Raw genomic sequence first — 139,508 nt, 5'->3', positions numbered from 1 at the left:
CTGCTCCATGAACCCTTCCTTGGCCTCCTGGCCAGCGCTGGGGTCCAGCTGGGCCCGGTGGGCTCCTCGAGGGCTGTCTCCTCCCTGGGGAGGTGTTTTGGGGTCTCCCTGCTGCTCCCAACACTCGGGGGTCTCCATGCCAGGTTCGGTGGGAGCATGCAGAGGCCAGCCCATCACATGGAGCCCAGGCAGGGCAGAGGTGTCTGTGCCAGGCAGGAAGAGCCTCCCTGGCCCCACATCACCACCAGGGTGCCCTGGATTCCTCCCCGAGGCACGAGCCGGTGACCTCAGCCATAAACAAAGGAGTGCAATCAAACCAGGCCAAGATAGATGCCTGCTTTAGAGGCTTTTTAAAAGCTTTTGACTCATTCTGGCAGGCTGGACTAACCTTAAATTGCCGTGTGATGGAACTGGGGGGGAAATCTTCTGGCACCAGCGATGCTGCACACAGATCCATGGAGAGAGGATAAAAATAACCAGCGTGGAGAGGGCCCTGGGGCTGCCAGGAGGGGCTGCACCCCAGATTTAACCCCTGCACCCCAGTGCTGCAGCCAGGAGGGATCAGCAGCGTGGGCCTGGGGGCTGGCAGCTCTCCCCTATAGGATTTTCTGGTGGGAATAGGCTTGGCTGGGATCCCAGGCCTCTGCATGGCCCCTGGGAGTCACGGCAGACTGGCTTAGGAAATGGACCTGGGGTGAATGTCCTGCTCAGAAGGGGAGGGGGAATGTCCCCAAATGGATCTGGGATGTCCCAAAGAGCTGCAGGAGCCAGGGGAGGGGGAATGTCCCCAAATGGATCTGGGATGTCCCGAAGAGCTGCAGGAGGCAGCTGAAGGCATCCTCTGCCCGTGCCCACGGGGTCTGGCTGGGAGAGAGGGGCTGGGTGTGGGAAAGGCAGCTGGGAACCCCAGGCAGGAGCCAGCCCGGGCTGAGGGGGGCTGTGTGGGGCAGCATTTGGGGTTTTCCTGTCTGTCCCCTCCTCCCTGCCTCAGGGGCAGGGACCTGCTCGATGCTGCAGCCCCGGGGCACAAACCCGTGTGACCCTCCTGCCCTTGGCACCCAGGAGGACATCCCTGCATCCAGGGGATGGGCTGGCAGCTGGCACTGAGGGGGCACTGAGGGGGCACAGCTCTTCCCTGGCACCCCAGGAGCACCCCCACATTCCTGCACCCAGGGACATGGGCTGGCAGCTGGCAGCTGGCACTGAGGGGGCACAGCTCTTGCCCAGCACTCGCTGGGCACACAGGAGCAGGCTGGAGGCACCACCCTGGCACCGTGTGGGGACAGGGGGCAGGCAGAGCCCGGTGCCAGCCCACTCCTCCTGCCTCAGCACAGAGCATCTGTGCCATCAGCCACTGCAGCTCCCATCGGGGAGGGTTTGAAGCAGCTCCTAATGCATTTCTAATTCCTGCTCACCGCCAGAGCCTGTTGGAGCTGCTCCCCCAGCCCTGCTGCAGTGATCTCACAGCAGCAGCTCAGCGTGGAGCTCTGGGCTGTGCCTGGAAAGCCTTCCCACAGCCCCTGCCCCACGGAGAGGGAGCTCTCACCACAGCAGCTCCCACCACGGCTGCTCCCTGCCTGTCCCTGTCCCTGTCCCTGTCCCCATCCCCATCCCCATCCCTGTCCCTGCCCCTGTCCCCATCCCTGCCCCTGTCCCCATCCCTGCCCCTATCCCCATCTCTGTCCCCATCCCCATCCCTGCCCCTGTCCCCATCCCTATCCCTGTCCCCATCCCTGCCCCTGTCCCCATCCCCATCCCCATCCCCATCCCTATCCCTATCCCCATCCCTATCCCTGCCCCTGTCCCCATCCCCGTCCCCATCCCCGTCCCCATCCCCGTCCCCATCCCCGTCCCCATCCCCATCCCCATCCCCATCCCCATCCCTATCCCTATCCCTATCCCCATCCCTATCCCTGCCCCTGTCCCCATCCCTGCCCCTGTCCCCATCCCTGTCCCTCTCCCTCTCCCTGCATCTCCTGGCCCTGGTTGGGATGAGATTCTGGTCACTGCCAGGCTCTGGTGGCATCACTGGACAGGTGTCCTTGTGCTATCATCCACAGGCCTGGCAGATGAGGCAAGGCTTTGCAGGATGAACCCTGCAACCCATCCCCAACCCCAGAGTCCCTGAGAGACTTTTTGGAGGTGACAAAAAGTGCTGGAAGGAGAGGACAGGTGAAGTCCCACCTCTGCTGGAGGCTGTGGGTGACGGGGATGGATCCCAGCCCTTTTCCCTCCCGTTCCGGCGGTGGAAGGAGCATCCCCGGCATCCCCAGCCTCCGGCACCGGGGGAAGGGCTCGGTGGGAAGCGCCCTCTGCTCTGTCATTAGCGCTAATGGCTCTGTCGCTGGGGATGCTCCAAGAGCCGCGGCTCCAATTTCACGGCAAACCCGCCCTGCCCCTCCCCGCTGCCCCGGCACGGACACAGAGGCTCCTCCTGGGACCCCCGCGGGACAGCCAGGGCCGCTCGCACAGCAAAGGGACCGGCAGGGAGGGCGTGCATAAAGAGGGACAGGGATGGGGACAGGGATGGGGACAGGGACAAGGATGGGGACAGGGATGGGGATGGGGATGGGGATGGGGACAGGGATGGGGATGGGGACAGGGATGGGGACAGGGATGGGGATGGGGACAGGGATGGGGACAGGGACGGGGACAGGGATGAGGACAGGGACAGGAATGGGGACAGGGACGGGACAGGGGACAGGGATGGGGATAGGGACAGGGACAGGAATGGGGACAGGGATGGGGACGGGGATGGGGATGGGGACAGGGATGGGGATGGGGACAGGGACGGGGACAGGGATGGGGATGGGGACAGGGACAGGGGCAGTGGTCACAGGGACAGGGATGGGGACAGGGACAGGGATGGGATAGGGACAGGGACAGAGATGGGGACAGGGATAGGGACAGGGAACAGAGAGAGGGACAGGGACAGGGATGGAGATGGGGACAGGGATGGGGACAGGGACTGGGATGGGACAGGGACAGGGATGTGGACAGGGATGGGGATGGGGACAGGGATGGGGATGGAACAGGGATAAGGACAGGGATGGGGGCGGGGATGGGGACAGGGATGGGGACAGGGACGGGGATGGAACAGGGATAAGGACGGGGATGTGGACAGGGACAGGGATGGGGGTAGGGATAAGGACAGGGATAGGGACGGTAATGGGGATAGGGATGGTAATGGGGACAGGCACAGGGATGGGGACAGGGACAGGGATGGGGGTAGGGACAGGGACAGAGCTAGAGACGGGGAGAGGGACAGGACACAGCCCGACAGCCCACGGGGAGCAGGAGCTGGCAGGTGGGGGTGCAGAGCACACCCTGCCCACCTGGCACCTGCAGCTCCATTTGCATTTCAGGGATTCACGGAAAAAGAGAGGGGATTTTTTAATATCTTTTTTTCCCCCTTAGTAAGCACAGAGTTGATGTGAGTTGAAAATTGACTCGATAAATATTTCAGGCGCTGTTTTAACGGCGTGTGCGGGCTTCCACGCCTCTGAGGGGAGCAGCTTCAGCCAGGCAGGCACTGAATCGCCCTGGCCAGAGCGCAGCACGGCCTGAGCTATGACACTGCCCCCAGGGGAGCTGCTCCAGCGGGATAAAACCGCTTTCCCTGGGAGCTGGGCGGGCTGGGATCTGCACCACAGGCGCTGGGCAGGATGCTGAGCACGGGGCAATGCACGGCGGGATCTGCGCTCCCTGGGAAGCCTCATGCGGGTGAGGGCTCTGCGGGAGGGTTTGGGAGGATGAGGAGCCCCGGGTGCTGCTGTGGGTGCTGCGGATCCAGGGTCCAGCCCTGCCTGGTGCTCGCTGGCGCTGCAGGATGAGCTGGAGGCTGCAAAGCCCCGGGGAATCCTCCTCCTCCTCCTCCTCCTCCTCCTCCTCCTCCTCCTCCTCCTCCTCCTCCTCCTCCTCCTCCTCCTCCTCCTCCCGTCTGCCGGGGAGAGGGAGGCGATTCCCGCTTGCAGAGCCCTCCCCATGCTCCGGTGCTCCGAAATGGCCCCACGGGCACCCTGCCAGGCAGGGCTGCATCCTGCAGCGGTTCTGCAGCTGCCGGCAGCGCTGCCGTGCCCAGCCCGGCCGGGCACAGCCTGGGCACCCTGCGGGCCCCTGTGCCCTCTCCCTGCCCGTCCTCGCAGAGCCCAGCAGAGCTGGAAACGCTCGCAGCCAGCCAGACGAGTGGAAACCACTGCTCTGCACTTGGAAATTAAACGGGAGCTTTAAATATCGCTGGAGCCGATTGGCGGCGTGGGCAGGAGCCCAGCACGGCCCTTGCCAAGGGCTGCCCGGCACGGGAGGGCTCAGCCACAGCGTCCCCAGCGCTGCTGCCCTCGGCCACTGCCCTCCGTGTGCCCCTGAGCCTCCCTGGTGACAGCGGGGTGGCCCTGGTGACAACAGTGGGGACCTGGTGACAGCGAGATGGACCCGGTGCCAGCAGGGGTGGCCCTGGTGCCATTGGGGGTGGCCCTGGTGCCATTGGGGTGGCCCTGGTGACAGCAGGGTGGCCCTGGTGACATTGGGGTGACCCTGGTGACAACAGTGGGGACCTGGTGACAGCGAGATGAACCCAGTGCCAGCGGGGGTAGCCCTGGTGCCATTGGGGGTGGCCCTGGTGCCATTGGAGTGACCCTGGTGCCATTGGAGGTGGTCCTGGTGCCATTGGGGTAGCCCTGGTTCCATTGGGGGTGGCCCTGGTGACAGTGGGGTGGCCCTGGTGCCATTGGGGTGGCCCTAGTGCCATTGGAGGTGGTCCTGGTGCCATTGGGGTGGCCCTGGTTCCATTGGGGGTGGCCCTGGTGACAGTGGGGTGGCCCTGGTGCCATTGGGGTGGCCCTGGTGCCATTGGAGTGACCCTGGTGCCATTGGAGGTGGCCCTGGTGACAGTGGGGTGGTCCTGGTGCCATTGGTGGTGGCCCTGGTGCCATTGGGGTGGCCCTGGTTCCACTGGCGGTGGCCCTGGTGACAGTGGGGTGGCCCTGGTGCCATTGGGGGTGGCCCTGGTGCCATTGGGGTGGCCCTGGTGCCATTGGAGTGACCCTGGTGCCATTGGGGGTGGCCCTGGTTCCATTCGGGGTGGCCCTGGTGCCATTGGGGGTGACCCTGGTGCCATTGGGGTGGCCCTGGTGCCATTGGGGGTGGCCCTGGTGCCATTGGGGTGGCCCTGGTGCCATTGGGGGTGACCCTGGTGCCAGCAGGGGTGGCCCTGGTGCCATTGGGGTGGCCCTGGTGCCATTGGGGGTGGCCCTGGTGCCATTGGGGTGGCCCTGGTGCCATTGGGGGTGGCGCTGCTCCCTGGGCGTCCCTGCTCCGGGGGCGGGTGGGGGCAGGGAGCCGTGCTGCAGGATTAGAGCAGTTTTCTGTGGGATTAGAGCACTGTGCAGCCCTGGCAGGGCGCAGGAGCCCCGCTCTGCCTCGCTGAGCTCGCCGGGATTAAGGTTTTGTTTCAAGGGATTAGGGCGATTAGCGCGGGGAGTGCTGTGGCATGCGGGGCTGCTCCGTGCAGAAACTGAGCCAGAAGTGCAGCTGGGGGGCTTGGAGAGCTCCAGAGACACCCCAAAATTGTGTTCCCATCTCTCTGCAGGCTGCTGGTCCCTCGTGGGACTATGCCCAGGGTGTCAGGGCCACGCACAGAGCTGCAGAAAACAACTGCACCCAGTCCCTGGTGGGATCCATCCCCCTTGGAAGGATCCAGCCCCCCTCACAGGGATCCAGCCCCCACAGTGGGATCCATCCCTCTCAATGGGATCCATCCTTCCCAGTGGGATCCATCCCTCTCAGTAGGATCCATCCCTCTCAATGGGATCCATCCCTCTCAGTGGGATCCATCCTTCCCAGTGGGATCCATCCTTCCCAGTGGGATCCATCCTTCCCAGTGGGATCCATCCCTCTCAATGGGATCCATCCCTCTCAGTGGGATCCAGCCCTCTCAGTGGGATCCATCCCTCTCAGTGGGATTCATCCCTCTCAGTGGGAACCATCCCTCTCAGTGGGATCCATCCCTCTCAGTGGGATTCATCCCTCTCAGTGGGAACCATCCCTCTCAGTGGGATCCAGCCCCCTTGGAAGGATCCAGTACCCTCAGGGGGATGCAAACCCACCTCCTCCGGTGCCAACTGAGCCCAAGCCTGGCCTGACTCTACCTTCCTCATCCTCACAACTCAGCCTTTCCCCCACTCCTGCACATCCTTGGCCACAGACCATGGCAGGGAGCAGGGGCAACACGTGGAAAGATCATGGGGAACAGGGAAATGTGGAAGAAGTCCCCCCAGCCAGCAGGGATCTCTCATCTGTGACACACAGACCAGCATCTCCTGGCTCTGGGACCCTCTGTGCCACCCTGGCCCCTCCCAACACCATTCTGGGGGGACAGGAGGTGCCAGCACAGCAGCTCCTGGCTGGTCCCAGGGGCTGTCCTGTCAGTCCCCAAGTGTCCCCAGGGCCCCCAGCTCCCTCTCTGGGGTAGGAACTGCTGGAGCTCAGCTGGGAGCAGGAGCAAGGGAACAGCCCCGACCTCTGCAGTGCAGGAGTGAAGCTAAAACTGCAAATCCCACCCAAGGTTAGAGCCTGGAATTGCCAAGAACCAGCTGGAATTGCCAAGGACCAGGAGCTGGAGTTGCCAGGGACCAGGAACTGGAATTACCAAGAACCAGGAACTGGAACAGTCCAGGGACCAGGAGCTGGAGTTGCCAGGGACCAGGAACTGGAACAGTCCAGGGACCAGGAACTGGAATTGCCCAGGACCAGGAACTGGATTTGCCAGGGACCAGGAACTGGAATTACCAAGGACCAGGAGCTGGAACTGTCCAGGGACCAGGAGCTGGAATTGCCAGGAACCAGGAACTGGAATTGCCAGGAACCAGGAACTGGAATTGCCAAGGAACAGCAGCTGGAAATGCCCAGGACCAGGAGCTGGAATTGCCAAGGACCAGGAACTGGAATTGCCAGGGACCAGGAGCTGGAATTGCCAAGGACCAGGAACTGGAATTGCCAGGGACCAGGAACTGGAACAGTCCAGGGACCAGGAACTGGAATTGCCCAGGACCAGGAACTGGATTTGCCAGGGACCAGGAACTGGAATTGCCCAGGACCAGGAGCTGGAACTGTCCAGGACCAGCAGCTGGAGCCCTCAGCCCTGGTGTCTGGTTGCTCCAGAGCTGGGGCGCTGGCAGCAGCCCTGCAGGGTGGTGGCAGTGCCAGGGGCACGTGCCAGGCTCCCAGATGCCAGTACCCATGCCATTTATGTGCTTTCCCCGTGGTGCTGCAGCCCAGCCCCTGACCTGAGCCAGCCACGAGGAGCTGGATCAGAGGAACCAGAAATAGAGCCAGGGGGTGGTGCAGGGGTCCCTCACCCTGCAGCTCCTCATGGCTGAGGCTCCCTGGCCCAAGCTGCAGAGCTCGGGGGCCTGCAGGGAGTGGAGCAGCCCCCAGGCCTCTGCTCTGAGAACCCAAAGTCTCATCTGTCCTGATCAGCTGGGATGGACACAGAGCCCTTTGCTCAGATCCCTGTGCTCCCCCCTCAGACCCACAGCTGGCCCTGCCTGGTGGTGACACCGTGGAATCATGAAATGGTTTGGGCTGGAAGGGAACTTAAACCTCATCCCACCCCTGCCATGGCAGGGACACCTCCCACTGTCCCAGGCTGCTCCAGCCCCAGTGTCCAACCTGGCCTTGGGCACTGCCAGGGATCCAGGGGCAGCCCCAGCTGCTCTGGGCACCTGTGCCAGGGCCTGCCCACCCTCACAGGGAGGAATTGTATCCCGATATATCACAGAATCAGAGAATCACAGAATCACAGAATTACACAATCACAGACTCACAGAATGATGAGGTTGGAAGAGACCTCTAAGATCATTGAGTCCAACCTATGCCCTCACACCTCACCCAGACTATAGCACCCAGTGCCATGTCCAGTCTTTTTTTAAACACACCCAGAGATGGTGATTCCACCACCTCCCTGGGGAGAGCATTCCAGTACTTTATTATTCTTTCTGTGACAATTTTTTTCCTAATTTCCAACCTATCCTTTCCCTGCTGGAGCTGGAGACTGTGTCCTCTTGTTCTGTCAGTGCTGCCTGGTGGGAGAGACCGACCCCACCTGTCTGTAACCTCCCTTCAGGAAGCTGTAGAGAGCAATATCCCATCTAAAGCCCCTCTCTGTCCCTTTGAAGCCATTCCCTGTGTCCTGCCAGCCATTCCATGGGTGCACTTGGGGGCAGTGCCCGCCCAGCCCCCCTGTGCCATCCCCAGGCATCTGCAGAGGGGGAATTTGCATCCAGGGACATTTTCTTCACCAAGGAAATGTGCAAATGCTGCTTTGGGCATGGCCACACGCAGACCTTCAGAACTCTGGCACATCAGGTCTCTCCTGGCCCTGTGCTGTGCCTGGTCCTGCTGAGTGCCACCCCCTGGGACAGGAGCAGCTCTGGGGCTGGCAGGGAGGGGATTTGCAGCTCTGGGGTTGAGCTGGGGATGGCAGCAGAGGGAGGGTGAGGGGGTTGGATTAGGGGGTGAGCAGGGCTGGATCCCATCCTCTCCCCTCCTCCAGCCTGTGAGGAGAGCTGGGTTTGAAATCCTTCTCCCCTGCTCGCTCCCTCTGAGCTGGCACTGTGCTGGAAGGGATTGATGTGGAGGAGACACAAATGAGTGACTCACACACACTTGGGGAGGATAAAAATACCCAGGCTCATGTGTCCCACCCGTGTGGGGTGGCTGGGATGCTGCAGGTGCCATCCCTGCTCCCCAGCCATGCCAGGACAAACCCACAGGGGGCTCAGTGGCTGCTGCCCGGCTGCTCCTGCCCCAGCAGCTCCAGCTCTGCTGCCCAGGAGTGACAAAGATCAGGGGCCACGTGCCCTGGGGATCAGGTGGCCTCTGTGTCCTTCAGCAGGCAGAGGGTGACACAGCCCTGGCAATAAACCTGGTGCCAGCACCTGGGGAGCACCAGGGCCAGCAGCTCGGGCTGGCAGCAGCAGTGTGGGCACTCAGGGTGCACCCAAGGGTGCCCACAGGGCAGGATTTGGTCTCCTCTGGCCTCGGCAGGGGTGGCACAGCCTTTTTGGGCACTGCCAGCAAGGTGTGCCCAGCTTTCAGTGCCTCTCCTGAGTGTGCCACGTGCAAGGGTCAGGCAGAATTCCCCGTGCTTCCCTCACTTCCCTGTTCCTGGGGGGAGGAAGGAGGTTTGAAAGCAGGGATTTTACTTCCTGTCCATTGCCTTTTGCAGTGCCATTTCTGAAAATGGGACACTTTGCAGTGTTTTCCCTGCTCTTTGGATGCTCTCTGATGCAAGAATGCCCTATTGGAGAGGGCACACGGTGCCAGGAGCAGCCAGGGATGATCCAAGCCCATCCCTGCTCCGTCCCTGCAGGGCTGATGGGTGACAGGAGGGGTTGATGGGGATGCTGGTGACAGGGCTGGGAGGGGACATCACCCAAATGTCCCTGGAGGCTGGCATGGCAGTGCCACACAGCAGGGGCACACAGGACACAGAGGGCACAGAGGGCTGTGCTTTGTGCAGGGAACCTGCAATCCCTGCAGGGGCAGTGATCAGTGCTGGGATGTGGGAATCACACCAGGAATGGTGAGAAAAAGGGAAAAACTGGAAGAAAAGCCCATGGGTGAAGGTTTCCAGCACTCAGCCTGAGGGTGTGGTGGGGCCTGAGCCTCTGCTTCCTTCCCCTGCTGCCTGTGCCAGGAGCCACAGGTGTCCCTTGGGCACAGATCCAGCTCCCGATGGCTCCCCTGGCTCAGGGCAGGGGAATGGGGCAGGGGGGATGTGGGGAGGGGTCTGGGTGTGCCCAGCCTCATCTGCCACCTCCTGGGCATTCCTTGGTGATTTTCCACCTCGCTTTGCCCAGGAAGGAGCAGGAAGCTCTGCTGGTGTGTGGGTGAGCTCTCAGCACCCCTCGGGCCCTGCAGGTGCCCACCCAGGGGTGCTTTGAGAGCCACTCAGAGGGTTTGGGGTCAGGTAGGGGCGGAGGGCAGTGCCCAGCCCTGGGGTGGCACACTGATGGGAGCACCCCAAAGGGACGGGGCCCCGCTGAGCCCCCCTGAGCTGTGCCAGCGCTGCAGAAGGTCCCTGCCGTCACCTGGCAGCTCGGAGAGCACGTTCCTGGCATTTCGCTGGAAGCTGAGGCGCAGGAGCCGGGCTCTGGCAGCGATCCCAGCACTCTGCGCTTTCCTGGCAGCGGGGTGGGAGCTGCCACGGCTGGGCGGGGGCTGCCTGGGGAGGAGGAGGAGGAGGAGGAGGAGGAGGAGGAGGAGGATGCTCCTGCCGGGATGCAGCCCCGGGAGCCGGCTGGCGTGGGAGGGGGTGGGAAGGCAGTGAGGGCGGAAAGCAGGGTGGGAAAGCGAGGCAGAATTCCCGAGGGAGCGAGGGAGGGTGAGTTGGGAGCCGCGCTGCAGCCCCACCTCGGGCAGATGCAAATCCTGCGCCCTCCGCTCTGCCGGGGCACCCGGGCGCTCCTCTGCTCCCGAGGGCAGCTCTGTCACCTTCTGTGTCCTGTGACAGCAAGGGGAGCTCTGTCACCTTCTGCCCCTGTAACAGAGAGAGCAGCTCTGTCACCCTCTGCACCCTGGAGAGGGCAGCTCTGTCACCCTCAGTTCCCCAAATGGCGAGGCAGCTCTGTCACCCTCTGCACCCTGGCGAGGGCAGCTCTGTCACCCTCTGTGCCCTGTGACAGCAAGGGCAGCTCTGACACCCTCTGCACCCTGGAGAGGGCAGCTCTGTCACCCTCAGTTCCCCAAATGGCGAGGGCAGCTCTGTCACCCTCTGTGCCCTGTGACAGCAAGGGCAGCTCTGTCACCTTCTGCCCCTGTAACAGAGAGAGCAGCTCTGTCACCCTCTGCACCCTGGCGAGGGCAGGTCTGTCACCCTCTGCGCCCTGGAGAGGGCAGCTCTGTCACCCTCTGTGTCCTGTGACAGCAAGGGCAGCTCTGTCACCCTCTGTGCCCTGTGAGGGCAGCTCTGTCACCCTCTGTGCCCTGTGACAGCAAGGGCAGCTCTGTCACCCTCTGTGCCCTGTGAGGGCAGCTCTGTCACCCTCTGCCCCTGTGCCAGCATACAGGGGGTGCTGCTCACCCCCACCGCAGGGCCTTGCCCGGGGGCACCGAGGGGACCCCACTGCTGGGGGGATCCTGGCATTCTGTGTCCCCTGTGCTGGGGGGACTCTCCCCCCTGCTGCCCTGGTTATACTGGGACAACTGGGCAGTGGCTGGGACAGCGTTGGACTGGAGGAATTTCCCTGCAGTTAAAATGTCCAATAAAAAAGGAGCATTTTAAGGCAGGATTAGTTCCTAGAGGGGGATCTGACCCCCTGGCACTGTGCAAAGGGGGCAGCACAAAGGGGACAGGGCCCCCTGGGCTGGCAGGACACACACCAGGACACAGGGACACCCCCAGGGGGTTGCACCCTGCCCAGGGCATTGGGAGCACCTGGAGGGGCAGAGCCCCCATCCCCACCTGCACAGGCATGGAATCCCAGGTGGTTTGGGAGGAGCCTCACAGATCATTTCCATGCCAAGGCTGCCCTGGGCAGGTGATCCTGCCATGCTGACTCACGGCAATGCAGACATGAGTCAGTTGGGAGAAAAAAACACTCCTGTTCCCTGTTCCCTTTTCCCTTTGCAGGATCCCTTCCTCCCTGGGTGTCTCCCTGAGCTCTCTGCTCCACAGGCTCCCCTTGGCCAGGGGAACAGCTCCCAGAGCAGGGATGGAGTTGGGCTGTTGATTCCTTAGGGAAATGGGAATTCCCTGCACATGGCAGCATTTATTTTCCCCGGGGCTCCACCAGTACCAACGCCCCCTGACTGTTCCTGTTCCTTCCCTACACATTTATCTGTCTTTCACAGGAATTTCAGCCCACCTTGGGCTTCCTCAGCCCCCAGCAGCAGCTCTCCCCTTCCCTCAGGTTTGCAGGGATGCTAAACCTCACTTCCTACTGCTCCTGCATATTTCTTCTCCAAAGCCCAGGCTGGGTTTGGCAGGAGCAGCCAGCACTGCCTGTTCCCAGCTCCAGCTCTCAGCTGGGGGATGAAATAGGGATGCTTGGATCAGCCTGGGCTGAAGGCTGCTGGCTCCTCATCACTATTTACTGCCCTGCCAGGCTCCCGTGTCAGCTGCAGATATCAGCAGAGAAATTGGGGATTTATTTCCAGCCACTGCTGAAAGGTGGCCCAGCCAGGGCTCCACATCCACTGGCGAGATCCCCATCAGGAGCATCCCGGGGTGGATTCAGGAGTGGAGGGGACCTGCCACGGATTCAGGAGTGGAGGGGACCTGCCACGAGCTGCCTGGCCCCTGTGGGCTGAGCTGGCTGCTGGAAATGCCCCCTGGCATTGGATGCCCCCAGGGCTGTTTGTCCTGCTCCAGCAGCGGCACAACCAGTCCGGCAGCACCGGGAGGGTGGAGCAGGGAGCAGGGACAGGAAACTGCCCTGAATGAGCCCACTCGGTGAATCAGAGCCTCTCCTAACCCCGGCTATTCAGCCCGGGCTGCTGGAACAAACATGCCAAAGGAACAGCTCAGGACCTGCTGTGCGGCGCCCACTGATCACAGGCACCCTGATCCCGGGAAGGATCCTGGTGGGAATCACCTCACCTGCCCCCTGCCCCTGGGAAAACCTGCACACAGCCAGGACAGACCTCTCCAGGCTGCCCAGGCTTGAGCTGTGCCCCACAAGGAGCCAGGCTGGTCCCCACCGTGCCACACTTCAGGATGGTGGCTGCTGGAAGAAGGGAAAATGTAATCCTGCTTTTTTTCCCTCATGTCCATTATAGCCGACATGAGGCAGCAAGAAGAGTGGATGACTCAGTGCTGTGCAATGCAGCTCCTCTGCAGCAGCTTCCTGTGCCCTGAGCATTGCCACGGGCTCAGGGTCCTGCCTCGGTTTTCTCCCTTTGGATGAATTCCTTCTCAGTGGGAAATGCAGGATCCTCCTGGCTGGGATTGCCCTGGGAAATCCAGGGGGGAGCTCGTGGGGAGCCCCGGATTTGGCAAACACAGGATCAGGGCAGGAATCCTGAATGCATGGAGGAAGGGGAAAGAGGGGTCACATTTGGGGTGCAGAGCAGCCCAAGCAAGGCCATCCTGAGCAGGAGCCTCTGCAGCCTTGGGTGGGCTCTGGGTCATGGAATCAGGGAATGGTTTGGATGGAAAGGACCTTAAATCTCATCCCATTCCAGCCCTGCCATGGCAGGGACACCTCCCACTGTCCCAGGCTGCTCCAGCCTGGCCTTGGGCACTGCCAGGGATCCAGGGGCAGCCCCAGCTGCTCTGGGCACCCTGTGCCAGGGCCTGCCCACCCTCACAGGGAACAATTCCCAATTCCCAATATCCCATCCATCCCTGCCCTCTGGCACTGGGAGCCATTCCCTGTGTCCTGTCCCTCCATCCCTTGTCCCCAGTCCCTCTCCAGCTCTCCTGGAGCCCCTTCAGGCCCTGGAAAGGGCTCTGAGCTCTCCCTGGATCCTTCTCTTGTACAGGGAAGCACCCCCAGCTCTCCCAGCCTGGCTCCAGGGCAGAGGGGCTCCAGCCTTTGGGAGCATCTCCATGGCCTCTCTGGACTCAACCAGCAGCTCCAGGTCCTTCTGGAGACCCCAGAGCTGGAGGCAGCTCTGCAGGGGGGTGGGCCCTGCACAGGGGCTGCTGCTGCAGGGGGCTGTGGGTGCAGCTGTGGCTGCTCTGCTGCTCTCAGGACACACCCCCAGCTCAGGGGCTGCTGGCTGTGGGGATGGGAGGAGTTTTTCCCCTGGGCACTGGGAGCACGTTTGTTCCATAGCTCTGGCGTGGAGTGTGGCAGCGTTTTCACGCACTGATAATCCATAAAAACAGGGTGAAATCTCTCCTGTGTTGTTGTCAAGTTTCAAATCTCCAAAGGGTTGGAGCAGAGAAAGCTCTTCTGGCTCCTTTTCCACGGCTCCAGCTTCGGCCTGAGTGGGCAGATCTCTGTGGAGCCAGGCAGGCAGGGAGCTGGGAGATGTTTTCTACTTTCACGCTCTTTACACTGTGATGTGTCCTCCAGGATGTCAGCTTTGCCTTTTGGGGGATGAGAGGCAGCGTGTGGCCCATCACATCCTGTCCCTGAGCTCCTGGGGGTGAAGGGAGCAGCTGCCTGCCCAGAGATCAGGGAATTGCAGAATTCACAGAATCACAGAATTCTCAGAATTCACAGAATTTACAGAATGACCAGGTTGGAAGAGACCTCCAAGATCATTGAGTCCAACCCAGCTCCAACACCTCAACTACACCCTGGCACCCAGTGCCACATCCAGCCTTGTTTAAACACCTCCAGGGCTGGTGCCCCCCTCCCTGGCAGCACATTGCAGTGCCCAGTCACTCTTGCTGTGAAGGATTTTTCCTCATGTCCAGCCTAAACTCCCCCTGGCACAGCTGGAGGCTGTGTCCTCTTGTCCTGGTGACCACTCCAGAGGAAATGACCTTGTGGGAATGTTGTGAGCACAAAGAACAGAGCAGAATGACCAGGTTGGAAGAGACCTCCAAGGTCACCAAGTCCAACCCAGCCTCAACAGCTCAACTCAACCCTGGCACCCAGTGCCACATCCAGGCTTTGTTAAACACACCCAGGGATGGGGACTGCACCACCTCCCTGGGCAGCCATTCCAGAACTTTATCACCTTTCTGTGAAAAACTTTTCCCTGATATCCAACCTGAATTTCCCTTGGTGCAGCTTGGGGCTGTGTGCTCTGGTTGTGTCAGTGCTGCTGCAGAAAGAGCCCAGCCCCAGCTGAGCACAGGCACCTTTCAGGAGCTGTGCAGTGATGAGGGCACCCCTGAGCCTCCTTTTCTCCAGGCTGAGCACCCCCAGCTCCCTCAGGGGTTCCTCACAGGGTTTGTGTTCCCAGCCCCTCTCCAGCCTCGTTGTCCCCTCTGGATGTGCTCAGTGTCCCCAGGTCCTTCCCAAGCTGAGGGGCCAGAGCTGGGCACAGCACTCAGGGTGTGCCCTCACAGTGCCAGGCACAGGGGAAGGATGCCCTCCCTGCCCCTGCTGCCCACAGCCCATATGGGCCATCCTTGGCAGTCCAGGAGCTTCCAAAGGCAAAGCTTGCTCTTTATGGGCACTTTGAGAGCTGCTCAGGGGACAGGCTGAGCCGGCAGGACATCTGGGGACAGGACAGCTGTCTGTGCCCTCCTGCTTGCCCAGGACACTGCTGGCCACCCTGGGAAGGTGCCAGCAGCACCCAGAGCTGGGGGGCCTGGTGCAGGGTGGTGGAGGCTCAGGAGCCCCTCCCCACCATCCCCATCCCTGTCTCCAGAGCAGGACAGGCTGCTCCCATGTCCCTGTCCCAGCGCCACAGCAACACCTCAGCACCCCTGTCCCACCAGCAGTGTCCCCTGTCCCCAGCAGTGTCCCCCGCCCTGTGCCAGCAGCTCCATTGCCTTGCTGATGCCTTTCCCCTGCTCTGGCAGTTCTGCTGTCCCCTGGGGAGGTGGCAGAGGAAGGTGTCACCCCCTCAGGCTGTTCCTCCCCAGGATCTGTGCCTCCCTCTGTGTCTGCAGGCAGCATGGGGAGCTGCCAGCCGGGCTGAGCTGCCTGGGCACCCATCCCAGCCCCAGGAGCCCATTCCAGCAGCCAGGGCAGGAGCTGTGCCTGTTCCCGAGCCTGTGGAGGGTCCTGGCCCTGCTGGGGTGGCTCTGGCTCCCTGCTGGCAGGTGGCCCTGCTGGGGATTGCTGGCAGCCATAGGGGAGGGTATTTTTAGCTCTCCCCTCCCTCTGGCTGTGGGTGGTGTGAGGCATTTATTTGTTGTGGAATTATTTGGAGCTGGGGTGGCAGGCAGCACGAGCAGAGGCACAGAGCTCACCACCATCACTCAGGGCACCCTCCTGACCCCAAAAACCCCTGGGTGCTGGGGTGGTCCCATGGGCTTCACCCTCATCCTGAGCCCAGGGCTCTGCCCAGGTCACAGGGAAGCTGAAATGCATCAGACCCAATGAGCTGCTCATAACTGTAGGTAAAGCACAGGTGAACTTCCAGGGTCACAAAACATGGAATCAGGGAATGATCTGGGGAGGAAGGGACCTTGAAAAGCATCTCATTCCTATGCCCTGCCATGGCAGGGATGCCACCCACTGGCCCAGGCTGCTCAGGGGCTCACCCAGCCTGGCCAGCACAGGTGAACCCACGCTCAGGCCCTGTGTGGAAGCATTTCTGTGTCCTGCCCCTGGGAGCTGCCTCCTCCTCCTCCTCCCCTCTTGCCCATGCCCAAACTGGACCCACTTTTTCTCCTGCCAGCGCCTTGACTCAGCTGTTGGCATTCCCAGCCTGTCCTGCCTGCCCAGGAATGCCCATGGAGCAAACACTTGGTAGCTGTGAAACGATGCCCTGCAGGAAAACACTCCCCAGACTGTCAGGTGCCTCCCCAAAGCTCCTCAGGCTGGCAGAGCCTCCCTGGCACACAAACCCTCCCTGCAAGGATCACACATTCCCTGGCACGGGCAGAGCCCTGCTGCATGCAGCTCTGGCATGGGCTGGGCACGAGCAGGAATGTTGTGCCTGCACGTGTGGGTATGGTTCTGATGATCTGAGAGCTCCCAGCTTATCTGGACCTTACTATCTGGTTTTTTAAGTGCATTTCAATCTTTATTTAGATGTTTTAAGCTCTTGCAGTAGATTTTATAAGCTGGCAAAAGTATTTCTTTCTCCCACAGAACTAGAACCACACATTCCCAATTCAGTATAAATATATGGTTGAACTAATATTAATACACATCACCATTTTCTCAATTACCTAATAAAACAAGTTATCAAGTATCCAAATATTAAGTTATGCAGCTTGAAAGGCATACAAAATATTACAGAGGTCTGCCCAAGGCATAGCAGAAATTCAAGGAGGAAAAAAGGAAAGGAAAGGAAAGGAAAGGAAAGGAAAGGAAAGGAAAGGAAAGGAAAGGAAAGGAAAGGAAAGGAAAGGAAAGGAAAGGAAAGGAAAGGAAAGGAAAGGAAAGGAAAGGAAAGGAAAGGAAAGGAAAGGAAAGGAAAGGAAAGGAAAGGAAAGGAAAGGAAAGGAAAGGAAAGGAAAGGAAAGGAAAGGGAGAGAGAAGAAAAGAAAAAAGAAAAGAAAAGAAAAAAGAAAAGAAAAGAAAAAAGAAAAGAAAACAAAAAAAAGAAAAGAAAAGAAAAAAGAAAAGAAAAGAAAAAAGAAAAGAAAACAAAAAAAAAGAAAAGAAAAGAAAAAAGGAAAGAAAAGAAAAGAAAAGAAAAGAAAAGAAAAGAAAAGAAAAGAAAAGAAAAGAAAAGAAAAGAAAAGAAAAGAAAAGAAAAGAAAAGAAAAGAAAAGAAAAGAAAAGAAAAGAAAAGAGAATCACACTTTAAACAAAGCAATAGTTGGTAAACAACTCTCAATAGGTACAGTCAAAGAAAACTACAGGATTTTTCGGAAATTTTCTCATTAAGAATTTTTAGCTACAATAACAAAGCATTTCTATGTTTTAAAGAAACTTTTAATAAAGTAAAGGGTATATTCCATACCTCCTGCACAAGACAAAGCCAACACTTTACTGGAAATATTTTGCAGTCCCCTCCTGTGTGGGGACAGGCTGGGGGATGCAGGGGGTGATTCCAGCCTCACCCATTCCATGGATGTCACCCCTCAGATCCACAGGGGCTGCTCCCAGGTCCCTGCAGGGGCTGCTTCCCTGTGGGCACTCCAAGGTGTGGCATGGCAGAGCCAGAATGCCAGCACTGGCAGCAGGCTGGGTTTGCTGCCACAGCTCCTGGGGCTGCCATTGGGAACTGGGGGCAGAGGCAGGGGCAGCATTCTCAGATATTCCCAGCTGTGGAAACTGCTCAGTGGGGATGGAGCACAGGGACCAAACAGAGCTGGGGAAGCAGCTCTGAACCTTGGGGACTTTTCCCAGGGCTGAGCAGGAGGGAGCTCCCACTGGATTGCTGCCCCAGACCCTCTGGGGCTCATCCCATGATAGCATCATGGAATCATGGAATGGTTTGGGTTGGAAGGGACCTTAAAGCCCTTCCAGCTCCACCCATGCCATGGGCAGGGACACCTCCACTGTGCCAGGGTGCTCCAGGGCCCATCCCTTGCACACCTCTGTGCCCCAGGTGTGTCTCTGTAGGCCTCTGTCCCTGCAGTGACACAGCTCAGGGAACACCCAGCCATGGAACAGCCCCTGGGAAGGGACCTGCAGCCTGTGAGGCCCCCATGGCAGAGAGCAGCCATGGCTGACTCACTGCAGCCCAGACACTGTGGGAGGGCTGGTTTCGGCTCCAGCAGGCTCCCAGTATAACCAGTAACGCTGCTGGCTGTGCCTCACTGCCAGCTGCAGCAGGGGCTCCACCCAGGAGGAGCCTTCCCCTGGCCTGGGGAGAGCTGAGGGTTGAAGAACACCTGAGTGCTTTGGCCTGTGGTGTCCAAGTGACATTCCTGTGTGGATTTGTGTGTGTGTCCCCTCAGGAGCTCAGTCCCAACCCCTGCTGGCACACAGCAGGGTGGCACAAATGGGAGAACGGCCAGGGCAGGTGCCTGATGTGCCCAGGGCTGCATTGAAGTGCCAGGAGCAGCCAGGGAATGTCACAGAATCATGGGATCTTCGAGGTTGGAGAAGCTCTCTGAGATGTTCCAGTCCAACCATTCCCCTGCACTGCCCAGAACACCAGTGCCCCATGTCCCCAGGTGACACAGCTGTGTGTGTTTGAGCTCTGCAGGGATGGTCACTCCACCAGTTCCCTGGGCACCTGACCACCCTTTCCATGGGGAAATGTCCCCAAAATCCCCCCTGAGCCTGCCCTGGCCCAGCCTGAGGCCGTTCCCTCTGCTCCTGTCCCTGTTCCCTGGAGCACAGCCCGGCCCCCCCGGCTGTGCCCTCCTGGCAGGAGCTGTGCAGAGCCACAAGGGCCCCCTGAGCCTCCTTTGCTCCAGGCTGAGCCCCTGCCCAGCTCCCTCAGCCTCTCCTGGGGCTCCAGCCCCTTCCCAGCTCCGTTCCCTGCCCTGGACACGCTCCAGCCCCTCCAGGGCTCTCTGGCCATGAGGGCCCAGAACAGGACACAGCCCTCGAGGTGTGGCCTCAGCAGTGCCAGCACAGGGGACAGGCCCTGCCCTGCTCCTGCTGTCACACTGGTTTTGATCCAGTCCAGGTACCCACGGCCTCCTTGGGCACCCCTGGGCACCCCTGGGCACCCCTGGGCACCCCTGGGCCTGTGTCCAGCTGCTGTCACCAGCACCCCCAGGCCTTTCCCCCTGGACAATTCCCAGTCACTCTGCCCCACCCTGGAGCGTCCCTGGGGTTGTTGTGCCCCAAGGGCAGGGCAGGACTGGCAGCGATGCCCCTCAGGTGAGGGAGGAGCAGGCCCAGAAACCTCCCCGAGCTGTAACCGTGGAGACCAGCGAGGTAATTGCGAGAGAGGAGCGAGAGAGGAGCGCTCTGCCAGCGGCAGCCGCTGCTGCATTCAGCCGCGGTGCAGCGGCTCTTTGAGGTAGCTGCGATTTCCACATCAAAAGAGGAAGCTGAGCAAAGGCAGACCAAAGGTTGAGGCCGAACTGTGCTCGGGTCCTTGCCCAGATGGCAGCAGGCCTGGGCAGATGGGGTGGGACGAGTTCTCGAGCTCAAAATGCCTCCCCACAGAGCCTGTGCTTGCTCGGCCCTTTACAGGCCCTGGGGAGGATGGACACCTCTGGATGACAATTTGTGACATCCTCAGGTAGCTCTGAGATAAGACTCCAGACCTGTGCATGTCTTGGCTTTGTGAGGGAACAGGCAGAGGGATGGAAGCTCTGCTGGCCAGGGATCCCAGCCTGGGGGAGGCAGCACCTCTGAGGCCTTCTCTGCCATGCTGGGGTTGTTCTCAGCTTTTTGTTTTGTTTTTTGCTTTGTACCCCTTGGCCTTGGCCCAGGGATGGGGATGGCACTGGGAGGGGAACTCAACACTCCAGGCATCAAACATTTCCATGTGCCCACCCCAAGCAGGTTGGAGGGAACTCCTCCTGGGCCAGAGGGACAGGGAGCTTCTGCAGAGCTGGCTGAAGCAAATCAGAGGGTGCCAGCAGAGTTTTGCATGGCTGAAATGCAAGAGACCCAAACTGAAATCTCTTTGGCACAGCAGATTTCAGACCATGATCATCAGTTCCAGTTCCAGCTCCTTCTGCTTGTGGAATTTGGCCTGGGGAGATGAGAATGGGGTGCAGAAGGAGAAAGCAGAGAAGCTGCTCCACAAGAGATCTCTCCTTGGTCCATCCTCACCCTTTGAACAGCTGAGCTGGGGACACTGGGAGGGGAGGCTCAGCTGCAGCAAACCAGGGTGACAACAAGAATTTGCACAACCTATCAGAGGGACAAAATGGCTCTTGAGGTCCTGCTGAAGGGGACAGGCATTGCCTGGTCCCCATCTGCTGTTTGTTCCTCCAGATTTTGTCCTATGTCCCAGTTTGTCCACACACAGCCGTGGGATTTGGCTCTGCAGTGCTGCCTTTGCTGGGCTCTCATGTCCTTTTCCAAACCCCACAGAGTACTGAGCTAGAAGTGACCCCAAGATCCCTAAAGTCCTGCACAGACCCTCCAACAATCCCACCCTGTGCATCCCTGGCAGCACTTTCCAAAGGCTCCTGGAGCTCTGGCAGCCTCAGGGCTGTGCCCTTTCCCTGGAGAGCCTGGGCAGTGCCAGCACCCTCTGGGGGAAGCAGAACCTTTCCCTGATCTCCAGCCTGACCTGCCATGGCCCAGTTCCATGGTGCTCTCACCTGGACAGCTGCTCTGGAGCAAGGGATGGGCCCAGGCTGGAGCCCTGCTGGGATCCTGGAGCTCCCATCACCCCTGGCCATGGCATTTCCCACCAGAAGTTCTTGGCCAAGTGCAACAGAACCACAGCTGATTGTCACAGAATCCCAGACTCACAAAATGGAAAAAACCCTAAGGATCATCTCATGAGCAGGGACACCTTCCACTATCCCACCACCAAACATTTCCATGTGCCCACCCCAGCAGGATGGAGAGAATTCCTTCTGAGCCAGAGAGACAAGAAGCTTTCTGCAGAGCTGGCTGAAACCAATCAGAGGGTGCCAGCAGAGTTTTGCAGGCTGAAATCTCTTTGGCACAGCAGATTTCCAGGTTGCTCCAAGCCCTGTCCAACCTGGCCTTGGACACTCCCAGGGATGAAACAGCCACAGCTTCTCTGGGCACCTTCTCCAGGGTGTCCTTTACCCCTCCTCCAGGGACGTGGGGGTGAGGAACACATCCCACATGCAGCATCCAGTGAGAGATGTTTCTTCCAGTGAAGAAATTTCCCCAAAATCCCCCCTGAGGCTGCCCTGGCCCAGCCTGAGGCCGTTCCCTCTGCTCCTGTCCCTGTTCCCTGGAGCACAGCCCGACCCCCCTGGCTGTCCCCTCCTGGCAGGAGCTGTGCAGAGCCACAAGGTCCCCCTGTGGCTGTGCCAGGTGCAGGCAAGGCAGAACAGGAACATCCTGTGATAGATGAGTAATGCAATGATTGACTCTCACAATTAATGGACAAGTATCATGTATGTAGGTTAAGATAAGTTTATAGATTTACAGTTATATTGTACCCCCTCATGTGGTTATCAGGGAACAGCTGGAGTTGGGACATCTGGGAGGGCTGGCTTGTCACTGTGGTGACATCTGACCTCCAGTCAGGATTTGAGGAAGAGCTCTCCACCACTGGACAGTGAAGGGGTTGATGGACAGAACTTTGGGAGGCGTTAAAGGGTTAAAAAGGGTAAAACCCCCATTGTAAGGGGGCTGAGCACATGGTGGGGAAAATCTTGTGCTCCCAGCACCATAACCTTTTTTCTTTATTCAGTCTTCTGTTGTATTTTTGGTAAGGTTTAATAAACCTTTCTAAACTATGACAAGTGTGTAGCTGTTTCTCACAATCCCAGCCCAAACCCAGAGCTGTGCCCAGGAACCAGGGCCAGGCTGGGGATGGCAGCAGTGCCAGGACAGGGGACAAAGCAGAGCCCTGGCCCCGCTGGGCTGCAGCCCACATTAGCAGCCCCTGGTTGTGTATTAGCCGTGAATTAATGTCCTGCAGAGACTGGGAACCGGGATCATGCGGGGATTAAAGAGGCATTACCCCTTTGTTAAAGCTGATGTTTTTGGGATAATCTGGAAGCTTTAGCTAATACATTATTACAGAAACTCCTTCAATCACAGCGGCAGACAGTAAGCAGATTTGGATATTACTGCATAACTGCGCAGGGCTGCTGCTGCTGTTCCTCCCTGCTCCCCTGCCTGGGCAGCACCACGGCACAGCCAGGCCTGGGAGCTCCCCAGGGACCTGGGCTGGCCTTGTCCTGGAGGAGATCCTGCCTGAGATGCCCAGCTGAAGGGTGGCTCTGTCCTGGCCAAGGTGCTCAGGGCTCCCCTGGGGAAATCAGCAGCTCTGGAGACACTGCAGGGGCTTTGTCCATGGACGGGAGCTCCAGCCTGGATAAGTGGATCACCAATCAAGCAGCAGGAAGCATCCCTGAAGCAGGGGGAGTTGTTGCCAGGGGCATATTTATCCCTTGGTGCTGCTGTCCCATTGGAGGTTCTGCTGCCTGGAGCCCAAACCTGCTCCCTCCTGGTTGCTCAGGAGCCTCCAGGGCTCTGACAGAAGGAATCCTTCCCTCATCCCAAGGGGACAGCAGCCCCAGGATTTGGGGCTTGTGGAAGGAGCCATTTGGATGGCACTTGTCCCTGTTCCCAGTGTTCAACACCTGAAGGACATCATGGGTGGCTTTGGCACCCATTCCCAAGGCTTACTGGGGCTTTGGTGGAGACACATTCCCAATTTTCCGTGTGACCCCATGCAGACCCTGCCAGGAATGGGTCCCTAAATCCACCTGGGAGGGCAGGGGAAGCTCGTGTGTTCCACCCTGCAGGGATTCCTGACTGCTGGCAGAGCAAACTGGAGCTCGGCACTTCCCACCCCTCCACAAAGGCTCCTGGAAATGGGAAAGGTTCTCATGGAATCATGGACTGGTTTGGGTTGGAAATGAAAGCTCTTCTCATTCCAAGCCTCTGCCACGGGCAGAGACCAGGATGTTCCAAGCCCCATCCAAGTGCCCTACAAGGCTGGCAGGAGGCAGAGCTGGATTTAGTCTCAGTCCCTGCCCTAAGTCTGGCTCTGATCCTGCCTCCCAGGGGTGCTGTGACTCCCACAAGGCAATCCCAGAGACACAGAGCCATGCCTGGGGTCAGAGCAAGAGCAACTCTCACCGTGCCACATTTCCTGGGACATGGAGATGGCTCCAGACCTGTGGGAATGGCAGGGACTGGAATGTGAAGGGACCAGGGCTTGAGCCCCTGCTCAGCAGAGCTTTGGGAATACTGGGAAGAGAAACAGGGAAGGGCCATATTGCTCTGATGGCAGATGCATGACAGGGAGCCAAATGCTGTGGAGAAAACAGGGATTAAGGCACAGAGAGCCAACAGAGAGGGGGAGAGAATGCAGGGGGTGAAACACGGGATAGAGATCAGGAATCAGAGATGGCTGGGAGCACAGGGAGCACGGGGAAGGGGGGAATGTGGGAATACATGGCCAAATCCTGGGACAACCTCACACAGGAGCAGAAGCCGTGTTCCCAAACCCATCCTCCTCCTCAGGCAGGGAAGCAGAGATGGAGGATTCGCAGCCACGAGGCCAGAATGCACCAAAGGCAGCAAATCCCCTGGCCCAGATGACACATCTGGAGGCCTCCAAGAGCCCCAAGCCTGGTGATGGAGCTCTCAGCAATAACACACAAATTCACATCCTCCAACTACGGCTCTGGGGGCACTAAAGGCTGGGCCTACATTTGAAAGCAGGCCCCGGGGTGTGCTCGGCCTCACAAACCAATAAGCTTTGCTTCAGCCTGAGCAAATGCTTGGAACAATTATGCAGAGGCATAATTAGAAATCTTGGTGAGCAGGGGCTCCTGAGCTGCCGTATCCAGCACTTCAAATGAGCACAGCAGCTCCTGCTTTCCAGGCTGGGCTGTTCCTGAGGCTGCTTCCCCCCACGGACACACGAGCCCTGCCCAGGCAGCAGCAGGCACAGTTTGGGCTGGGGTGGAGGGGTTGGCAGCAAGGAGAGCTCTGTGCAGAGCTCAGGGCCAGCAGGACCCAGTTTTAGAGGGGCTTAGGCTCTACCAAGCTGCTGAAACCCACCCTGAGAGCTGCAGGTCCCACCCAGCAGAGTTCAGGGTCAGCAGGACCCAGTTTTAGAGTTTAGGCTCTACCAAGCTGCTGAAACCCACCTCAAGAGCAGCAGGTCCCTCCCAGCAGAACTCAGAGAGAGCAAGACCTGGTTTTAGAGGGGTTTAGGCTCTACCAAGGTGCTGAAACCCACCCTAAGAGTTGCAGGTCCCTCCCAGCAGAGCTCAAGGCCAGCAGGACCCAGTTTTAGATGGATTTAGGCTCTACCAAGCTCCTAAAACCCACCCTGAGAGCTGCAGGTCCCTCCCAGCAGAACTCAGAAGGCTCGGTGGCAGCAGGACCCAGTTTTAGAGAGGTTTAATCTCTATCAAGCTGCTGAAACCCACCCTGAGAGCTGCAGGTCCCACCCATCAGAACTCAGAAGGTTCAGGCTAGCAGGACCCGGTTTTAGAGGGGTTTAAACTCTGCCAAGATGCTGGAACCCACCCCATGAGCTGCAGTGCCAGGAAGATGCTGCCAGAGGTTGTTCTTTGCTCCTGGTGGATCTTTTCCTCCTTCAGGGCACCTTTTGCACCTCCCCATATCCAGATACCAATCTGGGGACTCCTCAAATTGAAGTGAGTCCCTGGAAGTGTTCAAAGCCAGGCTGGACAGGGCTTTGAGCAACCAGGTCTAGGAGAAGGTGTCAGCTGAGGGGATTGGAATAAGGTGGTGTTTAATTCATAGAAATCACAGAATCACCAGGCTGGAAGAGACCTCCAAGATCATTGAGTCCAACCCAGCCCCAACAGCTCAACTCAACCCTGGCACCCAGTGCCACATCCAGGCTTTGTTAAACACACCCAGGGATGGGGACTGCACCACCTCCCTGGGCAGCCATTCTGGTTTAGGATCCCTTCCAACCCAAATAATTCTGTTATTAGAGTTTTTAGAACCCGTGGTTCTAGAAAACATGCAGATGTGGCACCTGGGGACATGGACACATGGTGAACACGGTGGTGCTGGGTTAACTGTTGGACTCGGTGACCTTGGAGGTTTTTCCAACTTAAACAATTCTCTGATTCTGGGATCTAAATCCTGCAGAGCTCCCTCACATGGGTGACATCAGCCAGGAGCTAAAATCACCTCATTGCCTCAGAAAACCTGGCTGAAAGAGAAGGAAATGAAACCCAACCCTGCAGTGCCCAAGGCCCTGGCAGTCCCCTTAGGCACCAGGGTGTCCGTGCAGGGCTGGGACTGCTGCAGCTCTGGGGTTTATTTTTGCCCTGCTAACAATAGGATTGCAAACCAAAACTCAATTATGGGATCCTCTGTATGGCTTCCTCCCCTCCCACTTTCCTCAAGAGGTGGAGCGGCCCGGAAAGGTCCACAGGGTTTTAAATACCTGACTCAGGCTGGAAAAAACCACCAAATAACAGCTGAGAAAGACTTTTCTGTAATCATTTTGGCAACAAAGGTCCCTGAAAAGCACCTTTGGGATCATCCTGATGCTCGGGGTGCCCTGTTTGTGTGGCCCTGGAGCTGCCCGTTGTTTGAGGGGGCCGGGGGGCACAGGGGAGCGTTCCTGCCCCAGGCTGTTCTCAGAAAGGCGAGCAGGGCCTCCCTGCAGGGCTGCCTGTGCCTGCTGCTGCCCCGGGGCATTCGTGCTCCTTCCTCGGGAGCTCGGGCACCTCCGGGACTGGGAGCTCCCGCAGCACCAGCCCAGGGGCCTGACAAGGGAAATCAGGAGGGACCCCCGCCCTGGCTCCTCGCTGGTGGAAAAGTAGGACAGGTCTCCCAGGCTCTGCCGTGCTCCTGCCACCAGTCCCAGCGTGTCTCCAGCTGATTCCTGCTAACCCTGCCCTCTCCTGCTACTCCAATGTGATCCTCATATCCAAGGGAGCCCCGATTTCACTGCTCCCCTTTCAGCTGGGCCTGTCTGCTGCCTCCCAGGGCAGCTGGGGGGTCACACAGAGCCCAAGGGAAGTTCCCAGCTTGGGGACAGCCCCTTCACCCACCTAAAAAACCACTCAGGAGCCTCTCTTGGTGCTGGTGAGGCACCTGCACCCCCTGGTACCTCCAGGAGGGACCGGGAGGTGATGGACACTCAGCATCACCATGGAGGTGGTGCTGGTGTCCCTGACAGGGCTGGTGGCACAGCAGTGGAGCTGGCACAGCAGCAATGGGGTACAATTTCTGCATCCTCTCCATCCTTCCTTGGCTTTCTGCAGCTGCCCCATCCCACATCTCCAGGAGGTGACACCATGGGTGTTGTACATGGGCCAGGAGCTGCCACCTGGAGCAGCCCAGTGTGGGTTGTGGGGCAGGGAAGCAGGAGGAGGGCCCAGATCTCCTTCTGGCCCAGATTTCCACAGTCTGGCACTGGCTGTGCCCCCACCTCCTGTCACTGAGCACCCCAGTGACACCAGTGCTGCCCCTTCACCTTCCTCACGCTGCAGAGGGGCTGAGCAGCTCCCTGCCCTCTCCACAGTGCCCTTGGATGTGCCCTCAGCCCTCTCCAGGTGCGAGTGGTGCTGCTGCAATCAAGCCAAGAGGTTTCATTTTGTGAGCAAAATTGTGACCAGATCCACTCCAAACGTCTTGCTGTGAGCCAGGCCAACACTCTGCAGTGATTTTCCTTCCTCTGCTCCTCTGCCTCTCCCCTGGAGTGCCTGGCACAGCCCTCCCTAACCCTGGTGGCACCTCCGTGGGGCACAGCTCAGTGGGATTTGCTGCACGGGGACACCATGGGTTCAGTTTCCTGCAGCTCCCCCCAAAGGCTGCAGCTCCCTGTGACCCCCCCAGTGCCATCTCCATGCTCAATCCTGATTTCCTGAGGGCTTTTGGGGCAGGTCATGGTGGCTTTGCCAGGGACCTCAAGCTGAGGTGGCTCAGGGATCTCGTTATCCCATGACAATGGGACCTCATCATCCAACTCTCCCCTCCAAATTGTCTCATTCATTTTACTCCTTGCTGTGGAGAAGACCCAGACCCTAAAAGGGCTTCTGCTTCTTGACCTCCACATCCTGCAGCTCAAAGTCTCTTTTGTGGTTGAAGCCTTGATGACTCTGAGCCAGGATGAGGCAGGAGGGTCAGGGCCAGGCTCTGGCAGCAGGAGGGGTGACAGGGAGAACATTCCCCCCATGGTGAGACTGTCCCCATCATTCCAGACTGTCCCCATGATTCCAGACTGTCCCCATCATTCCCAGACTGTCCCCATCATTCAGACTGTCCCCATCATTCCTTGACTGTCCCCATCATTCCAGACTGTCCCCATGATTCCAGACTGTCCCCATCATTCCAGACTGTCCCCATCATTCCCAGTAAGTCCCCATCATTCCAGACTGTCCCCATCATTCCAGACTGTCCCCATCATTCCCAGTAAGTCCCCATGATTCCAGACTGTCCCCATCATTCCCAGATTGCCCCCATCATTCCAGACTGTCCCCATCATTCCAGACTGTCCCCATCATTCCATACTGACTCCATCATTCAGACTGTCCCCATCATTCCCAGTAAGTCCCCATCATTCCAAACTGTCCCCATCATTCCAGACTGTCCCCACCATTCCAGACTGTCCCCACCATTCCCAGACTGTCCCCATCATTCTGACTGTCCCCATCATTCCCAGACTGTCCCCATCATTCCCACATTGTCCCCATCATTCCCAGACTGTCCCCATCATTCCCAGACTGTCCCCATCATTCCATACTGACTCCATCATTCAGACTGTCCCCATCATTCCAGACTGTCCCCATCATTCTGACTGTCCCCATCATTCCCAGACTGTCCCCATCATTCCAGACTGTCCCAAGAACCTACTCCATACCCTCCCCAGCCCCTTCAGGGCTCTTAGACCCAAAACTCTCTGCTCCCAATCCTTTCCTCTGGTTCTTCCTCATTTCACTGCTCCCACATCCAGAGCAAGCCCCTGGGAGCAGAGCCCAGAGCTGGGAGCAGCCCCCGGGCCACCAACCCATTGTCCCAGCAGTGCTGGAGGGAGGCTCCTCCCTGTGCCCAGTGCCTGGAGGTGCCCAGCCCATCCCCAGCCTCTCTCACGGTCACCCCAGCACATCCTGGCCCTGGCAGAGGGCAGTGCCCAGTCCCATGGCAGCAGGGCCAGCTCCTGTCCCGTGCCAGGCCACCAGAGATGCTGCTGGTGGCCATGGACTCGTTTGCCTGCTCAGCTCTCAGCCCGTGGCTGCCAGGCTCCCAGGCATGTGGGCTGCAGTCCCTCCTGGGGGCCCCTTGCACCGTGCCAAGGGAGCTTTTCTTATCTTCACAGGAATGAAAACCTTTCTGAAATCAAAGTGCTTGGGTGGCTTTGAAGAGTTTCCTCTGGAGATGAAACAAGGCTGTTTGTGAGCGCCAGCAATCTGAGCTGCAGCTCCTGGGGCCATGGGGCTGCTGGGCAGCGCTGGGCAGTGCCCGGCCTGGGGGTGCCCTGGCCTGGCCACTGTGGCCATGGGAGCTGCCCCCCAGGCTGGAAGGTGCCCCTGGTGCAGAGCCCACCCACAGTGAGCTGGTCTGGCTGGTTCCCAGGCTGGGAGCTGTGTGCCATGAAAGGCAACCTACAGAGGGATGGAGAGAGGATTATGTGGAGGTGCTGGAGATGTTCAAACACACCCTGAACTGCCAGGGGCTGCTCAAATCCTCAGGACCCACAGGGCCCACAGGGCCCCTTTGCAAGGGGAAAAGGAATTCAAGGGCCAGAGCAGCAAATGAGCCTGAAGGAAAACTGCCCCTGTGGAAGAACCCACCCAGGCTGGGCTGATTTCAGGTGCTGGATGTGGAGGGGCCAAGCAGGCAGATGTGGGCATGGAATGTGGCACTCAGCAGCACAGGCTGTGCTGCCAGCCTGCCCTGGGGAGCAGAGAACGCCTGGCAGGCCGGTGTGCATGGAGATTACTTCTTGTTTGATATTTCCCCTTCAATGCTTTTGTCCTAAAATAAACACACAAAAGTTCAGGGCCCTGCAGGTTGTGTCTGTTAGGGCTGGTGGAGTCAGGGATTGTTTTGGAGTAATCCATGCTGTTTGTTTACCAGCATGGGCAAAGTCTGCTATCCCTGCTTGCTCCCAGTTCCTCAGGATCCTTCCCCAAAGCTGCCTCAGCCATTCCCTCCTCAGCCCTGCCACCCTTCCCTGCTTGCTCCCAGTTCCTCAGGATCCTTCCCCAAAGCTGCCTCACCCCCTCCCTGCTCAGCCCTGCCATCCTTCCCTGCTCCCATGGCCTTCCCACCCTGGGCAGGGCATGCTGGCCTCGTGGCACCAGCAATGCTTCTGTCTCTGGGGACAGACAGACTGGACAGACAGACTTTGTGCCCCCACAGGAGTGAAGGTCCATGCCGGGTGCCAGCCTGGGGTGGTGATGCTCAGGCCCAGGGGGAAGCAGGATGTGCTGTGAGCTCTGTGCCATCTCCCTGGCACCTGGGCACAGCTGGGAGTGATGTCCCATCCCCAGTGTTCCCCCACTGCATCCCAGGGTCAGCACAGCCCAAGAGAAGCCCAAGAGAAGATCCCCAGCAGGATCCCCCACTGCAGCCATCCCTCTGAGGCTCCTTCTCTCCCTCAGGATGGGCTGTGTCTGATCTTGGCTGGCCTTTCCCGCGGATCCCAGCTTGTCTGCCACTTGTTTAGCCCTGCATTCCCCTTCCATGCTCACCCCAGGGCCTCTGGATTTTGACCCCAGAAGTGCTGGCTCCAGGATATTGCAGAGCAAACAGAGCAGAGATAAAGGGGCAGCATCCCCCCTGGGAGCAAACACAGCCCCAGCCCTGCAGAGGTCACTCAGGTCCATCACTGCTGCCACCCTTCCCTCCCCAGCCCCTGTGCTCCTGCCACGTGCCAGCTCCAGAGGGACAATGATCCAGAGCCTGCCCTCAGTGCATTCCCATTCCCCATTCCCAGCCCTGCTCTCCCCATCCCAGTGCCAGGCCTGCCTGTTCCTGCCCTCCATGCCCACAGGGATCTGTTCCTGCCCACAGGAATCTGTTCCTGCCCTGCTGGTGCTCGTGGCACCTTGGCTCCCTGTGGCCCTTGTCTCCTCTGCTGTCCCCATGCCCTAACCCTGCCCTCAGTGTGTCCCTGCCATCTGCTGCCAAATCCACGCTCCCCCTGAGCTCTGCCCCCTCTGCTGTGCCCACCACAGGCCCTGCCCTGCTGTTGTCACCCAGCACCCTGCCATGGTCCCCATCTGTCCCCAAAGCCTACAGAACCCTGCTGGCCATGGGTCCCTCCCCTCCAGGGATGGGGATGAGCCTCTCCCTGTCTCCATGCCCAGAGCTGCTCCTCTCCTGCCCAGCCCAGACTCCAGGGGCAAGTCCCAGCCTGAGCAGAGGTTTCTGTGTGTCCCATCCCCGTGCCAGTCACGGGCAGGGCAGGTCTGGTCTGGTCTGCTCTCCCTGAGTCTCCTCCTGCTCCCTTGGGCTGCAGGATCCTGGGGAGGGAGGTCAGGGCTCCCTGACAGCTCCTGTGGGAGGATGTGGAAACTTCCCTTCCCCGGTGCCTGCTTGCTTGTCTCCAGGGCTGGACCATCTCCCAGCGGCAGCTGGAGGTGGGATTTCAGGCAGGAGACCGTTGGACCCTAACAAAAGCAGGAAATGGGTGTAATTCTCCTTCGGAGGAGGAATGAATAGCAGATCCCCGGAGGAGGGGAGGCCAGCTCAGCAAGCAGGACGTGAGAAACTCAGCTCATTCCTCCTAAGGCTGCACTTCCTGAGAGCTTCCCCCTTCCTGCAGCTCTGCAGCCTCTCCCCAGCTCTGCCAGAGCCTCAGCAGCTCCAGCAGCAGGACAGGAAGCACCAGAGTGCTGGCCAGGTGTCTGTTCCCAAAGCTGCTCCTGCCAGCTCCTGGGGAGCCCAGGATGGGGACAGCCGAGGGGGACAGGGGACATGAACAATGTGATTGAGTGGGTGACATCCCTGTTTTGGATTGGGATGAGTCTGAAGGCCACTTCCAACCCAAACCATGCTGTGATTCCATGACTCTGTGACCCCACACCTCGTGTACAGCCCCACTCACTCCTTCCTTATACCCAGGAGCAGGAATGTGACTGGTTTGGGAATACAGGGGCAGGGGATGGGAGTGAGGCCAGCACGGCCCAGAGCACTGGCATGGGCACGGTGCTGGGAACAGCAGGAGCTGCCCTTGGGGGTGGCTCCCAAGCTGGGGATGTTGGAGCATCCCACAGGTTTCCAACAGCCTGGGAGTGCCAGGGAAGCTCCTCTCCAGTCTGAATCCCAGGCTCAGCTCAGGCACTGAGCACCAAAGCTCCATCAGCACCCAGGGTTTCATTGTGGGGCTCTGCTGCTTGTTCTTGAGGAGCTCTGTGGTGCCGCAGAGGATGGGTGGGGACTGGAGAAACCTTCCTGAAGCCTGGAGCAGGGGATTGATTAATCAGTGCTTGAATAATTGCAGGGCACTGCAGACATTCTGCTCCCTGTGGAGGGAAGGGATGAGGTGGAGGATAGGGCCAGGCAGGTCACTCACCCCAGCCCATCCTCGCCTCAGCCTCAGAGCTGCTCCCAGGATTAAATGGTTTCTTTTTAAAAGCGAGATCTAATCTGGTGACAAAAGCTGCAGCAGTGCTGTGAGCCCATCAGCTCCCCAAGAAAAGCTCCTCCAGCCTTCAAATGCTCTCACCACTTGGATGCTGGATTTCAATCCAAGGCTGAATCTGCCTCTCTTCAGCTCCAGCCCTGCTCTTGTTCCTCCTTGCTGTGGGATTTAAGGGCTCCCCGCTCTGTTTTCCATGTGGGAGCACACAGGCCAGGTGCTCAGATCACCTGATAACCGAGTTTTAGCAGCATCACAGCCCTAGGCCTGGCTTTTCCAGCCTGTGGTCGGGTCTGTGGGCTCCTCCCAGCTCTCTGGTGTTCCCCTGCCATCCCCGAGTGTGGGTGCCAGACAAAGAGCTCCAGCAGGGCGCTCTTCACTGATTTGCAGCCCCCACACATCAGCACACAATGGTCCCTAATTACCCTTTCACAGACAAATCTGCATCGCTGGACCAGGCAGATATTCCTGGGAGGGCTTAAACTTAAAGCTGGTTTGGTTGCTGGTTAAAAGCCAGGGTTCCTCTCCCCAGCCTGTATGGGCATGTCCAGAGTCACTGCTTTCCAAGATCCAGCCTGAGGGCTTCAAATCCAAGCTTCAGACACAGATCTATTCCGGATATCTGCAGTCAAACACCCCCTGACCATTTAACCAGCTGAAAACATCCTCTTCCCTTACTGTCTCATCACTCTGGGTGTCATTTTCCAGCTTTCCCAGCAAAGATTTCATCTCTTCATCTCCATCATTGATAAAAATGTTTCATAGCAGCGGACAAAGCGCGGGGCCCCGGGGGAGGGAGGTGGGAATAATGCTCCTTTCTGCTCTCTCCCCATTAGCAGCCCCCTCGGAGATCTGCCAGGGAAGCAGTTTGAATCCATCTCATCTGTGCCCTGTTAATTCCTTCTAATGCAAGTTTTAATCAAAATGTCAGGTGGAAGGAAGTCAAATGCCTCAGAGAGATCCGAGTGTGCTCTATCAACACAAGTGCCTCTCTCGCCCAGCCTGGTGCTCCTGTCACACACAGACAGGTCTGGGTGACAGCCCTGCTGGCCCTGCCACCAACGCTGCCTGCAGCTCCTGTGCCTGGGGACATCACATCACCAGGTGGGACTTGTCCCAGGGATCCATGTGTGGATGGAAACCCATGGGACACCACCAACCCCCCCTGAGCAATGCCCTCAGCACCTTCTCCAAGCCTAGACCCACATTTCCTCCTCATTATGGAGGGAATGCTGCTCCCTGAGGAAGGGGAGGAGCTTTCTGTGATGCTCAGCCCCAATGTCCATCCCAGGAGGAGCTTCCAGTGTGGCAATAGTGGAGCTTGTGTGCCCTGAGGGAAAAGGGGTAGTGGCCCCTGAGGAAGTGTCCCTAAGGAAAGGTCCCTGAGGAAGGGGATGAGCTTTCAGGGCTGGATGAGGAGCCTGGAGATGCTCAGCCCCAATGTCCATCCCAGGAGGAGCTCCCAGTGTAGCAATGGTGGAGCTCATGGGGCCTTGAGGGACAAGGAACAGTGGTCCTGAGGCTGGGAAGAGCTTTCAGGGCTGGAGGAGGAGAGTGGAGATGCTCAGCCCCAATGTCCATCCCAGGAGGAGCTCCCAACCCTGTGCCCTGGGATGTGGGGTGGGCCGAGCACTGTGGGAGGACCAGGGCTCAGGGGCTTCCCCAGCTTGCAGGATCTTTCATCCTCCGTCACCACAAAGCCAGGCCAGATCTGCATTTGCAGCAGCCCACAGAAGCTGCCTCTGTTGTCTTATTTTTGTTATTTTTGAGAGGATATTTTAGCGCTGAGCACATTCCCTCCTGTTGCCATGGCAGCCGTGACAGGGGTTATATACCGTGAGAAAAATACCAAAATTAATGAGTGAGTGAAAGAGCAGCCAAGAGAAAAACAAGGTTAAAAAAAGAGTTAAAACAGTAATAAAAACAATCTCCCAATAATTTGGCAGCGAGCATCCCACAGGCAAGACAGGCGGCGAACATGGGAGCCCCGCGGCTCCTTGCTGGATCCCAGCTGGGGCTGGCCGCCCACAGCCCATGGCCAGAGCACTACAGCCCATGGCCAGAGCACTGCCACTGTCTGAGGGCCGTGCTGGATCCCAGCCCGTGGCCAGAGCATTGCTGCACTCCCAGGGATGCTCCAGATCCCAGCCCGTGGCCAGAGCATCGCCGCCATCCCAGGGATGCTCTGGATCTCAGCCTTGGCCACAGTGTCGCTATGGTCCCAGGGATGCTCTGGATCCCAGCCTGGGCTGCAGTGTCACTGTGGTCCCAGGGATGCTCTGGATCCCAGCCTGGGCTACAGTGTCACTGTGGTCCCAGGGATGGTCTGGATCCCAGCCTGGGCTGCAGTGTCGCTGTGGTCCCAGGGTGTTCTGGATCCCAGCCTATGGCTGGAGCATTGCTGTGATCCCAGGGCCGCACTGGATCCTGGCCCATGGCCAGAGCATCACTGCATTCCTAGGGCTGCGCTGGATCCCAACCTGTGGCCAGAGCATCACCATGGTCCCAGGGATGCTCCAGATCCCAGCCCCTGGCTGGAGCCTTGTTGCGGTCTCAGACATGCACTAGATCCCAGCCCGTGGCCACTGCATCGCCATAGTCCCAGGGCTGCACTGGATCCCAGCCTTGGCTGGAGCATCGCTGCACTACCACGGATGCCCTGGATCCCAGCCCATGGTCAGAGCTTTGCCACAGTCCCAGGGATGCTCCAGATCCCAGCCCCTGGCCAGAGCATCACTGTGATCCCAGGGCTGTGCTGGATCCCAGCCCCTGGCCGGAGCATTGCTGTGATCCCAGGGCTGTGCTGGATCCCAGCCCCTGGCCGGAGCATTGCTGTGATCCCAGTGCTGGATCCCAGCCCCTGGCCGGAGCATTGCTGTGATCCCAGGGCTGTGCTGGATCCCAGCCCCTGGCTGGAGCATTGCTGTGATCCCAGGGCTGTGCTGGATCCCAGCCCCTGGCTGCAGCATTGCTGTGATCCCAGTGCTGGATCCCAGCCCCTGGCTGCAGCATTGCTGTGATCCCAGGGCTGTGCTGGATCCCAGCCCCTGGCCGGAGCATTGCTGTGATCCCAGGGCTGTGCTGGATCCCAGCCCCTGGCCGGAGCATTGCTGTGATCCCAGTGCTGTGCTGGATCCCAGCCCCTGGCTGGAGCATTGCTGTGATCCCAGGGCTGTGCTGGATCCCAGCCCCTGGCCGGAGCATCACCACCATCCAGGGCCGCTCTGCTCCCACTCCATGTCACCGACGCTCCGGATGGGGCTGCGCCCACCCAGCTCCTTCCCCCGCAAACCTGCAGCCCTCGGTGACGCAGGAGGCGAGCGGAGGAGAAGTTCTTTAATGTGCTCATTTCCTCGCATTTGGGTTTTGAGGATCTTTTTGTTTTTAATTGTAGAAACAAGCGGATTGTCAGAACATCTGTGTTATTAGCATTTGCTGCCCAAATCCGAGCTGCTGCTTCTCCTGCGGAGCCCAGAGCTGATGAGAGAGAGAACAGTGGAGCCTTTGAACTCCTTGCAGCAGACGGCAGCCAGGTTGCTGCGTGTGTGTGTTGGGGGGGGTATTTATTCTCTTGTAAGGTTCATTTGCTCTCCGTGTTTCCCTTTCTTCTCGCTTTCCCAGAGATTTAGCTGGATGCTCTTCCCTCGCAGGCTTTGTTCTTCTGACAAGGCCCCACCGGCACCAGGAGCAGCTGCCTCTCTGTGATGCCAGGGCAGCCCAGCACGGGGTACCTGGAGCAGCCCAGCACGGGGGACCCGGAGCTCGGGGCAAGGCAGAGCCTCCAGCAGCAGCTCCGGGGGCGGTGGCACTGCCAGCCCTGCAGGGGCTCACGGAATAACTCTGCAGACAGAGCTGCAGCCTCAGGGCTTCTTGTTGCTCAGACTGGCTCTGCTTTCTGGGAATGGTGAAGACAAGGTGAGGATGGGTGACTCATCTGGAGCTGTACATACACAGAGTGGAATTCTTCCCTGGTAGGGTGGTGAGATGCAGGTTGCCCAGAGAAGCTGTGGATGCTCCATCCCTAGAAGTGTTTAGGGCAAGGTTGGATGGGGCTTGGAGCACCCTGGGATAGTGCAAGGTGCCTCTGCTAGACAAGGGTGGAATGAGATGGTCTTTGAGCTCCTTTCCAGCCCAAACCATTCTGGGATTCTACAATGACGCCCAGGAGAAGGAAGTACAGGGAAAGGCAAGCTTCCTGTGTTGTCAGAGGGCAAGGAGCACTCTGGGAGGGGCTTTCAAAGGCACTGGGGTGGAGGAGGAAGGCAGAGATGGATGAGGCAGCCCTGGGATGCCAGGCCAGCAGGGGCCTGGACACGGTGTCCCCCCAGGTCCCCAGGCCACGGGTGCTGCTGGCACTGCAGAGGCTCTGCCAGGCTGCTCCCCTGGGCTGCCCAGAGGTGGTTCCTGATGCCAGGACACTTCTCCCCTGCATTCCTAGAGCCTGGACCTGTCCTTCAGAAACATGTGTGAGCAGAGCCTGAGGTGCCAGTCACGGGTGTCCCACAAACCAGCGGCATCCAGTGATCCATGTACGTGCCCAGCTCCCCGGCACTCCCAGTGACGCTGCCCATCGACTCCTTCACTGCCCCGTGACTCTTGTGAAATGCAAACCTTTGGTCCCCAGCAATCTCTAAAGTTTGCTGTCCCTGCTCCACGGGCAGCCTCAGATCCACAGGGTCACCCTCTTGGTTTCTCCCTTGGCTCCAGCTCTCTGTCCCTCCAAGGAGGGCTGCCAGTTACTGATTCATCAACTCTCCCCTTGTCTCCGGAGAATTTCGTTCCCTCCCCCTGCCCAGCTCATGCTGGATCAGCAGGGCACAGCCTGACAAACTCCACAGCTCCTTTCCCTGCCCCAAAGGTGGGCTGTGACCTTCCCCGGCTTCTCAATTCACATCTCCTGCTAAATTGGCTTCATGTGAATTGACACTCGGAAGAAAAACCCTGCACATACACACGGAGGAGCCGACATCTCTGGAGGAGCAGAAAGTCAGGGAGGAGAGCTGGGCTTTCCATCCTGAGGCATGACTCGCCAGCCCCCTTTTCCTGCCCAGCGGGACGCAGCCCTGCCACGGCCTGAACCCGCTTGTTGCCGGGGAAAAGCGGGGAAGATTTGGGAGAAAAGCACGGCAATTTTGGGGGGAAAACGAGGCGATTTAGGGGGTGAGAGAGAGCCGGGCTGCTCCGAGCAGGCAGGCGCAGCCTCTAGATGGTGCAGTCATGCAGCCGAGCTGAGCATGTGTGCAGCGAAGGGCGCTGCGCAACAGGTTGGCGTAGCTCAGCGGGGAGACGCGCTCCCATCCTCGCTGCGGCGGAGCGGGAAGGACTTTCCAGCATCCTGGCGAGAAATCCGCGCCGCAGCCGGCCCGGAAAGCGGGTGAGGGGCAGCGCCACGGGCTGCGAGACCCTCGGAGGGTGCCGAGGGTTTTGGCAGGGTCGGGCTGCAGCTCCAGCCCCCGGCACGGAGCGCAGCCGCTCCTTGTAGGAGCGCGGAGGCGGCGGCGGCAGCAAGGGAAGGGGCAGCCCTGGATGGAACACGCTGTCCCCAGGCCCTCGGGGACCTGGCTCGGCCAGCCCAGGTGCCGGGGTGAGGAGCCAGCTGAGGGAGAGAGAACAGCTTGTGAAAGCATCGCCAGGGCGCTGGGAGCTCGCGGGTGCTTTGGGAGCCGCAGGTGCTCCGTGCCTGCTGCGCCCCGACAGCCCGCGGTAAATACAGCCGTGATTCACCGAGGTGTGACGGCTCCAGCCCCGGCCCCGCAGCCAGCAGGGCGGCTCTGCAGCCTGCCCGCAGCCCTGCTAGGCTGGGGGGGGCCGGCGAGGGAGGGCACGGCCCCCGCTGAGCGCGGTCGCACGGAGGGACCCTCCCGGCTGCGCTGGCCCGGGTCCCTGGCCCTGTGCACGGGGTTGTGGGGCTGTGAAGCGCCGGCTGGAAGAATAAATGAGCAAATTAATTATTAAGAGCACCGAGAGGGGAGTGAGGAGGGAGACCCGAACCGCACGTGTGCGGGCGCGGAGCGGAGGGGTCCCCGGGGTGAGGGGGCTCCGGGGAGCCGCGGGGACCCCCGTTCTCCACGGGCACGGCGCTGGGCGCGGTGCCGGCAGCCCGGAGCTCTGCCCGGCAGCCGCTGCCCGCTCGTCCCGGCAGCCCGGCGGGGCTCGGGATCTGATAAGGAGCCGGAGCTCCACCTCCCCGTGGTGGCGGCGGCGAGAGGCGGAGGCAGCGGCGGGCGGGGGGGGGGAAGGGGCCGTGCCTGCGCTGCGCTTCCCCTGCACATCCTCACACACACCGAGGGACGGAGGCGGGCACGGACCGAGCTGCCCACCGGGGCTGCCTCCAGCCTGAGCCGCCGCTCCGCCGGAGGAGCCGCAGCCCCGGCCCGGGGAGGGGGGCGGTTCCCACGGGACATTTCTATATTTTTTGCCCCCCCTCCCCATTTTTTTTCTTTTTTCTTTTTTTTTTCTTTTTTTTTTTTTTCCCCAGTATTTTTTTTTCCGTTTGGTTTTCATCCGTGGATAACGCTCGAGAGGAGCCGGGGGGGTGGGGTGAGCGCGGTCCCGGCGGGAAGGAGGCGATGGAGACGCCGCGGGACCAGCGCGCAGGGGCTCGGCACGGAGCGCAGCGCCGGCACCATCCAAGTAAGAGCTGCGGCGGGGCCGGGACCCCCTCCCGCAGCCAGGCAGAGCCGCGGGGGGGGTGCGGGATGCCCCGCGCCGGAGCTCGGCGCTGTGCGGGATCGCGGGGCCGGGCGGCGGCGGGAGCGGCGCTGGCGAGCATCCCGCTCCCGAGCATCCCGCATCCCTCCGCTCCGCTCCGCGCCGGGCTGCGCGGGGCTCCGCGCACGGCGGGGCGGCTCCCGCTTGTCCCCGCTCCCGCCCGGCGCTGCCACTTGTTGTGCGGAGCGGAGCGGAGCGGAGCGCGGCCAGCCCCGCACAGCGCGGGAGCAGCGCAGGGCGGGCGGGGGTTGCGGGAGGGCGGCTGTGGCGGGGGGTGCGCGCCTGTTTCGGGGTGTTTATTTTTCCGCGTGGGGGTGGCCCTGGGTGTGTGTCCCTCGTCCAGCCCTGGGTGTGTGCGCCCGCGGGGTGCGCGGCTGCGTGGGAGCCGCAGAAGTTGCGGGTGAGCCGGGAGCCGGCTGGGAGCGGGGCCGTGCGGGAGCCGGAGCGGCGGGGAGCGAGGGGCTCCGGGGGTGTGGAGAGGTGTCCGCGTGGGGTCCGTGCGACACCGGGGTGCGGGGACGCGAGTGGGGTGCGTGTGTCTATGTGCGGAGCTGTGTGTGTGTAATGGGTGTGCGTGCGGTGAGTGTGTCAGCGAGCTCCGAGTGTGTCAGCGGGCTCTGAGTGTGTCAGCGAGCTCCGAGTGTGTCAGCCAGCTCCGAGTGTGTCAGCGAGCTCCGAGTGTGTCAGCGAGCTCTGAGTGTGTCAGCCAGCTCCGAGTGTGTCAGCGAGCTCCGAGTGTGTCAGCCAGCTCCGAGTGTGTCAGCGAGCTCCGAGTGTGTCAGCCAGCTCTGAGTGTGTGTGTGCTCCGAGTGTGTCAGCGGGCTCCGAGTGTGTCAGCGGGCTGTGTTTGCCCACGCCGCAGATGATCCCTGTTTCCCGGTACGCGAGGCTGAGCGCGAAGCCGGTGCCGGCAGAGCGGCTCCCGTGGTTTGTCACGGGTGTCTGCGCGCGTGTGTCCGTGTGTCCGTGTGTCCGTGTGTGTGTGCGTGTCTCTGTGCGTGTGCTCGGGGCTGGCGGAGCCGCCTGCGGGAGCGGGGGCTCCGCTCCCTCCGTGCCCGCAGCCGGAGCCTCAGCCCGGGCAGCGCCGCGGGGAGCGGGGAGCCTCGGCCGCGGGGCCGGCAGCGGACCCGGCCTCCATCCTCCCTCCCGGCCCCCGCAGCGGCAGCAGCGGCTCCTGCGAGGCCGGGGGGGGGACCCTGTGCCCCATCCCCAAGGTCCCCCGACCCTCCCGGCTGCATCCCCGCAGCAGAGCCGCTCCCGCTGTGCCCGGCTCCCAGCGGCCCTGCCGGGGTGTTCCAGGCCCGCGACATTTTTGTCTTGCCCCAGGGCTCCTCTCCAGCCGGGGTGGAAGGTGGGATGGTGGCGCGGGGGAACGGGAGCCCGGAGTGGCTGTGGGGAACCCACGGCTCGAGGATGAGGGTGCCACTCCAGGGAGGCTCTGACAGGTCTCTGCCTCGCTGGCTGCCAGACTTGCAAGGGATGTGGAGAAGGCAGCAAGAGGAGGGAGGGCCCTGAGCTTTGCCGGCTTTTCACCGCCGCCCAGCTCCTCAGGGATGGTTCTGGGGTGACGCTGCTGCCAGGCCAGTGGGGTTCCTCCTCGCGGGGTGCTCTGGCTCCCGGCGCTCGGGCCCAGCCTGCAGAAACGCCGAGCAGCCGCAGTGGCAGCCGGAGCTGGAGCAAATCCTGGGACGTGCTACGGAATACCCAGGATTCAGCCCATCCGTGCCTTCGGCGCAGGACTGACCATCAGCGGCCGCGTTCTCGGCTCGCACGGTCCCTGAGCTCCGCGTGGAGCTGGGATGAGCTGCTGGCTGCTCGCTGGGATGTCGCTCCAGCTCCGGGTGTCGGAGCAGGGCTGGGGGGAGCGTGGAGGGGGGATTAGCACTTGTGTGCTCAGTGCAGGGTTTGGACAGACTTGTGAGCCGTGGCTCCGAGCCACGCAAACAGCGGCTGGGAGCGAGGAGAGGCTGGACTTTGGTGCCCATTCCCGAAGCGGTGCTGCCTCCCGTGGAACGGGGCCAGCAGGCTGTGGGAATCACAGGGAGCACAGGCTTGTTCAAGCAGTTGCTTAAATTTGCGGCGCTTTATAACCTCTCTCTCATTAAGGCTTGTTTTTTTTTGGTGGGGATGGCTGAATTCTGTCGGATTTTGCATGCCACTGTCCTCCGAGAGCTTCCCAGTCATGCATTAAGCAGCGTGACTAACGCCTCTCTCATGTGGTTCAGTCTCTCTCACACACTCCCCGTAGGGAGAATTGTGTGTGCGGAGGAATAGTTGTTTTGGGAGGGGCTTTTATTTTTAAGTACTCTGTGCTTTGCCAGCAGGTTGGAAAAAGGTGCCTGGCACCAGAGAAGAAAGTGTGGGATGGTCCTTAGATCCCATGGGAAAATAGCCTGGTGCCTTGGACTGGCCCCTGGGAAGCCTGTGTCTCCTGCACAGACGTGCTTGTGGAGGCTTCCTCCTCCTCCTCCTCCTCCTCCTCCTCCTCACGCCCAGCTCTGGGCTCTCACGTCTTCGCCATGTCATTCACACCCCTGGGTGCCTGGGTGCCAAGCAGCATTCCTGACCCTGCTGATTCCTTATCCTGCCCAGCCCAGGGCCCCTCGTGCCTTCCAGCAGTGCCCCTCAGGCTTTCAGGCCCTCTGCTCCTCGCAGCTGCCGGCTCTGCAGGCTGCCTTCCTTCACCTGCAGGAATGGGGCTTGGGCTCAGAGTCCAGCCCTGGTTTTGGAGCAGAAATCCTGGGTGCTGAGCACCTTTGGGGGACACCCTTCCTCCTCCAGGCTGGCACAGGGCTCCTGGCGTTTCCAGCTGCTGGGCCCTCCCTCCCAGCTCCCTGAGCCATGTGAGGCATCAGCACTGCCTTGAGACTTTCCCCTTCCATGGCGATCTTTCACCTCACACCAGGGCTTAGTCAGGATGTGGCTACGTCACCAACAGCCAGGCCCAGCCCAGTGCAAACAACCCAGCAGCGGGCACAGGGCCTCTCCCAGCCCGGGCATCCTCCAGGAGCCCTTTCCCAACAGCTGGAGCCGCCCGTCTTGCCTGTCCTCATCCACAGCCATCCCCAACAGGAGCGCAGGGCTGGCAGACCTCAGGGCAGGCTCACCCCGTGGAGGCAGCTGGGTGAGGGGGTCTGGTGTGAGCACACCCAGGGAGTGGCAGACACGAGCGTGACCCAGGTGGCAGTGCCCCCGCACGGGTGACATCACACACGTGCACAGGGGCGTGCGCACACGCGGGCACACGCGCTGTGTGGGGCGCACACACGTGCAGGAGCGTGAGCTCACACCCTGGGCACGGGCCTGGGGCGGGCAGGGATGTGCTCCTTGCCCCGTGTGACACAGCTGCACACCCTGCCAGGGCACAGGTGGGATTGTGTGCCTTTAGCTAAGGACACAGGGCCGTGCTCCGGGCAGGTGCACACTCTGGAATGCTCACAGAGCACACCCAGCACGGACACACACGCGTGTGTGCGCACACTGCCCGTGCTGATGCAAAAATCTGTTGTGTTTCTGCTTGGCCCCTGATCTCCTCCATCCTCAGCCCGGTCCAGGGATGGAAGTTGTCCTGCTCTCTCTCCTCATCCCTTCCTCCTGGTGTCACACATCCCAGCGCAGGTGGGGGCAGCTCTGCATGGCCTCAGCCAGCTGGGGATGGCTCTGCTCTGCACAAAGGAAGGGGCAGGACAAGGGAGCAGAGGCAAGCTTGGCTCCAGGGCCGCAGTCTCCTCTCCAGGCATGGAGATGTATTTTCTCTGCAGAGGCAGAGCTCATCTCGTCCATGTCCCCATGTCCATGGGGAAGCAGAGGGGTGGAGGGACCAGGAGCTGTTGGCTTGTGGGAAGTACCAAGGAGCACAGTGCAGGATGTTCCACTTGGTGATGATCCATACCATGCCAGGCTAACTAGGAACTGGGCACTTGCAGCGTGGCACCACGGAGGGGGATGGTGATGGAGCACTTGCCTGTGGAGCATTTGCTTGTCCTTGGGTGCAGAGTGTGGAGAGAGGGAGTGATGGGAGCAGCAAGAGCAGGGTGATGCTGTGGGGCCTTGGCAGATGTTTGTGGCTGTTAATTTTAGGGCATCCAATCCCTGGGTTTTTGGGTGCCAGTGAGCTGTGTTGAACCACTTTATGCTCACAGCTCAGCAGAAGCTCCTGGACCCTGGAGGAGGAAAATGTGTTCCCAGAATGGAACAGGAAAGCTGGTGGCCAAGCGCAGCACCAGACAGGGGCTTGGTGGCATATGGCTTGGCACAGGAGGGGACAGCCTGTGGGGCTGGCATGGCCTGGGCAATGTGTGGGCACGGGCAAGAGGTGCCAGTGGTGGGTGCAGCGGTGCAGGGGTGCAGCGGTGCAGGGGTGTCTCTGCAATGCAGGGGGGCAGCGCTCCCGGCACTGTGCTGCAGCAGCGAGGTGGGCACCAGCACGGGTGGGCACCCAGTGCGTGCCATGTCCCAGACTGGAGTGGGAGGGAACGGGAAGGAACAGTGTGTCTGCAGTGAGGAAGGGAACAGGAGCTGCTGGCGCAGGGTGTGGGGTTGCCTAGTGACTGTGCAGCGAGGGGGATGCTGTGCTGCCGTTGCAGTGAGCCGGGGCTGGGCACTGCCGGGGGCTGCCCGGGGGTTCCTGCACTGCAGCGCAGCCTGGGCAGGGACCCCGTGTCCCTCTGACTGCCGGGACACCGGGGGTGGCAGTGCTCCACAGGCAGTGCAGGAGGGATGAGGCTCCTGCATCCCTGCAGTGCCGGGTGGGTGGTGCCTCTGTACCTGGCAGTGCGAGGCTGGCAGTGCCACTGTGCTGGCAGTGCAGCAAGGGCAGTGCTGCTCTGCTCCTGCCACAGCGGTGCCCCGCAGCCCTGTAGTGCTGGAGGGGTGGCAGCCCTGCATCTCCGCAGCGCCCCATGGCCCTGCAGTGCCCTGCAGCCCTGCAGTGCTGGACAGGCAGCATCCCTGGAGCGCCTGGTGTTCCTGCACTGCTGGATGGGCGGCAGTCCTGCATTCCTGCAGTGTCTGGTGTCCCAGAAGTGATGGCTGCTGCTGTTCCTGCACTGCAGGCAGTGATGGATGGCAGGGAGCTGTATGCTGGCAGTGCCCCGTGTCCCTGCAGTGCTGGGTGCATGGCAGCCCTGCATCCCTGCAGTGATCATGGCCCTCCATCCCTGCATGGGTGGCAGCCCTGCATCCCTGCAGTGCCCTGTGTCCCTGGGTGGGTGTCACTCCTGTATCCTTTCAATGTCCCATGGCCCTGCAGTGCCGGATGGGTGTCAGCCCCACATCCCTGCAGTGCTGGATGGGTGTCAGTCCCACATCCCTGAAGGGTTGGATGGGTGTCAGCCCCACATCCCCACAGTGCTGGATGGGTGTCAGCCCCACATCCCTGCAGTGCTGGATGGGTGTCAGCCCCACATCCCTGCAGTGCCGGATGGGTGTCAGCCCCACATCCTTGCAGTGCTGGATGGGTGTCAGCCCCACATCCCCGCAGAGCAGGCAGAACTCCCCGTTTGGTGCTCTGGTTTCTGCAGTGCTGGCAGCTGCGTGCAGTGCCCGTGTGTCCCTGCCGTGCGTGGCAGGCAGTGCCCCTGCACTGGTGGCACACAATGCTCCTGTGTTTGGGTGGTGAGAAGCTGTCTCAGAGTCTGGCCGGCTCCCATCGGGTTGTTGGCAGCAGGCTGCCTGCAGTCCACCCTGTTAGTGTGCCTCGTTGGGTCTAATTACAGTTGGTGTGGTGACGAAGAGGGTGGACAGTGGCAGGAGTGGCTTCCTGCAAGTGGCAGGGCTGAGGTTTCAATGACAGGGTTACTCACTCCAGCAGGGCGTTGCAGGAACTTTGCAAGCTGGGACGGGTCCTTCAGGGCACTGGAGGCTGCCAGGAGCCGGCCCCAGCAGCCCCTTCCCTTGGGGAGCCGTGCCAGGACCATGTGCGGTCCCGCATGGCGCGGGGTAAGCCAGGGAAGGGGGCTGGTCGCTAACCTCCGGTGTCTGTGTCTCCTCCAGCTCCCCTGCAGCGCAGGATGAACCCGCTGGCATCCTGCCTGGGCCTGTGGCTCCTGTGCCAGCTCCCTGCCCTGGCCTCGGGGACACGTGCGGTCTACAAAGTGCAGGAGGAACAGCCCCCCAACACCCTCATAGGGAGCCTGGCCTCTGACTACGGCTTACCGGACATGGGACACCTCTACAAGCTGGAAGTGGGGGCCCCGTACCTCCGTGTGGATGGCAAGACTGGGGACATCTACACCACAGAGACCTCCATCGACCGGGAGAGCCTGCGGGAGTGCCAGCACCTCCTGCCTGGAGATCCCTGCTTCCTGGAGTTCGAGGTGTCCATCACCAACCTGAACGCCAACAGCAGCCCGCGCCTGCTCGAGGGGCAGATCGAGGTGCTCGATATCAATGACAACACCCCCAACTTCGCCTCGCCCGTCCTCACCCTCTCCATCCCTGAGAACACCAACGTCGGGACGCTCTTCCCCATCCCCCTGGCCATGGACCGGGACTCGGGCCCCAACGGTGTTGCCTCCTACGAGCTGATGGCTGGTCCGGAGGCGCAGGAGCTCTTTGGGCTGCAGGTGGCCGAGGACCAGGATGAGAAGCAGCCTCAGCTGATCGTCATGGGGAACCTGGACCGGGAGCAGTGGGACTCCTACGACCTGACCATCAAGGTGCAGGATGGGGGGAACCCCCCTCGGGCGAGCAGTGCCCTGCTCCGCATCACCATCCTGGACATGAATGACAATGCACCCAAGTTTGAGAAGGCCCTGTATGAGGCAGAGCTCTCCGAAAACAGCCCTGTGGGGCACTCCGTCCTCCAGGTGAGTGCTCAGGACTCTTCTCCTCACTGTTTCCCCTCCTGCCTGGCTGCAAGGGCAACCCAGGAGCATCAACACGGCTGTGGTTCCTGCAGGGAGGAGGGAGGGTTGGATGGAGGAGCTCACAGTGTCACCCAGGGCCAGCGGGCAGGCAGGTCTCTTGGTTATCATATATGCTCAAGTGAGGTTGGAGAGGATGCACAGGAAGGCACAGCTGGAGTGGGGCTGCAGGCCACGGCTGAGGGGCAGCAGCAGAGCTGCAGGGAGCAGGGTTCCGGGTTACTGGGAGGGCTGGGACCTGAGGGCCACCGGGAGCCTGGCTTGGGGCCAGCGCGGTCTCAGTGCTGCCTGCAGACAAGACATAGGGCCTTTCATAAGTTGCATTCCCTTGGCTGCTCCATGGAAACTCAGGAGGTGGGGACAGGGAGCATCCCTGCTGCCCGTGCGCGGGGCTGGCCATGGCTCCGGAGGTGCCCTGCTGTCTGCAGAGAGAGGGGGCTCTGCCTCGTCTGGGCAGCGCTGCAAACTGGCCCAGAGAGCCCAGGGGGCTGGATCTTGGTGGATTTGGCTTGGAGGGGGCATTGAGATGATAGTAGTCGACATCTGTTTATCTGCAGCTGCCATCTTAATAAGCGGAGCGCGGCCAGCTCTCATCTGCCTGCTAATTCTGATGTGAATTTTTTAAGAATTCATTTTTCACTGTTAAGAGAATGAGAGTTGGAAGCAGATAAGGGAGCTGCATGGCCGGGAGGAGAATGGGCTGAGATGCCGCTGCTGCCATTGCTCAGCTTTTATCTTTCAGGGGGAAAATGACTTCCGCCTGTTTTGTGAGTGGAGGTAAAAGGTGGAATTTACATTTAACAACTTTCGTTCTCCATCCAAATCTGCTGAGCAAGATAACGGCGGAGCAGCAAATGGTGCAGAGAAGAGGCTGCTCAGAGAGCCGATTAGGGAGGCAAATGTTAGACAAACCTCATCTTCTTTAGAAAGCAAATAATAGGCGTAGAGGCAGGTTTATGGGGATGCAGGGCTCCTGGCGGGTGGGCAGGGATGGACGGTGCTGTGGGGGCTCAGGCAGCCCCAGCCCCTGCATGGCTGCATCCCCAGATGCCGTGATGGAGCTGCTGCAGCTCCGCACATGGTTGCCTCCCTCCTCGCCCTCACCTGAGCCAGGCAGCTGCTCCAGCCCCTCCTCGGAGGCACAGCTGGAGCTGTCCCTCCCTGCTGCTGGCTGGGTCTCAGCGGCACGGTTCCATGGTTCCGGAGGATTCCCTGCGTGCCGGAGCCGGCTGGGAGGGGAGCGCATTCAACCGGCCCAGCCGGTTTCTCTGGAAGAGCGAGGCAGAGCCTCCATGCCCGAGGGTGGCTCCCAGCTGCTCTGCCGGTCCCAGGCTCTTTGCCCCACAGTCCTTGGCCCCAGAAGAGGAAATCCTGGTTTTTCCCCCCGGCTGTCCTCAGGGAAGGCTGCGCCGGTTTGCGGAGGGGCTCGCTCTGCCGTGCCCTTGTCCTGCTTACCGCTTGTCCCTCTGTCCCCCAGGTGAAAGCCAACGATTCGGACCAGGGCGCCAATGCCGAGATTGACTACTCCTTCCACCAGGCCTCGGACATGGTGCGGCGGCTGCTGCGCCTGGACCGCGCCACGGGGCTCATCACCGTGCAGGGCCCCATCGACCGCGAGGACATCGGCACCCTCAAGTTCTCCGTCATGGCTAAGGACAAGGGCGCCAACCCCAAGAGCGCCCGCACGCAGGTGGTGGTCACCATCAAGGACATGAACGATAACGCGCCCTCCATAGAGATCCGGGGCATAGGGTTGGTCACCCACCAGGATGGCATGGCCAACATCTCGGAGGACGTGCCAGTAGAGACAGCAGTGGCTCTGGTGCAGGTGTCCGACCGAGATGAGGGTGAAAACGCTGTGGTGACCTGCGTGGTGGCCGGTGATGTCCCATTCCAGCTGCGCCAGGCCAGTGAGACAGGGAGTGACAGCAAGAAGAAATACTTCCTGCAGACCACCACACCGCTGGACTACGAGTCAGTGAAGGAGTACACGATTGAGATTGTGGCCGTGGACTCGGGGAACCCGCCCCTCTCCAGCACCAACTCCTTGAAGGTGCAGGTGATGGACGTCAATGACAACGCCCCTGTCTTCAGCCAGAGCTTCACTGAGGTGGCCTTCCCTGAGAACAACGAGCCCGACGAGCTGGTCATGGAGGTGAGTGCCACTGATGCTGACAGCGGCTCCAACGCCAAGCTGGTTTATTCCCTGGTGACAGACCCCTCCTCCAAGGGCGCCTTCACCATTGACCCTGACTCTGGGGAGATCCGAGTGAAGGCGGTGCTGGACCGAGAGCAGCGGGAACGCTACGAGTTCTTGGTGGTGGCAGAAGATAAGGGCAGCCCCAGCAAGCAGGGCACAGCGTCTGTGGCCATCAATGTCATGGACAGGAATGACAACGACCCCAAGTTCATGCTGAGCGGCTACAACTTCTCAGTGATGGAGAACATGCCGCCCCTCAGCCCTGTGGGCATGGTGACCGTCATCGATGCCGACAAAGGAGAAAATGCCCGGATCCAGCTGTCGGTGGAGCAAGACAACGGGGATTTTGTCATCCAAAATGGCACTGGTACCATCCTCTCCAGCATCTCTTTCGACCGGGAGCAGCAGAGCACCTACACCTTCCGACTCAAGGCAGTGGATGGTGGGGATCCCCCCAGGTCTGCCTATGTGGGGGTAACCATCAATGTCTTGGATGAGAATGACAATGCCCCCTTCATCACTTCCCCCTCCAATGCCACCTACAAGCACATCCTGCCTCACACCAGCCCCGGCCAGCAGGTGAGCAAGGTCAAGGCGGAGGACATCGACTCGGGCATCAACGCTGAGCTGATCTACAGCATCACAGGAGGAAACCCCTTCGAGCTCTTCCAGATCTCCCCGCAGAGCGGTGACATCACTCTGGAGAAGGAGATCCTGCGCAAGCACCACGGCCTGCACCGCCTGGTCGTGCGCGTCAACGACAAGGGCAAGCCCTCGCGGCACGGCACGGCTCTGGTGCACTTCTACGTCAACGAGACACTGGCCAACCGCACGCTGCTGGACACGCTGGTGGGGCACAGCCTGGACACCCCGCTGGACATCGACATCGCCGGCGACCCCGAGTACGAGCGCAGCAAGCAGCGGAGCAACATCCTCTTCGGGGTCATCGCCGGCATCGTGGCTGTCACCCTGGTCATCGTGCTGGTGGTCCTGGTGCGCTACTGCCGGCAGCGCGAGGCCAAGAGCGGCTACCAGGCGGGCAAGAAGGAGACCAAGGACCTGTATGCACCCAAGCAGGCCAGCAAGAGCGGGAAGAGCAAGAACAAGGTGAAGAAGAGCAAGTCTCCCAAGCCACCCAAGCCCACGGAGGATGAGGAGGAGACGGGGCTGCAGAAATCGCTCAAGTTCAACCTCATGAATGACTCTGTCAGTGACAGCCCCCGGATCCACCTGCCCCTGAACTACCCTCCGGGCAGCCCGGACCTGGGCCGCCACTACCGCTCCAACTCGCCGCTGCCCTCCATCCAGCTGCAGCCTCAGTCACCCTCCGCCTCCAAGAAGCACCAAGTGGTGCAGGACCTGCCGGCCACCAACACCTTTGTTGGCACCGGGGACAACAACTCAACGGGCTCCGAGCAGTACTCGGACTACAGCTACCGCACCAACCCCCAGAAATACACCAACAAGCAGGTAGGAGAGCTCATCCTGAGGCCGGCAGCGGCGCCCCCGCTGCACCGGGGAGCCATCTGGACAGAGGTGTGGGAGTGAGCGTGGACTGGCCCCCAGCCCTGCATGTGTGGCCCAGGGGGCTGGCGTTGGACTACCCCGGAGCCGACCCACAGAGCCTGGGCGTGGTGCAGGGAGGGGATGGGGATGGTGTGGGGGAGGCCAAAAACTGTCCGAGCCCTTGTCAGAGCGCCCGGGGCTGGGTCCTGGTGGCGCTGCCTGGGTGACGGTGACGCGAAGGGCGCTGCATGTGTGTGGCTCTGCATGTGGGGCTCTGGGCAGGGAATGCCACCTGCCTGCGTCCCCTTTGGGGACCACTCTAAGAGCACCAAGGAGGGCGATGCCCACCCTCCCATCCCTCCCTCCGCTTGGGCTGGCTCATGGGGAGGAGGGACTGGTCCTGCTCCTGCCACAGCTGGGTTCCAGCCCTGCCCTGCTCCAGGGAGCAGTTGGGAAGGCTCTGGCCTCACTGCCTGGCTGAACCTGCCACCATCCCTGCACCAGGGCGCCTCAGAGGGAGCTCTGCGCCCGCTGTGGCTGCCCGGGCAGGTGGGGCTGGGCGGAGAAGCAAAGCTCTGCCTTTTTCCCAGGCTCAGGCTCCGGCTTCCCCCAGGCTCGGGGGGATCCTGCAGATCCTGGTGGCACAGGAATGACCCATCCGTGTGGCAGGGCTGGGGCTGTGCTGGGGCCGGGGGACAGGGGCACTGAGGTCTCTGCTGCGGTCAGGTCACTGCTCTTGGTGTTGCCGGGGGGGTCTCTGCGTGCGGGGCAGGGCGGAGGCAGGTCTTGGCTGCTCGCTGGTGTGCACTGGAGCTTGGAGCTGAGCCACGAGGTCGTGGGCTGAGTGTGGAGCTTGCAGGACCCTCTTTCTCAGGCTGTCTGGCCACTTAGGAGCTTGCACCACATTTCTGCTTTGGCACTTCTGTCCTTAACCAGCCAGGGAGGGAGAGGGGGAGCGAGTGCCTGTGGCTTTGTCTTCTTCCTGGGGCCCCATGGGTGAGGACCACCCACTCTCCCCCGTGCTGTACCCCCTGTGCTCCATGAGACCCCTGCCCCTTTCTTTGTACCCCAGTGAGCGGCAGGCTGGGCTCCTGCCGTGGGGCTGAGCTCAGCTGCCCTGTTGGATTTGACTTCAATAAAGTTTTCTATTTTTGACCAGTTGTGCCTTATTTTCCCTGCTGCCCCTGAGAAGGCTCTCCCAGCAATTTCCCAGGCATATTTTCCATGTCCTTGGCCACTGGAGCACCGGCCCTGTGGAGGCCAGGAGTGATGCTCATGTGAGCTGGCCATGTCCACAAACCCTCCACCACACCCCAGCATGGTCAGTCCAGAGGCCTCACGGTGCTGACCCTTCATCCCCAGGTTGACATGTCCCATGTCTAGTCACTACCTGGCCCTCTGCAGATGTCCCTCCAGGACAGGGTTCCCAACACCTGCACACACACACACACACCTGTGTGGATGTGGACGCAGTCCGAGCCATGGCCCAACCCGCCCAGCTTTCATTTAATTCACACCAACATCCTCCCTCAAAGCTTCTCCTGGCTGATCCCCACATCCTCTTGAGCCACACCCACGTCCCACAGCCAGAGCGTGGTGGAGCAGATCCCTGTGCCTGGCTAGCCTGACCCAAATCCCTCTGGCGCGGGCTGGCAGCCGCCGCTCCCGCGCGCCGCAGTGCTGCAATGAGGGCGCACGCGGTTGCAGATGGAGCCTTGGCGTGTCAGCAGCGCCCAGATCCCAGTGCTCCCCCACCCTGGGAGGTGATGGGAAGGAGAGATCCTCTCAGGAAGGCTTGCTGGAGCCAGGTGGTCCTGCTCCCCACGCAGATGGCTCTGCCCTGGATGGGATCTCCTGGCGGGATGGATGGGGGTCATGCCAATGCCATGGGGCTCGCTCGAGGTCTTGTCTCCAGCTGTTTGGAGAAAAGATGGACCCTGGTAGGCAGGAACAGTCCAACACCACCCCTCTCCCACCATCCCACTATCCCATCTCAGGGCCCCCCTCCCTGGCCACCTGTTCTTGTTTCTCCTGGTTTTTCTTCCAAACTGGGGCACCTGTCCCTGCTCCTGTCACACCAGTTCACCTCTTCCCCAGGGCCTCCAGTGGCCTCACCAGGCTGCTGGGGCTGAGGAGCTCTGGCGCTGGGAGAGATTAGATCAGCCGGGGAAACCAGTGGTTCTGGCTTCGGTGGTTTGAGCCCTGTGCCAGCCTTGGCTCTCACAGCCTCCTCGTTTGTTTTGCTAACAGCATAAGGTTTTATCTTGAACCATCCAGGAAGTGTCTGGGCCTCCTGGGCAGGCAGGGCTGGGACCCGCAGGGAGATGCGATGGCTGCAGAGGAGGAAAGGAGACACCAGCAACCACCTCAATAACTGCTCCCCGCAGGGCTGGGCCGGGCAGTCTGGGGGCTTGGCTCAGCCCTGCTATCTGCTTCCCTTTGGGAACTTTCTGAGAGAAGTTTCCCTCCCTTCCTCGTCCTCGGCAGCTCTTTGATGAACCTGGGGTGAGAACTCAGGCGCTGGCGTGGGGAGCGGCTCTTTCTTCTGCCTGGCTCCCAGGCTCCGTCCCTTTTTCACCGGGAGGGGATATTCTCCATCCTTTCCCAAGAGCTGCCCCGGGTGCTCGCAGCCCCCCAGCACCCGGGAAGGCAGCTGGAGCGGTGTGAACTGAGCGAGCTCAGCAGAGGTTCCTGCACACCTGCCCGCGGGCTCGGAGCGGTGCAGCATTAATTACTCTCTGCGGGAGGGGAGGAGAGGAATATTGTGGCTGTAATGGACAGAAATGAAATCGTCTTGTTTGAGAATTTAGCTCAGAGTCTCCATAAATTGCAGGTTTAGGTGCTGGCAGATGTCTGGGAAAGTCTCCCACTGTCCTGGGTCAGTGGGTTTTCTCAAGGTCGTTCACGTGGAATGAGCTGATAAATGGATCCAGCAAGGAGCTGCAGATGGAGCTGAGGGTTCATGGGGGACCTGCCCTGCTTTCCCCCAGTTCCAGAGAGAAGCTGTGCTGGGAGCAGTTCCTCCACACTGTGAATCAGCTCCTGCTGCTGGGATCGACGGGGCTCGGGTCAGATTTGGCTCTGCCGGGCTGAGATGGAATGACGGAAGTGTCCAGGGGCTGCAGGTCCCTGGATCTGCTGGGAAGAGTGGCTGTGTCAAAGCACAGCAGCTTGTGAGCATCACTGGGGCGCCTGGGGGGGCTGGGGGAGCACAGGACAGGGTGGGGAGTGGGCAGTGCAGCGTGCTGGAGCATTGCTGAGGGTGCTGAGGGCACCAGGGGCCAGGCAGGAAGGTGTGGTGGCTCCTGGTGCATCTGTGCTGGGGACTTGGGTTGATGAGTGAGAGCACCATGGGGCATTTGGGACTTCAAAATGAGGAGCTTCAGCCACGGGAGAAGAGCAGCCCCTGGTACAGGCTGGATGTGCAGCCAGAGCCAGCGCGGGTGTGTGCAGGCTGTGCTGCAGGGGGAGGTGACAGCGGAGTGTACCCAGCCCGTGCCCCCACACGGGGCAGGTGACAGGGGGATGCTCACTGCCAGCACCCTGGGCAGGTGGCACAGAGGGCAGCGTGGTGACACAGGCACAGGCTGTGTGTCAGGGACAGGGGATGCAGCTGGAGCCTCCCATGGGGGAAGGTGGCACGGGGCAGGGTGCAAGCCCTGTCCCCAAGGAGGTGGCAGTGGAGACTGTGCAGCCTGGGCTGGCACAGGGGGTGCACGGCCCCAGGGAGAGGGCACAGGGCTGTGCACAGGCTGTGCTGTGTGGAGGGTGGCAGTGGGGTGGACACAGTGGCAGCAGGTGACAGCAGGGTGGGCAGCCCAGGCCAGGTGACAGCTCTGTAGGCAGTGTCTGCAAGGACACAGAGGCACTGACTGTCCCCAGCACATCAGGGAGGTCATCGGGTCTCTCCTGCCTGGCAGTCTCTGGCCCCACCAGCACTGGGGACCTCGTCCTTTGTCCCCTGAAGGCTCCCCCATCCTGTGCTCCTTGCCTGGGGCTCCCCACGTGGGGCTGGGTGACAGCACTGCCCAGTTCCCCTCCTGCCATTCCTCCCTGCCCTCCTCTTCCTCTCCCTCCTCGCAGCCTCAGCCTCTCCCCTGCCTGATACCCTTGGAGCCAGCATTGGCCTTTCCTAGCTTGGATCAGGGGAACTCCTCCTTTTCCCCCTCAGATCTTCCTGCTTCTTTCACAACCGTGTCTGCTCCTCTCCACCCTCTCTCCTGATCTCTCCCTTCTCCCTGGCTTTCCCCAGTCTCTCCTGACCGTGCTGGCTGCAGTACAGAGGGCTGCTGAGCCCTCCCAGTGCAGGGCTGAGCCCCTGGCTGCCTCTGCTGTGGATGCTGGGGGATGAAAGCCCTGGCTGTGTGTGCAGCCGCCCGCTCCAGGCCTCCCTGATTGATATTCCCAGCACTGCTCTGCCCGCTCGGCCGGGCTCAGCTGCAGTGCTGCTCCCTGGAGCGGGGCCCAGCCCTGCAGGCTGCAACACCCAGCACCAAAGCCTGGGGCAGAGCCTGCGGCTGGGACAGGCCGTGTCCCCGTGGTCCCTGTGTGTCCCCGTGTGTCCCCATGGCCCCTGTGTGTCCCCATGGTCTCTGTGTGTGTCCCCATGGCCCCTGCGTGTCCCTGTGTGTCCCCATGGTCCCTGTGTGTTCCCATAGTCCCCGTGGTCCCTGAGTGTCCCCCTGTTCTCTGTGTGTCCCCATGGTCTCTGTGTGTCCCCCTGTTCTCTGTGTGTCCCCATGGTCCCTGTGTGTCCCCATGGTCTCTGTGTGTCCCCAGGCACTCGGTGCCCCTCAGCCCACAGAGCACCCAGAGGTGTGGATGGGGTGAACACGGAGGGTGGATGCAGCTGGAGGGGGTGGAGGGTGGGGTGTTCCCAGGTGAGGACAGAGCTGGGATGTTCTGGGATGTTCTGGGATGTTCTGGGATGGGATGGAAGGAGGTTGCAGTAATGAGAGGGTGCAGGATGTAGGACAGGCCAGGGAGGTTGTTGTGGAGGGAACAAGGGCTAAGGAATGCCTGGAGCAAAGGGCACAGAGTGGCCGGGATTGTGTCAGGGCTGGGAAGGGCAGCCCTGGGAGCCCTGGGACAGCAGCAAAGGGGTGGCTGCTGTGCTCTGGGGGCCAGCTGGGACCCCCAGAGTGAATCCCCCCGTGTGGGGCCGTGCCAGGGCAGGTCCCAAAGAGCCCCTTTGTGGTTTGTGGGGTGTTGGGCACGCGGCACCCGTGGTGCCCTGGCAAACCTCCTGCTGGTTGGCACATCCTTTGGAATGCTGAGCTCTGTGCCAGGCCCAGATCACCTTCCTGCCCCTCCACCCTCATCCCCACACACCCCTGTCCTGTGAGAGCACCTGCCAGGAGCCCTGGGCACGGCCCATCCCCAGGGCACGGCTGTGCTGCCATTGCACAACCCAGCTCTGCTCCCGGCAGAAACCAAGATGGGCACTGGAGATTATTCCAAAAGAGGCTCCTCCTCTGGAATGTGCCCAGCACCCCAGAAGGCACAGACAGCTCAGCTGGGGCACAGGAGGGTTAAACAGGGGTGAGGAGGTCACCCCTGGTGTCCTGGTGCCCCTTTTCTGGTCACCTCTGACTGTGGCTGCAGCACCCACAAGTCCAGCCTGGGTGAAGCTCAGCCTTGGCTTCACCTCTGGAGTCAGACCTGCAGCTCAGCCTCACTCAGCTTCCCACCAACAGGTCCTTCACTGACCTTGCCTTTTGTCCTGACCCTTTCTGTACTTCAAGGAGAGCTACAGAAAAGATGGAGAGAGATTTTACACAGACAGAGAGTGACAGGACAAGGGGAACTCTTTGAAACTAAAAGAGGAGAGATTTAGATGGGATATTGGGAAGGAATTGCTCCCTGTGAGGGTGGGCAGGCCCTGGCACAGGTGCCCAGAGCAGCTGGGGCTGCCCCTGGATCCCTGGCAGTGCCCAAGGCCAGGCTGGACACTGGGGCTGGGAGCAGCCTGGGATGGTGGGAGGTGTCCCTGCCATGGCAGGTGTGGAATGAGATGGACTTTAAGGTTCCTTTCCAACTCAAACCATTCCATGATTTTATTCTCTGACTTTCTGAACTTTTCTGGAGGTCTCTCACCCTTGAGTACCTGGTTTCCACATTCTACCTGTAGTAAAGGCTTCTTTTCTGAGTGTGATTCCCAACCCAACCCTCTTGAGAGGAAGAGGAGGTCAGGCAGAGGACCAGAAAGAAAACAACTCCCCCAGATCCCTTTAGAAACATTCCTGGTTGTTTTGCATCAATGCCTTGTGTGGTGGAAGCTGTTTACTGCCTCAGCCCTTGAGCTGCTGGCAGGGAAGCGTGGGTGGGTTTGTGGTGGGAGCGTGGGTTGTGACCTGCCAGGAGAGCAGCAGAAAGCTCCACCACCTCATTATTTCCATCCTTGTGGCACTCACAGCCAGGCCTTGTGGGTCCTGCCCAGAGATCCCTGAAGATGCCCCTTTGCTGGGATGTAAACATCCTGCTGAGCTCCTCCTGCCTTGCAAAACACCCCTCTGATCTGCCTGCACATGGCACAGGGATCCTGGCACGCTCCATCAAAGCTGGGAGCCATCCTTTGGGGAGGGCAGCGATCCCACCTCCCTCCCTGGGAGCTGTCAGAGCAGCCTGCCCTGATTCAGCTCCTCCGAGACATCTTGAAAGGCCCCAGCAACCTGAGAGCCTGCAGCTATTTTGCTCCCTCATGGCCTGGTTTTCTCATCCTCCCAGCTCCCCCGTGCTCAGCAGCAGCTGCTGGGGGGGCACCTCGTGGCTGAGCTCTGCACTGAGATCCTGCTGGAAGTGTCCTGCTGGAGCCATGTGTGATGTTCCCCTCACACTCATCCATTCATCTCCCTGCTTGTTCATCAAAAGCACTTGAGCCCCGTGGAAGGAAAAACTCGTGTTTCAGATGTTTGAAGAGCCCTTGGTTCTCATTCAGGCTGGGCAAGACCTTCTGAGGTGTTGTGATTCCAGGCTCTGCAAGTGCCTGGAGGAGCTTGGGGGGATTTTTTCCCAAGGATTTCAAGTGGATCACAGTTTATTAGGGACTATTGGGGCACCCCTTGCCCATAGAGCTCAGAAACCTTTGCTAATGTGCTGGGAATTTGTTTCGAGCAGGATCTGGTTTGGCCAAGGATGTGATAGCAATCCTGGGATTTGAGGAGCTCACCCATCCCAGGGGTCCTGTGCCAGTGGGAATGGGAGCAGTGCAGGCAAGATAAGTGGCCCTAAGAAGCCTTCCTATGACTTGTCCTACCTGTTTGATGTCTCCAAAGGAAGGTTTGTCTCACCTGGTATCTCCACTCATCAGGAGGTGCAGACCACTAAAGTGAGGGCTCTGCCCATCTCTGCAGTGTGTGGGTGCCCAGACCTCTGGAGCAGGCACAACTCCTTGGGCAGACAGGAAAAGCTGCTGCCCTTTGCCTGTGGAAATAGAACTGGCTGCAAAACAGGTTTGCCCTCAGAGGAAAATTTTCAATTTGAAAGCAAATCAGGAAGAACTGACAGTTTTCCCCCCCATTTCCCAGGTCAATCAGAATATATATTATATATAAATATTTTTTTTTCTAGTAATGTCTAAAGGCATGATTTTGCCTGACCTTTTTGAGTTGAGCTCCATAATTAATACTTGGCTGGAGTCCTGAAGTGAAAGGTACCTTTGCAAGAGCATCATTTTTTCATTTTCACATGTCAGCAAAGATCTCCCCCCACGCCCCAGCCCTGAAACAGGGAGCTCGCTTGAATAATGATCTGATTTCAGCAAATTGACAGGTTTTCTGTGGAAAGGCTTCCATTCCTGGTTATCTCCATTTTTTTTAAATAGAGTCCTGAGTCTACAGCTTCGGACCCCCTGCTCTCCCCAGAGCCTTCAGTGCTCCCTGTCAGCTCCACTGGGTGCAACTGGGAGCCAGATTAGCTCATTATTTTCCCAGCATCATTTTCCCACTCTGCAGCTGTTGGATTCCTCTAGGGTTTTATTCAAGTGTTGCTCCCAGTCCCGGAAAGCTTTTTCTCCCTGGGATCTTAAGATGGTTTTAACGTGATTATGAGGTCTCCTGCTGCGGCCAGGGCAATTTCCACTCCACACCAACCATCTCCAGAATAGCTCCATTATCAGCTGGATGGTGACAGACATTCCAGGGCAGCACGGCCAGACCAATTTAAACATTATTCCATAAAGATTATGATCCCTTTCCATTTTACCGTTCGCCCTTCCCATGATTTATTTCCGTGTTTTCCTTGCCCGTCTTCATTTCACCCAAAGAAAAGCCAAATGGCACCTCCTGGATGGGCTCAGAGCTGGGATAGGCTGAGGGTTAGGCAGGCTCTGTCCCCAGGCTGCCTAAATGGGTCTCTAATTGCGTTAGATCTTGCTCTGAGTTAGATAAATTCGATCTGACCAGGCAGGTTGGCACCGGGCTTTGGCGGCTTCTTTGAGCATCATGCAAATTTCAGGAGGCTTCAGGGCACCTATGTGGAGTCAGCCCGCATTTTCCTGGATTTATTCATTAAATAGTGCCTCGGGAGCTGATGTCCATTTGAGGCTGGCTGCTCTGCTATCATTATTTGGGCAGCACTTGGAGACTGCCTCTGCTGACTGCAAGGTCAGCACTTGCTAATTGTCAGCTGAGCAGCCACTCAGGAGGGGACCAGGTGCTTTTGGGGATAATACCTGGGTTTGGGAGCTGGGATTCCATGGGTCCCTGTGCTTTTTTCCTCTGGTTGTGGATTCCTTCTCTGGTTTGTCAACAGTGGAAGAGCTGAAGGGGTGTTGGGAGCTGGGGATGGACACAGGAATTTGTGGGCAGACACAGCCACCACACGAGACCCCGTGGGCATCACGGAGCAGAGCGGTCACCCCATGGCTGATGTGCCCTGTGGGACCCCAGGGGCTGTGGTGGAGGTGACCCCAGGAAGGCCAGGCTGGCAGATAACAGATTTGGGCCTCTAACTGTGCTCCAGAATTGTCAGGGTTCTTTGGGAGGGACAAAATCTTGGGAGGGCCTGAAGGAGTGTTTTGAAAAAAATAATGGGTCTCACAGGTGTGAGACCACAGATCTTGGCTTAGAGATGGCTCTGTCCATGTCCCTCCCTTGTCCAAAGCAGCCCCTGGGACCTGATCCCAGCCCTTCCCTCAATTCCTTCATGTTGGGCAAACAGGGAGCTGGGAATGCAGCTGGGTCTGCTCAACCAACTGAACCCCTGGAGATGCTGTGGCAGGGCAGGGAGGGGCCCTTGGGGCAAACAGGACCCCCAGGCCACCGAGGGCAGGAGCAGGAGGTGACACCAAGCCAGGGCAGTGTTTGCCTTGTCCCTTGTCCCTGTCCCTGTTCCTCAGGGTGCTGCTGTGCCAGGAAACACCCTGAGCTCTTCCCATCACCTGCAGGGTGAGTGCAGAACAAGCAGGGAGGGCTCTTGGGGGGCTTCTCCTCCAAAAACCAGTGCAGTGGCTGCACAATGTGCTGCTGCAGGGTCATGGAACAGGATGGGAAGAGCTGTCTGAGCTCCATTCTCACCCCAGCAGGGCAGCAGAAGCTCTGGTGGCTCAGATGAGCTGTAAAATGGTCGGCTCAGGGACGAGCTGTGTCCTGTTTCCTGGAGCCTGAGCGTTGCCCTGGGTGGTTTTGGCAATTCAGCTCCAGCTTTCCTCGAGGCCTGCCCTGGTTTCCATGGACATAATATTCCCCTCAGCCTCCTGCTCCCAAGGCTGTGCTGCACTGCACTGGAGCCCTGCTCCTCGCCAGGCAAAGCAAACAATTCCCAAGCCTCCACCCATGGAACGCTGGCTCTGGCTCACTCAAAGCACGGTCCCTGGCCTTATCCTTCTCTCTTCCCCTCCATAGCCAGGGATGTTGCATGGCTCCAGGTTGGTGTGTGAAGGAGAGGGGCTGATGAATCCATGTGAAGTTGGGTAACTCCAGGGCCACAATGGCTCCCTTGTCGCTCATTTTGATATTCCGGGCGCTGGCTCTGACATTGCCTTTCACTCCCGGCCCTGTGAGTTGCTGCATTGTGGCGGCTGTAGGGGAAGCAGCTCCCTTGGCAGCTGCCTGAAAGGAGCTTCTGGCGTGTGGGGAGGCACAGGAGGCCAGGGGAGCGTGGATCCTGCTTTGGGATCAGCAGTGAGCCAGTTAACAGGGGCTGGATTTTGCCCCTGTGCTCAGGGTGGCTCCCCTCTGTCCCTGCCCACAGGAAAAGGGTGCCCGGGGCGGATTTTGTGGTTTCCTTTGTGAACAATGGAATTTCTCCTGCTGCTCAGTCCCTGCCCTCTGCACAGGCAGTGGTGCCAGTGGGTTTGTGGGGACACGGTGACATCCCAAATTCCTGTTGCCTCCTGGCACTGCTGTCACTTGGGCTGAGTTTGTTTTCCCTGGGTTTAGCGAGGACAATCAGCCTGGTGCAGGACGTGCTGGGAGCTGGGGATGTTTGAATGAGGGAGCAGAGGGGCTGAGGGCTGCAGGGTCCCCTTAGCCCCATCCAGCATCCATGAGTGGGAATCCTCACAGAATTATTAAGGTTGGAAAAAAACCCCTCCAAGATCATCAAGATTTGGTGTTACCCAGCCCAGAGCACTGAGTGTCACCTCCAGTCATTCCCTGAACACCTGCAGGGATGGTGGTTCCACCACCCTCCTTCTGATGCCTGACCACCCTTTCCATGAAGAAATATTGAAAGAAAGGTCTCTCAATATTCCACGAAGAAATATTGGAAGAAATGTCTCCCAGTATGATTTTTCCTAATGTGCCCTCCTGGCAGAAGGAATCAGCACAGTCAGGGATTGGTGCTGGGGGGGTTTGGGATGTGCAGCCAGGACCAGGCAGGTTGGGGACAGCCCACAAAAATTCCTCACCAAAACAAAGCTCCTGCTACTGCCAGACGAGCCCCAAAACTGGAGCTGTGGGTTCCCTGTGGCTGGAAAATTGGGGAAGAGCTGGAAGGGGCACAGGGAAGGGCAGATGGGATGGAAGGGGCACAGGGAAGGGCAGCAGAGCTGGAAGGGACACAGGGAAGGGCAGATGGGATGGAAGGGGCACAGGGAAGGGCAGCAGGGCTGGAAGGGGCACAGGGACAGGCAGATGGGATGGAAGGGGTGCAGGGACAGGCAGATGGGATGGAAGGGGCACAGGGACGGGCAGATGGGATGGAAGGGGCGCAGGGAAGAGCAGCAGAGCTGGCCAGACCTGCCTGGTGTCTGCAGCAGGACCTGGCAGAGCAGGATGCAGCCTGGATTTGTGGAATTGGAAGGGGCAGAGTGAGGAGTAATTACTGCTGTTCCTCACAACCCTGCAGGTAGGAGAAGTTCAAGGCAAAACGAGCAGGCAGCAGAGGCAGGAGCAAAGGGAAGAGCTTTTCCAGAGAGCACATGGGCTGGCGTTCACTGCTGCTGGAATCTGAGGAGGCCAGAGCAGGCAGGGGCTCAAAAAGGCAGGAGAGCACTTCACAGAGGATGGGGGTCACCAGAGGGACAGCTGCCAAGGATTCCTCCTCAGGAAAAATCCCTGAGCTGCAGCAGCACAGAGCCTGCAGGATTTTCATGAACAACCCCATCAGAGCATCCCTGCAGGAAGAGGGGGACAGGGGCTCAGTTTGTCCCTGGTGCTGGCACAGGCTTCCCCATCAGAAATATCACAGTGAGCACTGGAGAACCCTGAAAATGCAGGTTTTTTATCCAAAGCCACAATTTCTCAACTGAGAAAATAGACAGCTCTGCCCCAAATCCCATTCCAGCACAGAGGCAGCAGTTGGAAGTAGGAAACTAATAAATACTGGGGGTAAAAGGAGGGAGTTACAGCAATTAAGAGAAATGAGTCGTTCTGGAGTGTAGAAAATTAACAAGCAAAGCCAAAGACATTGGGGGAAAATCAATTATTACAAACTCAACACAATAAGTACTTTAAAAAATGTGCCGGGAAGAGGTGGAATTCAGGAACTGTCAATTCCAAGTGGAGATTGCAAAATTGTTAATTATGGAGAAAAATGCAAAAGTATTGACTAAATAGTTGGAGTAATTTGGGCTGAGACATAACAACGTAGGATGTGGGACCTGCCCATGTGTTGGGAACCTGCAAAGGCATTCCAAACAGAGACATTTGACATAATGGAATGGAATAATTTCTAGCAAAGAGTGGGATCTCTCTGCTCTGGAGGTGTCCATGGAGCTGGGGAGCCCGGGGTGGGCAGGACTGGTAGGGCAGTGATGCCACGAGCAGCTGGAAGAGCTGGCTGGGGCTGTGCAGTGCTCACTGCCCCGGGCAGCCCCAGGGAACAACTGGATTAATGGCTAAAGCAGGGAATGGCTGATGGAAATAGCACTGACGTCAGTCACTGTGGCTGATGGCAGGGGACACTGGCATTACGTGACAGGTCTGGCTTTTAAACCTTTCCTTAGGCATGGCCCTGGCCTCTGTGAGGAACAAGAGCTGCTGCAAGCATTCCCACAGGGCTGGAGAGGCAGAGCTGGTTTGTGTTGGTTACAGAGCAGCTGGAGACTGATGGATGTTCCCAGCTGATAATGGGGATTTTATCACTATCATTATTATTATTTTTATTGCTTTGCATGAACACTGCTCTGAGGTTGGACATCAGCAGGAATTTCTCTATGGAGAGAGTGTTCAGGCCTTGGGAGGAGCTGCCCAGGGAGGTTTGGAGCACCCATCCCTGGAGGTGTCCAAGGAACACCTGGATGTGGCACTCACAGCTCTGGGCAGGGGATCAGGCACAGCTTGGACTCGGTGACCTTGGAGGGCTTTTCCAGCCTGGGATTCTGGGATTCTGAGCACGGCATAGTGAGGCAGATCCGGTTTATCCAGAGCTTAGGGAAGGAAAGGGAAGCTTGGCTGGGATCCCTCGTGGAGCCAGGTTCTCCTGGAGCTGCTCCTCGGCACCCGCTGCCATTCACCACTGGAATCAATGGTCTGGAAGGAAATCTGAAATCACTGCTGATAAACCCGTGCCTGCCATGGAGATTGGTGGAGTGGGAGATGGTGCTGAGGACGGAGCAGCCATGCAGAGCAATCCAGATTGCTTGGTAAACTGGGCCCATTTAAACAAAGTGCATTTTAACGCAGCCCAGCATGGAGGAACGGAGTGCTGGCTGATATCCTGGGAAGTGCTGGCTTTAAAATGGATTCAAGGGTCATGCTGCATGAGTAGCTCAGGGTTAAGAGGCTGGCACAGACCTCAGGTGGAAAAACCTGCGAGGTTGGAAGGGCAGGAAGGCACTGCAGGAAGCCCTGGTGAGATGGCACCTGCAAAGGACACCTCTGATGAGGAAACGGGGAAAAACTGGGGCAAGCAAAGATGAGGGCCCCAAAACAGATTTGCTGTTTGCAGGTTGTGACTTGGAGCTGCTGTGTTTGACTCCTCAAACAGAAGGCTCTGCTGTGCCTGGACTGCACTGCACAGGCAGCTCCTTGTGCAGAGGGCACTGCCTGCTCAAAGGCTCTTTACCCTCCCCCAGAAAGGTCACACCAAACCCAATTTCTGTGAGTCAAGGCCAGACAAATCAATTCCGTGCTTTTCCATGATTCTAGAGCCGGGCTGAGCGGCTGCAGAGCATCCCAGGGACCCGCTGGTGGGGCTGGGCACAGAGGGAGGGGGGCACTCCCCATGCCAGTGCCACGCTGCCCTGTGGGGCTGCAGGGACGGGGCTGGGGAGCCCTGCAGGGAGAGGAGCCCTTTCCAGGGCTGCCTGGTGACATTTAAAGGAGGTGTTTTTCAGGTAAAAGCGCTGCTGTTGGGATGGAGCCCCCCGGGCTGGGGGGAGGGTGGCTGTCACAGGCTGGCTTTGGGACCTTGTTGATTTGTGTAATCTCAGCACCCCGAGGAGCCCGGCTGGTCTGGCAGGGCTGGTGCAAGCACGGAGGGAAAGCAGAAGCTCGGGATGCGCCAGGCAAGGCAGGAAATGGTTTCAGCTGGGTGGGCAAGGCCAGGGGAGGGCAGTGCCAGGCTTTACTCGATCCCTGTGGGCTGGGAGGGGACTCCAGAGGGGCACTGGCACCTGGGCAGCGCCGCCTTGTCCTCAGCTCCTGCAGAGCCCTCCCAGGAGGGGCTCACCTTAATGGCAGGGGGTGCACCCTCTGCTCTGGCAGCCCCATGCTGTGCCCCCTGTGCTGTGCCCCACCCTGGCAGCGTCCGAGGCTGGGCTGGATGGGGCTCAGAGACACCTGGGCTACTGGAAGGTGCCTGCCCATGGCAGGGGTGGGATGAGATGAGCTTTAAGGCCCTTCCAGCTCAAACCCTGCCATGATCCTGTGATTGCACCTGGCCAAAGCTACCAGTGTGGGTTTTTTGCCCCAGTGATTAACCCAGTGTTCCCCACTGCAGGTAGAGGTCACTCCTTCTCATCTGCCAGTGGTCCCAAGCAGAGGCTTTTCCTTTCCATCCTTTGCCACCCTTAACCTTCTCTTCCCTGAACCAATTTCTCTCTTTTTTTGAAATATTTCATCATGGTTTCCAACAACTGCTTGTCTGTTCTTCTCTGCTGAAGTGGGGCACTCCCCTCAGTACTGGTGCCCAGCTCAGCCTCCTGGCACCCAGCAGAGCTGGCACATCCCAGCCTGTTCACACCTCCCAATATTGATGCATTTTTGGTGGGAGGCTGGCAGCAGGAGTGGATCCCCAGCCTGTGATTGCAGTGATCCTCAGCCAGCTGTGACTGCTCCTCACGAGGGTGCAGATGTGACAGACCCACCCCACATCTGTCATGCCAGCAGCTAATGAAAACACAGCCCAGCAATGGATTCGGGACACAACTCAGAGCTTTAATTTGATCCATGATCCCAGCTGAAAAGGCTGTCTGCAGTAATTCCTCCGGGAATAACACTTTCCAAATGATTTGCACCCACATTACCCAGGCAGGGATGTACCGTGCTGCACCTCTGCTGTTTGCTTGCATTACTTATGAGAAAATCAGCTAAAACAGTGTCAAAAAAAACTTCCTCAAGTCGAGCTAGAACATTTACTGCTCCTCCTCCCTCCACGAGGCCTGCTGTCTTTTCAAAGGAAGGAGTTCAATGGCTTGACATGTTTGTTTGTGACAAACCTACAGTGGCTGTTACTCATTTCCTTGTTATCTTGTAGGTACTTACAAAGAGTTCTTTTATCTGCTTCAGTATTTTTCCAGGAACTGAAATTAAGCTAACTGTTTTATAATTCTCCAGCTCTTCTTTTTTCTCATCATTAAAGACAGGCGCTATTTTAGCTCCCTTCCAGTCTTCTGGAAGCTCCCTGATTCTCTACAAATTCCTCAGGAAAAAAAAAAAAAAAGTCTTGGGAAAAAAAAAAAAAAGCAGCCCTAACAGCTCTGAAGTTACTTAAATCAGGTCTCTAAGCATCTGTGGTGAATTTAATCAGGTCCAACCAACCTTAAAGCAGCTCATCTAAATGCTCCCTCTGTGTTCCTTCCCTCTGTTCGTCTCAATTCCTTCCCCTTCCTGGCCGGTGCTCGCTGTGTGTGGGACGCCTGATTGCCACTGATTTGTAGGAAAGACACCAGCACAGAAAAAGGTATTCAGTATTCAGCCTAAACGTTGTGTTGGCTCCTCTCTCACCTCATCACCTTCAGCTCCCCATCAAATAATTCCTGTCTTGGCCTTTTCCCCACGTTTCTGGTGGGGAAACATTGTGGTGGTTTTTTCTTGCTCTCAGTGGTTGTGTTTCATTCCCCTCTCTTGCCCCTTGAACTCTCCACTCCACTCCTCGGTAATCACACCAAAGAAGGATTTGGTGGAAGGATTTGGAGCAGGATAATGATGTGGCTTAATGGCTGCTGGCAGGGAGCTGCTCTGAGCGTGAGGCAGGGCTGGGGAGGGAGAGTGTGAAGTGGGGTCTTGGAAAGGCTTAACGAGGTGACCCTGGGAGGAGAATCCTGGGGATGGGAGCTGAGGTCATGCCAGGGACTGGCAGGGGAGGGAGGATGTGGCTCTGTGCTGGGCAGTGATGCCATCGGAGAGGCTTTGGGGCGGTCTTGGCCACAGGAGGCTCTGGGGTTGCGTTGGGAACTTGCCAAGTGGGGAGCCCTGGTTAAGGGTGGGGACAGTGATTCAGGAGGCTGTGCTGATGGGGGAACCTTTCCAGAGCTGTCCTGACATGGGAGGGGACACCTGGGTGACAGATGAGGCTGGGACAGAGCCGTGGAGGGAGTGATGGGTTGGGGCAGCACAGGGACCACGCAAAGTGTGCTTCCTACATGTGATGGGGAGCGCTTGGCTGGGATGGAGCCTGGTGCTGAGTCTGCCAGGATGGTGCTGGGGGCTCAGGATGGGCTCAGGTTGGATGACCCCACCCTTTTTCTTCACCTGTCAGGTGGGTGATGCAACATCTTCTCTCTTGTCTGCAGTTACCTCATCGCCGAGTGACGTTCTCTGCAGCCAGCCAGGCTCAGGACCTGCAGGACCCCTCCCAGCACAGCTACTACGACAGCGGGCTGGAGGAATCCGAGACCCCCAGCAGCAAATCTTCATCAGGGCCCCGCATCGGGCCCCTGGCCCTGCCCGAGGACCACTACGAGCGCACCACGCCCGATGGCAGCATCGGGGAGATGGAGCACCCCGAGAACGGTACATGCCCGCCCTCGCGCCTGTCCCCTCCCTGGCACCTGTCCCCGAGGCTTCTGGTCCTCCATGATCCCTGTCCCCGGTGCGGGTGACGTGGGAGCTCGGCTGGGACACGCTCGGCTTGGTGGGGATGGGAGGATGGAGAAGAGGGGAGGCTCAGAGCAAGAGAGCAGCAAGAGGGGTGGGGAGGGGACAGGTGGGTGAGGGAGGGGAGGTCTGGGAGGAGTCAAGGAGACAGGTGGGTGGGGCACAGGACAGGTGGGTGGCAGGAGATGGGTGTGGCAGGAAGCAGGTGGGTGTGGCAGGGACAGGTGGATTTGGCCCGACACTGTGGTCTGAGATGGCAGCACAGGGGCGAGCAGAGGGGCTGTATCCCAGCCCATGGGGAGCTCGTGTGCTGCACTCAGGGCTCCCATGGTAGCCCACCCCCACCTCAGGGGGATTGGGGTGTGCTGGAGCTCCCCGTGTGTGTTTGGGTCAGAGCTATGGGGGTTCCAGGGCGCAGAGCAGGTTTAGTGGCACAGGCTGGGCTCAGGAGATCCGTGGAGCGGAGGCTCATTGAGCATGGTGGTGGTGGTGGCAAACCCCAGAGCGACATGTCCCTTCACCTTGCCCCTCAGGTCACCTCCCAGTGGGGTCCAGCTTTCCCTGAGAACCCCTGGAGGTGTCTGTGGTGTCACCACCAGAGAGCTGCTTCCCCGCGCTCGTGCTGCTCGTGCTGCCCCCGTGCTGCCCCCCTGGCTGCAGCTCACCCACCCCCCCCAGCTGTCTTCTCTGGCCAGCTCCCATTGCTTCCTTGGATTTGGCTCTGGCTGTGCACATAACATCGTCTCTCCTGTACCTGCTGCCTTCTGTGCTTGTGTCCCCAGGGGAGGTGGCTGTGGAGGTGGCAGGGTCAAAGAAACTTCTGGGAGGGAAGAGGAGCAGGTGGCAGAGGGTTCTCCTGAAGTCTCCTCCTGTTTCTTGGAGCATCCTTGGCTTTGGGACAGGTGTGTGTGTGGTGGGAAGATGGCTGAGTGTGCGTTCAGACGGTTTTTAGGGAGCTGCAAACTTGCTGGGTCCCTCTGTTGTGAAATGGACAGGTCTATTGGAACATCCCTTCCCAATTCCTGGGTTATTCCTGGAGTAACACTGGAGTTCTCTGTGTTACAACCATTGGAGCGAGGCGTGGAGGGGTTCCCAAATCCATCTGTTGCACCCTTCTGTCCATGAGTGCTGTGCAGATGACTTTCTCCCCAAAAGTGCCAGTCAGTCACCTGGGAAGAGCAGTTTGGAGCAGTTCCTGGAGCCTTGGCACTCAGTAACAGTACTTGGAAGAGAGGCTGGAAGGGTGGTGAGCAAGGAGATGCCCCATGGATGAGCTGATGGACATGGAGAGGTAGCGGGGCTGATGGACCCGGAAGAGGAAAGGTTGAGCCCTGGAATGTGACAGGAAACTCGGGGATGATGAGGGAGGAGCAGGGCTGAAAGTACAAAGAGGGGAGAGAGAGGAGCACCTGGAAGTTGGAGGGCAGAGAGGGTTGTCTTGGAATATTCCTTGGAATGTTCATTGTGTGCCCAGCTGGATGGGCAGAGCTGAGGAAGGCCAGGGGACACTGCCTGGAGCTGCCAGGGATGGCTGCCTGCCCACAGCATCACAAACCTGCCCTACAAACCAGCTCCCTGCCTTGGCACAGGGTGCCCTGTGTGTGCTCACCTCCCAGGAGAGCGGGAATCACCCCACACCCAGCCAGCACCAGATCCCGGGGTAGTACAGACCCTGCGGAGGCTCCCAGGAATAACCACAGCCCTGCTCCGCTCTCCATCCCCAGAACGTCCTGCCTTGGCTCCTTTCCATGGCAGTGGTTGGGAATCAGGCTCCAGGGGCTCCAGCATCTGTCCTGGTGCTGGAGGACATCCTGTTGGGTGCAGAGGCCATGGCAGCTCAAGGCTCTTGGAATCCCCCAGTAGTATCCCGAGCTGGTGCTGGTGCTCTGCAGATAATCTGGCACAGCCGTTCAGGGGGGACCTGAGGAGCTGGGCTCAGGGTCGTGATCCTCTAAGCAGACTGTGCAGGCATCCTGGCACTGGGACAGGCCATTTGGGGATTAGGAGGCACTGGGGTGTTAGAGCAGCTCAGCAGAGTTGTGTTTGCTCTGTGCCCTGCCCGGGGTGTGGCACATCCACATCTGTGCCTCCAGCCAGACCTTGTTAGTCCCGAGAAGGATCTTGACTTGTTTCCTGCAAAGGCTCTCCAGTGATGTGGGACCATCACGACCTTTTGGGGACTGTCCCGCCATGTCCTTGCCTTGGCTCCATGGGCATCCCCAGCCCCTCAGAGGGGTCAGATGTTGGGTTTTTGGGGAGCTGGGCAGACTGAGCTGTTCCTGACCTTCTGTTAAACCGCGGAGCCGCGCTGGATGCCGCACCCCCATCCCGCGGCACGAGCACCAGGCTGACACCACTGTGCATTTTCTCAGCTTTCATCTGGTTATAAATATCCAACATAACAGGGCTTCCATTGCTTTCTCCAGGAGATTATCCCTGCAGCCGAACCAATCTGATAAGCAAGTATGCAAGGCTATTTATAGCGTTTCAACTGGAAGACAGATCCATGCCTTTTCTTTGTAGATGGTTCTTCACTTGATTAACACACATCTCAGTGTCCTCCTTTTTTGGACCCTTTCTGCTGTGCAGACTGCAGTAAAATGCTGTATTGCAGGGGCTGAGCCAGGCCCTTTGCAGGAGGAATTACGCTGGTTCTGGTGAAGACTTCTCCAGGAGCTTGGCACTGACGTGGCAGCTCCTCAGTCATCCCAGGCGTTTGTCATCCCTGCTATTTTCCCTCTCTGCCCACTGTTTCCTCCCCAACATTTCCCTGTGCTGTTCCCCACCTTGGTGGGGCCTGCTCAGCTGGGAATGAAGCTCAGGCTCCCACTTGGCCACCCGGTGCTTTTCCCAAAGACATCTGTTCCCCCTGGATCCCAGATTTGCTTTGGCTGGAAGGAGCCTGGGAATGCTGGTGCTCCATGGAGGCTCTGCCCTGCCATAATGCACGGAGGGCTTGGATGGGGACAGTGCCCATCACTCTCCAGCAGCCATCGAGGGAATTTCACAGGATTTCAGGACCAAATATGAGAAATTTAGGAATTGTTACACGGAGCTTGTTTTCCCTCTCTCCCTGTGTGGTGCAAATATATCTGAGATTGTGTTTTATTGGATGAAGCATTCCTGATTCGTGTTTTTCCACCCCCAAAATCTGTTTTATGGCTGTTATTTAAAGTGGGGACCCCATGCCATTTTCAATGCATGCAGTTACAACTGTGCTCCGAGTATGGAATTTACAACCACCTCATGAGCTTTCCCAACACTCTCTGTGCCGTAGGATCTGCACTTCCCAGATGTTCATGAGTTTATCCTCACAGTTCCAGGGAAGCAACTCCGCCATAGGTGGGGAATGGAATAGAAAATTGCAATTTGCATTTTTCGGAGGTCGCTGCTCCCTCTGGGTGACCCTGGATGAGCTGGCAGCTCCTCCCTCTCTGTGCTGGGATCCTGGTGTTCCAGAGGCACGAGGCAGGAATCCAGCTGCTCCCAGATACCAAAGCCCAGGCTGCTGCTGACATCTGAGGTGGGAGGAGAGCTTGGCTTTGGGACTTTGTGGCAGAGCTGGTTTGAAGCTCTCCTGCCTGGTTCAGGCTTTGCTAAGCCCAGCCTTTTCCTGGTGCTGTCCGGGCCCCTCCCAACACCTCAGCACAGCTGGAGTGGATGGATGGAGATTCCACTTCCCAGGTTTGGCTGCTGGGCTCAATAAAACCCCCCAGTCCAGGTTTTGCTTTGTTTCAGGGAAGATTTAGAGGGATGCTTTGCAAAGGAAGAAGGAGCAGCTTGTCTTTATCTGTGTGTGGCACGGCCATGAAATCCCAGCCTGTGATTCTGCTGGGAGCATCCCTTTAGGAATTTCCCACTTGGTTAGCCCAGTGTGTGAGACCCCAGGTGAGCCCTCCCAGTGGAAGGTCCTCTCTGCCCCCAGTTTCACCAGTTTACACTTAAACTCTGCTTCAGCTCCTCCCATTTCTTCCCACCGAGTCCCACAATTCCCCAGAATTCCCTCTCCTGGTGCGTACTCGGAGATCCCATTCAGGCAACTCAACATTTAAAGATCTCTTTGAAAGAAAACTGAGTCAAGTCCCTCCCCGTGAGCAGAGCCAAGGCAAGGGATTTTGGCAGCTGGGTGTCTCTTCCTTCCTCCCACCCTTCCTCGCGCTCCTCCCAGCCATTGCCATCTGCTCCTGCCACCACCACAGACCTGCAGCCTCATTCCTGGGCAGCAGCAACATCTGGCACATCTTGGATGTGTGTGGTGCTTTTTGGCAACCCTTGCAGAGGCAGCCTGGGGAGAAGTTTCCCTCCTCCTCTTTGCTAATTTCTGATTATAGTTCAAGCCTTCCGTTCCTCCGGCTCATTTTCCTCTCTGCATGGTCTCCAATTTTCCCTCAAGCTTTTGGTGGGCTGGATGTGTCCAGGTGATGTCCCACAGCCCCCCAGCAGCACTTGGTGACATCCACAGCAGCGCCAGGTGCAGGGATGATGTGTCTGGGAGTGTTTGTGTTCACAGTGTCACCATGGCATGGAAACGTGGCTGCACCTGGCTGTGTGTGCACCCTGCAGTGCCAGGAATTGTGGAATGGTTTGGCTTGGAAGGGACCTTAAAGCCCATCCAGTCCCACCCCCTGCCATGGGCAAGGACACCTTTCCCTATCCCAGATTGCTCCAGCCTGGCCTTGGGCACTGCCAGGGATCCAGGGGCAGCCCCAGCTGCTCTGGGCACCCTGTGCCAGGGCCTGCCCGCCCTGCCAGGGAACAATTCCTGATTCCCAATATCCCATCCATCCCTGCCCTCTGTGTCCTGTCCCTCCATCCCTTGTCCCCAGTCCCTCTCCAGCTCTCCTGGAAGGCCCTGGAAGGGCTCTGAGCTCTCCCTGGAGTTTTCTCAATGCTGAGCACCCCCAGTTTTGTGCTCCTTGAGAAAGTGGATGGCTCAGAGTACTCCTGAGCTGACCATTCTCTTTTCCTGCTCACCACAAGGATGGATTTGCAGCCCTGGGCAGTCACTGCCTCCTGCCTCTGCTTTAGTGCCAGTCATGAGCTGCTTTTTAAGGTTCTCACTGCGATTGTTGTTCAATTCCTTGCAGCCAACAGATGGGACAAAAAAATTACATTCTGTCTCCTCCCTGGCACAGAGACTCCTCTAGATCTTAAAATCTATTCTCTTTTTCCTACATTATCTCTAAATGTCCCTTTTGTCTTGCAGAAAGAGTTCCAGGCACATTTGCAGTCTGTGGAGTTGTTTTTTTTTTTTTCAAATGTACCATGCAGCACTTCTGCTTTGTTGCAGAGGCTGAGGGATGCTTTGGAGTGGGCTTTGTCTGGGATGTGGGATTCCACTTAGATCTGTGCCATTCCTGGTCTTTGCTGACTGGAATCCAGCAGGTCACACATCTGCCCAGCTGGGCTCAGGCCTGGCTGCTGCTTGGACTCCTCTCCAGCTGAGACATTGTGGGTTTGGGGTTTTTGTTACTGATCTTCACCCTTTTTGACACTTCAGGGCTGGAATTCCTTTTGTCCTGACCAGCAGCTCCCACTGCTGCCCGGGTTTAGGGTGTCCACATTCTTTGTGACCATGTTCTGCTCATCATCTGTCTCTGAAAATTCTTTCTGGGTCCCTCAGTGATCCTCTTCTTCTGCAGAAGAAATTGGGAGCTTCTCTCCTTTCCACACTTAATGTTGGTTCATCCCCAAAACCGGCTCCTGGTTTGCTTAATCACTGCTGGGAAAAGATTTTTATCAGGACAGACAACATCCAGCAGATCGCAAATGGCCCTGGATTACCCCATCCCAGTTTCAACATTTCTGCCTGAGCTGTAATTCCAGCCCTATTTCCTTATTTTCCATGTTTTCCAGTGGCTGTGTCTGGGCAGACGCTGACGCCAGAGCTGCTCAGGGCAGGGCGCTTGTCCTGCCAGCCAGCCAGGTGACCTTCCTTAATTGTCCCCAGCAGGCCGGGGTAAACAGGGGACGCTGTTCCCCTGCCCCAGGAGCAAGCACATTGCTCCCAGACACTGCCTTTAATCCTCTCAAGACCTTCTAAGAAGGCTGCTCCTCGCTTCAGACGTTGTCCAAAATAGCTGCAATAATTTATCTGCCTCTCCTGCCTCCCAGGATTATGTGCTAGCACACACATAAGGCTGTCCTCGAATTCTCCAAAGATCCTTGGTGGATCCTGGAAATCTTTAGAGGAGTTATTTGTAGAACCCAAATTTCCCTGTTGGATTCTGGTTGCTTTTTTCCCCCCCATTCTGTCCCTGAGCCCACGTGGTGTGATTGTGAAAGGTCCAGGCAGTGCAGTCACTCGGAGTCAACGCCCAAGAGACAAAAACTCTGTATTTCAGTGGGAAGGTGCCTTCTCTTGGAGCATATCCAGGTCCCCATGGCTCTGTGTTTGCCTGCTGCATTCAGGGTTGGATTTTGGGAGTTTCTTGCTGGTCCTTCCCATCCTGGGCTGGGCTGGGATCTCTTCCATTCCCTCGCTGTCTGTGGCAAACCGGTGGAAATCCACGAACGCCCTCTCGCTTGTGTTATGTCCATCACATTCCTCCTGCTCTGAATTTACTGGGTGGAGAAAATTCTATCATTTCTCCTAATCTTTATTCCTCTTTCCCTCTGGAAGCCCTCCCCAGGATGCTCCTGTCCCTGTGCATGGGGAGGTGACCCTGCCCTCACTGTGTGGATTTTCTGGGCAATCCTGCAGAGACCCCAGGCCTGGGGACCAGCTGGGAGCTGCTGACCCCAACCTCACCCCGCTCCTTGGAACCACTCTTGGGCTTGGTCAGCTCCATGGCAAACGTTGAGACTTTCCTTAGGGGAATCAGCTGCACACAGATGGGAATGTGGAAGGTTTTAGCTAAGAATTATAAATGAACTCGCTGAGGGAAGGCGCCTTCTTCTGCCCCAGGGAAGGGAGGATTTCCCATCTTCCCAACAAGAGAGGCCAAACTGTGTCATGGAACCCCTCCAGTCCAAGGCAGGAATGTTTTCCATCACATTCCACCTCAGCAGGCCTGGGAAGAGGTCCTCACCTGGCAGAACATGGCCCTAGTGACATTAAAACAGGAACCCAACCCACACAGGACTTGGCATTTTCCTTTTCCCTGGCAATGGTTGCAAATTCCGATGCAAATGCCCATGCAAATGGTCATGCACAGCTATTCTTATCTCTGGGCCAAATCTCAACATCCCTTCTTTGGTAGAAAGTCGATTTTCCAAAAATAGTTTACGTCAGCCTCCAACTATTCATGTCTTCAGCTCGGGTTCGTTAAACCCGGCTCCAGGAAGAGTTTTCCAAATTAGATCTGCAATGGGAATGGGAGGGTGGGGCCCTTCTTTGCTTGTCCCACGTTCCTCTCCAGGGAGGACATTTCCTTGGAGTGAGGGGTTGGGTGAAGCTGCTTCAGGCTCTTCTTTTGTGTTTCCCAGCCCATTTTAAAATGCACGCTTGAACTTGGGACTTGCTGCCATTTCTTCGGACAGGTGGGGGACAGCCAGGAATGGCAATGATGAGTTCTCCTACAGAGAATAGAGCCACAACACTCTGTGTGTTTTGGGAGCAGAATAGGCAGGTCCCTCCTGTCCCTCCTGGTTGGCTCACCCCTGTCCCTGGGCCATGCTGCTGTCCCAGCACAGCTCCATGGTCAGCTGGACAGGGGAGTGACCAGGCTGAGGTTTTGCTGGGTCACATTTTTTTGGCCATTTTTGCCCTCCAGACAGAGCAGTTTCCCCACCCTGCCTGCTCTGTGGCTCCACAAAGAGCTGAAGTTGCAGGAAGCCAGGTTTCTGCGGGAGGCAGGGATTCTGAGCTTGGCATTCAGCTTTAGAACACGTCTAAACCAGAAAAAGCCACCGAGTGTAAAAGCAACAGACAGGCAGGATCCCTCAGCAGCCCCAGACTATTTGTTGTTTTCAAAGACCTGCTTCCTTAGAAAGCTCCTTTTGAAGTAATTTGACGTGCCATTTCCAGCTCCTGTGTGATCTACCGCAGTTATTCCCCTTTATCTGCCTCCCAATGCTCCGGAATGTCTCCATAAACCTGCCTGGCAGTGCCTCTGCCCGTGCAAGGGACCTGCATTAGCGTGGGATTTAAACTTAATGCCAGAGGAGCTTACAAACTCTCCCATTTGAGCTTCTCGTGGACTCCACACCGCAGCTTCTTTCTCATAAAAATAGCAGGTGGCTGAGTTTGAAGGATCGGTCAGGTGTGGATCCCTCACATGGAAAATCCCTCTCGCCGGCAGGAGATAGAGGATAAGGGATTCATCCCTGTCCCCGGTGAAATCAATGGGAGCTTTGCTGTTGAGACAGGTCAGGTGTCAGTCTCAGTTGTTGGCTCTTCCCTGGGATTTGCTCCTTTGTGCTGTCACCATTAAAGAATCTCTCTTCCTGTCTCCTTCCCACGGGCTCTCATCCATCCTGGTTTGAAGTCCCCTCCGTTAAGTGGCTGGAACGCCGGCACTCTGCTTCCCCGGTGGAGAGGACACTCCATAAATCTGCCATTAGTCATGGATGTGCTGAGCCATCCAGGGCCAGGCTGCTGTGCCTCAGAGGTTATCAAACCGTGGCAGCCCCTGCGTTTGCCTCTCCTTCCCGAGGGCTCCATTCCCTGCCAGCATCCAGGGCTCATTTCCCAGCCACGCTTTGCTCAGGAACACAACAGAGGCCACGTGGGGCTCGGTCCTTGTTCCCTGGCCAGTGTGGCTGGAGCTGGGCTCCCTTTCCAGCTCCTCTGAGCAGGACAAGAAGCTTCCAATGAGCAATAATGGGGGAATTTATGTGTTGATGGTCGTAAGGCTTCATTTTCCCAGCAGAGACACGCAGGGACATCGTCTGTGTGTGTTGTCCCCAGTGGGGTGGAGAGGAGGTTGTGCCTCTGAATGGGGTACGAGACTCCCAAATAATCCCTGTGAGGCATTTCAGCCTCAGTCCTGAGGGCTGAACCTCACTGGTGGGAGCGTGGAACCTCCCAGGGTGCTATGGACACCAAGCCCTACCTGGAGGCTCCTTCCAGGGCTGTATCCCCAAAAACAAACATCCAGACCTCATTCCTGGGCTTGGGGGACAAGAACAGGGAAGGATCCCTCCAAAGTGCTCTGTTCCAGGGCTCTTGTCTGGCAGGGAGCTCACGTCAGAATGAGCTGGATGATGAGGACTCTGCTCGTGGTAGCTCTTGGACGTGCTTGGATTTACCCTTGGCACCTTTACTCTGGTGTGAGACTGGTGTTGGGCTAAAATAACATCATTTTCCCAATAATCTGGGGGAGACTGGCAGGGATGCTGTGAATCAGGAAGAAATCAGCTCAGGTGGCCCATGGGTGAAACCTGTGCCTCTCCTGTAGTCTGTGTTCTGTATCACTCAGGTGTAAAATGTTCTTCCAGGGATGAACCCTCTGGACCAGGAGCATGGGAGAGGCTGGGGAAGGGATGCAGCAGGGAAGAGCAGGGTGCTGGAATGCACAGGTTCCTGGGAACAGCAGTTCTCAGTCAGCTGCGTGTGTCTGGGTTAGTACAACCTGCCTGGACGTGAGGGACCAAGGAGGCAGCAGGAGGAGGAGGAGGAGGGGGTCAGGATGTGCTCCCTGCTCAGGGATGTTGGAATGGCTGTCGTGTTGTTTTATCGCTGCCGAGGAAAGAGAAAATGGAGCAGGGAATGCAAAATGACAGAGAGTGAGGAGATGTGATATTTGCCTGATGTATTTTGCTGGTAATTAGTGTAATGCCAATTAGACAGAAGTAATCTTTTATTTTTTTCCCCCTTCTTCAGCTGTATAAATTATTGCTGGAATATATGCCAGCTCAAACTGAGATATTAAACTCGGAGTGATGTGGAGATCTCTGCTCCTTGAGGATCTCTAGATGAAATTACCCAGACAACAGGGATCTTGACAAAAGTAAAGCTGACTCTATCCAGAAAGAAAACGAATCAAAGCCAAAGGAATTTTTGTATTCCACGTCTGGCGTCTTGCTGCTTATAAGCCACACAGGAAGGGGCCCCCACAGAGATGCAGCAACATCAGTGAGAAAAGGCAAATATCTCGCCTTTCCTGCAAACAATGCCACTTGCAGGCTATTGTTCCCCTATCAGCTTCCCTGAGGAGCAGATCCCGAGCCCTTCCCGTGCTGGGGCCGCAGGTAAACCCTGCCGCCCCCGCGCATTCCATTTGTCATTCCCTGAGCCCTGTTTGCTCCCACACCGGTGCAGCAGCGCCGGGGTTGTTTCGCCTCCGGGCCCCCCGGGATGTGGAGCTCTTTAATGATGATGTACGGCTTCCTTCAAAGGGTCAATTGCTGGCCGGGACCTCTCCAATCGCGGCTCTCTCGGAGCTCTGTACCTGGGCACAGACGCTGCTTTGCTCCATGCCTGCCGCACACGGATTTTCCCTCGCATGAGGAGCAGACCTGCTCTTGCCGTCTCCTCCCTTTGGAAAAATAACTGCAAAAAATTATGCCCGTGGACCGATTCTGGAAATTTTCATCCATCTCTGTTGGATTGTGAAACCCAAATCTTCTCATGCTCATCCTCCCTGGTGCTGTGCTCTGAGCACATCTCCCTCTGACGCGGGGGGGATGATGCATCCCGCTTGTCCCGCCTGGGTTTCAGGATTTTGTAATCCTCGCTGGCTCTTTAAAGCGTGTTTTATTCATGGCAGCCTTTAGGACTGCCTCTGGCAGGCCTCCCTCGAGTGGTGCAAACTTTATTGCATCTCTCCTCCAGCAGCCTGTAAACTGCAGCACCCAGGGGTAGCTGGAGGTTGATATTCCCTATTGGAAGCGATTTTCTGTCTTTTCCCTGCATTCCCGCAAGGGCTTCTTGCTGCCATCCTAAAAACAAACACAGGGCACAGCAAAATTCATCAGGATCAGGGTTTTTTCCCAAATGAGCCATCACCAGGCTGCCCTGTTCCTAAACATCCCCATATCCCGTGTTTGCTCCTTCAGATGGATGCTTTGATGCTGATCCCTCATGCTTTTCCAGGAGAAGGGGATTTCTCCCCAATCCTGGCCATTAGAGAAGGGGATTTCTCCCCAGTCCTGGCCATCAGAGAAGGGGATTCTCCCTTATCCTGACCATTTTGAGAAGGGGATTTCTCCCCAATCCTGGCCATTTTGAGAAGGGGATTTCTCCCCAATCCTGGCCATTAGGGCAGCAGATCCTTTCAGTGCTTGGTGGGAAATCACAGCAGGAGGGCAAATGCTGCAATTCAAGCCCCGGGGTTGATTCCTTGGGGTGAATTTTGCCTGCACCACAGGAGGATGTGACCGCTGCTGCTCCTGCCACGTGCCAGCCACAAACCCTCTCCCCGTGGTGCTCCCACCGCAGATTTTCAGCCTCGCAGTCTGTGGGCGTTGGAGGCGTCAATAAGGAGCGTTTTCAGCTGCTTTGTGGCACGGCTGCACTGCAGAGAAAGGGGCTGGGCAGCCCAGGGGTTGGGGCTCTGGATCTCAGAGCAATCGGCAGAGAAACGGCCCCATTTGATGTGGGATCCTTCCCGCAGGGTTCCCTGGCTGTATCCCTGCTCCAATGCTCCCAGGAGTGCTGTGCGTTGGATTTCAGGTGGGTTTGGTTCCCCAGGGCTGGGTTTGGGATCCAGGGCTGTGTGTGCCTCCAGCAGGGACAGCACAGCCCAAGAGCCTCACCCTGCACTGAGTGCCCGTCCCCTGATCCTTCCCACAGCCACCAAAAACTCCGGCAGGGATCTGCCCCTTCCCCCTGGGCGTCTGCAGGACAGGCTGTGAAGGAGCTGCAGTGATCCGAGGGTGCTCCCTTGCCTCGGAAGCAGCCCAGGAAAGATCCGTGGCAAGGAAACAAAGCGTCCACATGCAAATCCACACTGTCATTTCCTCTGGTTTCCTTGGGGTTTGGCTTGACTCTCTTCCAAGGGCTCTTCCTTCTCCCTGCTCTGCTTCCCTCCGAGTGGTCTCGGTTCCCTTTGTTTGCAGATCCCCTCCTTGAGAGGAGCCCTTTTCATAAACTTGTGGGTTTTTTGTCACTTAAACACCTCCCTGACTTCAAAGGCCAGGAACAGCACTTGGCTCTGTGGCTCCCGGCCCCCCTGCACCCACCATTTCCCCCCATCCATTGTCCTGCCAGGGAAGGATTATTAAATTGTTGATGGAGCTGAACAATGGTTTTGTTCAAAGGCAGACATGCAAACGCCACTTCTTTTCTCCTTGACACAAGAGCTTTAATACCCGGGAACAATGAGAGGCAGCCACCAAGGAGCAAACACTGGAGAGGACTCACAAAGCCAGGCTGGGATTCCCAAATCCCTGTGTGCATGAACTGGTGCTCCTTGGAGTGCTCCCCGTGGCTGTAGGTGAGGTGAGAGGCCTGGCCGTGCTGAAAATTAATGAAAAATAATCCAATTATTGCCTGTGAATACTAGCTTGTGTGATTAGGACATGAGCAGGGGGTGGGAGAGGACCACCCTTTGCACAGAATCGTGGAATTAAGGTTGGAAATCTGAGATCATCAAGTCCAACCATTCCCCCAGCAGTGCCAAGGCCACCACTAACCCCTGTCCCCAGGTGCCACATCTGCATGTGAGACAGTGTTCACAGGGGTCTGAGGATGAGGGAAGAGATGAGGATCTGACTCCATGTTTCACAAGGCTTGATTTATTATTTTATGATATATATTACATTAAAACTATACTAAAAGAATAGAAGAAAGGATTTCATCAGAAAGCTGGCTAAGAATAGAAAAAGAAGGAATGAATAACAAAGGCTTGTGTCTGGGACAGAGAGTCTGAGCCAGCTGGGCTGTGATTGGCCATTAATTAGAAACAACCACATGAGACCAATCCCAGATGCACCTGTTGCATTCCACAGCAGCAGATAACCATTGGTTACATTTTGTTCCTGAGGCCTCTCAGCTTCTCAAGAGAAAAAATCTTAAAGAAAAGATTTTTCAGAAAATATCATAGCTACACACACGGCTTTGAAATCCCTCCAGGGTGACTCCACCACTGCCCTGGACAGCTCTGACCATTCCTCTGGGAAGAAATGTTCCCTGATGTCCAGCTTGAACCTCTCCTGCTGCAGCTGGAGCCCACTCATCCTGGGAGCAGCTCCTGATTTCCTCTCGTGTCAGGGAGTTGTGCAGAGCCACAAAGTGTCCCCTGAACCTCCTTTTCTCCATCTGAGCCCCTTTCCCAGCCCCTCCCTGGCTGGTGCTCCCATTCCCAGCACAGCTCTGGCTCCTGGTGCTCAGGGTGTGCCAGGCACACAGGAGGAGGCAGCAGGAAAAGGAGGAGGGGGTCAGGATGTGCTCCCTGGCTCCAGCCAGGCTGTGCCTCTGGAGCAGCTCTGCAGTGAGGATCCTGCCCTGCACAGCCTCAGCGCTGACATTTTGTGCTGCACAGGCTCCTTTCCGATGGCTTATCGCCTCAGCTGCTTTCCAGCACCACAGCTTCAATTTTCCATGCTGGGTTTCCCTCAGGTTGATTTCTCTTTCTGTTTTTCATGAGTTTTAGCCGAGCTGTTCCAGCTAGTTTTGGAGAACAAGCCGTGCTGCCTGAGCCCTGCTAACAAAGTGATTATTTAAATTTCCTTTCAAGATCCATTAGCTTAACCACGCTTGGGGAGGGAGGGGTGGGATTTGCCATGGGAGCTGCCAGCAGCAGCTGGGGGCTGCTTGTCCCAAAATGTGCTCTGAATGTACCTCAGAACACATCCCTGGGGAGCTGTGCCCACACTGCCCTGCGTGGCCTTCAGACAACAGCATTCCCAGGGTTATCCATTGGGGGAATCGATTCCAACTGACACAGGAGGCTTGGATTGGATATTAGGGAAAAAAATCTTTCCTGTGAAGGTGGTGAGGCCTTGAGGTTGCCCAGAGCAGCTGTGGCTGCCCCTGAATCCCTGGCAGTGTCCAAGGCCAGGCTTGGAGCAGCCTGGGATGGTGGAAGGTGTCCCTGCACGTGGCAGGGAACAAGATGAGCTTTGAGGTTCCTTCCAACCCAAACTACTCTGCGATTCCATGGTCCTGTGATCCGTGTTCTCTTTTGGGGAGAGGCCAGGGTTTGCTGCCATTGCTTCATGGACACCCATGCTGTTCCCTGGTCCACACCCCTCAGTTGCTCGGTGACCTCCCTCCCTGCTGGACATTTCCCAGTGCTCTGTGCTCCCCAGGTTTCTTTGGGAAGCTTGGTTCAGCATGGCAGGGATTGTCCTTTTCCTCTGGGAGGAAAAAGAAGTCATTTCTCCAGGGTCTGGGTATCAGCTCAGAGGTGGCCTTTGGAGCTCAAAGGACTTGCAGGGTTCAAGTTGCTGGCAGCCTCAGTTTTGGAGAAATCCAGCAAAGTTTGGAAAATTTCAGGTTGGTACCTCAGTGTCAGCTGGTGGGTGTGGCTGAGAAAGGAGGGTGGCTCTGCTCTGAGATGCTGGGGTCAGGGTGCACCTGAGGGAGCCTTGCTAGGAGCCCAGGGGTGCCCACGGAGGCCGTGGGCATCTGGCCTGGATCAAAACCAGTGTGACAGCAGGACACGGGCAGGGCCTGTCCCCTGTGCTGGCACTGCTGGGGGACCTCGAGGGCTGTGTCCTGTTCTGGGCCCTCATGGCCAGAGAGCCCTGGAGGGGCTGGAGCGTGTCCAGGGCAGGGAACGGAGCTGGGAAGGGGCTGGAGCCCCAGGAGCAGCTGAGGGAGCTGGGCAGGGGCTCAGCCTGGAGCAAAGGAGGCTCAGGGGGCCCTTGTGGCTCTGCACAGCTCCTGCCAGGAGGGCACAGCCGGGGGGGCCGGGCTGTGCTCCAGGGAACAGGGACAGGAGCAGAGGGAACGGCCTCAGGCTGGGCCAGGGCAGGCTCAGGGTGGGCACCAGGAGGAATTTCCCCATGGAAAGGGGGCTCAGGGATTGGGAGGAGCTGCCCAGGGGGGTTTGGAGTCCCCATCCCTGGAGGTGCCCAGGAAGGGCTGGAGGTGGCACCGAGTGCTCTGGGCTGGGGACAGGGTGGGGATCAGGCACAGCTTGGACTCAGTGATCCTGGAGGGATTTTCCCAACCTCAGTGATCCTGGGATTCTGTGGGAGAGCTGCTCTGGGGATCTGGGAGATGGAACCAGTCTGAAGTGCCTCCCCTCAAGGCCTTTCCTTGGCTCCTTCCCAGGCTGTGACACTGCCCAGGTCCCCCTGGAGCAGAGCTGTCCCCACATCCCCCCATGCCTGGCACAGGGGTGGCACTCTGGGGTCCCTCACTGCCTCCCCAGTCCCAGCCAGCACACAGGGACTCTTCCTTTATCTTCTCTCCCTTTGATTGTCCTTCCCAGGGCCTGTTCCTGCCTTCTCCTGCTCTTCCTGGCGAGCTGGCAGAGGCTGCCTCAAGCTCCAGTGCCCTCGGTGATGAGCTGCTGGCAGCCAGGGCAGCAGGCTGCAGCTTTAATTAAATGATAAGGGCAGAGCCCCGGAAGTGGGGAGATAAGTGCAGTGGTGTCTGCCACCACACTTGCCCAGGCTCTTTCTAATTAGCTTTGAGAAGCTCTGGAGAGGCAGATTAACCCTTGCAGGGGCTGGGTGAGCACGGGGATGCAGCAGGAGGAGGGTGCCAGACCAGCCCCAGGGATGCCAGGGTGCAATGCCATGGTTTGGGTGGGATGGGGCTGCAGGGGACCCCCTATGCTCCCCCCAGCCCGGGGCAGAGGGCACAGGTCAGGGAGGATCAGACCTGGCCTCTCACAGGCTCAGGCACTTTCAAAGCTCAAGGATTATGTGCTTTGCTCCTGCTGGAAGAAGCATTTGCTGGTGTGCCATGTCCCTGCTGGCTGGGGGGACTGTCCCCAGCCCCACAGGGCACAGTCCTGCCATGGCTCAGGTTTCCAGCCCCTCTGGGACCACGCCCAGTGATTCTCTGAGAGCTGGGCACTTGGGGACACAGGGTAGGAGGAGCACTGTGTGTCACCAACCTGTGGTAATATGGACTGGCAGCTCCCCAGGACCCGGTGCCACCAGGGCCACCCCCTGTCCCTCACCCAGGTGCAGCTGAGAGTGAAGCACACCAGAGGGCTGGGAAGGGCACCTGGGCTGTGGGCACTGTGTCACCAGGGCAGTGGGTGCTCAGAGTGGCACTGGGGACACTGCTGCTGCTGGCCTGGCCCCTTGTGGTCACCCTGGCTGGCAGCACAGGGCACCCGGAGTGTGCCAGGGAGCTCTGGGGTGGGCACTCCTGTGTCCCCAGGGATCTCTGGACATTTCTGTGTCCCCAGGGAGCTCTGGGGTGGCCATTCCCATGTCTCCAAGGAGCTCTGGGACAGGCACTCTTGTGTCCCCAAGGAGCTCTGGGGTGGCCATTCCCTGTCCTCTGGGAGCTCTGCCATTCCTGTGTCCCCAAGGAACTTTGGGACATCCATTCCCATGTCCCCAGGGAGCTCTGGTGTGGCCATTCTTGTGTCTCTAGGGAGCTCTGGGAGAGCCATTCCCTGTCCCCAGGGAGCTCTGGGATGACCATTCTCTGTCCCCAAGGAACTCTGGGGTGGTCATTTCTGTGTCCCTAGGGAAGTCTGGGATGGCCATTCCCATATCTCCAAGGAGCTCTGGGACAGGCATTCCTGTGCCCCCAAGGAGCTCTGGGATGGCTATTCCCTGTCCCCTGGGAGCTCTGCCATTCCTGTATCCCCAAGGAGCTCTGGGGTGGGCACTCCTGTCTCCCCAGGGAGCACTGGCCATCTGTGTCCTCAGGAGGCTCTGGGATGGCCATTCCTGTGTCCCCAAGGAGCTCTGGGACAGCCATTCCTGTGTCCCCTGGGAGCTCTGGGGTGGCCATTCTCTGTCCTCAGGGATCTCTGCCATTCCCATGTCCCCAGGGAGCTCTGATGGCTCTGGGAAAGCCATTCCCTGTCCCCCAGGATCTCTGTCATTCCCTGTCCCCAAGGATATCTGTCATTCCTGTGTCCCCAGGTAGCTCTGGGGTGGCCATTCCTGTGTCCCCAGGGAGCTCTGTGACAGCCATTCCGTGTCCCCAGGGAGCTCTGGGGTGGCCATTCCTGTGTCCCCAGGGAGCTCTGTGACAGCCATTCCGTGTCCCCAGGGAGCTCTGGGATGGCCATTCCTGTGTCCCCAGGGAGCCCATACCTGCAGAGGGACAGGCCATCCCCAGCCCCCAGGGGCAGAATCCCCATCAGCAGAGCGGGTGGGACTGGGGAATGCAGGCAGGAGCAATCAGGAGCAATTTGGGCAGCAGGAATGTGCATCCAAGGCATGCATGAGCTGGCAGCCCCGGGGGTGGCAGGTGCTGCTGCTCCCTCCCCTGGGATTTCCATCATTAGCCCTGAGCTCCCCCTGTCCCAGCTCCTGGGGCAGGGAGGGAAGGAGGGCAGGAGCTCCACTGCCCAAATCCCAGGGGTTTAGGGCCTTTGTGTGCCCCTAAAGGAACCTCAGGTGCTGTTTCTCACCTGGGGCTGCAGGAGTCGGTGCTGGAAGAGGCTTTGCTTATTCCATGGATTGGTTTGGACTCCCCAGCATTTCTGGTGGATATTTGTGGAATGCCTCTGGTCTGTAGGACAGCCAGAGGATAATGCTGGGATGTGAATGGATGCAGGGTTTGGGTTGTTTTATGCAGGGTGAGTGAGGGGATAGCCCAGCAATGCTCATTCTGTGCCTTTGCTTTTGCCTGCTGTGAGTTTTAGCTGCAGGGACCTGATTTTTCATAGAGGGTGTGTGCCAGGTACCAAGTGCTTTGGGAAGTGCCCAGATATTTTATTTCTGGAAGGAGGAGAGAAAATTGCTGGTTTTTCTCATTAGGAGAGCAACACCCCCCCATCCTCCAGCCCCTTTTTAGAGGAGGAGTTTTCTGTGATCTCTTGACCCCTTCCTTGTACCCTCCCCAGTTTCTGCAGCCTCTGGGGCAGAGTCTCAGTGGCAAATCAGCTCCTTCCCTGTTAAACCTCCCAGGGGTTTGTCCTCTCCCTGGAAGCCATAGAGGGACCCCAGGGAAAATATTTCCCTCCAGAGTGAGACTCTGCTCTGCATCAGGAAGCAGGAGGAGAATTAAGGCTGCCTGGACAATCCTAATTTTGGCATTTCCTAACCTTTGGACCCTGTAATCCTATTTAGGTGCTTCTTAACATAATTATTCGGCAGTTTAATATAATAATTCTGCTTTTTATAGTCCAGTGAAGGTTGAAGCCTTGCTGTGCCAGGGTAGGAGATCATGGGGGTGGCACCACAACCACAAAATCTGCTATAGGGAGGTTGAATTTGTTTTGCTGGGTATCACAGGGAAGCTGTGGGGTGATGGGGATTTTGGGAGCTCTCAGTGTGTTCTGAGCCCTGCAGGGACACACTCAGTGTCTGGGAACATCCATCTGGGTGCTCTGCCTGCCGTTGCTGTGGCGATGTGGCCGCTGTGACTGCAGCAGGGAGGTGGCTCCTCCTGCACACATGGGAAACACATCCCCTGGGAATGGGGGAAAAAGGGAAACACATCCCCTGGGAATGGGAAACACATCCCCTGGGAATGGGGGGGAAAGGGAAACACATCCCCTGGGAATGGGAAACACATCCCTTGGGAATGGGGGGAAAAGGGAAACACATCCCCTGGGAATGGGGGAAAAAAAAGGGAAACACATCCCCTGGGAATGAGGAAAAAAGGGCAACACATCCCCTGGGAGTGGGGGGAAAAGGGCAAACACATCCCCTGGGAACAGGGAAAAAGGGAAAACACATCCCCTGGGAATGGGGGAAAAGAGAAAACACATCCCCTGGGAGTGGGGGAATGGAAACACATACCCTGGGAGTAGGGAAGAGGAAGGACAGATCCCCTGGGAGTAGGGAAGAGGAAGGACAGATCCCCTGGGAGTGAGGAAGAGGAAGAACACATCCCCTGGGAGCCAGGCAAAGCTCCCCAGCCCCAGCCGGGTGTGTCCATCTCTCCACATCCCTTCCTGGCCGTGCTGGGCTGCCCTGGGCAGGGGCTGGGAAGGCGTTTGCAGCTCTGGAGTGCCGGGATGCCCTGCAGGGGCTGCGGCTGCTCCGTGTGTGCTGCCCGGCACAGGGGCAGAGCAGCGGGGCTGGAGGGGCCGGGGATGCCGGGGCTGTTCCATCTCCTGACCCAGGAGAAGCCGGCCCGTGCCCTGCAGCACTGGGCAGCTCCGGGGATGTGTGGAACAGCGGGGGCTGCTCGTTCTCGCCCCGGGAGCCGGAGGTGTGGCTCGGAGCCGCAGTCACCCCTCGGTGGGCAGTGCCGGGTCGGGCTCCCATAGCGGGAGCCATGTGGAGCGAGGGTGGGAACTTTGGGAAGCCATCTGGCTGCGTGTTGTAGTGCTAGGATCGGTCCCGTCTGGCTGGGTGATGGGGTGCTAGGGGTGGTCCTGCAGCCGGGGAGGGTGCGGGGGGAGCCCGGGGCTGCGGGAGCTCCTGCCCCTGTCCCGGCTCCGAGCGCTCCGTGCCCATCCATCCCCAACGGGGGACAGACAGCGCCCCGGCAGCTCTGCAGGGCACATTGCTGAGCTCTGGGCTTGTCCACACGAGAATTTGGGCCAGGAGCCCATAGGAGCTCCCACAGGAGCTGCAGGAGGGATCCTGCATCCAAAGGTGTCCTGGGGATCAGCCAGGGAGGGATTGTCCTGCCCCACCTCCAGGGCTGGGGCACTTCGGGTGCCACAACATCAGAGACCCAAAGCTGTTCCAGAGGGCCCAAAGGAGGGGCCGGGGCTGGGGAAGGCTCTGCAGGAGCCACCTGAGGAGGGCTGAGGGCTCTGGGCTGGTTCAGCTGCAGAGAGGAGCCCAGGGCAGAGCTCAGGGAAGGAGGGAACGGCTGCAGGGGAGCTTTGGGATGGACACAGGGAAAGGTTCCTCCCCCAGAGGGTGCTGGGCACTGCCCAGGCTGCCCAGGGAATGGGCACAGCCCCGAGGCTGCCAGAGCTCCAGGAGCCTTTGGACACCAGGGATGCACAGGGGGGATTGCTGGGGGGTCTGAGCATGGACAGGAGCTGGACTGGGTGATCCTGGTGGGTCCCTTCAGCTCAGGATATTCCATGATTCCCTGATGGGATAATGCACTGGCTGTGCCACCCTGATTTGGGGACCGTGAAGGGGCACCTTGTCTGTGAGCTTGTGAAGGAGATCCTGGCTCCAGAGCCACCTGCAACACAGCTCCCCTCTCCCAACAGCACTGGCAAGGGGAAAATGTGCTGGGAATGAGGCACAGAGCTGCCACATGCCTGTTCCCTGCAGGAAACTCCTGCTGGGATGGGATGGGATGGGATGGGATGGGATAGGATAGGATAGGATAGGATAGGATAGGATAGGATAGGATAGGATAGGATAGGATAGGATAGGAATGGGATGGGATAGGATAGCAATGGGATAGGACAGGATGGGATTCTATTCATGGGATGGAATAGCATAGGAATGGGGCTAGCCAGTGTAAGAACATGGCATGTTGGGCTGCACAATCCCAGCTGTTCCTAAGGGTGCCTGCGGAGGGAGGGGAGCAGCAGCACCGGTGCCTGGAGGAAGCAGCTCGGCAGGGAAGTGGTGTCTGGAGGGAGCAGTGCTGTAAAACATGGAACCTGGAGGAGATGGCTCCACTGCAGCAGCACTGCCTGCAGGGAAGGCAGCAGCAGGGGGGGCAGCACCTGGAGGCACCTGCAGGACGTGGCACCCTGGGGGACCCATACCTGGAGGCAGCAGCGCCGTGGGGATGGCATTTCCCAGGAATGGCACTGCAGGCAATGGCACCTGGAGGGAGCAGCACCATGGGAGAGCTGTGCCTTCGGGAGTGCGCCGTGGGGGACACACACCTGGGGACACACACCTGGGGGGACACACACACCTGGGGGGACACAGCTGTGGGGAGTGGCACTGCGGGAGAGTGGCACCTGTGGAGAATGTTGGCACGGCAGGATGGGGCCTGCCAGCAGCTCTGCCATGGGCAGCAGGGAGCAGCATTGCTGGGAATGGTTCCTGGAGGAGCCATGGTGCAGGAGAACGGCACCAGGAATGGTGAAATAGGGAATGGTGCCGACTGCCAGGAGCTGTGGGGCGGGAAGGGAGTCCTTGTTGCACGGGGAGGGGGGACAGTGCTGCTGGGAGTGATGTCATGGGGGCCACCACCGTCAGGGACATCCCAGAGGGGTCTGCAGAGCCCTGAGGGCCAGGAATGGGAGAGGAGGCATTCCCAGGTGTCCACAGCACGGTGGCCAGCCCTGCCCCTCTCCCTGGCTCAGGACAGACCTCTGGAACCCCTGGCAGCCCAGGGTGCAGCGTGGGCCCTGCTCTGTCCCCCTGTCCCCAGGGCCAGCACAGGTCAGGGCTCTGGGGCTCTGCTTTTGGGGCAGCTGGCTGGATGAGTTCTCCCCAGAGAGAGAAGAAGGCTCTTTCTGATCCCAGCTTTGGGAAAGCATCTGATTTTCCTCCCACCTGCTCTCCCCACGCTCCCCTTGCCCATTTCCCCACACCACTGAGCCTCTCCAGTCCCTCCTGGCATGCTGTGCTTCTCTCCTCCCCTTTCCTGGGCTTCTCTGCATCCTCTGCCCTGCTCTGCTCTGTCACAGCCCCTCTGCCTCCCCTTCCAGAGCTGCTCCAGCACTTCCCCTCCCTTCCAAGACTTCTCCTGTGCTGCATCATCCATCCCTGCTCTCCCTGCACTGACACAAGTGGAAGACACAGGAAGACCAAACCAGGCTGGGGATAAAAACCAGGCTGGCATAAAAAACGTGCTGGGGGCTGGCTCAGCCTCTGCTTGGAGCTCCCAGGTTTGCAGAGGGTGAGGGAACCTCTGCCCATCTCCTGCAGGAGATGGATGCTGACTGAGGCTGCTGCTTTTGTCTTGTTCCCAAAGTGCCCCAGAGCTGTGCTGGAATCCCCCAGTAAAGGTTTGGAGGAGCTCTGTGACAGGATCAGCTCCTGCCCTGGGTGGGGAGAGAGGGACACAGGAATAATTAGCAGAAGCACCAATTTGTGCCTCTTCCCAGAGGAGCCAACCTGGAATCTCTGAGGGCATCCTGGTGTAAAACCCCAATGGTGCTCCCCAAGAAACCAAAGGGATCCAACTTTTCCTGCCCTGGGTTCATCCCTGAGGAGGAAAACACTGTGAGGCAGCCGACCAGGACATGCCAGAGAGAGGCAAAGCTGCAGGAAGGGGAGAGCCAGGAGGATGTGAGGGCTGTGAATGCCCAAGCACCCACTTCCCTGCCTGGGAAGCACAGTCTGGTGGCCTGGAATAACCAGGATGGGCCAAAGCTCAGGAAAACACGGCAGCTGCACAAAGCTTTACTTGGTGTGACCAGGACACCCTGATACCAGAGAGGGCGTGGTCGTCACATTCCAGGGCCTCAGAGGCACAAAAGGGCATTTTGTGTGGAGGAGGGATGGGAAATCCCGAGCACCCTTTGTGCACCCCGAGGGGAGGGCCTGCCTCCTCACCACCCCACAAAACGGGAAAATCCACGGGCAGAATTCCCACCAAGGAGGGATTTGTGCTTGTCTGGTGGCACACTGGAGTCCCTGAGCCACCAGCATGTGCTGGGAATTAGGCCATGGGGTCGTGTTTTCCCTCAGTCCCAGCTATTCAGGAGTTGTACCCTGCCCCGTTCCGGGCTCATGGCACAGAATCCGCTCTGCCAGCGAGGGGACAACGCTGGAAAAAGGCTCCAGTGCCAGAAGCAGACAATGGGTAGAGCAGAATAAAAGACCCTGAACACAGCGTTCCTGCTTGATCCTGCCATTCCCAAGCTGCTGCTGGCACCAGGAAATCTCCGTAGCTTTGTTCCCTGCAGAGGTGGATTTTATTTCAGTCCTGCCAGTCCCCTCTGCAGGCTCGGCAAAGCTCCTTCTGCCCCAGGAAGAGAGGATGGCTCCCATCCACTCCCCTGGGAGCACAGAGCAGCAGGGCCTCTCTCCAAGAGGAAAGGACATGCAGGAGGAAAGCTGGTGAGGAAAGGATGGCAATAATTCCTCATGGACACAAGGGAAAGACCACAGAACATGACCTCAAAGTGCCCAGGGCTCTGCGTGGCCACTGGAGCACCCTGTGGTCCTGAGAGGAAAACCTGGATGGATGGATCCCTGGATGGGATGGATGGATCCTCTTGGGTTCAGATTCCGTTCTGTGCTTCTGCTTGCCCAGAGTAGGGATGGAAACAGAGCCCTCGTGCCTCTGGTTGTGTATCTCATGTGGGAGAGAGAATCGAGGCGATTCCCGAGGAAACAGGTCACTGGTGCACGGCCAGCCCCAAGGACGTGCCCTGCCAAGCTGTGCTCCCGTGCTGCCCGTGCCCCCGCCGTGTCCCCTGGGCTGCTTTTGTGCTGCTGCTTCTCATCCCCGCCGTGTGAGCATGGCTGTCCCCGCGCCGCGAGCAGGGCCAGCATCCTGAGCGGTGGATCCCGGTGTGGATCCGTGTGGTGTCTGTGTGTGTGTGTCCATGTGTGTGCGTCTGTGTGTGTGTTCATGTGTGTGTTCATGTGTGTGTGTGTGTGTGTCCCTGTGTGTGTGTATCCATGTGTGTATCTGGGTGTGTATCCATGTGTGTGTATCCCTGTGTGTGTGTATCCATGTGTGTGTATCCATGTGTGTGTGTCCATGTGTGTGTGTGTGTGTGTGTGTCCATGTGTCTATCCATGTGTGTGTTCATGTGTGTGTGTGTGTCCATATGTGTGTTCATGTGTGTGTGTGTGTCCGTGTGTGTTCATGTTTGTGTGTGTGTGTGTGTCCATGTGTGTGCGTCTGTGTGTGTGTCCATGTGTGTGTGTATCCATGTGTGTGTATCCATGTGTATCCATGTGTGTGTATCCATGTGTGTGTATCCATGTGTGTATCCATGTGTGTATCCATGTGTGTGTATCCATGTGTGTGTATCCATGTGTATCCATGTGTGTGTATCCATGTGTGTCCATGTGTGTATCCATGTGTGTGTATCCATGTGTGTCCATGTGTGTGTCCATGTGTGTATCCATATGTGTGTGTATCCATGTGTGTGTATCCATGTGTGTGTATCCATGTGTGTGTATCCATGTGTGTATCCATGTGTGTATCCATGTGTGTGTATCTATGTGTGTCCATGTGTATCCATGTGTGTGTATCCATGTGTGTATCCATGTGTGTGTATCCATGTGTGTATCCATGTGTGTGTATCCATGTGTATCCATGTGTGTGTATCCATGTGTGTATCCATGTGTGTGTATCCATGTGTGTGTATCCATGTGTGTCCATGTGTGTGTCCCTGTGTGTGTGCACAGCCCCAACCCCTCCATGTGCCCGAGGTTCTGGTGTCACCACCCAGGTGGCTCCGGTGTCCCCGTGTGAGTCCACGGGGCCGCTGGGCTCCAGGGAGGATCAGGACGTAGCTGGAGCCAGGAGTGAGGGAGGAGCAGCAGTGGCTGAGCGGCCTCCAGGAGGCTGGACAGGGCCAGGAGAGGCCGAGGAGGGGACCAGGGGGCCAGGGTGGCAGAGGCTGAAGGGGGTGTGGAGGCCTGGGGCTGTGCACTGATGTGACGCTGTCGTCCTTTTTCTGCCCCTCATCAGAGTCCCCTGAGCGGAGCAGGCTGTGAAGGGGGGCTGCCATCAGGTATGTCCGTGTGGCTCCTGCCAGGATATCCCAGCTGCCAGGGGGAGCTCCCGGGGGTGCCAGGGATGCAAAGTGGACACAGGCCCCAGCCCCCAGCTGAGGGTTTGGGGAGCATCACTGGGGGCTGGTTTAGGGCAAGATGTGCTTACACAATGGTTGGCTGCTGACTTCACCCCTTCGTCCATGCCTGTGTCAAGCATTCCCAGCGTTGTCTGGAGCCTTCTCCTGCATCCTGTGTGTGAAAGCTGTGCCAGGGTGACTCGGATGTGTGGCAGTCCCAAACTGGTGGCAGGAGGGAGCATTGGCCAGGGCAGAAACCCCACCATGGTGCTCTGGTTTGCTTCTTCCCCAGGCTCAGGAGTGCCTGTGGGTCTGCCCTGCTTTTGGGATAAGGGAATTGTGTGGACCAGTGTGTGTCCCATGGGAAGGGGGTGCCCCAACAGGTTTCAGGTCCCCAGAGCTCCTTAGCATCTCCCTCCATCAGTCTGTCAATGCAGAGAGCTCCACAGTGGTGGAGACATGGAGAGGATGTTTGGGAATCACAGGGACATCTGGAAGTCTGAGCAGCCTCAAGAGCCTCTGAGCTGCTTCCACCCCATCATCAGCACCAGGCTGGATCTGCTTGTGGCAGCAGGCAGTGATGTGTCCTGGGGCATTCTGTGGTGTCCCAAACTGGGGCAGAAATCAAGGAATGGCTCGTGACTGGGATGGCTCTGGGAGGGACTGCATGGAAGTGCCAAATTCCAGCCTCAGAAGTCTCGTGACAGGTGCCTGCCTGTGCCAAGGACACCTGGCCAAGGCTCAGGGACACCTGGGGCAGGGGGTGGCTGGCATGTGAGGACACCAGTATGTGAACTGGTCTAACTGGTGCTCAGTGTCCCAGCTGTGCCAGGAGCAGGGAGCTGTGGTGCCCTGGGGTGCTGGGCTCCCTCTGGGGCAGGGGTTTGGTGCACAGGGCACCCCTCGCATCTCCACAGGGCACCCCAGGGCATCTCCAGCCTCTCTCGGGTGGGCATGGCTTTGCCTCAGTGTGCTTAGGGATTGCAGGCTCCACAGGAGACCAGGACTTCTGGCTGGGCTTGTGGCTCCTGCTGGGGGTGCCAGGGGAGGCTGGAATGTGGCCTGGAATGCCCGGTGGGAGCAGGGCAGGGATGCCCGAGGATGCTGCCCAGCACACATGGCTGTGCCTCAGGCCTGAGTCCAGGGCAGTTCTGTCCCTGCACAGTGATCCATGGCATGCCATTGGTGGTGCCCAATGGGAATTCCTGGAGCTTAGCAGGTTCCAGGTGGTGCCTCACCTTCTGGGATCACAGGCCTGGTGTGGCAGCGCCTGTCCTGCTCTGCAAATCCAAGCTGTGGAGCCTCCCTGTGCAATCCTGGTCTCCTGAGGGGCTTGGGGAGCTCTGCCCTGTGCTCTGCCTCCTGTTTCTCTGTGGCTTTTGGTTTCCCTACCTGCTCTGCTTTGCTCCCGTTTTTTTTGTCTGTGGGTCTGGCTCCTGGGTGTCTGTGGATCCAGTTCCTAGGGTGTCTGTGGCTCCAGTTCCTGGGTATCTGTAGGTCCAGCTCCTGGGGTGTCCATGGGTCCACCTCCTGGGGTGTCCATGAATCCAGCTGTCTGTCCCAGCATGGGTAGGACGGAGATGTCCAGTCCCTGCTGCTCCTCCCTGCATCCCAAGAGGGGGTTCCCAAGGCAGGGTTCCCAAAGTGGGGTTCCTGAGGAAGGGTTCCCAAGGCAGTGTTCCCAAGGTGGGGTTCCTGAGGAAGGGTCCCCAAGGCAGGGTCCCCAAGGCAGGGTTCCCAAGGCAGGGTTCCTGAGGCAGGGTTCCTGAGGAAGGGTCCCCAAGGCAGGGTTCCCAAGGCAGGGTTCCCGAGGCAGGGTTCCTGAGGAAGGGTCCCCAAGGCAGGGTTCCCAAGGCAGGGTTCCCAAGGCAGGGTTCCTGAGGAAGGGTTCCCAAGGCAGGGTTCCCAAGGCAGGGTTCCCGAGGAAGGGTTCCCAAGACGGGGCTCCCAAGGTGGCGTTCCCAAGGCAGGGTTCCTGAGGCCAGGTTCCCTAGGCCAGGTTCCCCAAGTGGGGTTCCCAAGCTGGGGTTCCTGGGCCTAACACTGCTGTCCCTTGTTCCCTGCAGATCTCCGGCCTCTGCCCGATGTAGCCATGACTGGGACCTGCACCCGGGAGTGCACAGAGTTCGGCCACTCCGACACCTGCTGGATGCCTGGCCAGTCCTCCCCCAGCCGCAGGCCCAAGAACGCCCTCAAACTCTCCACTTTTGTGCCTTACCAAGACAGAGGGAGTCAAGAGCAAGTCGGGAACGGCAGCCCCAGACTGTCGGAAGAGCGCAGCACCAAAATGGCCAACCTCCGCCTGCTCCCCACGTACAGTGCCTTCTCCAATAGTAGCCATGAGCCCTGCAAGGACTCTCCCATGGAGGAAATTCCTCTCACCCAGACCTCGGACTTCCAGCCAGCCACCACCCCCTCGGCCCAGACCACCAAGAGGGAGATCTACCTGTGAGGCTGGGCGTGAGGGGCAGGGAGCTGAGGCCAGAGGAACATTTTCCACTTCGATGCTTTATGGCTCCGGCCGCTTCTCCAGGCAGGGGGCTCTGCGGGGAGCAGGGCAGGGTGAGGCAGGGATGAGAGGAGCGCCTTTTTAACCCCCTGTTGCCCGGGGCTGGGGGTGGGTGGGGAGGGTGAAAAGCATCCCGACCCCGATTGCCGAGCATCCCGAACTGCTGCCGGGGAGGGCTGGGCAGGCTCCTGGTGCGGAGGGCACGGAGAAGGGAGAGAAGGGCTTACGTACCAAAGGTCCACGCAGAGCTGGTGGAGTTCCTGGGGCATAGGACGAGGAGTGTCCCCGAGCACGGGGAGCCAGCTGCCTGTCTCTTTGCTGTAGACTCCTGTAAATACGAATCTTATAGAAATGACATTCAAGTCCTGCCTGATCGCAACTTTTTATTGTCCTTGAAACAAACAAAAAGACATTTAAAGAGAAAACAAAACAAAACAAAATGAGAAAAAAAAAAAAGCAGACAAAAAAAAAAGAGGAAAAACAAAGCAAAAAAAAAAAAGAGAAAAAAAAAAACAAACCACAGGGAGCAAGTTCCAGCTTTGAATGGTTTCCTGCGTGGAAGAGCCCCTGGGAGCGCAGCGTCCAGCCCGCACTCGTGTTCTATATTGTAAATAGAGATGTGATCAGTCCCTGAAACAGCAGCTGGGGAGCTGGAGGAGAGGGGCAGCATCCTGGCCGGACTGTAGGGACTTTGCTGTTTTTCAGCCTGGATCTCTTTCTGAACGTTGTCACTGTGCCCACAAGCTGCAGGGTCCCTAGGGACTGCCCGGTGCCATAGGTGGGGGCTGCTTTGGGGGTGTGGGGGGGGTCCCGGTGGTGGCCCTGCGCCTGGCGGGTGGAGGAGGGGTGGGGAAGCCCCCAGACATGGGACCGGCTGGGTCCGGGGAGGGGATGTCCCCAGGAAGGGACCGGCTGGGTCCGGAGAAGCCCTCAGTCCGCCTCTGCTGGCAGGGAGGCCGCCAGCGGCCCCGGCTCTCAGCCCATTGCCTCGGGCCTCCTCTGGGGCAGGGGATGCCCACGAGGCCAGGCTGTGCCGTGCCCTCGACCTCCATCCCATCCGCCTGTAAAGCCACCATTGCCTTTGTGAGGAGGAGCTTTGTCTCAGGGTCACACCGGGGGCCGCCGAGCCCCTGCCCGCTGGACTCCGCTGCCCTTAGGCCCCAGGGCCACTCTCACGGGGTCCAGCTTTCTCTTCCATTGTCAAAGGTCCACCGGTCTCCCGGCAGGTTCCTGCTGCCCCGGCGTCCTCAGCTCCCGTGCAGGGTCAGAGGAGCCCCTGCCCCTCACAGGGCTTCCTGAGGGGCACCCCCGGCTCTGTCGCTGCTCCCTTGGCAGCGGGGCACAGCCCTGGTTTTGGGGTGCACCCCTGGCCGGAGGGGTCCGGGCGACTCGCGCCTCATTCCTGGGTAGCCCTTCCCCTCCGGGCCGCGGGAGGGGCCGTGCTGCACCCTTGTGCTTCCCGTCTCCAGCTCTGGCACCTTCCCGAGGGAGCGAGGCCGGCAGGACAGCTCTCGGTCCGTGCCCGCGGGGCTGGCGCGGGGCTCCTGGGGCACAGGGACCCCGCAGGGCTGGGGCTATGCCCTGCCATAGCTGTAGTGCCTGTCGGGACCCCTGCTCAGCCTCTCCCCCAGCACCCCGCTCTGAGCAGCTCCTCTCCCCCATGGGGCGGTGGCACACGCAGCCACCTGCCCGCTGGCTCCCTGAGGGGGCACGGTGCCAGCCGAGCCCGGGGCACAGAGGAAAGGCGGCAGAAGGCGCCTGCTCGCACCTCTGCTTCATGTCCCTCGTGCCCTTCGTGCCCCAGCCCTGCCTTCCCCGGGTGGCACCGCTGCCACCCCGCATGGCCCGGCCCCGGCGGTGCCAGCCGGAGGAGGCAGGACCCTCCTCCCGCTGCTGCTCCCGCCCGGCCGGGGTGCTCCCATTCCGGTGGGATCCAGCGGCCTGCCCGGCCGGGGTGCTCCCATTCCGGTGGGATCCAGCGGCCTGCCCGGCCGGGGTGCTCCCATTCCGGTGGGGATCCAGCGGCCTGCCCGGCCGGGGTGCTCCCATTCCGGTGGGATCCAGCGGCCTGCCCGGCCGGGGTGCTCCCATTCCGGTGGGATCCAGCGGCCTGCCCTGCCCCGCCCCGCGCGGCCGGGATTCCCGCTCTGCCCTGCGGGGCCGCGCTTCCCCGCTCTGGCTGCCGGAGCAGGTGCCGCTCCTGACCTTGTTTTTATTGTAGCTCTGTAGTTTCAGGGCCAAACTGGGCAGAATGTGCAATTTGGCCGCGCTGGCCACGATCTTTTGACTCCACTGCCAACTCGGCTGCTCACGCCTCCCCTGGGCCCAGGCAGTGGCAGTGTCCAGTGCCCCTCTCGGGGACCCCCGGCAGAGCCACATCTGAGGGGGGCTTGTCCAAGACCACCTCATCCCGGCCGGGGGCTCCCTACCCTGTGCTGGGGTCTCCAGAGGGATCCCGAGGCTGGAATTGCTGTGGCTGGAATTGCTGTGCTGTCTCCTGGAGCACCTGGCGAGGTCCTCAGTGCGAGCACGGTGTGGAGGGAGGGAGGGAGGGGGGAGCGCAGGGGGGTCCCCGGGGGATGGGGCTGGGGATAGGTTTGGGGGTGGCTGAGTCCTGTGGGGGTGCACAGAGGGCTGGGGGGTTTCAAGGGGAGCACGGTGGGGCCAGAGTTGGATGTCTGGGGGTGCAGAGGGCTTGGGGGTCTTGGGGCACTGGGTGGGTGTGTGGGCAAGGCCACAGGGGGGCAATGGGACCGGGGCCTCAATGGGGTGCCAGGGGTGCAGGGATGGGTGCCTGGGGAGGAGAGGGTGCCGGCCATCAGTCCTGGGAGAGGGGTTTGAGGGGATTTGTCCCGGGGGGAAGCTGCCAGTGTGGCTGGGGATCAGTCCTGGGGGAGGGCGAGGAAGAGGTGCTGTGGGAAGAAGCTCATTTGCACAATTATAAGCCAGAAGGATAAAGCCTCTGTGCGCGTGGGGGGAGGACAGCTCCCCACGGGCTCCAGTCCAGACAAGCACAGGGAGGAGGAGGAGGAGGGTTCACTGTATCTCACACTGCACTAGGACAAGCCAGGGGGAAAACCAAAGGTGGGAGCCAGGGAGCAGGCGGGCTGCGTGGGAAGGATCTAAGCGACCCCTTTGTAGCTCTTCAGTGTTGGTTCTATTTATACGAGATTTCATTTCCTTGCTTGTGATGCCTTGTTTTTTGTACAGTTTTATGTACATGCAGGTGTAGCTTTTCTAAAGGAGAAATCCTATGGCAGAGTAAAGTCCCCCCACTATTTTTCAGATGGTGCCCTATGTCTAAGGCGATGCCTCTTGCTAAGGTTGTACTGCTCAATGTGTGATGCATTTCCCTGTGCGGGGAAGCCTTTGGGCCTTGGGCTTGGTTTTCCCCGGGCGCTGTGAGCACAATTGATTCCCTTGTAACCCTTTCTGTTCGGAGCCGTGAGCATGACACCGTCGTGATGCCCCTTTCTTTCCGTTCTCCCCTGTTCCGTTCGTTTGCTGAGCTGTCAAGATGACCAATTCCATTGTAATTAGCCCTTCCTAAAGCTTTACAATAAAAGTGTGAAAACCCGGCTGCTTCTGGGCCTGGCTGCTCCTTCCCACGCCTCCCCCTGAGCACCCTCAGGGGAAGAAAGGGTTGGGGAGGGTTTGGGATCTGCCTGCTTCCCTGCCCTGCTCTTGGCTCCCTGTTTGCCAGCTCGAGGATGCTCCTGCACATGGAAAAGGAGGATATGCCCCCAGAGCACTGTCCCACAGACCAGACTCCTTCAAGGCCAGGTTGGACAGGGTTTGGATCATCCTGCTCCAGTGGAAGGTGTCCCTGCCCATGGCAGGGGGTTGGAGCTGGAGAAGCTTCCAGGCCCCTTCCAACCCAAGTCATTCCATGATTCTGTCATTGATTCTGTGACTGAAACCCAAATATTTCAGTGAAAAAACACCTCCAGCCCCAAGGCTGCCTGCACCTGTCACCAGCCAAGGTGGGAATCAGGGAAAATCCCATCCAAGCTCTCTGGACCCCGTCCCATCTCCACCACTGCTCCTTGGAGACTTGCTCCATTTCCCACCATTTCAGCATCTCCTTTCCCAGGCACAGCTGGGGGTTTGGGGGTATTTCAGACCCTTTGGAAACATCTGGGTTATTCCAAACCTGGCCCAGCATTTGTGGCTGTTCCCACCCCAGCTCCTCCAGCCCTGGCTGTGGGGTTCCCTGCCTGCCTTTGCACAGGATCCCGATGATCCCGGGAGGTTTCCTGGCTCGGGGTAGGGCTGCTCCCCTCTCTGGTGGGTTCCATACAGCTGTGGCACATCTGGGCTGTGCTGGGCTCACACACAGCCTTGCACTCTCCCTGCTCAGCTCTGGGCTCACTGTGACTGCACCACCAGGCAAAGGCTCCTTCCCAGCCTGGAGGACTCCAGGAAGGAGGAGTTCCCATGTGGAGATGAAGCTCAGTTCCCCCTCTCCTTGCTGGGACTCCTTTTGAGCCATCCCCTCCCCAGGGCTCTGCAGGGCCATCAGAGGGGATCCAATGCCCCCATCCCTGAGGGGTTCCCCTCGTGCTGGGGCCTGGGGGGTTCCCAGCTGCTCCTCGGGGCAGGCCCAGGCCAGCTGGGAGCAGGGAATGTGTCCCCAGGGACCCTGGGCAGCCCCGTGCCCTTTGCTGCCATCCAAGGAAAGAGGGTCTGGATGCTGAGGGTGGTTCCAGGCTGGCACAGCTGGCACAGAGAGCAGAGCTGCCCCCAGGACAGGTGACCAAAGGGTGTTTTCCTTAGCAGAGACAGTCCCAGGCCCTCCCTGAACATTCCATGTCCTCACAGTCCCTCCTCCTCAGCCATCCCAGGATATCCAGACCCCTCCCTGATGCCATCTGTGCCTCTTTCCCCTCTCTGCCAGCCCTGTCCCACCCATCCCACTCACTCCCTGCCCTCCTCGTTCCCTCCTGGCCTCTTCTCCCGTTCCTGTGCTCTCCCCTCACCCCACACCGGCACTCCAGCCTTCCCCTCCTCCGGCAGAGCCCTGAGCTCGCATCCAGCCGGGCTGGAGCCCTCTGGTTTCCATGGCAGCACACATCAATTACCGCCTGGCTGCGAGGGGCTGCGGTGCTGCGGCTGCGGAGGCTGCCGGCACTGCCGGGGGCTCAGGGACCCAGCTGCACCCTCAGGATGGGAACTGGTGCCCATGGAACGCTTCAGGGGGATGGGGAACAGGAATGGGCACAGGGACCCCAGCAGGAGCACCCTCAGGAGGGGAATTGGTGCCCATGGAGCTCTGCAGGGTTTGGGAACAGGAATGGGCATAGGAACCCCATCAGCAGCACCTTCAGTGTCCACAGAGCCCTGCAGGGTTTGGGAACAGGAATGGGTACAGGGACCCCAGCAGCAGCACCTTCAGGATGGGAACTGGTGCCCCCAGAGCACAGCAAGGGGGTGGGAAACACGAATGGACACAGGGACCCCATCACAGCAGCAGCCTCAGGATGGGATTCAGTGCCCACAGAGTCCTGCAGGGGGATGGGAACAGGAATGGGCACAGGGATCCATCCCAGCAGCACCCTCAGGATGGGAATTGGTGCCCACAGAGCTCTGCAGGGGGTGGGAAACAGGAATGGGCACAGGGACCCCAGCAGCAGCAGCACCCTCAGGATGGGATTCAGTGCCCAGGGAGCCCTGCAGGAGGATTTGAAACAGGAATGGGCACAGGGACCCCAGCAGCAGCAGCAGCAGCACCCTCAGGATGGGAATCAGTGCCCCCAGAGCCCTGCAGAGGGTGGGCACAGGGATCTTGCCCCCCAGGACTGTCCCAGCTGCCTGGGGTGATGTGGCCTCGCTGTCCCTGCCCAGTCCCTGGGCATTCATTCCTGGTGAAGGTGGAGCAGGTGGGAGCTGCTGGACATCCCTGAGGAGTGAGGGGTGGCTGCTGGGGACAGCGTGTGACAGCGCTGGGCTGGCTCATGCCAGAGCTCTGCTGTGACCTGCCTTTCCCAGGTACCTCTGGTTTAATTGGGTCCTGGCTTACAGCAGGAGCTGGGAGAGTGCCAGGCCAGGGACATCCATTTTGATGGGAAATTTAATTCCTGTGCCTCCCCAGGGCCTGACCTGCAGCCCCAGCTGTCCAGCTGCCTGCACGGGCCTGGCAGGGTCATTTCCAGGCCTTGCATGGTAATGGGGATGAGGTTTGGGATCTCTTGCTGGCTCCAGCTGTGCAGTGGCACCATTTCCTCCTGAGGGTTCTCCCAGCAGGTCTTGGCTCAGCCCTAAGCACTGGGAGGTTTAAAGCTGGATTTTCAGTAGCCACAGGATCACAGAAGCACAGAAGGGTTTGGGTTGGAAGGAACCTTGGAGACCCCCCAGTGCCACCCCTGCCATGGCAGGGACACCTCCCACTGTCCCAGGCTGCTCCAAGCCCTGTCCAGCCTGGCCTTGGGCACTGCCAGGGATCCAGGGGCAGCCCCAGCTGCTCTGGGCATCTTATTCCATGTCCCACCTGGTCAGGGGAGGGGAAGGAGCTCTGATCCCTGCTAAATCCACATCCTTGGGTGTTCCCTGTGGCCATGGGTCCCTCCAGCTACACTTTTGCTGTACACAGGAAACTGATTCCTTTTATCTGCTTTCATTGGGAGCCTTCTGCCTTCCTGCTCTGGCACTTCCCACGTGGAGAGAAGGGGAGAGGGGCACAGGGCTGTTCATGGCCCCTGTGATGGGCAGGCACCTGCACCACATCCCAGCAGCATCTCCTCCCACACAGAGTGACCCCAGCCCTGCAATCAGGGAATGGTTGGGCTGGGTTGGAAGGGAAATTAAAGCTCATCCATGGCAGGGACACCTCCCACTGTCCCCAGGCTGCTCCAAGCCCCAATGTCCAGCCTGGCCTTGGGGGGATGCAGTGGCAGCCCCAGCTGCTCTGGGCACCCTCAGGGCCTCACCCCCATCCCCGTCTGTGCTTGCCCAGGTTCCTCCCTCCCACAGCAATGGGCATTTCTGGCAGCTGGACACAGGGAGCCAGCTGGGAACCTCAGAACAGCCTGACCTCTCCTTACTGCATCCTTAAAAAAAGGTGCTGAGGTGGTTCCTGGGCCAAGCAACTCTGGAGCGAGCCAGCAGAGCCCTACCCAGAGCTGCCTGGGCAGGGAGAGCCCAGCAGGGAGGATTTTTCCTTGGATGAGCCACGGGACAGCTCTTTCTGCTGTGCTGATGGCCACAAATCCCCCCTGGCACGGCAGCAGGGCTCTGGATCACCACTGAGCCAGCCCAGCGCTCAGGGTGGAGGTTCCAAAAGAACGGGAAAAGCTGACACCACTTTTTCTTTTTTTTTTTTTTTAATCACCAAATGTGTTTAAATCCACGATTCCCACCGGCAGGCAGCTGTGAAGCCTGCAGAGCAGGACCATGGAGAGGGCAGGGAGGGCCGGGCGCAGCCCGCAGTGCTGGGGGAGCCGCTCGCTCCTTCCCCGCTGGCTCGGGGGGTGCCCGGCCCCCCTGGCAGTGCCCGCCCCCCTGGCACATCCCTGCCAGGCTCTCCGGTAATAGGATGAGCAGAGACAAGCCCGCCGTGGCCCCGGAGCCTGGCCCTGCATATGTTGCGGTGGCCTCTGGGGGAGATTGGATATTGTGCTCCAGGAGAAGCCCCTGTAATCGCCCGCAGGATGATTGGGATTTGCAGCAGCTCAGAGGAGCAGGGGGGCCCAGCCCCAGGCAGTTTGCTCGGTGTCTCTGCTTTTCTGGCACTCTGATGAAGGGGATTAGGAGATTTAGAGGCAGCCCAGCCCCCTCCCCGGGGGGCTCTGGAGCTGGAGCCCAGCAGAACGCTCGGCTCCGTTTGTTCCCCCTGCAGACTGATGGGGACAAGGCTGGGGTGCTCTGCCAGCAGCTGGGCAGGGGCTCTGCTCCTCTGCCAGCGGGGAACTGTGCTCCTCCAACACAGGGAGAGCCTCCGTGGCCAGCTGATCATGCCCCACGCTGCTGCCCCTGTCCCCTCACCCCCAGAGCTGTCCCCTCACCCCCAGAGCTGTCCCCTCATCCCCAGAGCTCTCACCCCACCCTGTCCCTGTCCCCTCATCCCCAGAGCTCTCACCCCAAACTGTTCCTGTCCTCTCATCCCCAGAGCTCTCACCCCAAACTGTTCCTGTCCTCTCATCCCCAGAGCTCTCACCCCACCCTGTCCCTGTCCTCTCATCCCAGAGCTCTCACCCCACCCTGTCCCTGTCCTCTCAGCCCCAGAGCTCTCACCCCACACTGTCCCTGTCCCCTCAGCCCCAGAGCTCTCACCCCACCCTGTCCCTGTCCCCATCCTCATCTCCAGAGCTCTCACCCCAAACTGTCCCTGTCCTCTCAGCCCAGAGCTCTCATCCCACCCTGTCCCTGTCCCCATCCCCAGAGCTCTCACCTGCACCTGTCCCCATCCCTGCCCTGCTCCCAGCCCCTCCCAGTGCCAGCCCTCCCTTTATCCCAGTATGAAGGCTCAGGCTGGCCTGGCACCATGGTTTAACCCCACCAGGAGGCTCAGCTGCCCTGTCCAGGCTCTCCTGCCCACCCACCCGAGCTGAGGCTGGCCCGGGGCACGGCCCAGAGCCCCGGGGCTTGGTGCCAGCAGCCCTGATGGGATTAACGGGAACAGCAGGAGCCACCTCTGCTCCATGGACAGGGAGCTGTGCCTGCCCCCTCCCTGCTCCCCCCTTGCCTGTCCATCAGCCCACAGCTGCCAATCACATCCCAGCTCCCACATTCCTGGGGAAAGGCAGCTTTGGAAAACTGGGAATTACCTCCCTGTGCCCATCTCACTGCTCTGATCTCACATGGACACAGCTGAGGGCACTCACACTCCTAAATAACCCCACACTGCAGGGTTTGACTCCAGAGAAAGAAGATCCTTTCCCAAAACCTTTAAAAAGGAGGTTTTAGAAGAGGTTGGACATGCAGCCCCTGCTCAGTTCCCTGTTTGCAGCAGCCCTGTCACAGCTCCAGCACTGCAGGGACACTTTGGCTTTCTGGGAAGCACAGGAAGGATCCCATAGGAAAAGCATGAGGCCCAGTGATTAATTAGTGCTGTAATAACATCGAGGAATCCCCCATAACCCACTGTGGTGTTACCCTGCAGGCACAGGGCACAGGTTTCCCTTCTGTTGGGAAGGGAAGGGAAGGGAAGGGAAGGGAAGGGAAGGGAAGGGAAGGGAAGGGAAGGGAAGGGAAGGGAAGGGAAGGGAAGGGAAGGGAAGGGAAGGGAAGGGGCTCTGTGGGGTCCTGCATGCTGGGCTGGCCATCTGGGTGTGCCCCTAACCAAGCAGGACACACCTGGTGAGATGGCTGTGAGTGCAAGGCTGAGCTACCAGAGCTGCTCTGTGCAGGACCAGGTGTCCGGGGGGGACACAGAGCGTGTCCCTGTGTGTCCCCTGGGCAGGGGTGGGTGTCACACACACACACACACACACACACACACACACAGTGTCCCTGTGTCCCCAGAGCAGGGGTGGGTGTCACACACACACACACACACACACACACACACACACACACACACACAGTGTCCCTGTGTGTCCCCAGAGCAGGGGTGGGTGTCACACACACACACACACACACACACACACACACACACACACAGTGTCCCTGTGTGTCCCCTGGGCAGGGGTGGGTGTCACACACACACACACACACACACACACACACACACACACACAGTGTCCCTGTGTCCCCGTGTCCCCAGAGCAGGGATGGGTGTCACACACACACACACACACACACACACAGTGTCCCTGTGTGTCCCCTGGGCAGGGGTGGGTGTCACACACACACACACACACACACACACACAGTGTCCCTGTGTCCCCAGAGCAGGGGTGGGTGTCACAGACACACACACACACACACACACACACACACAGTGTCCCTGTGTGTCCCCAGAGCAGGGGTGGGTGTCACTCACACACACACACACACACACACACACACACACACAGTGTCCCTGTGTGTCCCCAGAGCAGGGGTGGGTGTCACACACACACACACACACACACACACACACACACACACAGTGTCCCTGTGTGTCCCCAGAGCAGGGGTGGGTGTCACACCCCGCCTGTCCCCCCCTCTCCCCGCTCAGCCCGAGGCGGGCGCGGGCGCTGCTCAGGGCCAGGGGCTGTTATTATTCTTTATTAGTTTTCCTGTCCGTCTGACATATTCTTTATCACTGTGTTTCAATCTTTCACTCATCCTCCTGCTCTCCCTCAATCATCCCCGATTAGTTTTTCTGTCTGCCTCCCATTCCCGGATTCCTCATCAGGCGCTCCCTCCCCCGCTCCTCCCCGCTCCCCTCCCCTCTCCCGCACTGCCGGCAGCCCAGGAGTGCTGAGGAATGCTCAGGAGCTGCGGGGCCATCGCGGCTCTTCTCCACCCCTGCCGGAGCTGCCAGGAGCGTCCCGGGGCTGCCGAGCGCCTCCAGCCCTGGCGGGGCTGGTGCTGAATCGGCTGCAAGCTGAGCCCATGGCTCAGAGCAGCTCAGGAGGAGCCAAGATCCCCTTGGATCCCCTTGGATCTGCTCCTGCTTCCCCATCCCTCTGCTCCTCCTGCAGTCCATCCCAGCACTGCTCGGTGCCTCCTTCCCATTCCCATTCCCACTCCCATTCCCATTCCCATTCCCATTCCCTTTCCCATTCCCATTCCCCTTCCCACTCCCACTCCCATTCCCATTCCCTTTCCACTTCCCTTTCCCATTCCCACTCCCATTCCTATTCCCATTCCCTTTCCCATTCCCATTCTCCACTCCCATCCCCCACTTCCATCCCCCACTCTCATCCCCCATTCCCATTCCCACTCCTATCCACCATTCCCATCACTCCTTCTCATGCCCAATTCCCATTCCCATTCCCATTCCCATTCCCACTCCCACTCCCATTCCCATTCCCACTCCCATTCCCACTCCCATTCCCATTCCCATTCCCATTCCCATTCCCATTCCCACTCCCATTCCCATTCCCATTCCCATTCCCACTCCCACTCCCACTCCCACTCCCATCCCCCATTCCCTTTCCCATTCCCACTCCCACTCTCATTCCCATTCCAGTGCAAGTCCCTGACCAAGCTGCTGCTGGTGCACTGGGTGAGGCTGAAGGCTCTCCTGGTATCTCCAGAGGCTGAGCCTGGCAGCCCCAGGGCCATTCCCACCTTTTCCTGCCTCTCATCCCCAGGCGTCTGCTGCTCCTGCTGGGATGTCCCAACCCCCAGGGAGGGCTCAGAGCCAGGGATGGATGCTCAGGAAGGAATTTTGGCCATAGGCAGAGGATGGATGCTCAGGAAGGAATTCTGGGCAGAGGCAGAGGATGGATGCTCAGGATGGAATTTTGGCCTGAGGCAGAGGATGGATGCTCAGGAAGGAATTCTGGGCAGAGGCAGAGGATGGATGCTCAGGAAGGAATTTTGGCCTGAGGCAGAGGATGGATGCAGACTGGCTGCATCCCCCAGCAGAGAGGATATCCCCACAGATATTTCACCCCATGCTGCCCCTTTTGGGAGGCAGAGGTGAAAATCTGCGGTGCTGGAGGACTCAGGAAGGCGGAGTGGCCTGGCTGTGGCTGCAGAGGGATCCCCTGGGCCAGACTGGAGCAGCTCCTCGAGGAGCTGGGCTCTGCTGGGCTCCCTGCTCCTGGGGGACACCGTGCTGGCACTCTCTGTGTCCCAGCATGGGCAGAATCCCAGCTGGAATTGCAGGAAGGACCCTCAGAGCCATGGCAGCCCCTCCTTGGGGGTGAGGGTGTCCTGACCCACCAGCTGAGACAAGCTCAGGATTTCTGCCCCTGGACTTATCCTCTCCAGCCTGATTTCCCAACAGTGCCCTCGCTGCTGTTCCCTCATCCCTGAGCTGCCATCCCTGTCCCCACAGCCCCAGAAAAGCTCATCCCAAGGGATGGGAGCCCTCCTCAGCAGGACCCCCGTGGCACCGGGGCTGCATCCGCTGCCCTGATGGATGTGACAGGCGCGGGGGTTGCCAGGAGATAACATCCTCCTCCTCCTCCTCCTCCTCCTCCTCCTCCTCCTCCTCCTCCTCCTCCTCCTCCCCGGGCTGCAGCCAACGCGGCTCGGCGCTGGTGAGGTAATGCTGCAACAGCACTGCCCGCCCGGCCTCTCCCTGCCAGCATCCAGGGAAAAAGGGAAAAAAGGGGGAAAAAAGGGAAAAAAAGGGGGAAAAAAGGAGGGGGGAAAAGGAAAAAAATAGGAAAAAAATGAAAAAAGCCTTTTCAGCCATCCCCGTGGCCATCCTCGCTCTGTCTCCCCTGCCCCAGGCACGGCCAGGGAGGGGTCACAGAAACCCAAAGTGCCCCCTGCCCTTCCCCGGGTACCCCCAGCCCCTGCTGGGGTCTGGCCCCTGGGATGGAATATCCAGAGGTGTTTTCATGGATCTGGGAGGGACAGGAGGAGGCAGAGGGCTCCTCACGCACACAGAGGCTCACGGAATAAATATCTGGCTACAAATTATCTACTGATCTAATAAAAAAGATATTACCTAGCTCTCCAAACCTGGTTTCAAATTATTCCTCCTGCTCTGCTCAGCAGCCTCCTGGGAGATCACTGGCAGGTTAATTTGCTATTGAACGGGTCCCAACTGGAATTAGGCTCCAGCCTGGCTCTGCTTTCACTTGACACTTAATGAAAGTCGCTGTTATTCACTCCTGCCTCTGAACTTTATGCACTGCACCACGTTTCACAGGTGGGAAAGAGCTGAGCAAGAGGTTTTGCTTTGGATCCAACACTTGCAAGGCCCAAAAGGTGCTGAGGTAGAAAATAAACTGCCATTTGTGTGCTCTGCCACGAGAGCCTGGCGTGCTCCTAACAGAAGTGGCCTTTATCTGGGGACTGTCATTTTGATTATTTTATATCTGAGCAGTGCCCCAGAGGTGTGCATAGAAAATGAAAACAGATAAAGAGCCTGAACGAGGCACAGCTCTGCCCAAGGCCCCGAGGAACAGCAGGGCTGAGGGGGGGACACTGAGGGGGGACACCTGAGAGCCACCAGTGCTGCTCCAGACAGAGAAGGGGACACCCACAGCAGCTCCATGGCCCTGGAGATGTGCCTGGAACGGGGGTGATGCCTGCAGGGGTGGATCCCAACCCCAGGCCTCCCCACATCCTCTGTCCCTGTGCTATTGGAACAACTCCATCCCTGTGCCTGGGTTTCTGCATGGAGGGACCCCATTCCCTTCTCCTGGGCTCTCCCACCATGGCTCCTGCCTGGACATCCCCAGGAGCAGCTCCCTGCAGGGCTGATGGAACATCCCACGGTGCCAAAACAGGCTCTGGAACAGCACAGACACCACAGAAATTCCAATCTTGGCATTTCTCAGGCTTTCAGCTTCTCATGTGTCCAACCTTTGCAGGTTTTACCTGCCCATCCCACCTTCCTCGCCTGTTCAGCCCTTTTCCCACCCTGTTCTCTGCTCCATCCCCTCATCCCAGCTGGTTCCCACAGAGCTCCTGGACCCTCAGCCATGGGCCAGGAGCTTCCCCTGCTGCCAGGCACCGTTTGGCTGGGGCTCAGCCCCATCCCTGCCCCTGAAGGACCCCATGGAGGGCAGGAGGAGCTGAGGCAGCAGCCCTGGCACTCCCCACCCCCCTGACCCCCCAACTCCAGTGAGCAATTTCCACCTCCTCTGTTCCACCCTACAGGCACTCAGAGGATCCAGCCCTGCCTGTGTGATTGATCAGCAGAGCTGCACAGATTGAGTTCACCTCATCTGCCTCCCAAATCCCATCCCTCAGCCCCTCAGCAGCTCCCTGTGCCTCTCTCCTGGGGCTCCTGGGGCCAGCAGGGCCTCCAGCTGTGCCCAGGCACTGGGATCCTGCTGGGAATCTGCTGCCAGCACCACCAGGCCTGACCCTGCAGGGTGCTGGGTCCCTAAGGATGCTTGGGGACATCTGGGGTGTCCCCTCTGCTGGGGGTGGTCCTCAGTGACCCCCTGAGACCCCTTTTGTCCCCGTGCTGGGGTGGGTGTGGAGGGAAACAGCTGCCAGAGCACAGGGTGGGCACAGGAGCCATGGGACACTCTGGAACCACCCCTCTCTGCATTCTGGTCCTGCAGCATCCCCCCCTTGCCTCAGCCTCCCAGTGTCCCCAGCACAGCCCCAGGCACTGCAGGGCTCCTCCAGGGCTCCTCCAGGGCTCTGCCTGGGGTTCTCTCCTGCACGGCTTCCCCTGCCAAACCTGGGCCAAAGTCCCTGCTCTGGGCTAAACCCAGCCACGGTTCTTGTATTTGTGGGGGAAAATGGTGCAAAATGATGTGAAAGCTGACGGGGGTGAGGATGTGGGACTGATCCAGCCAGGCCTCCCTGATCCTGCAGAGAGCCAGCAGCTTGGAGAGAGGGATCTGTCCTGCTCCTCTGGGTCAGGGCTTGGGGCATCCTGGCTGAGGGCACTTGGCTCATTCCCAGAGGAGCCTGAGGGCAGCAGGGGCTGCAGCTCCTCCAAGGGACAGCTCTGAGCTCTGAGCTCTGCTCTGGGACAGGGACAGCACCCGAGGAGTGGCTGGGGCTGAGCCAGGGCAGGGCCAGGCTGGATTTTGGGAGAAGTTTCTCCCCCCAGAGGGTGCTGGGCACTGCCCAGGCTGCCCAGGGAATGGGCACAGCCCCGAGGCTGCCAGAGCTCCAGGAGCCTTTGGACAGCAGGGATGCACAGGGGGGATTGCTGGGGGTCTGGGCAGGGCTGGGGGTTGGATTGATGATCCCTGGGGGTCCCTTCCAGCCCAGGATATTCTGTCATTCCGTGATTCTCCCATTCCTGTGCATACACATTTGTCCAGGTGCCCTGGCAATCAACATTCCCATTCCAGAACCATCCAGCAGCTGGACCTACAGCTGCTGTTCCCATCTCTGTGCCCAGTGAGGACTTTCCCCCATCTCCTCTGATTCTCTGGATCCCCCAGTGTATTCCCAGACCCAGAAGGCCAGAGTGGCTCCCCTGGAAGCAGCAGGACCGAGCTGGCAGCTCCAGAGGGGAAAAGGGAGGAAGAGCCTCCCTTTGGGTGAGCAAAGCCCCTGCAGAGGCTGTGGCTGCTGGGCTACTGCCCTGCCCCAATCCTTTATTTCCAGCAGCCTCCCTGGCTCTGGGCTCCCCACTGGGGGTGGAAGATGGATCCTGCAGTGGTGGCTGCTGCTGTCTGTCCCTCCTGCAGCTGCTGCACTTCCCTGCCCAGCCCCTCGGGTCATTTCCTGCCCCTCTCTCACTCAAACAACTCCACTCTGGGGCTCTGCTTTATTCCTGGTCCCACCCCGGGCCCTCTGCCTGCCCCAGGCCTGCTCAGCTGCACCTGCCTTTCCTTAAGGTTCAAATGTGATAATTTGACAAGATTTCCTTTGTTTTCTTATTGTCCACAGAAACTCTTTAGCTTCTCTTCTCTTCCTTTTCTTTTTTTTTTTTTCCTTGGATAAAGGCAGATTTTAGAAGGCTCTGCAGTGCTTCAGCCATTTGAGAGTCATCATTAATTTAATCTTCTTCCTAATTTATTAATGGCTTCTACTTTCTTGCCAGTATTTGAGACTCCCCTGATATATTTGCAAAACCCATCTGATTCCCCTTCCCCTCTTTGGCAGCATGAGTTCATCTGCCTTCCCTCCCCCCCGAGGAGGTTGCAGTGAGTCACTGTCCCCCTGTCCCCAGGACATCACGTCCCTGCCACCACAGCTCTGCTGCCTGCTCCTTGCCTGCTCCTTGGTAGCTGATTGCTGGAAGCTGCCCTGTTCTTGAGGGAATATCTCAGGCTCTCCTCACCCCACCCCAAAAATGCCACCCTGTCCTGGTGACATCTCCCACCAGGTATGGGGGGACAGGGAGGGGACACAGTGCAGGGCCTGTGCCTTGCTGGTTTATTAATTCCAGCAAAATTCCAGCCCTGCCTGAGTGGATAAAGCAGCATCAGACTTGAGAGGAAACGAGCCCAGGGGTGCCCAGGGGTGCCCAAGGAGGCCGTGGGCATCTGGCCTGCATCAAAACCAGTGTGACAGCAGGAGCAGGGCAGGGCCTGTCCCCTGTGCTGGCACTGCTGGGGGACCTCGAGGGCTGTGTCCTGTTCTGGGCCCTCATGGCCAGAGAGCCCTGGAGGGGCTGGAGCGTGTCCAGGGCAGGGAACGGAGCTGGGAAGGGGCTGGAGCCCCAGGAGAGGCTGAGGGAGCTGGGCAGGGGCTCAGCCTGGAGCAAAGGAGGCTCAGGGGGCCCTTGTGGCTCTGCACAGCTCCTGACAGGAGGGCACAGCCGGGGGGGCCGGGCTGTGCTCCAGGGAACAGGGACAGGAGCAGAGGGAACGGCCTCAGGCTGGGCCAGGGCAGGCTCAGGGTGGGCACCTGGAGGAATTTCCCCATGGAAAGGGGGCTCAGGGATTGGGAGGGGCTGCCCAGGGGGGTTTGGAGTCCCCATCCCTGGAGGTGCCCAGGAAGGGCTGGAGGTGGCACCGAGTGCTCTGGGCTGGGGACAAGGTGGGGATCAGGCACAGTTTGGACTCAATGATCTTGGAGGGCTTTTCCAACCTCAGTAATTCTGGGATCTGTGAAATCTCTCCCAGTGAGCCGTGCCCTGGCACACAGAGCCCACAGCTGATGGATGGAGGACACAGATCAGCAAACAGCACCCACGGACGGGAGAGGAGCCCCAAGGCTGAGGCTCCTCTGACCCACAGCAGCAGAGACATCCCCTGAACCCATCACTGCTGGTGCTCCCTGCAGGCCATGAGACTCCAGCTGCTGGGAGTGCTCCTGACGTGCTCCAGGCCTGGCTGGAAGTAGTGTCCAAAGCTTCCCGTGCCTTGGAATGCAGTAATGGCTGATCCTCTGGTGGCCAAGCTTGTAGGAACTGGGGCTGAGGGCTGAGAGAAGGGCGGGTGGCATCTTCTGGGACAGTTTATCATGGAATGATGGAATGATGGAGTCATGGAGTCATGGAATCATGGAATAATGAAATCATGGCATAATAGAATTATGGAATCATAGCGTAATGGAATTATGGGCTCATGGAATCATGGCATCATGGAATCATGGAATGATGGAATCATGAAATGATGGAATCATGGAGTCATGGAATCCTGGAATAATGAAATCATGGCATAATGGAATTATGGAATCATAGCATAATGGAATTATAGGCTCATGGCATCATGGAATCATGGCATCATGGACTCATGGCATCATGAAATCATGGAATCATGGAATCATGGAATCATGGAATCATGGCATCATGAAATCATGGAATCATGGAATCATGGCCTCATGGAATCATGGCATTATGGAATCATGGAGTTGTGGAATCATGAAATCATGGAATGATGGAATAATGGAATCGTGGAATTATGGCATCATGGAATTATGGCATCATGGAATCATGGACTCATGGAATCATGGACTCATGGAGTCATGGATTCATGGCATAATGGAATAATAGAATCATGGAATCATGGAGTCATAGAGTCATGGAGTCATGGAATGGGATGTTAAAACTCATCTCATTCTGTCCCCTGCCATGGGCAGGGACACCTGCCACTATCCCAGGTTGCTCCAAGCCCTGTCCAACCTGGCCTTGGACACTTCCAGCTTCTCTGGGCTTCTGAGAAAACCCCCCTGGATCAGACTGGGAGGTCCCACTGCTGGGGACAGGGCCACAGTCCCAGTCCCAGTCTGCCCAGTGCCACCTGCACTGCATCCCCCCAGTGTTCCCAGCACCAGCAGCCCCAGCAGCCCATGATCCCATGGCTGGCTCCTCCCTGGAGCACATCCCAGCCCTCAGAGACCACAGGGAAGGAAAGGAGCAGCAGTTTCCCAGGAAATGCTGAGGATGTGACTTTTTCTCCTTCTTTTTTTTTTCCCCTTCATTTGCAAATGAAACAGGCCCATCAAAGTCTGAGTGTTTTCTGGAGATGAAGTTCGGGAAGTGTTTCTTTTGGATTAATCCAAATGTTCCGTGTCAACAAAGCCCAAATACGTCACTGCAATTTGGACTGTTTCAAACACAAGTAGAAGGAACACTTAGATTCAATTTTGTTCCTAAATGTCATTTGGAACAGAGAGAGAAATTCCTCAGCCTGCAAATGTTGAAACAGACATTTTGATAGCACAAGGATACTTAATCCTATTAAAATAAAATAAGATGGGAATAGACATATTTTAGTACTTCTTTTTTTTTCTTTGATTTGGGCAAAATCACCATAAAAGATAAAATCCTGAATTGTTTGAGAGAGGATGTGTGCTCCAAGGAATGCTCTGTGCTGGAGGCATTCGGGGCTGTGGCAATGACTGCATCATGGAATCCCAGACTGGTTTGGGTTGGAAGGGTCTTTAAGGATCAGATCCATGGGCAGGGACACCTCCCACTGTCCCAGGCTGCTCCAGTCCCCATCCAGCCTGGCTTTGGACACTTCCAGGGATGCAGGGGCAGCCGCAGCTTCTCTCTATTTGGAATTCTTATTCCATGTCTCAGCTGGCCAGGAGAGGGGAAGAAGCTCTGGAGCTCCACTCCCTCATCCTGCAGGATCTGGGTGCACCCACAGCATCATCCCATGGTTGGCCACGTGCTGAGGAACCTCTGGAATAACTTACCCACCAAAAAATCCCTTTTTTTGGGACAGGGCATCAAATGCTGATCTCTTGAGCAAGAAATGTGCTCACAGTACCTTGGATCTCAGCAGTGCTGCAGCTCCTCCATTTCCAGCTGGGCACCTCTGAGTCTGGCTCCAAAGCTGCCTCCCAAGGACGTTTTGGGACTGATGAACTCCTGGGCCACTTCATTCCAGAGCACCATCAAGTTAGGAGACAAAAATGTTATCAGGAACTGGACCTGTCACAGCAAAATTGGTTTGCAGATGCCAGGAATGAGCAAAACGGAGCCTGGCTGGCAGCAGCTGTGGCTCCTTTGTCCTGGGATTTGCTCAGGATCCTGTCAGATCTCTCCCTATATTCCCAAGCTGGGAATTTCCACATGTGACAGCTCCTCACAGCTGCAGTGCCTGTCCCCACACCAAGGTCTGGGCCACTTTGTCACCACCATGCCTTGTCATAAACCCACCCTCGCAAGCTCTTCTGCCCCTCAAAAATTCCCTTTAAAATTCCCCATCTCCCACATCTCTTCCTCCAGGCTCCCCAGGTTTTCTATCTGTTGACCAAGACATTGCTTAAAATATCTTTTTTTTTTTTCCCCTCAAAATTGCACAGTTTCAGCCAATGTGTTTTGACTGCACTGATGAGGTTTTTCATGGAAATTGCTGGCAGCTGGAAAACGCATCCCCTGCCTAGGAGGGAGCCAGGGCTGTGTCCCAGCCTGCCCCAGGCCAGGATTATGTTGCTTCCCTAGCAATGGATCCAGCTCAAATCCCATGGGAAATCCTGGAATTCCATCCCCACCCATCAAATCCTGGACTTCCATCCCTGGCCATCAGTGCACTCTGCCCTGCTGGTGAAGCTGAGGAGACACCATTCCCATTGCCAGTGCATCCACTGGGAATGGGATGAGCACAGCACTGTGGAGCACTCACAGCATTCCCACAGGAGCAGAGGTGGTTTCCTGCTGCCCCATCCCATCCCTGGAACTGGGCAGGAGCATGGCTGCAGCCCACAGCAGGGCCATACTGGTGTGTCAGGGTGTCCAGTGATTTTTTTCCAGTTGGAGAAAAGCAGGAATCAGCAGCCCTTGTGATGCCTCAGGTTTCAGCTTTTATATTTTCAGATTCTGTGCTGCTTTAGTGTGTCGGTCTGTGCTTCATATCAGGGCATGGTGAGCTCTGTGCACAGAGCAGGGAGACAAAACAATTCCTGCTCCAGCTGGGCACCAAGGACAAAGGATCCAGATCTCAGCCCAAGAGCACAAACAATGTGGGCTGGAGAGAGAAAAACAAGAAGGATGGGACTGCAGGGGCTAAAGCTGGAATTGGACAATGAACTGCAAGATGCAAATGGAGCAAAACTGATAAAAGTGCGAGGCCCCGTGCCCGGCCGTGCATTTTGTGACCATTTTGGTTCATCTTGGGTGCAGCCCTGGCTGGGCTCTTGTACTGCCCAAGGTGGATCCATTGAAGGCTTTTAATAAATCCCTGCTTTATTCCTTAGCTCTGTCTGGTCTCTGTTCTGGGCCAGCCTGCACAAGGCAGCACTGGCAGGGGGATGCCCTGAGAGCAGCAGCCAAGCACGAGCAGTGAACAGAATGAGGAGAGTGAATCATGGAGGGGACAGGAGCAGCCCTTGTTTGGGAGAGGGCTGGATTTCCATGGCAGCTGCTGAGGGAAGCAGCAGGAAAACGATGCTCAGGGTGGACTCAGGGCTCGCTTGACGCCCAGAAACAACATCCCCATGTCCTGGGGTGGGCACAGGGTGGTGACAGGGTGGAGTCACACTGGGTGCTGGCAGGTCCTTGAGTCACAGAATCACAGAAATCACAGAATTAATGGGTTGGATGAGATCACCAAGATCATCGAGTCCAACCCAGCCCCAACACCTCAACTCAACCCTGGCACCCAGTGCCACATCCAGGCTTTGTTAAACACACCCAGGGATGGGGACTCCACCACCTCCCTGGGCAGCCATTCCAGAACTTTATCACCTTTCTGTGAAAACCTTTTCCCTGATATCCAACCTGAATTTCCCTTGGTGCAGCTTGAGGCTGTGTGCTCTGGTTGTGTCAGTGCTGCTGGAGAAAGAGCCCAGGGCCAGCTGAGCACAGGCACCTTTCAGGAGCTGTGAGAGTGATGGGGGCAGCCCTGAGTGACTCCAAGCTGTGCCTCATTCCAGGCACTCCCTTCCCTGCTCCAGCACAGAGGTCATTCCAGTGCCTCCCAGCCCACAGATCAATATTCAATGCTGTGGAAACACGGTCAGCCTGCCAGGATGGGCTGGAAGGGCTTGGAAGGGCTCATTCCCAGCTTGTCCCTGTTCTCAGGGCACGTCCTCCACTCCAGCTGCAGAGCTGCTGCTCCAGGCACAACGAGGCCACTGGGAATTCTTTATCCACACAACGACTTCCCTGCTGCTTCTCACTTGCTTGGGATGCACTCTCCAAGTGATGGAGCTGGGACTGTGTGGGACTGGCTCCCCAGCCAGGCTTGGGGATCTCAGCTCCCATTTCTGGGTGCTGGGATACCAGCAGGAATGTGGAGAAAGGGCTGAAGTGCCTGGAAAGAGCTCTGCACTGCAGCAGCAGCTGGGTAATCCCTCAGGGAATGGCAGTGGTGGTGCTGGGGAAGCTGCAGGAAGGGACAGGGATGTGGTTTGTCCTCAGCACCAGGGATCCATCCTGCAATCCACACCCCTTCCCCAGCTCTCCCTGGGGTAAACAGGGATGGCCTTGCTGAGCTGGCAGCTGGAAGATCCTAAGGACAATGTAGAGTGAGACTAAGCAGGTTCCTGGAGCTCCTTTTCCATCCCCCAGGATCAAACTGTTCCTTCAGGATGTTTGGAAAACTGCTCTGTCCTGTGAGCAGGGCCCAGGCAGCCCAGGCTGGGTTGGTTTGAACGAGGCTGAAGCAGTTTGGGATCTCTGGAGTGGCAGTGGGGCTGTTTCCAGATGAAAACATGGAGAGAATGTCCTCCAGGGAAGGAGGGAGAGGCCCTGGAGGGAGGACGTGAAGGCCTTGGGCCTCTCTTCAGGAAATCTCCTGGAGACAGCAGCACCTTCTGCCCAGGGAGGGGCTCCCTCCTCTAACCACCCCCTCCAGGTAACCCCATGAGCACCCCATGTGTGTTCACATCCCCTGGACATGATCCCTTCACCCAGGGTTTTTCTCCTGGGAAGCTGAGAAGCCTCAGAGAAAAGGAAAACAATTCTGATCTCATTTGCTTCTCCTGTGTTGTGCTCATGTGGAATGTGTTTGGAGATTGTTCACCCACAGGTGATTGTTCCATTGCCTTCTGCTGGGAGTTGTTTTGGCTCTTTGGCCAATCAGGGCCAAGCTGTGTTGGGACTCTGGAAAGAGTCAGGAGTTTTCATTATTATGTTTTTAGCATTCTGTAAATATCTTTTCTGTATTCTTTAGTATAGTATAGTATAGTATAGTATAGTATAGTATAGTATAGTATAGTATAGTATAGTATAGTATAGTAGAGTAGAGTAGAGTAGAGTAGAGTAGAGTAGAGTAGAGTATAGTATAGTAGAGTATAGTATAGTATAGTATAGTGTGACATTCTAGAATAGAATAGAATAGAATAGAATATATACAGCAGTAAATTAGCCTTCTGATAAGATGGCATCTGTTGCAGACATCTTTTATGAAAAATCCTTTCCTTAGGATTTTTCCTCCTGAGAAGCTGAGAGGCCTCAGGAACAAAATGTAACCAATGGTTATCTGCTGCTGTGGAATGCAACAGGTGGAGCTGGGACTGGGCTCCTGTGGTTGTTTCTAATTAATGGCCAATCACAGTCAGCTGGCTCAGACTCTCTGTCTGAGCCACAAACCTTTGTTATTCATTCTTTGCTATTCTATTCTTAGCCAGCCTTCTGATGAAATCCTTTCTTCTATTCTTTTAGTATAGTTTTAATATAATATATATCATAAAATAATAAATCAGCCTTCTGAAACATGGAGTCAGATCCTCGTCTCTCCCCTCATCCAAGAACCCCTCTGAACACTGTCACCAACATCCTCCTCATCATTCCTTCCTTTGTTGGTGGCCCTGCATTTACAATACACCCAGAGCTCTCTCCTGGCATTTCCCTCTCCCTCCACCCCACGTGCAGCTCCTGCCCTGCCCTGGCAATGGGGCCGTGTCACTGGGGCAGCCTGGCTGTCCCTGTCACTGTCCCTGTCACTGTCCCTGTCACTCTCACCAGCCTGCCACGCGCCCAGGCCTCCTCCAGGAGCTGCCCTGCCGAGCAGGAGCCCTGCCAGCAGTGGAGCTGCTCCAAGGGGTGATGGAGTGGAAGCAGGAGCAGCTGGCACCGGGATGAGCCACGCCAGGCTGTGTGTCCTGCCACCGCCATGGATCCCTCGGCTGGCAGCTCTGTGGGGTGGTGACACGCCAGCCCTGTCACCTCCCCCTGCCTGGCAGCACAGAGGGGACATCTCGGAGGGTCCAGCCCTGGGAAGGGGTGTCAGGGGTGTCAGGGGTGTCAGGGGTGTGTGGCCCCAGGGAACCCCTGGGGCTTTGTCCCCCACAGCAGAAGCCAAGGCACAGCTGCTCCCAGGGAGGGGATTTGGCCCCTGCCCACAGTGACGTGGGGCCACCTCGTCACCTGAGGTGTGGAGCACAGCCAAGTGACATAGAGGAGGTGACATATTTTGATGGATGTCCCTTTGGCCAGCTCAGTGCCAAACCTCTGGCAGCAGGCAGGGAAGAGAGCAGTGACACAGCATTGCCCCAGTGGCTCCTTCCCCAATCCCAGAGCCACTGAGGCTGGGAAAGCCCTCCAGGATCACCCCAGCTGTGCCCCATCCCCACCTTGTCCCCAGCCCAGAGCACTCAGTGCCACCTCCAGCCCTTCCTGGGACACCTCCAGGGATGGGGACTCCAAACCTCCCTGGGCAGCTCCTCCCAATCCCTGAGCCCCCTTTCCATGGGGAAATTCCTGCTGAATTTGTACAAATCTGGAGCATGGGGTTCACATCTCTGTGTGGCCACAGGGCTGGAGATCTTGGGGGTTCCCAGAGGCCTCCCAGAGTCACACAAATGATCAGTAGACATTGCTGGAACTTGTCCTCTTCCCTCTGTTATTCCAGGGCTCATGACTTGTCCAGCCCTGTTTTCCTTTGTGCCACATCCCCACTGAGCTCAGAGGATTCTCCTCCATCCCCTCCCTGCAGCACTCTGGGCTGGCAGAGCAATCCTGGTGGGCAGGGAAACCAAATCCTTCCCAGGTGGGAAGGGGGAGAGGCTCAGAGGGAGCAGGAGTGGCAGGGCTGGTCCTGGAGTGAGGGATCTCTGTCCCCAGGAGCTCCTGGAGCTCAGCTGACCGACCCTCCCTTTCCCCTGTGCTCCAAACTGAGCTGATGCTCCTTCTCCCAGGGACTCCCCAGCAGCTCCTCCTGCTCTTCATTTCCTGGAGCAGCTCTGCATTTCCTGGGTCAGCTCCTGAGCCCCTGACCCCACATTTGGACTCTTGAATTCCCTTCCAGGTCTTGTCCTGCAGCCTTTGAGGTCACCCAAGCTCTTCTGTTTGATATTCCACTGCTGCCATCACCGACTTCTCCTTTGAACCTCCAGCAGGTTTTATCAGCAGCCTCCTACCTTTTGTGCAAAGATCATTAGTGGGAATATTAAAGAAAATCAGAGCCCAAATGGATCTTTGAGGAACTCCATTAGCAGCCTGCCTGCAGCTCTGAGCTTGCTGGTTTAACTCCATCCACTGCCACCTCCCCTCTGGGCATTTCCCAGGTTCCTTTCTCCATTAATCCCCATCCTCACCAGTTTAATTAATAATTTCTTCTGTGCCTTACATCAAATGCTTGACTGAGGTTCAGGGAGATGAGATCTCCTGGAATTCTTTTGTCTGGGAAAGCAGCTACTTTCCAAAAAAAAAAGCCAACCTGCCATGGAGCGCCTTTGGTAAATCCATGTGGGATTTAATCCCTTTTTCTATTTATTTCAGTGCTTTTAATTACAGTTTCTTTTAAAGTCTGTCCTAAAGCCCAGCCTCTTGCTCAGGTCAGGTCTCAAGTTGTCTTTTCTCCAGATCCTGTTTTTTCCTTGGTTTTGGTCAATCAGTTCTTCATCCCAGGGAAGAAATCCTGTGGGCACAATGGTGTAGGAGAGGGGAATTATTGGGAATCCAGCCTGGGCAAGGCTGAGCAGCTTGGAGAAGCCTTCCAGATGTGACCCACCCTGGTGGAATGGGGAGAATCAAAATAGAAGTTGTGTGTTGGGAAAAGAACAGTTTAATAATTGAAAATGAAGTAAAATGCTGTACTAAGAGTAAATAATAATGGCAAATAAAAATGGTTAATAATAATAATAATAATAATGGCAATAATAATAATAATAATAATGATGATGATGATGATGATGATGATGATGATGATGATGATGATGATGATGATGATGATAATGATAATGATAATAATAATTATAATAATGGCAAAAACCAAGTGATGCACAAAACAATCACTCCCCACTCCCTGACTGATGCCAGGCCCCTGTTCTGGAGCCCAGCTCAGCCCTTTCCCAGTAACTCTCCCAGTTCACACCCTGGATGTGATGCTCCAGGTGTGGAATTCCCTTTGGTCAGCCCAGGCTCTCCCAGCACGGCTGTGCCTGGCTGAGGACAGGGATGAGAGGAGAGCTCTGGGTCTGTTCCCAGTCCAGGGACCTGCAGCACCAGGCAGAGGCTCTGAGGGTGCAGAGTCACATCCCTGGACACTCCAGGCCAAGCTTCCATGGAGGACGCGTTCCCAGCTCTTGGTGATGGACGAGGACACCAAAGGCAGAGCAGCAGCCACAAACCCGTGCCCAAAAGGCACAAAGGTACTTGATGGGCTGGACACGCCCTGCATTCCCCATCCCAGCATTTCCATCTCCTCATGCTCTGTTTTCCAGGGAAGCTGGCACAGCTGGGATAGCTCAGAGCTCCCTGCTGACCTTCAGCTGATGGATCCATGGGGAGTTCTGCTGATCCACTCCCACTCTGAGTTTGCTGTGCCACCTACATCCCACAGACCATCTCCCCTCTTCCCAGAACCCCTTCCTGAATTTTCTGTGAGGCAGAAACCAAGGAGAAGGCTGTGTTTGTGTTTCTGGGATGGGTTTTATTCCACACCATATGTTTAGCAGCAGATGCTTCCTATGGGAATGTGACCAAAGCAGGGACGCTTTTCCCTGACCCCCTTTCCACACTGTGCAGACCCAAGGGGAAAAGGGAGAGCAAACATTTGGATCAGGAAGCTGCATTTGCAGCCTCCCAGCCCCTTCCCCCTGCACTCTGTGTTTGCAAAGCTCTGGTGAATAAACAGCCATGTCCCCTTGCCAGCTTCCATGGATCCAGGGAAAACTCAAAGCTGATTATAAACAAATGAGCTGGAATTTCTGGTCAGTTCCCAACGCAGCCTGAAGTGCTGAGAACATCACACGTCTTTGAACTGGGGGATGAAAGGGTCAAAGGAGTTCCTGGAGTTTCCCCAGAGCCTGGATTTTGGACACCAATCCCTCATATGTGCTCTTCACCCAGGCAGAGTTCACCACATCTTCCCAAAACCAGCCTGGAAATGCCTTTGAACTGGAGCAGCTCCTGAAGCTGAGAATCACAGGGAGCTCCAAAGCAGAGGCTGCTCATGGGGAGCAGCTCCTGCCCATTCCAGGAGCACATCTCCATCCATGGATCCTCTGCCATTCTCCTCCTCTCTATCAGGTAAGGATAGGGAATGTAGAAGCACAGAATCCCAGGCTCACTGAGGTTGGAAATCCCTTCCAGAGCATTGAGTCCAAGCTGTGCCTGATCCCCACCTTGTCCCCAGCCCAGAGCACTCAGTGCCACCTCCAGCCCTTCCTGGGATATTGGAATATGTTCCAATATTGCCTGATGGAACGTGCCTGGGCTCCTCTGGCCTTGCTGCGGGACCAGAGGCAGCAGCTGAGGTGGTCTCACCCCAGAGACACCCCTGGCTGGCTGGGGATTGCAGCTGGAGCTTGAGACAAGTCCAGGCAAGCAGGAACTCAGGTTTGCCTCTGGTGGAAAGGCTTCAGGTGATGGTGAAGGAAAAGGAGTCGGGTCCTGCTGGAGGGTTTGATCCAGAGCTTTATTCCTTGGTCACAGACCTCTGAATGCTGCAACAGCTCCAACAGAACCAAGAACCGCCTGGTCCTGTGTCTTTTAAGCCCGGGGAAAGGGGGAGGGAAGGGGTCTGAGTGCCACCAACCAGGGGGGAGTCTCAGGGGACAATGACAATGACCTGGATAGGCCAATGACCCCAGGGCTGAGAAGCATCTTTTGAACTTTGCCAATCAGACGACGCCACTGCTGGAATGTTAAGATTGATGAACAGCACTTGGCAAGGGGGCAAGGGGGACAGGCAGGGAGAGGTTGGCACACCTGAGGGAGGAACTGGGATAGCTGAAACAGGATATTGCATCACACTGCAACACTGGGACACCTCCAGGGATGGGCACTCCAAACCTCCCTGGGCAGCCCCTGCCAATCCCTGAGCCCCCTTTCCATGGGGAAATTCCTCCTGGTGCCCACCCTGAGCCTGCCCTGGCCCAGCCTGAGGCCGTTCCCTCTTCTCCTATCCCTGTTCCCTGGAGCAGAGGCTGCAACCTCCAACTGCACCAACACATCCCAGTACGAGTGACTGGAGAAGCAGGACAAGGGTGGAAAATTCAGCTTCCATGTCCAGAACCTAGACAGATCCTTGTCTCTTCTGGAGTTTCTGCAGAGTATTGGGTATCTCTGGAGATTTCAGCTGCGTTTTTCCAGGGCTAAACCAAGTGCTCCAGGCTGAAGACCCAGAATTCCTGCACACCCTGGAGTGTGGAGCACGAGGAGCACCCAGAACCTGCTGTGCTGTCAGGGGCTGTGGAGACAGATGGGCATGCCAGCCCCCTCCCCTGGAGAGGTATCCCTTGGATGGGCTATGATCAGATCTTCTCAAAGTCTCCTGGATTGAGGACTCCTCCTTGGTCATGGTGAGTTCCCAGCACGCTTTGGAACCCCATGTAGATTTGTTGGCACCCATTGGTTTTTCCCCTTTGTACCACCCCTGCTTTTTCCCCATAAAACCCCAATTTCTGCCCTGTTCAGGGGGGAGCTGCCATCACTGGTGTCCTTGGCAGGGTGCTGGAATAAAGGAACTCTTTGGAATAACCACACGGAGCTCCTGTCTCTGTGTCCCTGTGTTGGCCTGGGGACACCTCACAAGGCAGAGCTGAAACCACCAAGAGCTGAAATCCCTGCTCAGAGCTGAAATCCCTGCTCAGAGCCGAGCTGCCTGCCCCTTGCTGAGGTTACCCAGTGGCTGAAGCACTGCCTGACAGCCCTGGAAAGTTGTCTCTTGCAGGACGTCTCTCTGGGAAGGTTGCAGAGTCCAGGTGGAGCCCTCAGACCCCTACACATGAGATTATTGGCTCTACATTCCTACTAGTGTGCCTCTCACCCCTAATCAAACACCACTTCACACCAAAGCACACTTTGGATTTGAAGCAGCAGCCTGGTACTGACATTTCATAGATGTTGTATGGTTATTCCTCTGCATTTCTATCTACTGATGAGGATCTTGCTCTTCCAGTATATTAATTACAATTGACTTCCAATCCTTAAAATCTGGTTTAAACCCAGAGAAGAGTAATAAACATAATCCTGTTTATACTGCCCCTATCATTAACCCTAAGCATCCTCCTCACCATGCTAAACTTTTGACGTGCCCAAATGAACCCTGACTCAGAAATCCCATAGGAATGTGGATTTGACTCCCTGGGATCTGCCCCATTCCCCTTCTCAATTTGCTTCTTCTAAGTAGCCATCCTATTCCTCCTATTCGACCTAGAAATCACCCTACTCCTCCCACTACCATGAGCTCTCCAACTACAATCCCCCACCCATTGGAATATTGCCAAGACAGCTGGACAGGACGTGCCTGAGCTTGTCTGGCCACTGTGGCTGAACCAAACAGCAGCACTGTGGTGTTCCACCCCACAGACACTTTTGCCTGGCTGGGTGTGTGGTGTTTCACCCCACAGACACTTTTGCCTGGCTGGGTGTGTGGTGTTTCACCCCACAGACACTTTATGCCGGCTGGTGTGTGGTGTTTCACCCCACAGACACTTTGGGCTGGCTGGGTGCTGCAGCTGGGCACGTGGGGACAAGTCCAGCCTTGCAGGAGCTCTGGTGGTGCTGGGATGGAGCTTCCCCCCATAACAGGGGCTGCTCCTCAGGTTTCCCTCTGGCAGAGAAGCTTTCAGGCCATGGTGAAGGAAAGGAGTCGGTTCTGATGGAGGGTTTGGATCCAGAGCTTTATTCTGGCCCTCAGGCCTCTGAATGCAGCACCAGCTCCCACAGAACTCCCTGAGCCCGTGGCTGCTGCTCCTTTGAACCCCGGGGAGAGGGGCAGGGAAGGGGCAGGGAGGCACCAAGAAGGTACAGGAGGGGAGGGACAAAGGGACAAAGGACACCTGGATGGCCCAGTGCCCCCCAGGGGTAGAGGGCATCCTTTGAATCTGCCAATCACTCAGTGCCCTTCTGGAATGCCAGGACTGACAGACAGTGCTGGGAGGGGAAAGGAGAGGTGACTGACACACCTGGGAGGGAATTATCAGGGAGAAACCCGGGGTAGCTGAGGCAAACCCTGACATCACACTGCAACACCCACCACCAGCCTATTCTGAACTTCCTTGCTCATCCTCCCTCTTACACCAGGACTAGTCTATGAATGAATTCAAGGTGCATTAGAATGAGCAGAATAACAGAAAGTTAGTGTAACCACGATGGTTGATTTCAACCCAACAAATCAGAGCTTCCATGTCACTGCTAGGCTGGATGTGGCATGCACACAGGATCAGGGGCTAAGAGGAAAAAAGGTTTTTATTCTGTGTGTTCTCCAGCTTATATACTCTTGACAAAGTGTGATCTTAAGTCATTAATTACATCACAATAACTTCTTATATTCATTGGTGCAAAGCAATTAGCATCAATATAATTGGCAAAATTTTACAGGAATTTAATAAGGCACCTGTACACATCTACCCATGCACACAGTCAGCTTACAAAAATTTTCATGTATCTTTTTAAATCTGTTTCTATGCTGACAGCTTTGTCTCCTTCCTTGCTATGGATACACTCCAAAATCATCCATTGTTATTTCTTCTAACTCAGCTTTGCTTGCAGGCCAGCTGTCAAGCCCCTCCTTACTTCCACCCTGTAACTTTATGTCCTATCTCCATCTAAGCTTCTACTCAACCTTCACCCTAAGCAGCCCAGGTTCATCCTTCCACCAAACTCCCCTGATCCCAGCCCTGTTTAGAGAGTGGGGCCTTTCCTGGGATTGACACTGGGATCAGCACATGTCCCACGCCTGGCTGGCTGCTGGAGCAAATCCCTGCAGGGGAAAAGGGATCCCTGGGTGCTGCCTGTGCCGTGGTGGCAGCAGCTCCAGGGAACGTGTCCCTGAGGAATGCTGAGTGTGCTGCCCACGCCAGGAGCATCTCCTGCCTCGGCAAAAGGAGCCTGGCTTTTGTCACTTCCCATTTCTCAGCTGGGAAAATCGGGATGTTCAGCTGGAAATGTCCCTCCTGCTCCTGCTGAGTCCCTCGTGCTCCCATTGCCACCTCCCAAAGGGAGCCAGCTGATCCAGCAGGTCAGAGGGACATTGCCCCATCCCAAAGTGCACCTGGGATGACACCATGGGCAGTGCCAGGGTGGAGCCATGAGACACACGCAGGGATGAAGAGGGAGAGGATGAGGATGAAGCAGGAAGGGGACGAAACAGGCAGGGGATGGAGACACAGGGAATGAAGAGGCAGGGAATGAAGAGATGTGTTCTGGATCCCAGTTGTGCTTTGGATCCCAGGTGTGCTTTGGATCCCAGGTGTGCTCTGGATCCCAGGTGTGTTCTGGATTCCAGTTGTGCTTTGGGTCCCAGGTGTGCTTTGGATCCCAGGTGTGCTCTGGATCCCAGGTGTGTTTTGGGTCCCAGGTGTGTTTTGGGTCCCAGGTGTGCTTTGGATCCCAGGTGTGTTCTGGATTCCAGGTGTGTTTTGGGTCCCAGGTGTGCTTTGGGTCCCAGGTGTGCTCTGGATCCCAGGTGTGTTCTGGGTCCCAGGTGTGCTCTGGATCCCAGGTGTGTTCCGGATTCCAGTTGTGCTTTGGATCCCAGGTGTGTTTTGGATCCCAGGTGTGCTTTGGGTCCCAGGTGTGCTTTGGGTCCCAGTTGTGGTTTGGATCCCAGGTGTGCTTTGGGTCCCAGGTGTGCTCTGGATCCCATCCCACAGCCTGGGGATCCCCCTTCCCTGCTCTGATCCTGCCAGAGGAGCCCTGTGATCCCTTAGCATCACCCACAGGTGGAAATTAAATCCATGCAGGGCTGAAGTGTGAAGGGTTTGGATACCCTCATGGGTAGGGCTGCCTCAGGGATTTAAATATCCAAGGAAGCATCTTGGGAAGTCCAGCAGGGACCATCCCAGGAGCTTTCTGTGCTCCCTCTGGCCCTGCTGGGCTGCACTTGGAGGTTTTACGGGAGGGATTCTCCAGCATGAGATCCCCCAGCCCTCCCTCCACCGCACCCCATCCCTGCCTGGATCCCTGCATCCCTCCAGCTGTCCTGCAGATCCTGCTGGAGGAGCCCACCCAGCACCCTGGCAACTGCTTGGTGCTGCTTTCCTTTTCATTTCCCAAGTGCTGACAGCTCCCCTTTGTCCCTCAATGGGTTTTTTGCTCTGGGCTTTTCTCTCTGTTCTCATGAAATGGAATCATTTTGTGCCCAGCCAGGAGCTCAGAGCTGCTCTGAGGTGACAAACACAGCAGCAGCAGCAGCAAACATTGTCACTGCAGCTCTTGGCTGCAGCCTGACCCCGCTGCCCACGCACATCCCCACTGCTGGGGTGCCTGCAGGGCACACAGCCTGCTCTGCTCACCTGCCAACCTGCTCCCGTCACCAAAGCTGGGATTTGATGAAATCTGGGGCGGTTCCTCGTTGTCCCCAGTGTCCCCAATGTCTCCCTGCAGCACTAGAGGTGCTGTTTTCCCTCAGGCTGTGCCTCAGCCCTGCCCTGTGCCCCTGCTCTGCCCCCCAGCCCTTGGCATTTCTCACACATCCACTCCTGTCCCTGTTCAAGCTGTCAGATGTGGCTCCAGGCATTTCCCTGATTCATCCAGGGCCAGGCTCCTGCCTGGATCGATGGGGTGGCCATGGGGCCATGCCCACATTGCCAGGCTCTGCCCTCTCCCCGAGCAGGGCACTGTGACGTTGGTGACACCGTGACCTGGCTGCCTTTGAATTAATTCCATTCATTTCACAGTGCCAGGCTTTCACTGAACCCTTTCCCTCATTTTTCACATGATTGCCAATCTCTGCTCTTGCACTGCCGAGTCCAACCATTTCTCCAGCTCTCCAGAAGGACCATTAATCAAATGAGAGGGACGTGAGGGACATTGGTGTGCACAGCCCATGGGTGTCACCGTGTCCCTGCATGGCCAGGCCCCAGCCCTGCTCTTCCTGACCCTGTGTGCCCCCTGTGTGCCCCCTGTGTGCCCCCCTATGTGCCCCCCTGTGTGCCCCCTGTGTGCCCCCTGTGTGCCCCCCTGTGTGCCACCCTGTGTGCCCCCCTATGTGCCCCCTATGTGCCCCCTATGTGCACCCTGTGTGCCCCCTCTGTGCCCCCCTGTGTGTCCCCCTGTGTGCCCCTGTGTGCCCCCTGTGTGCCCCCTGTGTGTCCCCCTGTGTGCCACCCTGTGTGCCCCCCTGTGTGCCCCCCTGTGTGCCCCCCTGTGTGCCACCCTGTGTGCCCCCCTGTGTGCCCCCTGTGTGCCACCCTGTGTGTCCCCCTGTGTGCCCCTGTGTGCCCCCTGTGTGCCCCCTGTGTGTCCCCCTGTGTGCCACCCTGTGTGCCCCCTGTGTGCCCCCTGTGTGCCCCCCTGTGTGCCCCCTATGTGCCCCCTATGGCCCCCTGTGTGCCACCCTGTGTGCCCCCCTGTGTGCCCCCCTGTGTGCCCCCCTGTGTGCCCCCTGTGTGCCACCCTGTGTGTCCCCCTGTGTGCCCCTGTGTGCCCCCTGTGTGCCCCCTGTGTGCCCCCTGTGTGCCCCCCTATGTGCCACCCTGTGTGTCCCCCTGTGTGCCCCCTGTGTGACCCCTATGTGCCCCCCTATGTGCCACCCTGTGTGCCCCCTGTGTGTCCCCCTGTGTGTCCCCTGTGTGTCCCCCTGTGTGCCCCCTGTGTACCCCCTGTGTGCCCCCCTATGTGCCCCCCTGTGTGCCCCCTGTGTGCCCCCTGTGTGCCCCCTATGTGCCACCCTGTGTGCCCCCTGTGTGCCCCCCTGTGTGCCCCCTGTGTGACCCCTATGTGCCCCCCTATGTGCCCCCCTATGTGCCACCCTGTGTGTCCCCCTGTGTGCCCCCTGTGTGTCCCCCTGTGTGCCCCCTGTGTACCCCCTGTGTGCCCCCCTATGTGCCCCCCTGTGTGCCCCCTGTGTGCCCCCTGTGTGCCCCCTATGTGCCACCCTGTGTGCCCCCTGTGTGCCCCCTGTGTGTCCCCTATGTGCCCCCCTATGTGCCCCCTGTGTGCCCCCTGTGTGCCCCCCTATGTGCCCCCCTGTGTGCCCCCTGTGTGCCCCCTGTGTGCCCCCCTGTGTGCCCCCTGTGTGCCCCCCTGCTGCCCTGCTGGAGCTCCTCACCGGGGTCTCCTGTGAGCTCCAGCCCCTCAGGCCCTGCTCTGTCCCAGGCAGCACGCAGGGATCAGGGCCAGCCCTGGATAAATCAGGCCAGGGAAACTCCTGCAGCAGCAGCAAGGCTTGGCTGCTTGGACCAAAATCAACCTGCTTCACTCCCTGCCTGCTTCATCCCCTGCCTCTTCATCCTCCTGCCTGCTTCATCCTCTGCATTGTTCATCCCCTGCCTGCTTCATTCCTTACCTGCTTCATCCCCTGCCTCTTCATCCTCTACATTCTTCACTCCCTGCCTCTTCCTTCCCTTGGTCTCCATCATCCTTTATGTCTTCATTCCCTGCCTCCTTCATCCTCTGCATTGTTCTTCCCTGCCTGCTCCATCCCCTCCCTCTTCATCCTCCTTTCTGCTTCATCCCTGCCTGCTTCATCCCTTGCCTTTCATCCTCTGCATTCTTCACTCCCTGCCTCTTCATTCCATGTCTCCGTCATCCTCCACATCTTCATCCCCTGCCTGCCTCATTCCCTTCCTCTTCATCCTCTGCTTGTTTCATCCCCTTCCCCCTTCATCCTCATCCTCTTCTTTATCTGTGCCTGCCTTTATCCCTGTGTATCCCTCTTTGTTTGGTGTGGTTGACCGTGGAGGTGGACAGGAAGTTGGGCAATAGATCTGATTAAAGAGTCAAAATTAAAAATATGTATGTGTTGAATCTGGTCCTGTCTGCTATACAGACCCACAAACATTGGTATCACCATGACTAAAGAGGCTGGATTGGAGGGAAAGGGAATCTGCCAGAACCAGGAGAAAGAGCTGTAGAAAGTGGCCTGAAAGCATCCCTCTATTCCTTGAGGCTTCCTAAAACTATTCTAAGTGTTCCAGAGTCAAAATATTAGTATTCCACCTTATTCTTTATGTTGATTATTGCATCATCTTCCTGCCTTGCCTCACTTCCCTCCCTCTTCATCCCTGACAGCCTCATCCTCCTGCCTGCTCCATCCCCTGCCTGTCCCTGCCTGCTCCATTCCTTGCCTCATTTCCCTTCCTCCTCGTCCTCCTGCCTGTCCCATCTTCTCTCCTGCTGCATGCCTGCCTTGTCCCTGGAGCTCCCCATGGCCCTGAGGCACAGCTGCCTGCAGGAGGTGACAGCAGTGGCAGGACAGGGGTGCCCTGGGGCGGGTGGGAACAGCCTGTGCTGCAGGGGACGTGGAGGAGCAGGGTGCCACATCTGTGCCGTGCCAGGCCCAGCTCTGCAGACCCCCATCCCTTATCCAGTGCCAGGCCAGGGCACGCTGGCTCCTCTCCTGGCTCCAGGGGGATGTGTTGGGGTCAGCCCCTCACCCATTCCCCAGCCCTGGGCACTTGGAGGCCGCCCCTGACACCCCGAACACCCAGCCCTGGGCAGGGCTGCTGCCCCAGGCAATTGGCTCTGGCCCCTCTGTGTCTCCCAGAAAGCCTCTGCACAGGGCCTGAACTCCTTCCAGCCCTCCCAGGTTTTTTCAGCTCTTTGTTTTGCTCCCATTTAGGAAGAAGAGCTCCCAGCTCCCCTTTGCAGTGCTCTGTGCTGCTGGCCCTGCGTGCAGAACCGTCCTCCTGAGAAGATGAAAGCAGACACAGGTCAGACTCATCAGGCCAGAGGTGGGAGCCTCACCCTCTTCATCTCCCTGGGCTCCTCCTGCAGCAGCTCAGGGGTGTGTGCCAGCCTCTGTCAGACCTGTGGCTGATTTTCCTCTGCAGGGAGTGTGCAGGAGATGGGGCTGAGCAGTGAGGAGGGAGCCACAGACACCAGAGCCAAGTGGGAACATCTCAGCTCAGGTGCTGAGCTCATCCCTGCTGACACTCACACCCTGGGCACGGCCAGCAGGGCAGGAGCTCCTCAGGAGCCCTGGCACGGAATCCACACCTGAGAGGGGAGCTCAGCTCCAGGGGATGGATCCTCCTGAGGGCTCTGAGCTAAGGGCATGAGCTCTCCCCCCTCCCATCCCACGTGTCCCTTCCCCCAGGGGCTCTGCCTGCCTTCCCAAGCTGGAATGTTTCCTCCTGTGCTGGGCAGGATCTGACAGATTCTGCCTGGTGGTGGAACACAAAGCTGGGGACAGAGCTTGGGCTGGTCACACGGAGGGGAAGGACAGCAGAGACCTGGGATAGGACATGGATAATGAATTCTGGCCTGGAGGGGCACAGGGACAACGAGCTGGGAGTGTGAATATGAGAATGCTGGGAAGCAGCAGGCAGAGGGGATGGAGGTGCTGCACTCCAGGGACTGCAGGGAACTGGAGAGGAACTGTCCTGTTCAGGTGAGACCCCACCTGCAGCCCTGGGCCAGCACAGGCAGGAGCTGGAGCTGCTGGAGCCAGGCCAGAGGAGGCTCCAGGATGAGCAGAGGGATGGAGCAGCTCTGCTGGGAGGAAAGGCTGGCACAGCTGCCATTGTTCACCTGCACAGGAGAAGCTTTGGGGGAGCTCAGGGTGGCCTTGCAGGGCCTGAAGGAGCCCCAGGAAAGCTGGAGAGAGACAATTGACAAGGGATGGAGGGACAGGACACAGGGAATGGCTCCCAGTGCCAGAGGGCAGGGCTGGATGGGATATTGGGAATTGGGAATTGTTCCCTGGGAGGGTGGGCAGGCCCTGGCACAGGGTGCCCAGAGCAGCTGGGGCTGCCCCTGGATCCCTGGCAGTGCCCAAGGCCAGGCTGGACACTGGGGCTGGAGCACCTGGGACAGTGGGAGGTGTCCCTGCCATGGATGAGCTTTAATTTCCCTTCCAACCCAGCCCAAACCATTCCCTGATTGCAGGGCTGGGGTCACTCTGTGTGGGAGGAGATGCTGCTGGGATATGGTGCAGGTGCCTGCCCATCACAGGGGCCAGGAACAGCCCTGTGCCCCTCTCCCCTTCTCTCCACGTGGGAAGTGCCAGAGCAGGAAGGCAGAAGGCTCCCAATGAAAGCAGATAAAAGGAATCAGATTCCTGTGTACAGCAAAAGTGTAGCTGGAGGGACCCATGGCCACAGGGAACACCCAAGGATGTGGATTTAGCAGGGATCAGAGGAGGGTTAGACCTGGAAATGGGTTAGACCAGGTCCCTAGGGCCACCCTTGGACAGGATCACACATTTGGCTGAGCCAGGAGAAAATCCTGCATTCTTTGGGCCAGAAACCACCCCCTTGTGCCCTCAGGGATCCCTCTGGGAGTGTGGCAGGACTTTGTGGAGCCTGGAGATGGCTGAGACAGCAGCCCAGGGGCTGATGGCACCAGGTGAGTCTGGAAGGAAGCAGCAAACCGGGGTTGTCCCCTGGAGACAGGACCTGCCAGAGCTTCCCAGGCTCCAGCAGGTGCCTCATCCTTCATCCTTGCTGCAGGATCCTGGGAGACTTCTGGGGAAAACTGCCTGAGGTGTGGAGAGGGGAGAGCAGGGATGTGCTGCTGCCTGTGCAGAGCAGAGGGGACAAAAAGCAGGAGTGGGATGAGGCTGTCCCAAGCAGGGTGGGAAATGCCTGGGGGGAGAAGGGAGACTCAGCCCTTTGGGGCAGGAATTCCAGCCCTGGGTACAAACCCCAAGGGTCCAGCAGGGATGGAACAGCCCTGGCACTGCTGGAATTGGGGCCTGTTTGTGCTGATGCCCCTGGCAGGAGCCCTGACCCATCCTCCTGGCAATCTGGGAGCCTGGAAAATCAACGCTGCTGATTTTTATTCCCCACACCCAGAGCCCCTCAGAGATCCCCCCAGCCAGGGGCAGAGCCAAGGGGCACCGTCAGCCCCACTGGAGGGAAAACGCCCCCAAAAAAGCTCTGGCAGCAGCAAATCCATAGCAAATCCTTTGCAAACAGCAAGAGAAGGACCATGAAATGAGGGAGCTCTCAAGGCCAGAGAAAGGCACAGTGACAGCTCTGGGCAGGAGCCGTGACCCCGGCCATGAAAGCTCCACTGTGGCTGCTGGAAATGAGGATTTCAAAGGCTCTGGAGTGCAGCAGGGACCCAGAAGCATTCCTGGAGGGGGAGATGGGAATGGTGAAGTTTGGCTCCTTTGGCACTGGGATAAAGGAACTCTTTCTAATCAGGGACCCAGCAGGGCGGGGGTTCCCAGGGGGCTTTATGAGCATTGAATTCTCACACCCAGCAGCAACCAAAAGGCAGCAAAAAACCCTCTTGATGTCACACCCTGCTCCCAGCTGCCTGGTGCCCCATCCAGCTCGCTGGGAAGGCTGGAAACCCATCAGCCCTGACCTCTGCTATTCATCCCTGGCTTTTTTTGGACCCCAAACCTCTGCAGGCCTTCCCATTTGGGGCTGTTATTTAAAATACGTTTAATATTTAAATATTAATATTTTAAAATATTTAATAACTGAGATAAGTTTAATTTTTTTCCTTTTTTGGGGGGTTTTCTGTATCCACATCAGGTTTTGATGTGCACTCAGAAAGGTTTTGTGCCACACCAGCTCCTGGTTGTGCCCCAGTGCCATGGGGGCTTTCCTTGCCTCCTGAGGGCTACTGAACACCCAGGGACCAAAATCTCCTTGCCTGTGTGTGGGAGCATTGAGGGGTAGCACAGTCAGGATGGATGGAGAGCAGAGATCTCTGCAGCCAGGTCAGGAATTTGGGGTTTATTGCAAAGGGCCTGGGGGCAGGGCCCTGCTGGGAGCTGCCAGGCACAGCTCAGAGCAGGCCTGAGAGAAGAGAGGGGCAGAGAGGATGAGAGGGTGAGAGAGTAAAAGGGTAAGAGAGTAAAAGGGTAAGAGAGCGAGGTTCCCGTTACAATACAATAAATCTTCTTCTGTGTTGAATATTCTAATTCTCACTAACCAATCTAGTCAAAGATACAAATCCTATAACATTTACATACAGCCTATAAGAATCATTACATTACCATCCTGTGTTACATTTTAAACCCTAAAAACTCCTCTTTGGGCCCCTCTGCCAAGCTGTAGGGTCTGCTCTGACCCTTGGGCCTGTCTGCAAGCAGAGGGTGTTGTTCCATCAAAAGGGGATTGCCTTCGGTGGCCACACCATTGTTTTCCAGGTGTTCAGTAACTGAGGGATCTCAAAGCTTGCTTTCATTTCAATCTCACTTATAGTTTCCATATTCTCAAAATCTTTTACCAGACAATCACATTTATAAGGCTTTCCTGTTTCATCTTCCCCAACACCCATGGGGGCAGGAGGGTGGCATATGGAATTCCACCTCCAGAAGGTGGGACTGTGCTGAGGCTCTGGCCCTGAACCTGCCAGCAGTGCCTGGGCACAAACAAACCCCACACCCAGCCCAAAGCAGAGCTCCAGACCCTGATCCCACCAAGCGCAGGTGGGAGCACAGCTGGCAGCAGGGACGTGCCCTGTGTGTCCTGCTGTGCTTTCCAGGGGCAATTACAAGGGAATGGGGCTGGTGTTCCTGCCTGGGGCTCCCTGCAGCAGCTCCAAACACACTCTGTGCTGGTGCAGCTGGGCTGGGAGGCCAGGGAGCTGGTGCTGAGGCTCAGAGCAGAGCTGCCCTGCCAGGAGAAGCTGCCGAGGAGCTGCTGGTGCTCTGACAACAGCCAGAGCATCCCCAGGCCTGCAAGGAGGGGAAAAGCTCCAGGAGAGCTCCATGTGCCCACCAGCTCCCCCGTGGGTTTGAGGGCACATCCTGTGCTTTTCCTTGCCCCAGCTCCCCCTCTGTCCTGTTTTTTGGAGCAAACCATGGGTTGTTAAAAGCTCCAGTGCCTGAAATAAATCTCTCATGTTCCAGGTGTTTCCAGCTCAGCCACCCAGGGCTGCAGCAGGGACCCTGTGGAGGTTCCCCCAAACCTGAGCAGGTTTTGTTGTCTCAGGGCTCCTGCTCCCAGCCAGGGTCCCCTGTGAGAGAAAGAGAAATAAAAAGGTCTCAGCATTTGGGGCCATCATTCCTTCCCCACCTGCTCACAGCACCAGATCCTGTTAAATTTCCTGTCACCCACATGACAGGGAAAGCTGAGTGTGACCAGCAGAGCTCCAGCCCAGCTTCCACACAGGAAAAGCAGGATGAGATCTGTCCTGGGCTGCAAGATATGGTTTGGGGGTGTGTGTTCTATCCCCATCTGTCAGAGCTGGGGCAGTTCTCTGCTGTCCATGGGCAGTTTGTTCTTGATCTCTCCCCCAGCCAATCCTCCCTGCAGGAGATCTCTGCTGTCCATGGCCACTGAGTGTCCCTGCAGGGCTGATCCAATTCCAGCATCCCATGGGGAGATGCTGCGCCCAGGGCAGGAGCCAAGCATTCCTACCTGGATCCAATGTGAGCCTGGCACAGCCCAGCAGCCTTTGCCCAGTGCATTGCCAGAGGAGCAGCTTCTGCTGCCCTGCATGGCCAGAGGGAGCCCAGGCCCATCTCCAGCAGCCCTGGAGCTGCAGAGGAAAACTCCCCCCTTGTGCAGGATCCCTGCTCCAGCAGAGCCACAGCTGGCACTGCAGGAGGGCTGAGCCCCCATGGGATGGGGCTGTGCCACCCCCTGACACACAGGGGGCAGAGACTGCTCTCACTCTGGCTGGGTTGGTTTGTATCACTGCATTGTTTATTTTAATTTTATTTTCTTCCCTAGTAAAGAACTGTTATTCCTGCTCCCATCTCTTTGCCTGAGAGCCCCCTAATTTCAAAATTAAAAAATTCACAGGGAGGGGGTTTGCATTTTCCATTTCAGGGGAGGCTCCTGCCTTCCTCAGCACACACCTGGCTGTTCAAACCCAGAGAAGATCCCACCCTAGCCTGGAGCTGGATCCTAAAGGGGATCCAGGAGCAGCCCTGGGCTGTTCCCACCCTGCCCCTGGGCACAGCTCCTGCAGAGCCCCAGAGCCACCGTCTGGACCCGGGGTGCTGCTGGCTCTGCTCCCCTCTGCTCTGGAAGGCAGCACCGAGTGTTCACTCTGGCTCTGTGTGCCTGCACTGCTCTTCCCAGCTTTCCTGGACCTTGCAGCACCGCTCACATCCCCATATCCATGGAGACACGGCATCACCCCGGCCGAGCCTCCCCGCACAGCACAGTGCCCTCTCCTCTCTGGCAGCAGCAGCCGCACATTCCTGACCTCCGGGCTCAATTACTGCAGCTCATTATCTCCGGGAAGGGAGCCAGGCAGGCTGAGAAAGCTTCCACTGGTGCAAACTGCAGCAGATCTGCGTGCTCGGTGCCCGGGGCTGGGATCCATCAGCCCGCAGCTCCCGCAGCTCCCGCAGCTCCCCTCGAACGCCGCATCCCTGCCGGGCCCGGCCCGCCCTGCAGCGGCTCCTTCAGCCCTGCCCAGGCACAGGCACAGGGACAGGGACAGGGACAGGGACAGGGACAGGGACAGGCACAGGGACAGGGACAGGGACAGGGACAGGGACAGGGACAGGGACAGGCACAGGGACAGGGACAGGGACAGGGACAGGCACAGGGATAGGGACAGGCACAGGGACAGGGACAGGGACAGGGATAGGGACAGGGACAGGCACAGGGATAGGGACAGGGACAGGCACAGGGACAGGCACAGGGACAGGGATAGGGACAGGGATAGGGACAGGGACAGGCACAGGGACAGGGATAGGGACAGGGACAGGGACAGGCACAGGGACAGGCACAGGGACAGGCACAGGGACAGGGACAGGCACAGGGACAGGGACACCGCTCCTGCTGCTCTGGGGATCCTTTCCCCAGGATGGCTCCCAGCTCTGGCTCAGGCAGCCGTGGGCACCAGGATCTGATGTGCCCATGGCACAGGGAAGGAAAGGGATGGAAACACGGAGGGACAGCGTGACAAAACCTCCTGGGCTGGGTCACAGGGTCTCAGAAAAGGCGTTGTTGAGGGAGATGAAACAGGAAAGCCTTATAAATGTGATTGTCTGGCAAAAGATTTTGGGAATATAGAAACTATAAGTGAGATTGAAATGAAAGCAAGCTTTGAGATCCCTCAGTTACTGAACAACTGGAAAACAATGGTGTGGCCAGCTGAAGGTGATCCCCTTTTGATGGAACAACACCCTCTGCTTGCAGACAGCTCCAAGGGTCAGAGCAGACCCTGCCAGTTTGGCAGAAAGGCCCAAAGAGGAGTTTTTAGGGTTTAAAATGTAACACAGTGTGGTAATGTAGTCATTCTTATAGGCTGTATGTAAATGTTATAGGATTTGTATCTTGGACCAGATTGGTTGGTGAGAATGAGAATATTCAACACAGAAGAAGATTTATTGTATTGTAACGGGAACCTCGCTCTCTTACCCTTTTACTCTCTTACCCTTTTACTCTCTCACCCTCTCATCCTCTCTGCCCCTCTCTTCTCTCAGTCCTGCTCTGAGCTGTGCCTGGCAGCTCCCAGCAGGGCCCTGCCCCCAGGCCCTTTGCAATAAACCCCAAATTCCTGACCTGGCTGCAGAGATCTCTGCTCTCCATCCATCCTGACTGTCCTACCCCCCAATGCTCCTACAGGCGTGATCCAGAATGGAAGGATCCATCTGACTGAATGCCAGCATGGACTCCCCAAGGAGACCTGCTGGTGCTCAGTTCCCAGGAGAGGAGGCACACAAGGGCAGCATGGCCCTGCCAAGCCATGGATGCTCCCAGCCAGAGCAGCCAATTCCCTGCTCCTGCTGGCTGGGGACATCCCCTCTGGGATGGGAACTGTCATTTGGACACACGGCCATGGATGTGGGCAGCAGGAGATGGATGCTTTCCTTGGAGCCTCCCAAGCCTGGCTGCTTTGCCTTCAGCCTCACCTTCCACAGCCTCTCTGGCTGCCCTGGTGGGAAAACTGGGAAACACAGAATCACACAGAATCACAGACTCACAGAATCACAGACACACAGACTCACAGAATCACAGACTCACAGAATGATGAGGTTGGAAGAGACCTCTAAGATCATTGAGTCCAACCTATGCCCCAACACCTCACCCAGACTATAGCACCCAGTGCCATGTCCAGTCTTTTTTTAAACACACCCAGAGATGGTGATTCCACCACCTCCCTGGGGAGAGCATTCCAGTGCTTCATTATTCTTTTGGTGAAAAATTTCTTCCTAATTTCCAGCCTATCCCTTCCCTGCTGGAGCTGGAGACTGTGCCCTCTGGTTCTGTCAGTGCTGCCTGGTGGGAGAGACCGACCCCACCTGTCTGTAACCTCCCTTCAGGAAGCTGTAGAGAGCAATAAGGTCACCTCTGAGCCTCCTCTTCTCCAGGCTGAACAACCCCAGCTCCTTCAAACGTTCCTCACAGGGTCTGTGTTCCCAGCCCCTCACCAGCCTTGCTGCCTCCTCTGGATGAGCTCCAGCATCTCAGTGTCCCAGCAGCACCCCCTCACCCCCTGCCTCCCTCCCCCTCCCCCAGGCTCCCCAAGTCCCTGTCTGGGAGTTTATGGGCAGAACATTTTGTTTGCAAAGTGCTGTCAGATGCGACATTAAGAGGCGCCGTAAATCAGCGCGCGGGGGCCTCTCCAAGCCTCGGCAGATGAAAACCTTTTATCACAATTTGGATCTGTTTGCACTGGTATGAAAATTATGGCTCCAGTTTAGCATCAGCTTCCCATTATTCATGTCCCTGGGAGCAGCAGCGGCTAAATTGGATTGTTTCAATTCCTGCTGGCCCTGAGAGCCTGGCAGGTCCCACCCCACTCCCCATCCTCACCTTGATGCTCCTCGCACAGGATGGGGGCGGGAAGGAGGCTCCTCCACCCACCCTGGCTGGAGGAGGGCTTGGGAATGAGGGAGGGAGGGAAGCCAGGGAGGATGGAGCTGCTTCTGCATCGGCCTGGCAGCTGGAACGGGCACGGTGCCCATGGCAGGGACTCTGCCCAAGGTGGGAAGGAAGGGCCCAGCTCCGGGCACGTCCCTTGTTGCAGACATCTTTAATGAAAAATCCTTTCCTTGGGATTTTTGCTCCTGAGAAGCTGAGAGGCCTCAGGAACAGAATGTAACCAATGGTTATCTGCTGCTGTGGGATGCAACAGGTGCATCTGGGATTGGCCCATGTTGGATGTTTCTAATTAATGGCCAATCACAGCCCAGCTGGCTCAGACACAGAGCCCGAGCCACAAGCCTTTGTTATCATTCTTTGCTATTCTATTTCTATGATGAAACCTTTTCTTCTATTCTTTTAGTTTAGTTTTAAAGTAATATATATCATAAAATAATAAATCAAGCCTTGTGAAGCATGGAGTCAGATCCTCATCTCTTCCCTCACCCTCAGACCCCTGTGAACACGGTCACAGTCCCTCCCTCTGCCCCCTGCCCAGGCACTCTCTGCTTCCTGGGCAGTGTTTGGAAAAGGGGAGAGTTCAGGAGAGGGAAGGACAAGGGATGTGGCTGGAGCTGGGAGGGAAGGGAGGGATCTTTGTTACAAGAAATCAGGATGCTGCTCCTGCCACCCACCTTGCCAAGGAGGGAATTCCCATTTCTGCCACGTCCTGACCCCCCCTCCTCAGGAATCACACCCATGGACGCTTCCCTGATTGTATTTACAGCTGCATTCACTGGCTTGGCTCTGCTGTGGGGCACAACCCCTGAGTTTTGTCCTGCTTGGCTTCGAGTGGAGCTCCAAGGCACAAGGGGACAATTTCTTGTCCCCCACACCGAGCTGGGCCAGGCTCTGCTGCTGCCCATCCTTCCCACCCTGTTTGCTCTGCAGTTCGGGGTCACCAAGCGGCTCCAGCCTCGCTCAGGTGTGAATGGACTCTGCCAGCAGCTCCTTCCCCACCCCAACCCCTCCCTGTGATCTCTCCCTGGATGTGCTGGCCCAGCACGGGCTGTTCACACATCCCAAGGAGCCTTTGGGATGTGATCAGGGCGTTATCCAAGCTCCCCAAACACCTGGAAGTTCATCTCACCCCAGCACCACTGTCCTGGCAAGCTGGAAAAACCTTGGAATGTTGGTGTCCACCTGAAACACTGAGGTTTATTTGAAACCTTTATTTTAAAGGTTTTCTTTGCAACAAATTAAGCTGGAAACCTCTACTGAAAGGTGATGAGAGGCACCATCGAGGCCTGGTTGAAAGTTGAAAGTGCTGGATGTTCCTGCCTGGCTTAACTCAGCTCCACAGGAAAAACAATTAAATTGCTGGCTGGAGCAGTGTGGGAGCATCATCCAGGGGATGACACTGTTGGGGGTGACACTGTGACACTGTGGCTCAGCACCTGAGGTCCCTCTGTGGGCAGCATCATCACCAAGCCCTCATTTTCCCCCTTGTGGGATGGAGTTCAAGCAGCAGCTGCACAGACCTGGTTCTCCAGAAATTAGGAGCTGGCACAGGGGCTGTCACATCAACAGCCTTTGTGGCACAGCTGGGGACATTTATTTTCCTTTTTGCACCTCACCGCTGTTGTAATTGCACTTTTTTTTTTTTAAGATAATCTGGCCAGATGCTCTCCCAACAAACCTCAGAGTCTGTTAGGGCAAAGCAGGAGGAGTTTTAATTTTACCTCAGTCCCAGAGAGGCTGCTCAGGGACAATGTCAGCGTCCAGCAAATCCCTCGGGGGTTTTGTGCCACAGACAGAGCTTTGCTGAGCAGGGAGCACCCCAACAAACGCAGGTATTCCTCATCTTTGGGGTTTTCATTCACATTCACCCCATGGCTCCCCCCAGGCCATGCCCCCCTCCAGCCAGGCCCATTTGAAGGTCCCTGTGTCCCCGGAGGAGGGGGTGACCCTGACAATTCCAGCTGTGACACTGCCAGCCCCCGGAGCGCGCTGAGCTCCCCCAGCACTGCAGGCTGCTCCCAGCCAGCCCAGCTTCGTTTCTCTGCCATCCATCACTGATTTGCCACACTGTCAGAGTTCAACAATAGCAGTAATAATTAACCATTTAATCTGACTCAAACACTGGGGCTTGTTTGCTCTTTCTGCCGATCAGATGGGAAACATTGCAAAGATCACATTCTGATGTTCCCCGGCTTCGTGTTAAGTGTCTTGACTCTGCAAAATTGCTGGGAGTCTTTCATTTTGCTCTTTAAGCTCGTTAGTCCAAATTAAAAACAGCATTCATTCTAATTTCAGCTGCTTGAAATCCCTCCAAGATCAGTGCTATTATTCTTTGGAACGCCTTGGGAGCAGAGCAAACACCCGCAGACATTCCCCAGCATTCCTGATGTCCACATGGCTCCAGCCAAGCCACAGCTCCAGCCTGCTGCTCCTGCCACCCACCTTGCCAAGGAGGGAATTCCCATTTCTGCCACGTCCTGACCCCCCCTCCTCAGGAATCACACCCATGGACGCTTCCCTGATTGTAATTGAGAAATTACAATTGCATTCACTGGCTTGGCTCTGCTGTGGGGCACAACCCCTGAGTTTTGTCCTGCTTGGCTTCCAGTGGAGCTCCAAGGCACAAGGGGACAATTTCTTGTCCCCCACACCGAGCTGGGCCAGGCTCTGCTGCTGCCCATCCTTCCCGCCCTGTTTGCTCTGCGGTTCGGGGTCACCAAGCGGCTCCAGCCTCGCTCAGGTGTGAATGGACTCTGCCAGCGGCTCCTTCCCCACCCCAACCCCTCCCTGTGATCTCCCCAGGCTTCATCTCCTGCCCAAACGCTGCTCCCGGCCCCGGCTGCAGCGGGGGGAGCTGAGCGAGTTCCCAGGCTTTTCCTGAGGGATGTTGGGCTTCATTTCCTGAGCCAATAACGGAGAGAGGAGAGGAGAGGAGAGGAGAGGAGAGGAGAGGAGAGGAGAGGAGAGGAGAGGAGAGGAGAGGAGAGGAGAGGAGAGGAGAGGAGAGGAGAGGAGAGGAGAGGAGAGGAGAGGAGAGGAGAGGAGAGGAGAGGAGAGGAGAGGAGAGGAGAGGAGAGGAGAGGAGAGGAGAGGAGAGGAGAGGAGAGGAGAGGAGAGGAGAGGAGAGGAGAGGAGAGGAGAGGAGAGGAGAGGAGAGGCAGCAGGGCAGGGCTCGGGATCAGCCTGGCAGCTCGGGAGGGACCGGCAGGGGCTGCAGGGAGACCCAGAGAGGGCTCTGGAGTGTGAGAGAGAATTCCCGGAGTGACACAGCCCCAGGGGTGCCTTAACGAGCCAAATTCCAGGAATGGGCACAGACCCAGGGGTGCCTTTCCAAGCAAAATTCCCAGAGTGGGGAGAGCCCCAGGGGTGCCTTAAGAAGCCAAACTCTAGGAATGAGGAGAGCCCCAGGAATGCCATTCCAAACTAAATTCCAGGAATGAGGAGAGACCCAGGGATGCCTTTCCAAACCAAATTCCCAGAGTGGGGAGAGCCCCAGGGATGCCTTTCCAAGCCAAATTCCAGAAATGAGGAGAGCCCCAGGGGTGCCTTTTCAAACTAAATTCCAGGAATGAGGAGAGACCCAGGGATGCCTTTCCAAGCCAAATTCCAGAAATGAGGAGAACCCCAGAGATGTCTTTCCAAACAAAATTCCAGGAATGAGGAGAGCCCCAAGGATGCTTTTCCAAGCAAAATTCCAGGAATGAGGAGAGCCCCAGGGGTGCCTTTCCAAGCCAAACCCTCCCCAGAGCAGCCCTGATGTTCCAGCTCAGGGATCACACCCAGAGCCATCAGCAGTGTCCCACTGGGAGGCTGTGAAAGAAGGTCCTGGATGCCCAAAATTCCAGTCTGGCATCCCAAACCTCCCCCCTGGGAGCCACCCCTTGCTCCAGGATGTTTCATCCCAGTTCTGCAGGTGGCTGGGCTGTTTCCATCCACAAAATAATTCCTGCTCCCACCATGCTCCAGCTTATC

General features: G+C 58.0%; 1 protein-coding gene across 3 annotated transcripts; it reads left to right on the top strand.

Moving 5' to 3' along the window:
• The first annotated feature begins 36,940 nt into the window (after positions 1–36,940).
• On the top strand, positions 36,941–93,797 carry PCDH1 (protocadherin 1). 3 transcript variants are annotated; one of them, XM_036391446.2, is made up of 6 exons: positions 37,937–38,274; positions 44,347–45,161; positions 46,696–48,888; positions 65,264–65,483; positions 90,025–90,067; positions 92,194–92,304. In XM_036391446.2, the coding sequence occupies exons 1-5, from the start codon at positions 38,211–38,213 to the stop codon at positions 90,048–90,050; spliced, it is 3,318 nt and encodes a 1,105-aa protein (XP_036247339.1). In that variant the 5' UTR covers positions 37,937–38,210; the 3' UTR covers positions 90,051–90,067; positions 92,194–92,304. The 3 variants fall into 3 exon arrangements, with proteins under 3 accessions (XP_036247338.1, XP_036247339.1, XP_054372372.1); XM_036391445.2 differs by lacking the exons at positions 37,937–38,274; positions 90,025–90,067 and adding an exon at positions 36,941–37,015 and having other exon boundaries at positions 92,194–93,797; XM_054516397.1 differs by lacking the exon at positions 90,025–90,067 and having other exon boundaries at positions 92,194–93,797.
• The last annotated feature ends 45,711 nt before the right edge of the window (positions 93,798–139,508 follow it).

Source organism: Molothrus ater, chromosome 15 (genome assembly GCF_012460135.2).
Source record: "Molothrus ater isolate BHLD 08-10-18 breed brown headed cowbird chromosome 15, BPBGC_Mater_1.1, whole genome shotgun sequence".
NCBI lineage: Eukaryota > Metazoa > Chordata > Aves > Passeriformes > Icteridae > Molothrus > Molothrus ater.
This window is presented reverse-complemented; position numbering and strand designations above follow the sequence as displayed.

Bases quoted from the DNA above. Each gene is read 5' to 3' on its own strand.
- PCDH1 (XM_054516397.1), top strand. From the start codon at position 38,211: ATGGAGACGCCGCGGGACCAGCGCGCAGGGGCTCGGCACGGAGCGCAG. The intron at 38,275-44,346 runs GTAAGAGCTGCG...TGTCTCCTCCAG, and splicing joins GCAGCGCCGGCACCATCCAA to CTCCCCTGCAGCGCAGGATG. The intron at 48,889-65,263 runs GTAGGAGAGCTC...TCTTGTCTGCAG, and splicing joins AGAAATACACCAACAAGCAG to TTACCTCATCGCCGAGTGAC.